Source organism: Heteronotia binoei, chromosome 5 (assembly GCF_032191835.1).
Source record: "Heteronotia binoei isolate CCM8104 ecotype False Entrance Well chromosome 5, APGP_CSIRO_Hbin_v1, whole genome shotgun sequence".
NCBI lineage: Eukaryota > Metazoa > Chordata > Lepidosauria > Squamata > Gekkonidae > Heteronotia > Heteronotia binoei.
In genome coordinates, this window is record NC_083227.1 from 166,559,690 (window position 1) to 166,702,922 (window position 143,233).

The 143,233-nt window shown below is 44.8% G+C and overlaps 4 protein-coding genes across 11 annotated transcripts; 3 read left to right on the top strand and 1 right to left on the bottom strand.

Moving 5' to 3' along the window:
• Positions 1 to 1,940: 1,940 nt before the first annotated feature.
• PTTG1 (PTTG1 regulator of sister chromatid separation, securin) lies at positions 1,941 to 16,056 on the bottom strand. 8 transcript variants are annotated; one of them, XM_060240646.1, is made up of 7 exons: positions 15,882 to 15,957; positions 15,692 to 15,758; positions 7,720 to 7,829; positions 4,994 to 5,166; positions 3,533 to 3,623; positions 3,218 to 3,367; positions 1,941 to 2,086 (listed from the first exon to the last, which is right to left on the bottom strand). In XM_060240646.1, the coding sequence occupies exons 3-7, from the start codon at positions 7,811 to 7,813 to the stop codon at positions 2,013 to 2,015; spliced, it is 582 nt and encodes a 193-aa protein (XP_060096629.1). In that variant the 5' UTR covers positions 7,814 to 7,829; positions 15,692 to 15,758; positions 15,882 to 15,957; the 3' UTR covers positions 1,941 to 2,012. The 8 variants fall into 8 exon arrangements, with proteins under 8 accessions (XP_060096629.1, XP_060096630.1, XP_060096625.1 ...); XM_060240647.1 differs by having other exon boundaries at positions 15,861 to 15,938; XM_060240642.1 differs by having other exon boundaries at positions 7,720 to 7,878; positions 15,882 to 15,935.
• A 5,354-nt stretch (positions 16,057 to 21,410) lies between these two features.
• Positions 21,411 to 53,746, top strand: SLU7 (SLU7 homolog, splicing factor). The gene is made up of 15 exons (XM_060240649.1): positions 21,411 to 21,601; positions 23,209 to 23,362; positions 27,090 to 27,170; positions 28,179 to 28,343; positions 30,481 to 30,549; positions 35,512 to 35,559; positions 37,696 to 37,827; positions 38,991 to 39,088; positions 43,688 to 43,755; positions 45,259 to 45,398; positions 46,747 to 46,908; positions 49,797 to 49,901; positions 50,020 to 50,094; positions 51,707 to 51,823; positions 52,697 to 53,746. The coding sequence occupies exons 1-15, from the start codon at positions 21,438 to 21,440 to the stop codon at positions 52,874 to 52,876; spliced, it is 1,758 nt and encodes a 585-aa protein (XP_060096632.1). The 5' UTR covers positions 21,411 to 21,437; the 3' UTR covers positions 52,877 to 53,746.
• Positions 53,747 to 59,356: 5,610 nt separating this feature from the next.
• On the top strand, positions 59,357 to 69,777 carry C1QTNF2 (C1q and TNF related 2). The gene is made up of 3 exons (XM_060238345.1): positions 59,357 to 59,585; positions 65,220 to 65,471; positions 69,161 to 69,777. The coding sequence occupies exons 2-3, from the start codon at positions 65,228 to 65,230 to the stop codon at positions 69,772 to 69,774; spliced, it is 858 nt and encodes a 285-aa protein (XP_060094328.1). The 5' UTR covers positions 59,357 to 59,585; positions 65,220 to 65,227; the 3' UTR covers positions 69,775 to 69,777.
• Positions 69,778 to 96,297: 26,520 nt separating this feature from the next.
• On the top strand, positions 96,298 to 136,118 carry CCNJL (cyclin J like). The gene is made up of 5 exons (XM_060240662.1): positions 96,298 to 96,406; positions 106,602 to 106,812; positions 120,071 to 120,370; positions 124,948 to 125,107; positions 133,693 to 136,118. Exons 1-5 carry the CDS (start codon positions 96,329 to 96,331, stop codon positions 134,138 to 134,140), a joined length of 1,197 nt encoding a protein of 398 aa, XP_060096645.1. The 5' UTR covers positions 96,298 to 96,328; the 3' UTR covers positions 134,141 to 136,118.
• Positions 136,119 to 143,233: the final 7,115 nt, after the last annotated feature.

Below are 143,233 nucleotides of genomic sequence, written 5' to 3' on the forward strand. Positions count from 1 at the left end.
TCCCATAAATGCCAGTGCCCTACATTGCATGTTATCACTTTCAAAGACTTTTTGTAGCAGTAACATAGATGTAACCAATAAAGGATACTTATTTTCAAATGAAAAGAGACTCTTCATTGTTGGAACGTCCATGAACCCTACGCTGACATAAGGCAGTTAATGATTTACCAGTTAATGCAAATGTTCAAGCAGTACTGAACTACCTTCTGGACACAACTGAAAATCTTCCGATGTAAGACGACCCTTCACAAACACCTGAGAGATTTAATGCATCCAGGTAATCACATGATGGCTCTGTGCGGCCATCCGAAAAGGCTTGCTGAATAGAAACTGTGACTTGCCAAGTGATATAAATAACTTGGGGATCCCAGTACTGGAATCCTTGCCTTAATCTGCTGCTTGTGCTCCATTTTAAACCTTAAGCCTTGCACTCAAAACAAAATTCCAGACAGTAATAAATCACTATATGCCTGTGAGTCATGAGATTCAGGGAGATACTTAATGAGAAGTATTTGGAATTCCCTTATACCCAGGGCATTCCCTCAAAAACCTACTACATCCACCATGCACTCCTTCATACTCAAGCCACTCGCGTTCATAAAGGAGCAGACAAAAAGCCTTCCCAGCAGTGTTCCCTCTAAGCTGGTTTGCTGTGAGCTAGCTCATCGTTTTTTAGCCTCTGGCTCACACATTTTTGTCTTAGATCGGGAAAAATGGCCCCAGAGCAAACTAATTTAAGCAGTATTCAAATTGGTTGCTCACAACTTTAATAGCCAGTAGCTCACAAAGTAGAATTTTTGCTCACGAGCTCCACAAGGAGAGGCTGGGAGCCCTGCTTCCCAGCCTCTCTTTACACCTATCCATCTCTGTGTAATAACACTTCAGAAAAGTTAGAAGCATGAGGAGTTTTAGAAACTTGAAAATTCAGGCGAGTCAACAACTGTTTAATATGACAATAAGCATCAGAGAGATATTATCAACATGAACAGACTACAAGAGAATACTTTTAGCTCTTTATGGATGTTACTAAGCTAGGAGATGCTATTTATGCTTCCATAACAGGCTGCATCTTCCCAAGGAAATGGATCAAAATTCTAGGCAGAACAGCAGCCATGGGAGTAAAGGTAAGATGTTAACTTTACTCCCAAGCCAATGTTCCGAGGGTTCTAGTCAGGCTCTTCAAAAACCAAACTTGATTTAATATGTTAAAGAGACTCTTCAACTGCAGTGCCTTATAAAGCTGTGAATCTAGGCCAACAGAGTTAAAGGTCAGATGGGCCATTAAGGAAAGATTGTATTTGACTAGCATTTCAGCAAGTGATATTTCTGTAATAAAGACACAGTTAGTTACTTGGAAATACTCTTCTGAGGAAATGCTGATTATCACTCATTTGCCGTAAAGCAGACAGCCTTATTTTAGAAAGGATGCTTATATATTAAGGGCTTCCCAAATCCACAGCCAGAAGAGAACATGCTCCCGCCTAGAATCACACAGACTGCCTGGCTAAAGCCAGCCAAACTACTTCAAAAGTGGCCTTAAGAATATCTGCCAAAAGTCATGAAGCCACAGAACCACAATGGTAAGGTTTTTTGCAGCAAATTGTCTAACTGGATCAACACTAATAGACTGTGCAAATCTGTACAACTGTGAAGTCTAGTGCCAGTCACTTTTCAGTCTGGATAGGGCAAACATCTGAGCAACGCATGCTTCCTAATTTGTTTCCCAAGCTGGAGCTTTAGACTTCTCATGAAAATATTTAGGATACTGTTCTGAAGTTTGTGTATAGAGAGCAGCTACTCTGCCATCAACTGGCGAAATATGAATTTTTCCTTGGATAAGAGCATCATTGAAAAGCTCCCACATGTCAGTTGTTCCCCCTCTCCCCAACTTCTAGACTCTGGTAAATTTTGATCTAAAAGTGCAAAGCCTCAAAATGCTGTACAGAGCATAAGTTCTTTATTTCAATAGATAAAATGTGTTCAGAATACAGTTTAAAAGGTATACATATATGTTACGGAGGAGGTGGCAAGTCAATTACTATTTCATCGAAAGTAGCTAGGAAGTCTGTAGTCAACTGAAGCGTATCTGAAAAGTTTTAAAAAACAAAGTTATTTCAGTATGCATGACTGTGACAGATTCTGTTTTCTAAACACCTAGATTTTATGTGTTTTAACAATTAATAACATATGGTTACAATATTTAATTGTCTCTTTTCTATACTAACCCATATGATATTTCAACCCCCCCCCCTCCCTCCAATATTTGACTTCCCCGAAGTTATAAATTTAAATTCAATTATAAAGGTACCGCTAACCAATCAAAGTTCAATATTTTTCTTCTCTCATTAATACTAAAAAATTGTCCAATGTCTTTTTACATTCCACTCTTTCTCCATATATCCTTTAAATTTCTTCCACTCCTTTTTGAATATATCTAAATCATAGTCTCTTAAAGTTTTAGTTAATTTGTCCATCTCACTCCACGATAAAACTTTCACAATCCAATCCCATTTCTCTGGTATTTTTCCCTGTTTCCACAGCTGCGCGTACAATGCCCTAGCAGCTGAGAGCAAGTACCAAATTAAAGTCCTGTCTTCCTTTGGAAATTTTTCTAATTGTAATCCAAGCAAAAAAAGTCTCTGCCATTTTCTTAAAGTCATAACCCAAAATTTTGGAGATTTCTTGTTGTATCATCTTCCAAAATTCTTTCGCTTTTTCACAAGTCCACCGCATGTGGAAGAAAGAACCGAACTAAACACCTAGATTTTAGACCAGGGGTCCCCTAAACGGTGTCCATGGTCTCCATCTACTCCTTTCCTAGTGCTGCCAAGTGGGTGAGAGCAGGTGGGGCTCCTACCTAGCAGGGCTTCTGGTTGACCGTGCAAACTGAAATATCATCCTTTGGGAAGCAGCTGCCATTCCAGTGTTGACGTTTTTCTCTCTCACCACTCTTTCCCCAGCGTATTTTTAAAAATTACGCCTCTTATTCTATGCACTTTAGCTTGTTGGCTATGTACGGCTCCACCTCCCACAGAAGCCATGTTGTGGTTGTGCCCAGCGCCCTGCGTGCACTGGCTCAAAAAAGCTGGCACCCCTGTTTGAGATGGCTGTTGAAATGCCACAAACCGATTAGTGCTCACATCAGACAAACAAGTCACAGACCTTTCCAGTAGAGAGCTGAGCCGGTTCACTGAATACACATCAAAACATTACTTACCAAAGTCCCAAGAAACTGAAGGTGGTTTTCCAGTTATATGGATCATGCTTTGAAAACTCTCAGATGTATTTTCAAATGTCATCAGAGGAACACCAATCAGTGATAAATGACTCAGTCTGTGCTCCTCAGGAACCTCAAAACTCTCAAAGTCTGTTTAGAGACATTCCAGAAACCATACATTTGATATATTCTATATTTCTGCACTGATTACACTAAGCAGAAGCGTCAAATTTGTACTGCCCCCCTAACCTCCAACACTACTTGGTGTTGAACAGTTTTGCCAAGAACTTCAATATAACTAACACTGAACATTACCTAGAGGATTACAAGGAAAGAAATTCTCCTTTTCTGGACAGTCTTCAGTGGCCATGCTGCAGTCTTCAGCTCTACCTGTATACTCAGCAACCTAAAAGAATAACCAAAACATTTGTTGGTAGTATACCATCTTCCCTAGTACAAGATTTGTGCAAGGACTTTTACTCTTGCTTGAAGGGGAAAAGATGCTGTGTATCATCATCAAATGACCCAAGGCCCTTGATATTACGCATCAGGTAAAGACAATGCCGACTTGATGCTTCTAATCGCTGGATCATTAAGGGTGAAGGCTCCCACCCAAGTATCCCAGCCTACAGATAGCTCTACCAGTGTAAATTCTTTCTTCATGACCAGCTTTTACTGTGGCCATTAGGCACCAACTCCAGTTAATGCTAGATTCCCACAGTAGCTGGGATCAGCTACTTTGGGAAGTAGCTTTAAAGCACTTTATTGGGTGTTAGACGATTCAATGGAACTCCATATTCAGGTAGACTCTTAATTGTGGCAACAATAAATTAATTCTATGGCTCATATTCTTTGTTGACAGCCCAAATTTTCAGATCTAAGAACTGAACTTATCTCTCCATTATTTAATCAGGATTTTATCGCTTCAAAACCATTCAGAAATAAAAAATAAGCAAACTACTTTATGTGTGGCAAAATTTCTGGCATCTGCTGTGATCACTTTTGTAGTAACTTTTAGGCTCTCCTTTTGTGGGATGAGGATTTGCTAGTTATGACACTGGTTTTGAAAACAGTAATTAAGAAGTAACTTCATTCGGTGCTTTACTGGGGAGCTTCCACACGTCGTGTTCTTTTGAGCATGGCTTGTTGGGCTCCTGAGGCTTTCCCTTTTGAGCCAGAGCAAAGAAAAACCTCCTTCGCTGTGACTTAATGGGGAAATGGCACCGCCTGCATGACAGACAATGGGGGAAGGGAGCTTAGCGCTGCTTTCAAAATGGCGACACTCAGTTTTGGCTTTCCCCGACCTTTTTAGTGAAATAGCAGGGTTTCTAAAACAAACCAAACAAACTTTTGTTGCTGCTGGAGATGCAGTTACTAAGCCACAGGGAGTGGGGCAACAAATCTGTCGTTGCATCAGCACTATTGTGCCAATGTGATACGAAATAAGGGGGGAAGAGCAGTACCAGCAGAAAGCAGTGTGTTGATGGGACAAATCAATGAAATCCCTGCATGCCTCAATCTTACTGCTGTTTTCTCAGCAGGGGTGGCTCCCCTCCCGTATGGAAGAAGAATTACAACCTTCCGCTTTTCTCATTTAAATTGGTACTTTTTAAGAAACAGGGGAACTCCACCAACCCTCAAACACACCACCCTCTAGAAAAACAAATACGGAAGCTCTCCTGCAGGCCCACCAAGGAGATGCACTCCGAACACTACCAATTCCCTACTCTTTACATCTGAGCATGCTAAATGCTCCCAAACAGTAATTCTGCTTACCTTTTTTGCAGGTACGAACTTCTTTCCTTTTGGGATTTGGTGCTTTGTGGATGTTAATGTCGTGCTCCCATTTCCGAGAGCCTTCTTGACAGAATAGATGGTTGCTGAATTTACATTAGCTGCCCTTCCAGCAAGTGGAGTCTTTGGGTGAGATTTTTCAACAACAGCCTTCGCTGTGAGAAGAAATTAAGTAAATTGACATACCTGAGGCCCAGCATACCAAAGCTTTTAAAGTATTTCATAGTTAAAACCCATGCAGAGTTGCTGCAGACTAATTCCACCGAAATCAATGGGTTTAGCCTGGAGAGACACTGCATAGGATTGCACAGTAAGTAGTGTTAAGCAGTGTCTTAAGTAGGACAAGAGTAGAGTCCCTCCCATCCAAGAAATATCATGGCACTGAAAAAAAGCATACACAGCCCAGGAAATGAGACCCCGAGGGACACTGAAAACAATAGTATGGTCTCTTTTGGAATGAGAAGTCCTTTAAGGTTTTACTCATTTAAAATACTTGCCAAGGACTGGGCAGCAGGGATAGGCACAAATCAGCTGACTAACTAAAGGTTGTCATGAATATTGGCCAGTTCATGATTCACGACGCAATGTTCGCAAACTGAAGAGCTGCCACAAGCTTCTACAGAGTTGGTGCAGTTCATGTGGAAGTCCACTGCCGCCTCCTCCTCTGGTATGTCCCCTGAAGAGTGTTATGCTCTGCTGAGAACAACTTACTGGTAATCCCTAGCCCTAAAGACATCCGGTTGCCCTCACCTGGTGGAACTCTGCCAAATCACATCGTATGAACGTATGAAGCTGCCTTATACTGAATCAGACCCTTGGTCCATCAAAGTCAGTCTTGTCTTCTCAGACTGGCAGCGGCTCTCCAGGGTCTCAAGCTGAGGTTTTTCACACCTATTTGCCTGGACCCTTTTTTGGAGATGCCGGGGATTGAACCTGGGACCTTCTGCTTCCCAAGCAGATGCTCTACCACTGAGCCACCGTCCCTCCCCAATCCATCCATGCCCTGCAGGACCAGGTGTATTCACACAGGGCGTGGAATGGATACCACTTTGTCCGGAACTCTCTTCCCTCCCCCACCCTGCTTTGTCTCGATTATTTGTGAGGCAGCACTGCAATTCATACTTTCTTTGGTGCAGTCAGCTATTTTAACTTTTGTATTTTAAGTTGTCCAGTCTTCTGCTGTTAACCACCCTGCGCTTTGGGAACTCAGAGAATGACAGTTCGTAAATCTAAATTACAAAATAAATAACTATAAAACAAATTAAGAGCAGAGAGCAGGGGTTTAAATAGCTTGGAGCCATTTAAACTGCTTTCTGCTCCCTGCCAGCTGTTTGGTTTAAAAGGCCCGGAGCCACTTAAATCACTGCTTTCTGCTCCCCGTCAAAAGCAGCAGAAAGCAGGGGTTTAAATGCTCAAGAACCAGTACAAACTGGTTCCAGTCTCGAACTGGCAAATCAGTTCGTGATCCAGCCACAAACCAAACCATAAAAACACAGTCTGTGCCCATTCCTAGTACGCAGTATGAAGTTTGTTTATCCAAGACAAGTTATAGCATTAGGTGATAATTTCTTTGTATGGATTCAGATTCAAAGGTGATTTAAATATGACTAGTTTTCTCATACTTCTTACAACATACTTGGTGCATGACGATACCCAAATCAGAGGATGGTCCTTAATATAGTGACTATTGTTACTCCAGTTTAACGTTAGCATAAAAGTGCAGTATTATGCATTGATATAAAATTATTTTTCTCTTCTTTTCAGAAGAAAGAAGCCAAGATGTTTCCTGAGTTGCATACAGTGCAGCAGGCTGTATCGCTCTCATACTGAGGATGTTCTTAATTTTATTTAAACAAAACTAAGGCACTTATTTATTTAGTGGGCTTATATTCCGCCCTTTCCCATAACGGGCTCAGGGCGGATCACAACATAAACTGAACAATAAATTTATAACCATTTCAAGAGGATAGCAGGAAGTCCACTGCAGCAGAATGAACAGAAGGCTAGTGGCATCTTAAAAACTAAACTTAAAAAGCATAAAATCATAGTTCTTCAGATGTATGGCGTTCATAACCATAAGAACATAAGAGAAGCCATGTTAGATCGGGCCAATGGCCCATCCAGTCCAACACTCTGTGTCACACAGTGGCCAAAAATAATTATATATATAATTATATCAAGGTGTTTGTATAATGGTGTGTATACACACAAACACACACTGTGTATATATATACACACCATTATACAAACACCTTGATAATACAGTATACAAGGAGAGAGGAAAAGAGGTGAAGCTGTGGCTGACAAAGAGGCCTGTTGTACACAGACTTTCAATAGAATTCATCAGTCCCTCATATCTGCAGCTTTTCTACTAGGTGTCCTCGCGATCACACTGGCTTCATCATCTAGCACCACTCAACTGGGATCACCATTCACTACACCACCGTGTCCAGTAGCCTCATTGGTACCTTATTTATCCTGCTCTTTTGCCTTCCTTTAGAATTTTTCACCCTTTTCACAAATCTGTGTTTTGTATCCTGGTACCATAATGGGGCAAGACTATAAACATACACACAGCCCAAAGTTGTTTAGTAGCCATCTAGAATTATCAGTACTTCAAATTCGTCAATATTCCAGGTGAAACTTTATGTTCAACAGGCATTTTAGTTCACCGGTACCAATTAAAGTTCGTATTAGCATCCACTCACAAGGTGCTACGGACAGCAGTCTCAGTCGATTCTTTGAAGCAGCAGCAGTGCCGATGTCACCATTTTCTTTGTCTATGAAGATAGGGGTGGACATCTTTGGTATCAAAGGCCTACCAAAATAGAGTAATATTTCCAAGTTTCTAGTGTTCTTTTATTCACCTATAAAGAAGCAAAGCGACATGTTTTGCAGCAGCTGAACAACTTTTTTTTTCCCCCCCCCCCAAAAAATCCTATCATAAGAACATAAGAACATAAGAGAAGCCATGTTGGATCAGGCCAACGGCCCATCAAGTCCAACACTCTGTGTCACACAGTGGCAAAAAATGTTATATACACACATACACTGTGGCTAATAGCCACTGATGGACCTGTGCTCCATACACTGTGGCTAATAGCCACTGATGGACCTGTGCTCCATATTTTTATCTAAACCCCTCTTGAAGGTGGCTATACTTGTGGCCGCCACCACCTCCTGTGGCAGTGAATTCCACATGTTAATCACCCTTTGGGTGAAGAAGTACTTCCTTTTATCCGTCTTAACCTGTCTGCTCAGCAATTTCATCGAATGCCCACGAGTTCTTGTATTGTGAGAAAGGGAGAAAAGTACTTCTTTCTCTACTTTCTCCATCCCATGCATTATCTTGTAAACCTCTATCATGTCACCCCGCAGTCGACGTTTCTCCAAGCTAAAGAGTCCCAAGCGTTTCAACCTTTCTTCATAGGGAAAGTGCTCCAGCCCTTTAATCATTCTAGTTGCCCTTCTCTGCACCTTCTCTAAAGCTTTAATATCCTTTTTGAGGTGCGGCGACCAGAACTGCACACAGTACTCCAAATGAGACCGCACCATCGATTTATACAGGGGCATTATGATACTGGCTGATTTGTTTTCAATTCCCTTCCTAATAATTCCCAGCATGGCATTGGCCTTTTTTATTGCAAACGCACACTGTCTTGACACTTTCAGTGAGTTATCTATCATGACCCCAAGATCTCTCTCTTGATCAGTCTCTGCCAGTTCACACCCCATCAACTTGTATTTGTAGCTGGGATTCTTAGCCCCAATGTGCATTACTTTGCACTTGGCCACATTGAACCGCATCTGCCACGTTGACGGCCACTCACCCAGCCTCAACAGATCCCTTTGGAGTTCCTCACAATCCTCTCTGGTTCTCACCACCCTGAACAATTTAGTGTCATCCGCAAACTTGGCCACTTCACTGCTCACTCCGAACTCTAAATCATTTATGAACAAGTTAAAAAGCATGGGACCCAGTACCGAGCCCTGCGGCACCCCACTGCTTACCGTCCTCCACTGATCAAAATACCACTGTTTTTACACAATGCACAAAGAGGATCTATGCAGCTTTCCTTGACTGTTTGGAACACTCAGTATATTGATAGACATACAAGACTGTAAACTCCAACTAAATTCACCAGTGGCTTTTGCATCCCTAACCCCAGATTGAAGTTCCTCGCTAAGTGGAAGAAGGGTTAGAAAAACACACGGAGTTTCAAGGTGGCAAAACAGCCACTGTCAACAGCACTAGCGCAAGAACCAAGACACTGCATCCAAAATTATACCTATTTTAGAGTTACTTGATTACTGGAGAGTTTAGAAAGTTATTGCTTCCACACTGCCAAATAGTCTCAGGGAAAAAAGGTAACTAGAGATACATCTCGCTAGTTACTGTCTTTCACTAGGTAGAACAACTGTCCAGTGAGATGACATGCCAAAACAAAACAAAACTGGACTTCTACAAACGGGCTTGTATCTAGTCCTCTAGTCTTGTAGCCATAGGCATAAATAGCAAGGCGAGAGAGAACAGCAAGACTCATATCCCCAACAAGATTTCCTATAGAGAGAATGCTATGCACAGTCTTGGGTTATCAGACACTATCAGCAGGCTCACTGTGTGATGGAACCAGAAGCAAAGTCTGTCTCTAATTGCTACTGTCTTATGTTACCCATGTGCAGTATAAACAAGCTCTCTCAGAGCGATGTGCAGTGGAGGTAGCATTGTCAGCTCTGGATTGGGAAATATTTGGAGATTTGGGGGGGGGGGTGGAAGCTGGGGAGGACAGGATTTAGGGAGGGAAGAGACCTCAGCAGAGTACAATGCCATGGAGCCAACCTTCCAGAAGAGCCATTTTCTCCAGGGGACCTGATCTGTATCATCTGAATATCAGCTGTAACAGCGGGAGATCTCCAGGCTCACTAAGCGGAGGGGAAAGGGTTGGCCTACCTTTGTAGGTACGATAACTGAAGTTATTGAGCATTTTTCTCTTGTCACATAGCAACAGCAGCTTACTGAAGAATGTGATTTCTAAATGGATTTTTATCCTCCTTTTTACCACTCCATCACTCAAATACAGAACTTTTTCTCATCCACCCTGTACTAAGAGATGGAACTATTTCCTTCATACAACTGGGGTTTTTGTCTAATATCCTGGTTTAACTATCTCACATACACTGTCAGAACTTCTCTTGCATGCATCTAGTCCCAAGCACCCTTTTGCCGCCCAAGTCTCGCTTCTTCCTTCAGCTCAGCCGGAGGCTAAATTACAACTTGAACGTAAGAACATAAGAGAAGCCATGTTGGATCAGGCCAATGGCCCCTCCAGTCCAACACTCTGTGTCACATAAGAACATAAGAGAAGCCCTTTTGGATCAGGCCAATGGCCCATCCAGTTCAACACTCTGTGTCACATAAGAACATAAGAGAAGCCCTTTTGGATCAGGCCAATGGCCCATCCAGTTCAACACTCTGTGTCACATAAGAACCTAAGAGAAGCCATGTTGGATCAGGCCAGTGGCCCATCCAGCCCAACACTCTGTGTCACATAAGAACATAAGAGAAGCCCTTTTGGATCAGGCCAATGGCCCATCCAGTTCAACACTCTGTGTCACATAAGAACATAAGAGAAGCCCTGTTGGATCAGGCCAGTGGCCCATCCAGTCCAACACTCTGTGTCACATAAGAACATAAGAGAAGCCATGTTGGATCAGGCCAATGGTCCATCCAGCCCAACACTCTGTGTCACATAAGAACATAAGAGAAGCCATGTTGGATCAGGCCAGTGGCCCATCCAGTCCAACACTGTGCGTCACACAGTGGCCAAAAAAACCAGGCGCCATCAGGAAGTCCATCAGCGGGGCCAGGACACTAGAAGCCCTCCCACTGTGCCCCCCCAAGCACCAATAATACAGAGCATCACTGCCCCAGACAGAGTTCCAACAATACACTGTGGCCAATAGCAACGGTTGGACCTCGGCTCTATATGTTTATCCAGTTCGCTCTCGAAGCTGTCTATGCTTGCAGCCGCTGCCACCTCCAGTGGCAGTGAATTCCATGTGTTAATCACCCTTTGGGTGAAGAAGTACTTCCTTTTATCAGTTCTAACCCAACTGCTCAGCAATTTCATTGAATATCATTTCATTTCATTCAATTTCATTGAATATCCACAAGTTCTCCTATTGCATAATCTTGTAAACCTCTATCATGTCACCCCTCAGTCAACGTTTGTCCAAGCTAAAGAGCCCCAAGTGTTTTAACCTTTCTTCATAGAGAAAGTGTTCCAACCCTTTCATCATTCCAGTTGCCCTTTTCTGGACTTTTTCCAATGTTATAATATCTTTTTTGAGATGCAGTGACCAGAATTGCACACAGTATTCCAAATGAGACCGCCCCATCGATTTATACAGGGGCATTATGATGCTGGCTGATTTGTTTTCAATTCCCTTCCTAATAATTCCCAGCATGGCATTGGCCTTTTTTATCGCAGTCCCATACTTTCTCGACATATTGAGTGAGTTATCTACCACGACCCCAAGATCTCTCTCTTGGTCAGTCTCTGCCCGTTCATAAAACTTTTCCAGATATCTTAAACAGGCAAGAAGGGTTCCATCAGTGCTTACTTCTCATGGCCCTTCCTTACATGCCTGGGGAAATGCTGTTCGACACGAAGGGGTCAGGCAGCAATTTTTCTCCAGGCCGGTTTGGCCGGGGATCCTGGAGGGGTTTTTGCCATATTCTGGGCATGAAGCAGTTGTCATTGGGGGTGGAGGTATTTGTGAATTGCCTGCATGGTACAGGGGGTTGGACTAGATGACCCTGGTGGTCCTTTCTATGGTCCTATCATCTAAAAATGCATGTGTATATAATTGTCATCTATATTAAAATATTAGGGTTTGTAGAATCTTTCGGGCTCAAGTGCCGTGCTCAAGAGCCCGAAAGATTCTACAAACCCTAATGATGTTACCAGCCGCGAAAACCTGAAATCTTTGATATATTAAAATATTTATAAAGTGGTAAGGTCCTTGATCCATTGATTTATAGGAGGTGAGCATTTCTTTCCAACGTTGTAATACTAATCTTTTGCCTGTAGTAAGGGCAGAGGGTCTATTTTTGTTGACCACCGGTTAGCTTCCAAGATATGGGCAAATAGTACAGTAAAGGCAAACGTGCAAGCCCTAAGTCGTTACCGACCCATGGGGTAATGTCACATCATGACATTTTCTTGACAAACTTTTTACAGGGTGGTTTGCCATTGCCTTCCCCAGTCATCTGCACTTTACTCCCAGCAAGCTGGGTGCTCATTTTAGCAATCTCTGAAGGATGGAGGGCTGCGTCAATCTTGAGCTAGCTACCTGAACCCGGCTTCTGCCTGGATCGAACTCAGGTTGTGAGCAGAGCTTGGACTGCAGTTTACCACTCTACACCATGGGGCTCCTAAATAGTACAGAAGCATCTTCAAAGATCAGTGAACATTCCAATACAAAATTTATATGAGTAATAGCTTCCTCCCGGAACAACCAAATGACTAGACACGCCCAAAACATATGTTTAAGGGAGCCTGTGATATGCTTGCATCCTCAACTCAATATTAGAGCAAGCAGCAGATGAAGAAACCTAATTTAGCCAATATCCCGTGGAAGATTTTTAATGCATTTCACACAAAACGGCAAAAACAAGCAGTTAAAACTCCAAATCCAGTCACTAAACAGACTTTTTAAAAGGAAAACAGTACACACAAAGTAGAGACAAAAATATAACAGTGGTGGTAGGTAGGCTTACCAGCCCCCTGGTTTTGCAAGCTCTACCTTGTTGCCAACCAGCTGGCTGGTGGGGGGAGTCCACCCAGGATGTACCTTTAGATCTCAGCAGGTTTAGAAGAAGCCTGCAAACTCTGTTTTGGAATGTGTGTGTGCCTTTAAATCTCAGAAGAATGCAAAAGGAATGGGAAATTCTCCTGGCTTCACCCCCAAAGTCTCCAGGCTCCACCCCCAATGCCCCCAGGCATTTTCTGAGTTGGACTTGGCACCCCTATGGTAGAACTACACAGGGCTTTTTTGGAGCAGGAATGCAGTTGGCTTGGTGTCAAAGGGTGTGGCCTAGTATGTAAATGAGTTCCTGCTGGGCCTTTTCTACAGAAAAGCCCCGTGTGAAACAGTGGTGCCGCCGGGGTGTGTGGCCTAATATGCAAATGAGTTCCTGCTGGGCTTTTTCTACCCAAAAAGCCCTGGAACTACATGTACGTTTCTCTAAAAGGTTTTCAAATATCTAAAAATGAGTCCGTATGCAATCGTTGTCTATATGCCATGCGTTCAAACGCTGGTAAAGTTATAAGATTCTCAATCCACTGCTTTAACGGAGGTGGGCATTTATCTCTTCAATGCTATAATATCATACATAATACTTTTAGCTGTATTAAGGCACAGAGGGTCCATAGAAAATGGAAGCGCCCCCCCTCTCCTACTTCTAAGAGGGAATCTCAGATGGAGAATAGAAGCACTTTGGCTACTGCAATCCCTTAGGACACTTCTATCAAGGAAGCACCTTAATTAAGGATAGGTAGGTTGCAGCCACAGGCAGCATCACAATCCCTCCCCCCACCTTCCCAGAGAAATAGGAAAAGGATGCTAACCAAGGCCGTAGCCAGGATTTTATGTTTGGTGGGGCCTACTTTGGCCACCAAACGAGAAGGGAGCACTCCCTGGAGAAGACCCTGATGCTGGGAAAGACAGAAGGCAAAAGGGGACGGCAAAGGATGAAATGGCTGGACAGCACTACTGATGTAACTAACCCAAATTTGAGCAGACTTCGGAGGATGGTGGAAGACAGGAGGGCCTGGCGTGACTTGGTCCACGGGGTCACAAAGAGTCGGACTCAACTGTGCGACTGAACAACAACAACAAACAGTAGTATTATGTATGATATTATAGCACTGAAGAGAAAAATGCCCACCTCCGTTAAAGCAGTGGATTGAGAAGCCAGTTTGGTGTAGTGGTTAAGTGTGCGGACTCTTATCTGGGAGAACCAGGTTTGATTCCCCACTCCTCCACTTGCACCTGCTAGCATGGACTTGGGTCAGCCGTAGCTCTGGCAGAGGTTGTCCTTGAAAGGGCAGCTGCTGTGAGAGCCCTCTCCAGCCCCACCCACCTCACAGGGCGTCTGTTGTGGGGGAGGAAGGGAAAGGAGATGGTGAGCCGCTCTGAGACTCTTCGGAGTGGAGGGCGGGATATAAATCCAATATCATCTTCTTCTTGGGGGGGCTGCTCTGGTGGCCGTGGGCTCTCGGCACTGTAAGCTGCCTCGAGTTCCACAAGCTAACCCCCATTGCCTGGGCAGTCACAGCAGCTTTGCTCCCCCACCCCTTTTATAGGTGCCCCTCTTTGACCTCTTGAACTGAAGTTGGGCACTAGGAAAGCCGCCTGCAAGAAGACTCTCTTCCCCCCCCCCTCCATTTTGCTCTGCATGCTGTGTTGGGGAAGGCTTCGCAGAAATGACTTTGGCACAGCCGAGTGGGCAGGTGGCTGCTCATCGCCCCCCACTCTCCTTTGTTGTTATTTTGTTGAGGTGTCCATCTTGCCTGGCAAGCAGTTGCCTTGCGCGCTGCCTGCTGCTGCCCTCCTTTCGCCTCCACCACCAATGATGTACCCAGGCCGAGAAGCATCTGGGGCTCTCCTACCCAGCAATTACCAGGTCAGCTCGCAGGCCTTTTTCTCATTGGCTGCCTCGGCCCCCTCCGTCCCCGCAGCAGTGTCTGCTGCAATGCAACAAGACTGGCAGCAATGCTACTGTTTGTTCAGAGTGGCAGTGGGCAAAGTGGACAGACTGGGGGCCCTCCAATGGAGAGGCCATACAGTTGGAAGGGGCGGTTGGAAGGACGGGCCTGGGCCGCCCAGGCCCCACCATAGCTGCAGGCCTAAAATTAACCATTATCTCTCAGAAAGATATTCCAGGTTTAATTAATATTTAAGCGCCCTTTATAAGGCTTATAAGCATATGGAACAAGAGCCTTCTCCCTAAATCTTTGGGCCTAATGGTACATTAGATTTGTATCTTGTAAGGAACTGTTTCCAGAACCTGAATCCACACTTACTTGAAGACATTAAAATACCTCATTTTTAAACCATTTTAACATGGTTTGAACCTAAGAATTAAAAGCCTAGCATTTCTTTAACAGCATACTGGATTGCTCTCTCTTTAATAAGCTTTTGATCATATCCATCTTCGTCTTAAGCCAAATGTGTGCAGTTGATTTGTGCGGATTCTCAGAATCGAAGTGTCTACCCTTGATTTTACTGACCAAAAGACTTTGTCAATATCACAGCATAAATCCAATTGGTCTCTAAGTAAACCTACCCCCCCCTCCATCCACTTTTACACCAATAGCATTCCTATTAAAATTGCACTGATAAGACAAGCTACACCCATACCATATTTCTCCTTCAAAGCAAATAGCTCTTGGACTTTAGTGGATTCAGAGTAGAAGGGCTTTTCCCAGCTCTCTATCGGGAACTCAAGAGTCTACATTTCTGCTTGCAGTCTACTTTAATATACTGATATCTAGAAATAAATTCGGTGCAGTTTATTCCCAAATCAATACGCAAAGAAACTTTTATGTTAACTACGGAATATTTTGCAGGTAATAGCAAAACGCACTTTGCCTACCCACCCCCAATACTTACCCAGAAGGAGATCTTTAAAAGGACACTAACTGGAGCAATGATAAGGAAATCTGATAGCGGAAAGAAACTGCGGAGAAAGAAAAGCACCTTAAGAAGCAGCGTGCACTAGCGACACTGCCCTCTTCCTTATGTCCCAAAATATTTTAAAAGCCAGCACAAGCGAACCCACCAATAACAGCCATAAACCAACCTGCGCGTAAAAACGCCCAACGCGCCACCTTCAAAGGGCAGCCGGCTTCGCGAGACTGTTTTGAAGTTTCCAGCTCGCTTCTCATTCGCTGGCGTCTCCTGAGTGCCGGTTGGACGCTTTCAAATCGCCTTGGGCGGGGGGAGGGGGGAGGAATTGCATCGAAAAGGAATTGAAGGAATTGAAAAGGTGTGCTGTCCCTTTAAATGTGATGGCCAGAACTCCCTTGGAGTTCAATTATGCTTGTCACAGCCTTGGTCTTGGCTCCACCCCCCAAAGTCTCCCAGCTCCACCCCCAAAGTCTCCTGGCTCCACCCCCAAAGTCTCCTGGCTCCACCCCCAAAGTCTCCTGGCTCCACCCCCAAAGTCTCCTGGCTCCATCCCCAAAGTCCCCAGAAAGGAGGGGTTGGCTTCTCTGAAAAAGAAACTTAGGTGCATTGAACTAGCTGTCAAATAGAGGGATGACTTTCTTGCACGGTGTGGGCTTTGAAGTACTGAGGGATGCTGCTATGACCCGGTGTAACTTCAAGCCTCCTATACTGGAGTAGCGACGGCAATGGTGGAGGTCAAGGAGCCGCCTCCGTCTGTTACTGTAGAAACAACTTTAAAAAAAAGTGTGGCGCTAGCAGATATATTGTTATATGTTCGCTTCCTCGGGTGCAGAAAGTGTATTTTCAATTGATATATACTTCCCTGCCCCTCTTTGTAACTTTGAGTTTGTATAGCTCTTGTAGGGTTGCCAATCCCCAGGTGGGGGCAGGGGACCCCCCGTTTGGAGACCCTCCCCGTGCTTCAGGGTCGTCAGAAAGCAGGGGGAAGGGAGGGAAATGTCTGCTGGGAACTCCCTAGGGAGATTTATTCCCATAGAAAATCATGGAGAATTGATCCGCGGGTATCTGGGGCTCTAGGGGGGCTGTTTTTTGGGGTAGAGGCACCAAATGTTCAGTATAGCATCTAGTGCCTCCCCCCAAAATATCCCCCAAGTTTCAAAAAGATTGGACCAGAGGGTCCAATTCTATGAGCCCCAAAAGAAGGTGCCCCTATCCTTCATTATTTCCTATGGAAGGAAGACTTTGAAAAGGTGTGCCGTCCCTTTAAATGTGAGGGCCAGAACTCCCTTTGGAGTTCAATTATGCTTGTCACAGCCTTGATCTTGGCTCCACCCCTAATGTCTCCTGGCTCCACCCCCAAAGTCTCCTGGCTCTACCCCCAAAGTCTCCTGGCTCCACCCCCAAAGTCTCCTGGCTCCACCCCCAAAGTCCCCAGAAAGGAGGGGTTGGCTTCTCTGAAAAAGAAACTTAGGTGCATTGAACTAGCTGTCAAATAAGAGGGATGACTTTCTTGCACAGTGTGGGCTTTGAAGTACTGAGGGATGCTGCTATGACCCGGTGTAACTTCAAGCCTCCTATACTGGAGTAGCGACGGCAATGGTGGAGGTCAAGGAGCCGCCTCCGTCTGTTACTGTAGAAACAACTTTTTAAAAAAGTGTGGCGCTAGCAGATATATTGTTATATGTTCACTTCCTCGGGTGCAGAAAGTGTATTTTCAACTGATATATACTTCCCTGCCCCTCTGAGTTTGTATATCTCTTTTAGGGTTGCCAATCCCCAGGTGGGGGCAGGGGATCCCCCATTTGGAGACCCTCTCCCCGCTTCAGAGTTCTCAGAAAGCGGGGGGAGGGAGGGAAATGTCTGCTGGGAACTCTATTATTCCCTATGGAGATTTATTCCCATAGAAAATCATGGAGAATTGATCCGCGGGTATCTGGGGCTCTAGGGGGGCTGTTTTTTGGGTTAGAGGCACCAAATTTTCAGTATAGCATCTAGTGCCTCTCCCCAAAATATCCCCCAAGTTTCAAAAAGATTGGACCAGAGGGTCCAATTCTATGAGCCCCAAAAGAAGGTGCCCCTATCCTTCATTATTTCCTATGGAAGTGAAGGAAATGAAAAGGTGTGCCGTCCCTTTAAATGTGAGGGCCAGAACTCCCTTTGGAGTTCAATTATGCTTGTCACAGCCTTGATCTTGGTTCCACCCCTAATGTCTCCTGGCTCCACCCCCAAAGTCTCTTGGCTCCACCCCCCAAGTCTCCTGGCTCTACCCCCAAAGTCCCCAAATATTTCTTGAATTGGACTTTGCAACCCTAATCTCTTGTCAACTGACTTTGCAAAACCTAATGCGTCTGAAGAAGTGGACTGTCAATCGTGAAAGCTTTGTCACGCATTTGCATTCCTCAGGATGTAAGTTGCCTCAAGATGTCTTTATCGCGACACTAGGTGTATAGAATGGGGCTGCTTTTTTTACTTACAGCCCTACTCCTCAATGACAGTCCGCTTTATACCGCACAAAAAAAGCCCCATGGCGCAGATTGTTAAAGCTGCAGTATTGCAGCCCTAAGCTCTGCTCACGACCTGAGTTCGATCCCCGGTGGAAGCTGGGTTTTCAGGTAGCCGGCTCGAGGTTGACTCAGCCTTCCATCCTTCTGAGGTCGGTAAAATGAGTCCCCAGCTTGCTGGGGGGAAGTGCAGATGACTGGGGAAGGCAATGGCAAACCACCCCGTCAAAAGTCTGCCATGAAAGCAACGTCACCACGAAAGCAAGTCGGTGCTTGCACAGTGGACCTTTCCTTTCCTTATACCGCACTGGTCTCTAGGTATCACAACAGTTCAGGACTGCAGGCAAAGTCTTATTGCTGAAACACAAAACTCCACTGCAGCACAGACAAAGCGGATGCCTGCTGGATTACAGAACAGCGCGGGAAAGGGGAGGATGGCCCTTTAAGAAGAAACGCCGTGGAACCACAAATCCCCGCTAAGGTTAGCACAACTTCCGGTTTGAAACCGCTCGTATTTCCGACTTCCGCTTCCAATGCCGATTAGCCCCCTCCGCTTTCATCATAGACACCCGTCGCCTAGAGCGACGGTAGGTTTAGCCGTCTCACCGGAAATCCGCCATTAGTGACGTCAGTTTGTCGTCTTATTGCAGGAGACGGTGTCGCGGCGTGCATTATGGGAAGCGGGACTGGCGGCGCACGAGCAGAGCCTGATGTTTAGGTGATTTCCGGGGTGAGTCCTTGGAAGTACCGTGCTCGTTTGCAAAGGGAAAGGTAGTCCCCTGTTTTATTTATAAAAGGTTGCTAATGCGTATTAGGTTGTTACCGTGTATATGTCCCAGGCGACTTCGTTATCGAATTGCTTTCGGTTTAGTTAGTTTTTTCCCCCCAGTGTTTTCCTTGAGAATTCGGATAAACGAGCAGGAGACCCGCGAGACCGTTTAGGCGTCACCCACTGAGGCTTTATTGCAGAGTTGGGACTTGGGACAGTTTCTCAAATCCTAGCCTGAAGTTCTAACCCTTCACCTCGCTGGCTGTTCTTTGGTGGCTGCTGTTGAACAGTACTAAGCAGCTGCGCCTGAGCGAGTCACGGATGTGAAAGGGTAATGTTGGTTTGTTGCCAGGCTTGACTGCAAGGAGTTCTCCCTCACAGGCTAAAAGAGGCCTACCCACTCCTCTTACCTTTTGCTAACAGAAGTCAAGGCTGGAAACCTAGTGTTACTGCTACCTCGCGCAATAGTTATTTATTTATTTATTGGGGATTTATATCCCGCCCTTCCCACAAGTGGCTCAGGGCGGCTTCCAACAATTGATCAAGCATAAAATTTAAACAATTTTACGTATAAAACAATTAGATACTTAAACATTTAAAACCTTAAAAACCAGTAACATTTCATAAAACAATTTCATAAAACATTTCATAAAACAATTTCATAAAAACAATTAAACCTTCAAAACCAGTAACATTTCATTTCATATAAACAGATGGCTGCCAGTTACATCAAGTTTTCATCCCAGCTAGGTGTAGGCTAGCCGGAAGAGGGTCGTCTTACAGGCGCTGCGGAACTGAACCAGGTCCCGCAGGGCCCTCACCTCCTCCGGCAGCTGATTCCACCATGTGGGGGCCATAACGGAGAAAGCCCTTTCTCTGGTGACTTTCAAGCGGGCAATAGATACAGAGAGCATTTCATTCTGCAAACCTGGACTTTTTCCCCTCCAGATTTGTAGAAAGATGTGTTTTATTTGTGTATGGGTTTAGTCCTGGATTTTTGTGTTTGCCTATGCCTGTTATATAGTTTATACATCTCTGCTATCTGTCGTTACCTTTTATGACACCCATGGCCCAGCCTGACAAGGTCTCATTTATGTCAAATCTGGCACTCATAATAAATGAGTTTCACACCCCTAGTCTAAATATTTGGCTGAGTTTGCTATTAGAATATGCTAGTTAATTAACTTTATTTTAGATATTATTGTTTCTAATAACTGTAGGGTTTACATGACACATTAATCTATATCTAAATGAGTTTGACACCCCTAGTCTAAATATTTGGCTGACTTTGCTATTAGAATATGATAGTTAATTAACTTTATTTTAGATATTATTGTTTCTAATAACTGTAGGGTTTACATGACACCTTAATCTATATCTAAATGAGTTTGACACCCCTAGTCTAAATATTTGGCTGACTTTGCTATTAGAATATGATAGTTAATTAACTTTATTTTAGATATTATTGTTTCTAATAACTGTAGGGTTTACATGACACCTTAATCTATATCTAAATGAGTTTGACACCCCTAGTCTAAATATTTGGCTGACTTTGCTATTAGAATATGATAGTTAATTAACTTTATTTTAGATATTATTGTCTCTAATAACTGTAGGGTTTACATGACACATTAATCTATATCTAAATGAGTTTGACACCCCTAGTCTAAATATTTGGCTGACTTTGCTATTAGAATATGCTAGTTAATTAACTTTATTTTAGATATTATTGTTTCTAATAACTGTAGGGTTTACATGACACCTTAATCTATATCTAAATGAGTTTGACACCCCTAGTCTAAATATTTGGCTGACTTTGCTATTAGAATATGCTAGTTAATTAACTTTATTTTAGATATTATTGTTTCTAATAACTGTAGGGTTTACATGACACCTTAATCTATATCTAAATGAGTTTGACACCCCTAGTCTAAATATTTGGCTGACTTTGCTATTAGAATATGATAGTTAATTAACTTTATTTTAGATATTATTGTCTCTAATAACTGTAGGGTTTACATGACACATTAATCTATATCTAAATGAGTTTGACACCCCTAGTCTAAATATTTGGCTGACTTTGCTATTAGAATATGCTAGTTAATTAACTTTATTTTAGATATTATTGTTTCTAATAACTGTAGGGTTTACATGACACCTTAATCTATATCTAAATGAGTTTGACACCCCTAGTCTAAATATTTGGCTGACTTTGCTATTAGAATATGCTAGTTAATTAACCTTATTTTAGATATTATTGTTTCTAATAACTGTAGGGTTTACATGACACCTTAATCTATATCTAAATGAGTTTGACACCCCTAGTCTAAATATTTGGCTGACTTTGCTATTAGAATATGATAGTTAATTAACTTTATTTTAGATATTATTGTCTCTAATAACTGTAGGGTTTACATGACACCTTAATCTATATCTCTTTTTTGTCAGCAAGACGACTATGGCATCTGTAAATATGGAAGCAATAGCATCTAACCCTGCTGGAGGGTCAAATGGTTTAGAAGAGCCTAAAAAAATGACAAGGGAGGACTGGAGAAAGAAGAAAGAGTTGGAAGAACAGAGAAAACTGGGCAATGCACCAGCTGAAGTGGATGAAGAGGGAAAGTAAGTCTTGCATACAACTGTGTATGCATAATATTTTTTGCATGTCTGCTATCAAAGCCCTAGTTCAGGGGTGGCCAAACTGTAGCTTGGGGGCCACATGCAGCTCTTTCACACATGTTGTGCAGCTCCCAGAGGTCGAGGAGGAGCTTGATGCAGGCTTACTCTCAAGTAAGCGTGCTTAGCATTGGAACCTCAGTCAGCCTCTGAGCACTGACCCATAGGTAGGTAACTATTTCTTGTCATTTGTGATACGGGGAAATAAGCAGGCTTACATGCTCTTCTCCATCACAGATGTTGTCTGGAGACTTACAGCAAGGAAAGATAGCACAAGAGCCAAAGGAGCCACTGGAAGGAAGGATGACATTAAAGAGGGCAGCGCAGGGTTCCCCCTTAGTTTCATAGCTCTTCTAGGAGCTGTATTTACTAACCTTGGTGTTAAGGCAAAGAGAGATGCATAATGATGCATACGGTAGTCAGTGATTTATATGGTACATGTGTGTTTCCTTCTGCTGGTGCAAAAAAATAATTCCCTAACTTTTCCCTGTGCTGGTCTTATGGGGACTGTTATCCCAGCTTTTTTTTTTTTTTTTTTTTTAAGTCTCCTTCTAGCATGGTCTTGTTGTACAGTGTGTGCGTATGTATTTTATTTTTCTGGGCAAAGAAAGTATTAAGAGTTTTAATAAAGACGTGTGTGTAATATTTGTTCATGTCTTGGCGGCTCTTAGATATCTGAGACTTATTCTGTGTGGTTTTTATGTTAAGCAAGTTTGGCCACCCCCGTTGTATCTGCTCCCTCTGCGTTTCTTTCAAACTACTTTCACCGGGTGCTGTTTAATTTTTAATAGTTGGTATATTTAGAAAGAACTTGTACCTCTTGAATATTTTGTATCGATATGACTAAATCAGTCAGTTGCTGAATTGAATGTTTACATGCTATCTGCTTTTTTAATTTCTACAATTCAGACATTTAAGAGAAATGGAATCTTGAAATGTGGGGTTTGTTTAAAAAAGCAATGATGATAAAGTGATAATAAAATAACTTGGGTTGGGGGTTTTAGTGTGAGTTGTATTTTTACATATGATTACTTGCAAGCTAATCCTAATTACAGGATATGCTCCCTAATAAATAACCATAGGATTGCAACTTTCTGATGTCGTCTGTTGATAAAAGAGAGTGCTGTTTTTTCTGTATTAGAGCTTTAATCCTGTGCAGACTCACACCAGTCTGAGCCCATTTAAATCAGTGTTATTCAGTGAGGTTAGACTGGAGTAACTCTGCAGTTTAACTCACTGATCCTTTATTCATGTTTTTTTCAAAGTGTAAGATCCTTTCGGATGTCTTGGTTATCCTGTTTCCTTGAACTTTCTGTTTAAAAGCAGCTGGACTTCTTCTTTTCTAAAGATATTTTTCTGTGCATGTCTTTATCGCACATACATACTCAATAGGGTTGGTTTATTTTGATAGCTTAGCTTTGACTCTTCTTTCTGAAGTTCTTCTCATTGAAAAACAAATTGTAAAAAAAGTGTTGTAAAAAGCAGCCTCCCATATATACTTCAGTCCTTGTCTCTGCAGTATCTTTTTAAACAGCTTTTCTTATTTATTACAGGGACATTAATCCTCATATTCCTCAGTACATTTCCTCTGTGCCATGGTATATAGACCCTTCAAAAAGGCCTACACTAAAGCATCAGAGACCCCAGCCAGAGAAGCAGAAAGAATTTACTGCACAAGGAGAATGGTATAAGCGAGGGGTGAAAGAGGTAGGTAACATAATTTTTTTTTAATTTACAGATTATTTAGCTGCCTCAAATGATTCAACTGGGCATGATGGAGCAAGTCATAAATTTGCTTTGTTTTTGCTCTTTTCTTGTTGCAAGCACTCAAAAGCCAAAATTCCACGACTGTTTAGTTTGCTTTCTCAGTATCAAATGTTAAAGGACTGATTTGGTTTTGCAGAAATATTTCTTATGAATTCAAACTGACTTTGCTGTAATCTGGTTAGTGGAAGGGAGAAAGTATGTGTACTCTTGATAACAAATATTGCAGCAGGTGTGGTTGTATTTGAAAAAGTTCCTTCATGCTTTCTAATGCTGGTTCAAATGCTGCAGTCTCTCCCCCTCACCATGGAGAAAGTGACAACTCTATTTACATTTTCAGTTTAGGGAAAGAGCCAAGTTCGGTGATAGAGCAATGTTTTCCTTTTAGAAGGTTGCATTTCTGGCATTTCCAGTTGTTAGAATGTCTGGTAGTGGATGCTGGAAAGGTTGCCTGAGAACCTGGAGAGCCACTGCCAGTCAGAATGTGGAGTAATAACCTAGATGGACTGTGAAGAAATGCCTTTTTCTTTCCTGGGAGGCTTGAAATGAGTGAAACCTCACCTTTAACCATGGTTTTTTTCCTTCTGGGCAGAGAACAGGCATGGGTAGGGAAAGTCTGTGCAGGTGCTTTCTGGATCCTCACCTTCATTCAAATGCAAATAGATCTGGCAGGAGAGGTAATGGGTGGGTAAAGTTCTCCCCCCTTCTCTAGAGGACTTTAGCCTGGCAAGGTTCCAGGAAGAAGCTCCAAGAAGTGCCTCTTTTACCTGGCTTGGCCTGGTCATTGGGAGGGGGGAAAGATATGATAAAAATTCCATGCTGCGGAAAGGAGGTCTCTTTTCCTTTGGTGCTGAGGACATGATTGCATGCAGACCTCTCCGGAAAGGCAGCCATTCTGTCCATCTGCTGGCCTAAGAGACCTAGAGAGGGGATCTTCAAAGTAATGAAAACGCTGTAGGGTTCTGTAATGACCTAAGCTGAAGGAACGTGTCCTATTTTAATATCTGATAGGGCATGTATAGAGAAAGGGATGGAGGATTGCATTTTACCGTTGTCTTTTGGTTCCCTTGCTCAAAGCTGGTGCTTTACTGAAAGTATGCTTGTGAACATTTTCTTTTTAATAAATACTTTATAACTTTTGAATGCTGGCCATAGACCACGTAGTCCTCCACCATCTCCAACACACTATTTTAAAAGGAGTGCGAGGTGGTGGGAGGAAGGCAGTTGGCAAGTGGACATTCCTCCAGGGGCATGCAAAGCAATATTCTGTCCCCTCGAAGACCAGGCAGTGACAGTTGGAGACACAGAGTCAAGGCCTCAGAGCTTGAAAGGGAAGCTGGGATTCCTGACCTTCCTAGTAGACAGTCTTTTATAAAGGTCAGGTAGTGGTGGTGCGTGTTACCAGAGAGAGAGAGAGAGAAGCCTCTCCAGGGAGTGGGGAACCCTATCAATGGATCTCGTGGATCCATCCAATTACTGCCCAGTGTCAAATTTACCGTTCCTGGGTAAGGTAATTGAGAGAGCAGTAGCTAAACAACTCCAGGGCTTCCTGGAAGACACATCAGCATTACACCTGTGGCCAGCCTAGCTTCCACCCTGTCCACAGGACCAAGATGTGTCCTGATTGCTCTAATGGATGATCTCTGAATGCAGCTGGATCAAGGTGGGTTAGCACAGCATTGGAAAAAGTCCAGAAAAGGGCAACTAGAATGATTAAAGGTTTGGAACCCTTTCCCTATGAAGAAAGGTTAAAACGCTTGGGGCTCTTTAGCTTGGAGAAACGTCTACTGCGGGGTGACATGATAGAGGTTACAAGATTATGCATGGGATGGAGAAAGTAGAGAAAGAAGTACTTTTCTCCCTTTCTCACAATACAAGAACTCGTGGGCATTCAATGAAATTGCTGAGCAGTTGGGTTAAAACGAATAAAAGGAAGTACTTCTTCTCCCAAAGGGTGATTAACATGTCGAATTCACTGCCACAGGAGGTGGTGGTGGCTACAAGCATAGCCAGCTTCAAGAGGGGGTTAGATAAAAATATGGAGCAGAGATCCATCAGTAGCTATTAGCCACAGTGTGGGTGTGTATAAATAATTTTTTGGGTCACTGTGTGACACAGAGTGTTGGACTGGATGGGCCATTGACCGGATCCAACATGGCTTCTCTTATGTTCTTTTGTTGCTGCTAGATCTTATGGCAGCATTCTACATGGTTGACTACAGTCTGTTGACTCACTGCCTTGCTGACATGGGAATATGCGGGATGGCCCTACAATGGCTCTCCTAATTTCTCTATGGTAGGGGAGGATGTGTCCTCTAGATACCCCCTGATTTGTGGGGTCCCTCAAGGGGCGCTCTTCTCCCCAATGTTGTTTAATATCTAAATGCACCCCCTTGCCCAACTGGTACAGAGTTTGGGGCTGGGGTGTCATCAATATGCAGATGACACTCAGCTATATTTGCTGTTGAGTGACTGGTCAGCCTTGGTTCCATCATATTTGGCCGAGGGTTTGGAGGCTGTGGTGGGCTGGCAAAAGTAGACTGAAACTGAATCCCTCAAAGATGGAGGTTCTGTGGCTGGGGGAACCGGGGCTGCAGTTGGAGCACAGATTGCCAGCTCTTAACGGGGCCCTCCTAACACCAGTGCCGACCATCAAGAGCTTGGGAGTGACCCTGGATGTCTCTCTTTCCACGGAGGCCCTGGTTGCACAGATTGCTAAAGTGGTTTTCTTTCATCTACACCAAGCTATGCAACTGGCTCCTCTCCTGTCTTGTCGAGACCTAGCCACAGTAATCCATGCAGCAGTCATCTCAAGGCTGGACTACTACTGTAACTCACTCTATGCTGGCCTCCCCTTGACTTTGGCCTGGAAACTCCCTGTGGGTCCAGAATGCGACAGCATGAGTCCTGACGGGAATGCCATGGACGGCGGCACATATTCTACCTGTGCTGTGCCGGGTACACTGGCTTCCAGTTGAGTACCAAGTCAGATTCAGGGTTTTGGTAACAATCTTTATTTTATTTATTTATTTTATTTTCTCAAATTTATATCCCCTAATGGGCTCAGGGTGGCTTTAAGGCCTTGAGCAGTCTGGGACTGATGTATCTATGGGACCGCCTCCTCCGCTATGTCCCGGGAAGAGCGCTATGTTCTGCAGGTCAAAACCTGACCTAAAGAAGCACTCGTGTCCTCAACAAGGACCAGGACCTTTCCAGTCCTGCCCCTGACCTGGTGGAACACTCTGCTGGAAGACACCAGGGCCCTGGGGGATCTTTGACAATTTTGCAGGGCCTATAAAGCAAGAGATGTTCCACCGAGCTTTTGCTTGAGGATAGCGATGGTTGCCAGGCTGGCACCCCTCTCCCTCCCCCCTCAAAATGGGCCCCCTGCCCCCCCCCCCCCGGATGCAGCATCTAGAAAGCAGAAATTGGCAGCACTTTATAACAGACAACATCGGGTTTACAATCTGCTTTTATTTAATTGGTTTTATTGATTATTGTATGTATTTTTGCTGTTGTACATTGCCTAGAGCCCGGCACCTGCTGGAATGAGGCAGTTCAACAAATCGAATAAATAATATGGGGCCTGCAGGCCAGAGCAGGCCCGTTCCACCACATGGACCAATGGTTTGCTCCGATATAAGGTAACGTTTTCTTTTTTTTCCATCTAGAATTCCGTAGCAACAAAATACCGCAAAGGAGCCTGTGAAAACTGTGGTGCGTTGACACATAAGAAGAAAGATTGCCTGGAGGTAATCATCGTCGTCCAGGTTGGGTTTTGGGCTGAAGTAGCAACCAATCTCAAAAACATCATGGTGGATAGTACAACCGAAATTATTTATTCAGAGAAATGGCCTGGTTTGATTTGTTAAAAATAAGATAGCTCCACTGCTCCAGAGTGGCAGATACAGATTTTCTGTGGGCTCTTCTCTCCAAACAGCCTTTCTTGACCTCAAAAGTGTCTTCTAAGAATCATGGGAGCTGCATGAACAGAAAGCCACAAGTGCCTTCTACTCCCCCCTTTTCCATACACCTAGGCCCCCTCCATTCTCCAGCATCAGTTTCTGTCTGCTGAGGGGAAGCATAGGAGAAATCTGTCTGCCAGCACATTTTAGCAGTGTACCATGAGACCTGCAAAGTAGCAGTTGCACAGCTAATGTAAGAGTCATCATCAGTGAGGAGCGATGATGCAATTGCAGAGCATCTGCTGGCATGCGGAGGGTCCCAGGTTCAGTCCCTAGCATGTCCAGTTGAATCGACCAAGTGATGTGAAAGACCTCTGCCTAAGATCCTGGAGAGCCACTTCCAGTCTGAGTAGACGATACTGATCTTGATGGACCAATGGTCTGCTGTCTTCTGAATGATTTGTCATCTGAAATAATTGAAAAGGTTGCTTTATTCTTGAGTCTGGTAATCAAGGATCAGTTGTCCAATGTATAGTTGTAGATGACTGGTTCATTTTGTTATTTCTGTATCTCTTTTTTACCTGTTTATAATCTGTAGATGTGCCAATAAAGGCTTGTGTTTGTTTGTTTGTTTGACAAATGATCTGTCAGTATAAGGCAGCTTCACGTGTTCAGTCTCCTGTCCTACAGGCAGGGAAAAGTGGACCAGACGACTTTCTTTATTGTGTGCAGATTTGATTGTGACGTGTATTGATTTGTAGCAGTTAACTTAAGGAAGCATGAATAAATAATGTGGCCATTTGACTTCCCAAAGGATAGGAGTAATGCAGAAGTGGTTTGTTTTCTTCCCATCAGAGACCTAGAAAAGTTGGAGCAAAATTCACAGGAACGAACATTGCACCTGATGAGCACATGCAGCCGCAGCTGAAGTTTGATTATGATGGAAAAAGAGACCGTTGGAATGGCTACAACCCAGAAGAGCACATGAAGATTGTAGAGGAATATGCCAAAGTTGATTTAGTAAGTATGGGGGGCGGTTTGCCTTAAGAGAAACTAACCGTCACTTTGGGGACCCTGTGTGAGTAAATTTTAAAAAAATTGCACAATGAGACTATGACCGCCCTGCACCACTTAAGGCGACTTATGGCAACCCCAGCCCCTCCTGCAGCCTTTGTTTCTTCCTTCTGGTTTTACCTCACGACTACTGAGTAAAGGGGGCGGGTATAATAAGGATTTCTAGTCTCTTCGGGGTTCTCTTTTATTTTCAGATAGACGGATAACTTATGTATGTAGGGGACCACTGCTGATTTGCTGCTGATTCTAAATACCAGAGAACTTAACAGTTAACCACAGATTTTTATTCACACACAGGCCGTTTTCGCACTAGCGTTTGCTCCGGCGTAGCGCCCCATTTACCTCCGGATCTTCTCTTGGATTTCGCACATGTTGCTCCGGCGCTGCGCTTTGCTCCGGCGCTTCAGGGATTTTACGCCGGAGTATGTTTTTCAGCAAGTTGCCGGAGTTTCCGAAAACCTCCGGATCCACTCAGCGGAGTTTCCTGTGCGAAATCCATCCACGCCGGATCGACTGCTTTGGGGGCGTCACCCTCTCCCTTTCCGTCCTCCCACCCCATCCACCCGCTTGGCCAATCATCAGCATTTCGCGGCGCTTCCCCAAAGTGCCGGCACGGCCATTTTTTTTTTAAACTTCACAGTTTTGCGTAATAGCGATATTTCGAAATTAACAAATAGAAAAAAAAAAAAAACCTCCTGGAATAGCCTCAATTGGCACTTCAATTGGTTTCGTTAGAATTTTTTTTCATTATTGACTTTAGTTGCGTTATTCCGCTGTTGCGTTATCTCGATAATGCGAAAACGACCATTGCTGGGGGGGGGGGGAATGTAGTGCCGGTGCGGGCCAAAGCGTCCATGTGTGTGTGTTTTAAGAAGGGAATGCCTCCCTCAGCTATGCCACCAGGATTTCTGGACCTGCACAAAATCGCCATGTATAAAATGGGAAGTTGGAGTCCTGCATTCTTCTCCCTGGCTACATTCCGCTCGGTTAGAAAGTAGACGCGAGCGAGCTCCTCACACGCGCCACAGAAGGGGAAGGAGAGAATGGAGCGGGGGGGGGGGAGCTCTGGCAGCAGGAATCAGTCAGGTCCCCGTTGCAAGCGCCAGCCGGGGAGGGGAAAGAGAGCGGAGGAAATTTGGGGGGGGGGATCTAGTGCTTCAGAATTTGGGGGGGGGGGGAATCTAGTGCTAGGATTCTCCACTGTGAATGCTTCTGTTAATACATGAAGGGCTGTGGAGGATTCTACAGCTGCAGCCAATCCATAAGCAGCAGCAGCACACGTGATGCGGTTTGTCCACGAAAAGAAGGGGAGGCAGCAGCTCGATGTTACGTTAGTACGTCATTACGCAACCAGACTTGCGCTTAAAAAAAAAAATGATTGACAGGGCATCGGACTCAAGCCGATGCCAGTGGGAAAACGATTTGAGCCGGGGCTTCAGGGAAGGCGACTCCGCAAAGAGTCACTAGTGGGAAAACGAGAAAAATGATCTGGACATAATTGCGCCGCGGAAAAAGGGGAGCAAACGCTAAGTGCGAAAACGGCCACAGTCTTCAGCTGGGGGGAAGGGATGTATTTACATAGGCTATTTTGTATCTTGGATGAATAACAGTTGCTAAACAGTTCAGGCTTTACAATACAGAGGTTCACTGAGGTATCTCAGGGTCCACAGTTCTTATATTCTTCACTCTCCAAACTCTAATTAGGTTGGCCCCTTGGGCTTTTTGTGTCTGGTCTCTTGAGTCGTCTGGAGTTAGCTCACAATTTTGTAGCCTCCAGCGTGCACATTTTTGTCTCAGCTCAGGAAAAATGGCCCTAGAGCAAACTAATTTATGCAGTAGCTCACAATTTTAATGCCAGTAGCTCACAAAGTAGAATTTTTGTTCACAAGATTCCGCAGCTTAGAGGGAACATTGCACATCACTTAGATGGTGTGTTTCCTAACAGTTGGTTATTGGCACTAAGAGTTTTGGATTATTGGTACTAAGTGTAATTAATCTTACTGTAAAAATCGATCAGATCACTAACGGTTGTTGTTGTGGAAGTGTTTCTTATAAGTAGTAATCCTTTTCCTCTGACATGTAGGCTAAGCGCACACTGAAAGCACAGAAACTGCAGGAGGAGTTGGCTTCCGGAAAACTGACAGAGCAGGTGGTAGGTACATTTTACTTTTTACTCGAGTTTAGCTGTCCATAAGCTGTGCACCAAAAGACATTTAAAACAGGCTCACAGGAAACAAACATGCTATTCTGAAATTTGCCCGTGAAGTCATACAAATGTTGGAGAAGGCTGACTTAACATGTAGTGCTATTCAACAACCGGTTAAGGAACGCTGAGGAAACAGGGTGAGGAGGTGAGACTTGCGCTCTATTCCATAGAGGCCAACATTTTGAATTTTTTCACTGGATGGCAATGTAAAACTCTGCCTTTGACTCTGAAGCTTCCCCCAGGACCAGAATCCTTTCAGGATGGGATGATGATTTCATTAGTATTTCGTTTCCAGGACCAATACATTGGTTTGCAAACCACGCCAGTTTGTATCAGTTTGTGACCCGGCTTTCTACTCCCCGCTGCTTAGCTGTTTTTCATGACGCTCCAAACCTTTTAAACCCCTGCTTTCTACTAAGGCTGTGCACACAAAAAGGGGGATTTTTCAGCTTTGGAGATATTGGGCTCCCCCAAAAATGGGATTCCCAAAGAAATCCCAAATTCCAATACTGGTATGGTATTCAAATTTGGGTCTTTTTGGAAATCCTGAATTTTTTTTTTCCTCCGTTATACCCAATGGGACCATTATAGTCAATGGGGAATCTATCTGGGGGTATCCAGGGGTTAGGGGGGTATTTTTGAGGTCAAGACACTAGAATTTCAGCCTAGCACCTGGTGCCTCTCCTCAAAAGACCTCCCACCACCATCAGAGAAGGTGCCCCCATCCTCCACTGTATTCATTGGTGGAAAAAAACAGCAAATAGGCAACGTGCCTCTACCTCAGAAAACAGACCCCCACATATTCCCATTATTGACTCTAATGGTGCTTGTAGGCTATAATGGAGCAAAAGACATTTAAGGATGTCAAGGTCTGTTGATGAAGATGCAGTTTTACCTGGAACAGTGTCTAAAGGTAATGCGCTCTCTTTAAACATCATTTAACTGTGGCTATCCTGTTTCCTGGATAATTCTGAATTTTTTTTCAGGGTTATCCAGGGTTGGTTATGCTCAGTAGCCAAAAATACGCCCACTTCTATATCCGACTGAAAGAATAGCTGATAAATACCGATAAGTTATTTTCATGCTTTTTGGGGGGGCTCAGATAGAGCCGAATGCACACCCCCACTTTCTGCTCTTCACAAATCACCATGAATTGCCTTAAAATTCATGGAAGTCAGTGGCAGCTCCTTAGTTCACAAACATCGCTTCGCAAACCATGAACCGGCCAAAATTCATGACAAACTTTACTTTGTGTACCAGTTCATGCCCGTCCCTACAGGCCAGCATATTTGGGAATAAAAATTGCAGTGCATAGAAGTAGCTGTTTAAAATAGCCAGTACTAACTGGTGTCTTTTATTTTTATCATTCTCTTCCATAGCATTAATTTATTCCTTTAAAAAAAAAAAAACCCAAACCCTAGAATTTTATTTTCAAGGAGGCGAGTGCATTCCATCAGTTCAATCAGTGTTTTTGTTGCAATGTAACAGTGACCTTCTTAAGCAACCTTTGCTTTCTTCAAGTTTCAGAAGGAAATATTGAACAATAATATATCACTCAAGTATAAAGTTCTCAACTGCTTTAAAATATTACCAGTCAGAAAACATGGAATCAGGGCCAGTCTTCCGCTAGGCAAACTAGGCAGCTGCCCAGGGTGCCAGGAGGGTGAGGGCACAAAATTGGGCTCCCCACCCCCCTCCCGGTGCCCCAGGCAAGCACCTAATTTGCCACCCGCCCCTCCATTCCCTTCCCTTCCTTCGCTGCACCCCCCTTCACCTCCCCACCGCGCCTCCTCCCTCCCTCCCTTCGGACCCTTTCCCAATTTCAATGCCAGAACCAGCTCTAGCGCCGTGTTCCAGCTCTCTAAAGCCCCCCCCCCCCCCGCCGAACACTCGAATCACAGGTAAAACCACGGGGCCGGACTGTGCTCACCGTCTCTCAGGGACAGCATCCTGAAAGGGCAACCCCCGCTGCCACTGACTCCTCCCCTCCCCACTTCTTGGATGGGAGAGGAGGCAGTGGGGGTCGCCCTTTCAGGATGCTGTTCCTGTGAGATGGTGAGCGCAGCCCGGCCCTGCAGCATAGTTTTACCCGTGATTCGAGTGTTCGGGGGGGGGGCTTTAGAGAGCTGGAACGCGGTGCTAGAGCCTGTTCTGGCGTTGAAATTGACAAGCCAGGGTGGGGAAGGGTCCGAAAGGAGGGAGGAGGAGGAGGCACAGCGGGGGGGCGCGGAGCTGTGGCGGGGAGGTGCGGGGGCGCTTGGGTGCCAGGCAGCGAGTGCCTAGGGCGCCATGGGGCGTCGGGCTGCCCCTGCATGGAATGGAACTCAATGGCTACCATGTCGAATTTACCTTTTAAGTACCTAATGATCTTTCTTCCTCACTATTCTGTAGCCTTCCTCAGTCTGGATATTAGAATGCCTTTAAGGATTTGATTTCATTTCCCTCATCTGAAATAAGCTTCTGAGCTATTAAACTCAGCAGCCACTTCTGGACTAAGCCTTCTGCAGTGCTTCCTGTGATACCAGTGTTGCCTAAGCAGAAAGCACCTACCACCAGAGGAATGCCATCTGCAACAGAGCATCACCTCTGCAATGGAGGAAAACATTGCAGAAACAGAAGAAAGGGTTAGAGTTCGAGTCCTAGGAGTAGACTGAGATACTGGGGGCATGGGAGAGGGTACACCTTGGGGGTTTTTTTTGTCAAAATGGGGTCTGATTCATATGGGTCAAAGGCTTCCACATCATTCTTCCATGATTATGCTGTCTTCCAAAAGTGGGTCTCAAATCCCCCAAATCAGGTGGGAAGTTCTCGTGTACCTTTTGTTTTCATTCGTCTATGTGATCTTCCATATCTTTGGTTAGGAGAGGTCACTTCAAGGCCATTTACCTAAGTGAATAAGTATTAGACTGTGTAAGGAGATCTAGTATGGGCTTAATTCCACTGCCAGATCTTGGCGACTAAATATCACAAGCAAGTTACTTTATTATGTGTTGTATTCTGTGTGAATTATTTGTTGAAAACATTTCTATTCCATCTTGTCTGCCATTCCAGGGTCCCCAAGGCAGCAAACATTAAAGCTTTTGAAACATTAAAGAGCATTTGAAATACAGATATATAAAAATATGTAAAATATGGAGCATGCACACAGGGTTGGGGGCTAATAAGAATTGGCGACAGAACACCAAATAAAACAAAAGAAGTCTGCAGTTGCTGGCAGAAGACAAGAGAAGGAGAGAACCAATTTCCATGGGGAGGGATCTTAAAAGTTTCAGTGCCGCAGTCAAGAAGGCCCTTTCTTAGGTGCCTTCCATCTAGCCTCCGATATCAGAGGCACCCAAAGGACCTCTGAAGATGACCAGAGTAATGGGCACGTTCATATGGAGAGTGCAGTTCTTCAAGTATACTGATTTCAAACCATTAAAGGCTTTAAGATGGATGGATGGATGGATTAGATAGATAGATAGATAGATAGATAGATAGATAGATAGATAGATAGATAGATAGATAGATAGATAGATAGATAGATAGATAGATAGATAGATAGATAGGGTTTGTAGAATCTTTCAGGATCAAGTGCCGTGTTCTACTGGAGATGTTCTCCGCAGCTGAGAACGAAACGTCTGGAAGGAAAACTTTCTCCAGTTGAACACGGCACTTGATCCCAAAAGATTCTACAAACCCTAATGATGTTACCAGCCGTGAAAACCTGAAATCTTAGATAGATAGATAGATAGATAGATAGATAGATAGATAGATAGATAGATAGATAGATAGATAGATAGATAGATAGATAGATAGATAGATGAATTTATTGTCATTGTTCTCAACAAAAGAGAGCAACGAAATGAGGTGCTCTTCCACAAACATACCAACACATCAAACACACACATTCATAAACCATTTAAATACATCTTAAACCATTAAAACCATTTAAATACATCTAAAACGGATAAACATTCATAAAACTATGGAAAGGCTTTAAAGGTCAGCACGAGCGCCTGAATTGGGAACTAGCACAGATGGAACAAGATTGGAATGATATGGTCCGTAACCCCCTCCAGTCAAAGTTCTTGCGGCAGCATTCTGTACAAAGTACAACTTCTGGACAGTCTTCAAGGACAGACCCATATAGAGCCCCCCCCTCCAAAAAACCCCCCTATTATTTAAGTTGGCATTTAAAGTGAATTGCAGTTTTAACTGATTCTTCGGAATTGTACATTTACGGCCATTGGTGCATTTAATATAATTAATACTTCCCTAAAACTATGCACTGTCTTAGAATTGACTTGGATTTTTATTTGAGAGCCAGGGTGGTATAGTGGCTTTTTTTATTTTTATTTATTTAGAATTTATCTCCCGCCCTTCCCACGAGTGGCTCAGGGCGGCTAAGAGCATTGAACCTAGTATCTGTGAGACCCGGGTTCTAATCCCCGCTCATGCCATGGAAGCTCACTGTGTGACCCTGGGCCAATCACACTCACGCAGCCTAACCTGCCTTACAGCATTGAGAATAAAATGGTGGAGAGAAGAACGATGTGTAAGTCACTTCGTGTCCCCACTAGGGAGAAAGGCAGGGTGCAAAGGAATTAAATAAATACTTTTGACTATGGAAAGGCTTGATGTTTGACCTTTTTTAAAAAAAGGTTTTATTCATTGGCTTCTGCTTTGGTTTGAAAAGCTCATCAACTGGATGAAAAACGGTTCATTGTTTTGGAAGTATCTTATTTAAATGACTTGGAAATTAGTAATTTGTTTTGTGCCATGACTTCAGCATTTGGTTTCCGGCGAGTTCCTTTTTAAAAAACCTGCTCCTTGGATTCTTCTCAGGTCACAAGCTTCTTTGTTGTCCCACGTCCCTTCCTTTGCAGTTTTGTACACTATGTTGATATGCCTTTCTTTTTGCTACAGAGCTCTCCAAGGCATCAGTGGGGCGAAGAGGAACCGAATTCACAGATGGTAAGACACGTGTCACTCTCACCTCCATAGCCCAGGCTAAGCTGATCTCGTCCAATCTCAGAAGCTAAGCAGAGTCGGCCCTGGTTAGTGTTTGGATGGGAGAATCACTGAGAAAGTCCAGGGTTGCGTCACGAAGGCGGGCAGTGGGAAACTAACTCTGAACATCTCTTGCCTTGAAAAACTTACTGGGTCACCATAAGACGGCTGCAACTTGAAGGCACCTTCCACCACTAAGACACATGATATGACTTTTTCTTCATAATAATAATAATAATAACATTTTATTTATATCCCACCCTCCCCGCCAAGATAGGCTCAGGGCGGCTAACAACATATCAGTACAATAAATTATACAATAGGTATTAAAAACAGCATTTAACCTTAAAACATTCCAGTTTAAAATCAAACATTAAATATTTCTGGTGCTATTCCATCAGTAGATATGACGGCGGATCTCACTTAAGGCGAATCCATCAATCGTTCAGTCAGGCAAAGGCCATCCTAAAAAGGATGGTCTTGCAGGCCCTGCGGAACTGTTCGAGGCTCCGCAGGGCCCTCACTTCTTCCAGGAGCTGGTTCCATAGGTGTGGGGCTGCAATAGAGAAGGCTCGTATACGGGTGTTCTGTAGTTTTGCCTCCTTCGGCCCAGGGATAGTCAGTTGATTCTTCCCCGCTGACCTCAGTGCTCTCTGGGGTTCATATGGGGAGAGGCGGTCCCTCAGGTAGGCAGGTCCTCGGCCATATAGGGCTTTAAAGGTAATAACCAGCACTTTGTAACCAGCACTTAATAACCAGCACGTTCTTCAGTGGCAGAGGGAGGGGGACTTCCACCAAATTGCTCCTCCCAGTGCAGACCCCTGCTTTGCCCTTTTTGCTGTGCATGAGATCTTCTGATCCCTAGGAGCAAAATTTCAACAGGTTCCAGCAGCAAAACAAGTCAGTTTCACAAACTTTATTAGTGGAACATAAGGGATTTATTTGCTCGTTAGGGCATTTTAAAACAACAACAACAACAACAAAATTTTATTTATATCCCGCCCTCCCCGCCGGGGCAGGCTCAGGGCGGCTAACAACACAATTCAAGTTTAGCTATACAGATAGATAAATTACAGTTAAACAACATGAACATTTAATTAAAAATCTGCTTAAGTTTTAAAATTAAATTAATTAAATTAAATTAATAACAGTGCTAATGCTGTGTTTACTTTATGTTTGCTTTTATGATGGCGGTTTTCCTTAGCAATTTCCATTTTCATCAGCGAAAGCCAGTCGGAAGAGGAAGGTCTTGCAGGCCCTGCGGAACTGTTCAAGGTCCCTCAGGGCCCGCATTTCCTCTGGAAGTTGGTTCCATAGGCTCGGAGCTATAGAGGAGAAGGCCCGATTGCGGGTACATTGCAACTTCACCTCTCTCGGTCTGGGAATAGTCAACAGGTTTTTCCCGGCTGACCTCAGTGCTCTCTGGGGTTCATATGGGGAGAGACGGTCCCTAAGGTAGACAGGTCCTCGACCATATAGGGCTTTAAAGGTAATGACCAGCACTTTGTAACGGACCCGGTAAAAGCGTTGGCCGATGGCATCAAAATGAATTAATCCTGGTCTTTCCGCTGTTCTGTGTTGCAGACGTAGCGCAGGCCTGCTGGAAAGATGTTCAGCATTTAGTTGGTGCCCTGCTGATCTAAGAAAAAATGTCAGGGAGGAACAAAATTGCTTTTGGTAAAATCATGACCCCTGAACGTTTTCTTTCTTCCGCCCTCCTCGTCTCCCCAGTGGGGACCCAAAGTGGCCTACGTCAGTCTCCTGGGCTTCGTTTTATCCTCCCAACAAACTTGCGAAGTAGTTAGCCTAAGAGTGTGTGACTGGCCCAAGGTCAGTGAGCTTCCATAGCAGAAGCAGGGATTAGTCTGACACTCTAACCACTGTGCCACACTGGCTCTCCAGTGCACTAATATGATGCATGTTGTGATGGTAGTTTGAGAATAAAGTAGTGAATAAAGTCTACCACTAATAAGATTTTTTTGGGGGGGGGGGGGGTATTTCTCAAAGGTTTGACCAAGCAGACTTCCTTGGCTAATTATGCCAGTGAATTCTTGCTTTTGATGATGGTCCTTGATATCTTTTATTATTTTGTTTTTTCAGGAACGAGATCATAACAGCGAAGATGAGGATGAAGACAAATACGCAGATGACATAGACATGCCTGGGCAGAATTTTGACTCCAAGCGGCGCATCACAGTCCGGAATCTGCGCATCCGAGAAGATATTGCCAAAGTAAGCAGATCTCTGCAAAGTGTTGTGCTGCTGCTGCTGCTGTTGAATCTTTAAATCTATCCTTGGAGGCATTTCTGTGAGCAGCAAGATTAAATGGAAGGAGCCCAGGAATGTGCTGCTGCTGTTCTAAAAGCCAAAGAAAAGGCAGAATTCTGTCTTCTCCCGGCTTTCATTTAAGGATCTAGCAATCACCTTGTGTGACCAATATGCACGTCTTAAAACCCAGAATCAAAGTAATTGCTAGTGAGGCACAAACATTCCTTGTAAAGTCATCTCTGTAAAAACGACGTTTAGTTAAAGGTATTTTATTTTAGAACGAGAGAAAAGATAGAGGTTTGTGGGGTTTTTTCTTTGCTAGTAAACAGTGATGAACTTATTCAAATTTTCAGATTTCTAAATAGATGGAGAGCCAGCTTGGTGTAGTGGTTAAGTGCGCGGACTCTTATCTGGGAGAACCAGGTTTGATTCCCCACTCCTCCACTTGCACCTGCTGAAATGGCCTTGGGTCAGCCATAGCTCTGGCAGAGGTTGTCCTTGAAAGGGCAGCTGCAGTGAGAGTCCTCTCCCGCCCCACCCACCTCACAGGGTGTCTGCTGTGGGGGAGGAAGGTAAAGGAGATTGTGAGCCGCTCTGAGACTCTTCGGAGTGGAGGGCAGGATATAAATCCAATTTCTTCTTCTTCTTTTAAAAAAAAGTCAACACCTGTATTAGCTATGCAACCGGCTGGCTGCAGTGAGTTAAAATATCTCCATGTGGGTGGAGAGAGACATGCACATGTGGCCACCATACTGCCATCTTGCAGTTAATAGGAAGATGTTCTATTAGAACCACATGTGTGGTTCTTTTTGCCTTTGTAAATACATAGCTGCTAGTCATAAGCCCTGCCGTCTTCTCAGAGAATTTAGAACACAGAATTGCAGCTGCTCTCTCTTTCTGCAGAGACACGTGGCTTGTCAAAGTGCTATGGATGTGGGACTGGGACTGGCGTAGAAAGGAGTGGTAGACCATCCCATGGTGTTTGGGCTAATGGAGATTTGCCAACATTTGACAAGAGGGCCTTGCTTTAACCCTTTTTGTATAGTTTTGTTACTTTAGAAACTTTTTAGCAAATTATCTGCACAGGAGATTCCAATTTCAGAACTGGTGTTCTTGTGTCTCTTCAGTACTTGCGGAATCTAGACCCCAATTCAGCATACTATGATCCCAAGACAAGAGCAATGAGGGAGAATCCATATGCCAATGCAGGAAAGAATCCAGATGAGTAAGTCTGAAACTAATTTGCTTCCATTGAAGTATGTTACGTTGCACAAACTGCTCCCTGTATGTGTGTACAACCTTTGTTAAGTGCATCTAAAGCTGTGTTTCTTTTGGGACTTTTATGCCTTTTTAGCTTGGTATCATATTTCCAGAAATTGAAAGAAGCAAACAACATTTAAATAATAGACATTTATATAGAACTAGGAATAAGGCCTGTTGTGAGGGAAGATAAAATGGGTTGTAGAAAGAAGCTCTGGGTAAGTGCCCCCCCTTGCTGTCTTCCCACCCACCTTAGGTGGCTGTTTTCTGTAAAGAAAATGATCTGACTTCATCTTTCCATCTCCTCCCCCCTCCCTGCAGCCTCTACCTAGAAAAAGCGCAGTCTTTCTCCGCAGTGTGGACCAAAGCAGGAGGGAAGCAACCTCAGCAGGGTATAATGACACAGAATCCACCCTGAAAAGCAGCCATTTTCTCCAGGGGAAGTGATCTCTGCCATCTGGAAAGCAGCTGTAATCTCCAGCCATCACCTGGAGATTGGCAACATTGGTTCCGCAGAAGGTGCTGGTTTGAAGGGTGGAGTCTATGGCATTGTACCTGTCTGAGGACCCATTCCTCTTCAGGCTCCACCCAGATATCCAGGAATTTCTCAACCTGGAGTTGGTAACCCTGTCTCCTTCCCCTTATCTGCCCTTCTGACTTCAGTTTTCCATCTCCTACCCATTCCCTGTAGCCTTTGCCTATGAAAAGTAGTCTTTCTCCATGGGGCGGGGGGGCAAAGCAGCTTACATCATTCTCCTCTTCCCCCGTTGTCCTGCACAACAACCCTATGAGGTAGGTTAAGCTGAAAGTCTGTGACTGGTCTGAAATCACCCAGTTAGCTTCCACAACCTGTACCCCACTCTGAAGCCCCAACTCCTATGCCACACTGGCTGTCATCAGTGGGCTGCTGCTGAACAATAGCAAGCAGTCACGCCTCCAGGTGGAGCCTGAAGATCTCCTGGTATCACAACTGAACTCCAGGCAACAGATCTCTCTCCCCCAAAGAAAATAACTGCTTTGGAGGGTGGACTTTATGGCATATTCAGCTGAGGCATCTCCCCTCCCCAAACCCTGCCCTCCTCAAAGTCCACCACAAAAGCTCCAGGAATTTCCCACCAACCTGGAACTGGCAGCCCTAGTCAGGACTGGCCCCTTTAGTGATACCTTTCAGGCCAACGGTGTCTCTCTGATAACGTGAATGGTCTTAAGCGCAGGACTTCATTCTCTCTCTCTCTCTCTCTTGCTTTCCCCTCCCCCTTCCTCCCTCCCTCTCTCTGGTCCGTTGCCACAGGACTCAATTCCCCCCCCCAGCTGTTTCCTTTCCAGAGGTGGAGAGGGAAGAGCCCTCAGCCAATCAAGGGCTCTTCACCCTCAGCCAATTGAGAGAAGGCTTACTTTCTCTCCTTTGTGAACCAGCGGCTCAGTCCTTGTTTGTCCTGGGACTGGAGGGTAGGGGTTGCTCTCCACTGAGATTGAACAACAGGCAGCTCAGTCAGAGTGGGGGCGGGGAGTAGGTGAACCATGGTCAGTCTGTCTGGAGAATTATAGTATAGGGAAGATAAATGGGACAGCATGAAGAGAAACAGAGTTCTTGCCTGTTCCAATCTGATGTCTGAGTACCAAAGGTGACTGAATCCAGATTGCTGGGTGAACGTTCTTTTTATACTTTTTTTTTGGGCTCTTGGACTGTTGGGGTTCGAATTTGGGAGGGAAAGTCTAGTTTTTGACAGGGCTACAAGGGGCTTCTGAGAAGCTGGCAGGGCGGATGTAGAAAAGGCAAAGACTAGGTTGGGCGGCGGTAGAAATTGACCTATTTAATGTCCTGTTTCTGAGGGCTGGGCAAGGATATCTTGCTTTCATTCTGAATGCAATTGATTTGGGAAGGAGGAGTGCATCATTCACAGGTATCAGCTGGGTGGTAATCACCTGGCATCCAATACAGGCCTTTAACAATAGGTGCCTTGGGGCTTTCCTTGGCTTAGCTGGCGTTTTATTTCCTGAATAGCTTTAAAGTTCTCTATGTATGCTTTCCAAAACGGGGGAGGGAACCTAGTAGCTCTTTTCCTTGTCTAATATATCAAACATACAAGATTCCAAGAGGCTCCTGGATGGCTTATCCCCCTTGGAGAGGGGTGCCTTCTGGGCAATGGTTACCTTATATAGGATGTCACAGAAGGGAGTACACCCCCTCACATTTTGTAAATATTTAAGTATATCTTTTCATGTGACAACACTGAAGAAATGACACTTGGCTACAATGTAAAGTAGTGAGTCCACAGCTTGTATAACAGTGTAACTGTGCTGTCCCCTCAAAATTACGCAACACTCAGCCATTAATGTCTAAACTGCTGTCAACAAAAGTGAGTACACCCCTAAGTGATAATGCCCAAATGGGGCCGAAGTAACTGTTTTCCCTCCCTGGTGTCATGTGACTCATTAGTGGTACAAGGTATCAGGTGTGAAGTGGAGCAGGTTATCGCTCTCACTGCCTCATACTGGTCACTGGAAGTTCCACATGGCACCTCATGGCAATGAACCCTCTGAGGATCTGGAAAAACGAATGGTTGCTCTACATAAAGATGGCCTAGGCTATAAGAAGATTGCCAAGACCCTGAAACTGAGCTGCAGCACGGTGGCCAAGAACATACAGCGGTTTAATAGGACAGGTTCCACTCAGACCAAGATAAACTTATTTGGTTCAGATGGTGTCAAGCGTGTGTGGCGGCAACCAGGTGAGGAGTACAAAGACAAGTGTGTCTTGCCTAAAGTTAAGCATGATGGTGGGAACGTCATGGCCTGGGGCTGCATGAGAGCTGCCGGCACTGGGGAGCTACAGTTCATTGAGGGAACCATGAATGCCAACATGTACTGTGACATACTGAAGCAGAGCATGATCCCCTCCCTTCGGAGACTGGGCCGCAGGGCAGTATTCCAACATGATTACGACCCCAGACACACCTCCAAAACGACCACTGCCTTGCTAAAGAAGCTGAGGGTAAAGGTGATGGACTGGCCAAGTATGTCTCCAGACCTAAACCCTATTGAGCATCTGTGGGGCATCCTGAAACGGAAGGTGGCGGTGCGCAAGGTCTCTAACATCCACCAGCTACATGATGTCGTCATAGAGGAGTGGAAGAGGACTCCAGTGGCAACCTGTGAAGCCCTGGTGAACTCTGTGCCCAAGAGGGTTAAGACAGTGCTGGAAAATAATGGTGGCCCCACAAAATATTGGCACTTTGGGCCCCATTGGACATTATCACTTAGGGGTGTACTCACTTTTGTTTCCAGCAGTTTAGACAATAATGGCTGTGTGTTGCATAATTTTGAGGAGACAGCACATTTATACTGTTATACAAGCTGTAGACTCACTACTTGACGTTGTAGCCAAGTGTCATTTCTTCAGTGCTGTCACATGAAAAGATATACTTAAATATTTACAAAATGTCAGGGGGTGTACCCACTTCTGTGACATACTGTAGATCATTGCAGACTTGGATATATTGCTGCCAATGAATTCAGCAGTGGAAGTTCCAGGAATATTAAAGCATTTAATTCACAGCGAGTAATCCTAGCCAGTCTTAAAATCTCTTCTGTCCTTGACTGCCAGTTTAGGTAGATCACCTGTAATGCTGGAGGGTAGCGACGTGTGGCTGCTTCATGTCTCATTTTTAAAGATTGCCTCCCTAAAGACTTCCTATGCCTGAATAGACGATGTGCTCAGTTGGTTTCGTACAGACCTGAAAAGCAGGTTGTGCAAATGACGTGCATTCGTGAGCTGCATCTTTGCATGCATGGGAATGGCCCTTGAGAGTCACTCTGAGTTCTCAAATACATAATGAGAAGCACTGCCAAGCCCCAGTATCAGCAGTCAAGAAAGATGCACTGTGAGGTCATGATTTCATCTGTTGCTGCGGGAGTAGTCATTGCAACATTACAGGAATGTCAAACTCATTGGTCATGAGGGCTGGATCTGACCTAAATGAGACCTTCTCGGGCCCAGCCGTGCGTGTCATAAAATGTAATGCCAGATAGCAGAGATGTAAACTTTATAAAAGCACACAAACATAATTAAAGATTTTAAAAAAAAAAAAAACCCAAACCTTAAAACATTAGCACTTGTTGGTCTTAAAGGTGCTTTCTTTGTATCTCTCCCATGGGATCCAGGGAACTGGGCAAAGGAAGCTCTGGCTCTTCCCTTCCTTCCCCAGTGAATGAGGAGGGGGAGGAGCCTAAGCCAACAGAAAGAAGAGAGGCTTGGCTCAGTAGCTCTGATGTGCAATTGAGAGAGCCTGGCAAAGCAAGCTATCCCTCCCCGCTTCCACCCCAAGGGAGGAGTCTTAGCCAATGGAGAAAAGAAAGGCTTTGCTCTGTAGCTCCTGTGCAATTGAGCAAGCCTGGTGAAGCAAGCTGTGATGCAGAAGGAAGCAAGAGAAAGGGAAGCAGATGACAGCCAGTTGCTCAGGGGCCTGATAGGAGCCCTCCGGGGGCCTGATTTGGCCCCTGGGCCACATGTTTGACATCCTTGAGTTAGAAGGTCTAATCCTTTTTTTTTTTTTTCTTACAGGGTCAGTTATGCAGGTGATAACTTCGTTCGTTACACTGGGGATACCATTTCAATGGCACAAACACAGCGTAAGTATAATATGTAGTAGTCTGATCTTTGCTCTAATAATGCCACTCATCTATTCTTGAGGAGTCTGGGTGCCTGCCTAAACCTACTGAGGGGCAAGTGTCAGTGGGCCTCTAAGGAAAGGAGGGAGGGACTCTGCATTCCTTCATGGTATGAACTTTCAGCTGCTGGTAGGAACATAAGAACATAAGAGAAGCCATGTTGGATCAGGCCAATGGCCCATCCAATCCAACACTCTGTATCACACAGTGGCCAAAATACACACACACACACACACAGTGGCTAATAGCCACTGATGGACCTCTGCTCCATATTTGTATCCAATCCCCTCTTGAAGCTGGCTATGCTTGTAGCCGCCACCACCTCCTGTGGCAGTGAATTCCACATCTTAATCACCCTTTGGGTGAAGAAGTACTTCCTTCTATCCATTCTAACCCGACTGCTCAGCAATTCCAGTGGACTGGAAACATCACTTGCTTCCCTTCAGCACAGCCAGAGTCTAAAGGGCAGGGGAAAGAATGAGGCTCAGAGAGTATTCCTCCGAAACCTGCTCTGTGCCACACACCAGCAAAGCGCTCTGCCCAGCCTGACCAGAAGTATACGCTGCTAGGCAAAAGTCCCAAAAGAAACACAGCTTTAGATGCACTTAACAAAGGTTGTACACACAGACAGGGAGCAGTTTGTGCAACGTAACATACTTCAATAATGCTAGACGGGAAATGACCTGACGCTGGTTGAGGGGTGTGGCCACCCATCAGTTAAGGAAGGAGGAGGCCAGGAGCACTGTGGAGGACTTAAGAGAGGGAAGGGGCTCCTAGAAGCCCAGGGAAACTATGAGAAGCCAGCGCTGGAGGATGACACCCTCACGATACTTATCTGGAGATGCTGATGCATGTGGGTGAGGGAGCACAGGAGATACAACACCCATAAGGGAAAAGTGGAATAAATGGGGGTGCACAAGCCAAGGAAGAGCCACAAAGGAGAATCCACCAGCAATCAGAGGTGGCCCCAGTCCTTGGTCTGAGGCCCATCTCCTGACTGGTGTGACACATACCTTCTACCCACCCAAGGATCCTTCAGACTGAGAGAAGTCAGTTCCCCCTTCCAGTCCAAGGGACAGCTGGTGTTTGTTGATTACGGAGACCCTGCTCCCACAGAGCCTATCCCCATAAGATACCAGAGCCATTTCAGGTGCTCAAGGCGCAGCACAAACAGCAACGGCTGTCTCCATGGAACTAAGCTTGGGGATACCAGCAGCAGTCGCTGGTCTCCAGCCAGGTGTATCTGAACTGGAGCAGAGGAAGCTCAGAGCATTGACTGCATGGAGTTGGAAAGCACTGGAGAGTGAAGAGGGAGAATAAAACGAGATTCTGTCTCCCCCTTCCCAGTGAAATTTATGTAGAGAACTGATTAATATCTTGGCATTTGTTTCAATCAGAATAAATTGAAAACATTCTCTTTTTAAAAAAAAAACCTCTCTCTTTCTTTAAAAATCTCTTATCAAGTATTTGCTTGGGAGGCTTATGAAAAAGGCTCCGAGGTTCATCTCCAAGCAGATCCTACAAAACTCGAACTTTTGTACAAATCGTTCAAAGTGAAAAAAGAAGACTTCAAGGAGCAGCAGAAAGAGAGCATCCTGGAGAAGGTAAAAAATATTTATTGAACATCTGAAGCTGCCTTCTACTGAATCAGACCCTCCTGGGTCCATCAAAGTCAGTATTGTCTCCTCAGACTGGCAGCGGCTCTCCAGGGTCTCAAGCTGAGGTTTTTCACACCTATTTGCCTGGACCCTTTTTTGGAGATGCCGGGGATTGAACCTGGGACCTTCTGCTTCCCAAGCAGATGCTCTACCACTGAGCCACCATCCCTCCCCTGCTCTCCAGGGTCTCAAGCTGAGGTTTTTCACACCTATTTGCCTGGACCCGTTTTTGGAGATGCCAGGGATTGAACCTGGGACCTTCTGCTTCCCAAGCAGATGCTCTACCACTGAGCCACCATCCCTCCCCTGCTCTCCAGGGTCTCAAGCCGAGGTTTTTCACACCTATTTGCCTGGACCCGTTTTTGGAGATGCCAGGGATTGAACCTGGGACCTTCTGCTTCCCAAGCTGATGCTCTACCACTGAGCCACCATCCCTCCCCTGCTCTCCAGGGTCTCAAGCTGAGGTTTTTCACACCTATTTGCCTGGACCCTTTTTTGGAGATGCCAGGGACTGAACCTGGGACCTTCTGCTTCCCAAGCAGATGCTCTGCCACTGAGCCACCGTCCCTCCCCTTATTGAAACATATCCTGCATTTTTTTCCTCATTAGGGGCTCAGAGGAGTAGTGTACTCCCTTAAAGATATATAAACAATAATAATATGGTACGCTGGTACAATTAATTGTACAAGTGTTTTTAAAATAATAAAACAAATGTGTAATATTCCAGCCATTCACTTCTTTGTTAGAAGCTCTCCTAAACAATAGTGACTTACAATCTCCAAATAAAAGATTTGATGTTGGAAGTCTGTTCCAGAAAATAGGCTGATACACCAGAAAAGACCATGAGCAGGCCAAAAGTGGGTCTTGCTGCCCTGAGAGATCACACAGTCAGCAGGCGCTTTCCTTTCAAATTGTTAGATATTAGCGGAGGGAGAAGAGGCAGTAATGAGGCACCTGTCCGCATTTCAGGGGCTCAGCTCATAGAATTCTCTAACATATTGTTCCTTTTAAATTTTAATTGTTTTTCTTTTTTATATAAACTTCTGAAAACATGAAAAAAAATGTACAGAATACTCTTAATGGGTGGCTGATTTCTCAAGTTGCTAGAAACGTGAGAATCCCACCAATGGTCTCGGGCATGTGAAGTGTGTTCTCTTAAAAGGAGCACAAACATAGGGCACCGTAAATATGACTATCGTGGTGGCTGTATGGAAAACGGTTCTAGCTGAATGAAAATGAATTTAAAAATGATGGTACCCTCTGAAGGTTTTCAAGAGTTTTTTCCCCCTTGTAGTATGGAGGGCAAGAACATCTGGATGCCCCACCAAATGAATTACTGCTTGCTCAAACAGAAGATTACGTGGAATATTCTAGACATGGAACAGTTATTAAAGGCCAAGAAAAGGCAGTTGCTCGCTCTAAATATGAAGAAGACGTTATGATCAACAATCACACGGTAAGCACATGGACGAAGACAGGCTTTCCTGGCTCAGACCCATCGGCCTGACTGGTTCAGTATCCTGTTTCACTCAGTTGCCAACCGGATGACGACAACCCTGTATGCCATCTCTTCTCACATCCTGGATGTTTTTGCCATCTTCTGGGCATGGAGCAGGGGTCACTGGGGATGTATGTGGGGGATGGGGAGGTATTTGTGAAGCTTCTGCATTGTGCAGGGGGTTGGACTTAGATAGCCCTGGATGTCCCTTCCAGCTCTGATTCTATGCCATAAATTCCTCAGATTGCCACCAGCCGGTTGTCCCCCCCATTTAGAGTAGCCCACGTGGCATCAGCTGGAGCCCATGCCTTTTTCATCATTGCTCCCACCTGATAGAATGGGCTCCCTGAAAAGGTGAAGGGGATGTAGGGTTGCCGGGTCCATTTCAGGAAATACCTGGGACTTTGGGAATGGGGCCTGAAGGCTTTCTCATTCCCTAAAAAAAATAAATAAAAATACAGCAGTGCAGTTTCCCTGAATACAGCCTTCATTTCCTTGTCCTCTTTTTTGCCTTCAAAGAGTTCTCCAGCAGCTGCACTTCACCTAAATGAAAGTGTAACTTGTCATACCCCCACAAGTCCCTTGTCAAGCTTTAGTAGCATTTCCAAGCATAGCTTTATTAAGGGACAAACACAGACTCACAGAGCAGCCAAAATAAACAGTGAATCCTTTCCCAAAACAAGAGTTTGCAAGCCCCACACTTTTGTGATCTCACTGAGGCAATGATATAATTGTGATGCTCATGGGAGCTGCTGAATGTAACAATCTGCTGTATTTCAACCAACTTCAGACTAACACAGGAAAACAAAAGTAAGAGAGCAGTCTAGGGAGTGGAGTTTTTCTCCACCCCATAATCAGGTTCTAATTAACTCTTTACTATCCATTTTACTATACAAACTTCTGAAACGAATATAAAACAGAGGGACTGTGCTCTCTTCCTCTCGCACACTCACTGGGAAGAGCCGCATGGCTTTGCCTGCTCACCCACTCCCCTGCAGCTTTTGTCCTGATGAGATTTAAAGGCGCACACACATTCCAAAACATGAACAGTTTGTAAGCTTCTTCCAAACCTGCTGAGGTTTAAAGGTGCATCATGGCCAGTATTCCCTCTAAGCTGAGTTAGTGTGAGCGAGCTCACAGTTTTTTTAGCTTTCAGCTCACTCATATTTGTCTTAGCTCAGGAAAAAGGGTCCTAGAGCAAACTAATTTATGCAGTAGCTCACCACTTTAATGCCAGTAGCTCATGAATTTTTGCTCACAAGACTCTATAGCTTAGAGGGAGCATGGCTGTTGGGGCAGAGAGGAGCCTGCAAAACTGGAGAATCTGCTACCCAGACCTGGGGGCTGTTCATTTGTAAGCTGCCTTGAGCCATAGGAAAAGGGGAGGTATAAGTATTTTAGCTAAATGCAGGGCATGATCCCACGTGCTCCCCTGTTGTTGCCCCCTCCCCAGCAGTAGTGTCCAGAGGTGTGCATTGGCTCTGAATATGAAGGTTCCATTTAATCATAATGACTAACTTGTCCAATCCCTTTTTAAAGGCATCTAAGATGGGTGGCCATTGCATCCTGGTTTAACGAGTGCTACAAGTGAATTGTGTCTTTTGTAAAGTACTTCCTTTCTAGTGTGACCAAACTTTTATTTTGCAATATATTGAAGTACATTCACCTATTCATATTCAAGTATACTTCTCCAATACATTACATATTTCCTCCCCCCCCACACACACACTCTTATTCATGACCTCCGCCGGTACTTAAAACAGATTAAAAGCATATTAGAGGTAAATTCACAATTATAGAATCTTGATGAAGAAATAAGAAAGAAGAAAAAAAAAATATATATATATACATATATATACATACACACACATATATATATATATACACATACATATACATACATACATATGCACATGTCATTCATTAACCTTTTCACTAATAATCACTTAGCACTTATTAAACACATTGCACATAATTATTAATTCAATTCCAGGGCTTCCTCTATCTTAGTCTTATCTTAACTCTCATATATATATATTTACTAAGTAGCTATGTTCTACTAATACTTTTATCACAATAGCACAGTACCTCTTTATCATTAAAAGTTCACTTAATGTTGTCATGCACTACTAAATATCTTTTCACCATTATAAAATTTTTACACAAAGTTATCTTTCCCTAACCCTTTCTCTATAATTCCCTTAGTGCTTATTAAACACAAAACCCAAAGTACTTCCTTTCATCTTCCTGGATCTAACGCCCATCATCTCGGCGTGACCCCTCCCCCCCAGGAGTTCTATTACTATGGGAAAGGAAGAACAAGTTCTCTTCTGTCTGCTTCTCTGTATCAAGCACAATTCATCACGTCCCTTATTGCATCGTTTGATAGTCTTTTCTCTATAATAAAGTGTCCCAGACCGTTTAGCCTTTCTTCGTAGAAAAAGTGCACCCCCTTCATTTTTTATTCCCTTTTCCAGCTGTAAGATACCCGGAGTTGTAGATATCAGGAGGGCACAGGGGCGGCGCCCCCTATAGAATCTGCAGCTCCCCCACCCAATCTGGAAGACTGGGGGGGATGGGTGCTGCAGATTCTATAGGAGGCACGGCCCCTGTGTCACTCTACTAGCTGCAGCCCTGATGATACCCATTTTTAGATACGTTAACAAGAACTGTGCACAGTAATGCAAATGCAGCTGCACCACAGATGGATAGGAATTTTGTGTCTTCAAGGAAAGTAATGCTTCCACACTGTTCTGTGTCTGTCTGTTCTCTCTTGAATGAGATTTATACAGTAATATCACAAGTCTTATTGGTAAGCAAATGATTGTATCTTTTTCTCCCCTCAGTGTATTTGGGGTTCGTATTGGAAGGACGACAAATGGGGATATAAATGCTGCTACTCATTTGTCAAGTATTCATACTGCACGGGAGAAGCTGGAAAAGAAATTGTTGTAAGAATTGCCATGTTCTTTACTACCATTGACAACTATAACTTTACACTTCTTAAACTAGCCAAATACTTCTCTGTTTTAGAAATCTCATTCTTTCCCCTCTTCCTTTCTTATGTAGAATGCTGATGAGGAATTGCCTGCTGGAGAATCAAATGAGGAAGAGTACGGGGCTGTTCCCAAAACTCTTGTAGAGGTGGGTTACCCTTTCTCCTGTCTACTTATAGTACTTACGTATAGTATTTTATAGCACCTATTTTATCTATTTTAACTAATTTATTTATGTAATTGATTGTATTTAAAATTGTTGTTTATATTGTTTTATTGAATCATGGAATTCCATGTCTGTGAGCCGCCCGGAGCCCGCCTTTGGCGGGGGAGGGCGGGATATAAAATTAAAGTTATTATTATTATTATTATTACTTCTGGATGTTATGGGAAGGAGGAACAAGAGAAAGTTAAGGGTTCTAGAGCGTGGACCTGCTTAACCTTGGGATCATTTTAAAAAGCAAAAATAAGAAAGCACAAGTATTGCCTAGATGTAATTGTAATTTTGTATGACTACATTCCCCAGTGCTTGGTACGGGTTGGATCCAGCGGTAAACTTCTGGTAACTGAATCGGAGAATTTTTGCTCATTCCTCTCTCCTGTTACAACCCCCTGCCTCATCCCTCATGCTGTTTTCCCATGTCACCCTAAGAACAGCATTTTGGGGATGGGAAAGGCCATAGAGTGCAAAAATTATTGTTGGTTCCATCCCTGTAAATCCATTTATTCCATTAGCTTCATGACACAGCCCATGTTCTTCTTCAAAATATATTCTTCTTCATAATACATTCTCATTGTGCTTGTTCCATAATTTCCTCTTCCAAATCCAACCCAAGTACAGCTGTGGGCACTCTGGAGTATTTTAGCTATTATGGGATTTCTATTCATTGCAACTGTGGGAGCATCTCCTCACTTCCAAACCTGTATCGTGAATGTACAGCCTACCCCTGTCGTGGCAGCAGACAGAAAATCCTTGGGTGTATAGAGTGTGCATAATGACTTCCGTGTATGAACATAAGAGAAGCCATGTTGGATCAGGCCAACGGCCCATCCAGTCCAACACTCTGTGTCACACAGTGGCAAAAAATTTTATATACACACATACACTGTGGCTAATAGCCACTGATGGACCTGTGCTCCATATTTTTATCTAAACCCCTTTGAAGGTGGCTACACTTGTGGCCGCCACCACCTCCTGTGGCAGTGAATTCCACATGTTAATCACCCTTTGGGTGAAGAAGTACTTCCTTTTATCCGTTTTAACCTGTCTGCTCAGCAATTTCATCGAATGCCCACGAGTTCTTGTATTGTGAGAAAGGGAGAAAAGTACTTCTTTCTCTACTTTGTCCATCCCATGCATTATCTTGTAAACCTCTATCATGTCACCCCGCAGTCGACGTTTCTCCAAGCTAAAGAGCCCCAAGCGTTTTAACCTTTCTTCATAGGGAAAGTGTTCCAGCCCTTTAATCATTCTAGTTGCCCTTTTCTGCACTTTTTCTAATGCTATAATATCCTTTCTGAGGTGTTGTGACCAGAATTGCACACAGTACTCCAAATGAAACCGCACCATCGATTTATATAGGGGCATTATGATACTGGCTGATTTGTTTTCAATTCCCTTCCTAATAATTCCCAGCATGGCGTTGGCCTTTTTTATTGCAAATGCACACTGTCTTGACATTGTATGCAGAGGGCAGGTTGCTTCGGGCACATTATTTTTTGCAGGACTCATTTAAAGCTGTTACTTTTGTCTTCTACAGATCCATCAAGAAAAACAGAGAGAAGAAAAGAAGAAGAAGAAGAAGAAAAGGCATAAGAAAAGTACTAGTTCTGATAGTGAGGGAGAAGAGAGAAAGAAACAGGAAAAACTGAAAAAGGTATGTTCAAATGAAGAATGGTTTTTGTCCCACATACAAATGATTCACAAACTTCAGAGCAGGAATAGTTCACAAAGTTGTGGAGGGAGGGGAAACAAGGAGAACACAACGTTCCAGGGAAGGGTAAAGTTCAATTGCACGTAGTATCTTTCTGTCTAATCAACCAAGGCCTGTGTAGACTTAATGTTACTGTAGCCGACCCCTTATTGATCCAACACCAGATTTGGGGGCAGACTGTTTCTTTACTGCCTTGTCATCCCAATCTTCTTAGAAAGAAAGTTTAGAAAGAAAGAACTACTACTGCATTCTTCGTTCCCTTGTGTGTGGTTTTAGGCAACAGTTAGGGATCGCTTGCTCTGTTTCTCTTGTAATGTCACTGTAAAGTGTCTGTTCCAGTCCACAGATCCTTGCACGTAACATCAGGCTATATGCATGTGAATGACTGCAAAATTGAGGCAAGTTATTGGTGCTGGGTTTTTCTGGCCCCCAGAAGGTAACAGAAGCTTAGCAGAGAGTCCCAGAGTTCAGAGACTTTTAAGGAACAGTGCCATAATCCACAGTTTCACCGGTGTAGCAGGGCACGGACAGCGAGATAATATATTACTTTTATCTCCGTGGTTTTTCTTTTTAGTTTTCATTCATGAGGTGTGGTGTAGAGACTAGACATCCTTTAGGCAAAATCTACCTCAGAAAAAGCCATTTGTTCCCTGCTGACCATAACCCTTTCTCTGTTTTCAGTCTTTATTGAGAAATGAGCAAGACTCACTGTCTGTATAGGCTCATCTCACCAGCTCACTGGCTTCTGTATTGTATTTCTGTATTGCAGTTCTGGGCTCAGTTGCAAGATTTTTATGGCTTGTGGTTTCATTTCAGGCACTAAATGCAGAAGAAGCCCGCCTCCTCCACGTGAAAGAGATCATGCAATTAGATGAAAGAAAGAGACCGTATAACAGCATGTACGAAAGCCGGGAGCCAACAGAAGAAGAAATGGAGGCTTATCAAATGAAGCGTCAGCGGCCAGATGATCCCATGGCCTCTTTCTTGGGACAGTAGTATTTGTGAAAAGAACTCACAAGCCCACAGGGCATGGTGACCAAGTGAACGAAGCTCTGCCAGTTTTCTGCATTGTATATATATATATATAGCAATTTTAAGCTGAAAGAGTTTACTGCAGGTGTTTCAGCTGAAGATGCACAGGTTGCCAGCCAGCCACCCACTAGCAAAAGACATTGGCGGATGTGGATACTCCCCTGAGCATTCCTTTCCTAGAAAAATCATTCCTGAAGTCACAGGAACCACATAGATCAACAGCAAGTACAAATTAGGGAGCTGCAGCGAGGAGGGGAAGAAATAGAGGATTGCAACTGTTTGCCAACACAGATCTGCAGCTCCCAGAGTTACTTTTTTCAGAGTTGGTAGGAACAGGAAATTAGTGCCACAGAAGACAAGAGCGTCACTGGCAGCATCTTCCAGACAGTCAGTGGGTGTCACCAGTGTAAACCAAATGCAGGGTTCTGATTTAAGGAAATGCCCTAATTCAGAGTGTTGAAGACAGCAAGAGTTTTGTAGCTTTGATATGGCAAGCACGCCGCTGTGTAGTAATTTGCATACTTTCACTTATAGGTTTTACGGAATCAATACAAAAGCTTTAAGTGGTTTCATTTGGGGCACTAAATGCAGAAGAAGCCCGTCTCCTCCGCATGAAAGAGATCATGCAATTAGATGAAAGAAAGAGGTCCTATAACAGCATGTACTAAATTGGTATTGGGGGAAATGTTCTGAAGAGCCGCTCAAATGCCAGGATTCTGATTTTTTTTTTTTCCCCTTCTGGTTCTAAGAAACAGTGATCGCTTGGAGCTCGATGCCACCCCCTGTGCTCACCATAGATTAAAACTCGTCAGAATTGAATTTCTTGTTCTAAACATCGCAAGTGGTACAAAGAGCTGTTCATTTTCTAACGCCGATAATTTGGTCACAATGTTACCCTCTCCCAAAACATGCTGCAACACATTCAGGATGATTCTTTCTCTGCATCTATCCACTGCCGCGCTCAAAGCAGGGCATGAGAGGATTGATCCCCCCCATCATCCATATGCAGACTGTGCATGTGCGTTATCACATCAAAGCAAATTCACTTAAACCCCCAGGTCTTCAGTTAAGCTGAAATGTGCTGTCTAATATTTTTATACTGTAGCTGAGCTAGATTCCCAAGATGTGTAATAGGGTGCTGTACCAATTGTATTCTGACTTTTCTTTTGAGATTCTGAAGCTCAGCTATCAGTGCTTTTTTTGCTAACTGCTTGTTTTTCTTGGGAAACTTCCTGGCTTCTTTGGGATTCAAAATGGTTTCCAAAACTTGTAGAATCATAGAGTTGGAAGGTACCCCCAGTGTCATCGAGTCCAACCCCCTGCCCAATGCAGGAAATTCACAAGCACCTCCCCCTAAATTCACAGGATCTGCATCACTGTTAGATGGCCATCTAGCCTCTGTTTAAAAACTGCCAAGGAAGGAGAGCCCACCACCTCCCGAGGAAGCCTGTTCCACTGAGGAACCGCTCTGTCAGGAAGTTCTTCCTAATGTTGAGCCAGAAACTCTTCTGATTTAATTTCTACCCATTGGTTCTGGTCCTACTTTCTGGGGCCACAGAAAACAATTCCACACCATCCTCTAGATGACAGCCCCTCATGTTCTTGAGGATGGTGATCATATCACCTCTCAGCTGCCTCCTCTCCAGGTTAAACATACCCAGCTTCTTCAACCTTTCTTTATAGGACTTGGTCTCCAGACCCCTCACCATCTTCATTGCCCTCCTCTGGACCCGTTCCAGCTTGTCTATATCCTTCTTAAAATGTGGTGCCCAAAACTGAACACAATACTCCAGGTGAGGTCTTACCAAAGCAGAGTAAAGCGATACCGCCACTTCACATGATCTGGACACTATACTTCTGTTAATACAGCCCAAAATTAAATTTGCCTTTTTAGCCACCACATCACACTGTTGACTCATGTTGAGCATATGGTCCACTAAGCCCCCTAGATCTTTTTCACACATACTACTGCCAAGACAAGTCTTCCCTATCCTATAACCTTGCATTGGATTTTTCCTACCTAAATGCAGAACTTTAGTTATCCTTGTTAAAATTCATTTGATTGGTTTTAGCCCAGTTTTTCAGCCTGTCAAGATCATCCTGTTTCTGTCTTCTAATGTGGTGCCACCCTCCCAATTTAGTATCATCTGCAAATTTAATAAGCGTTCCCTCTTCCTTCAAATTATTCATAAAGATGTTGAACAAAACAGGCCCCATGATAGATCCTTGAGGCACTCCACTTGTCACTCCTCTCCAAGAGGATGAGGAATCATTTACAAGCACTCTTTGGCAGCAATCTGTCAGCCCGTTACAAATCCATCTAATAGTCACAGTATCCAAACCACATTTTACCAACTTGTCAACGAGAATAGTATGTGGAACCTTATCAAAAGCCTTGCTGAAATCAAGATAAAACGATTTCTAAAGCATTCCCCTGATCCAGCAATGTGGTCATTTTCTAAAAAAAAAGGTTCGTCTGACATGACTTGTACTTGAGAAACCAGGTCATCAAAATTGTGATGTATCCTAAAGTACAGCAGCTTCCTCTCTATAAAAACCAACACACAACCTCTCACATGTGGACCGCATGTTCTTTTACACCCAAGGGCAGTCCACTGGCATTGCTATTGAATGACAAATGGAAGACTGATTTGAACCTTTTTAGGAATTGTTTCCTCATTTTTATGATCGCCTTTTGTCTTAACCATTTTCTTCCAATGCAGTCTTTAACTTCAGTAGGTTTAAGAGGGTGTAACTGTTTAGAACTGTACTGTTTGTGTCCCCATCCAAGATGGGAGTTGACACAGCATCTGTTATTTGACACATCCTTCTAAGAATAAAAATGGCGGCAAGCACTGAACAATGTAGTCTTGTTTCACAATAAAAATTGCCTTTTAGAATCACTGTATTACTAAAGAGTCTGGTTACCAAAAGTGCATTTCCAGTAGTGCTAGGGCAAGTTTTGCTAAAATTGTATGTTAGAATGATGTCATCACCAGCATTTAAAAATCATCTTTTTCCATCTGTCCAACAAATGCCAGTGGAATGCTCATATCCCTAAAATGTCATCTTCTTAAATGGTATAAATAGGGCACAGTCTCTCATGTACAGCACAATATATTGGCACATTGGCAAATGGTAGTTAAAAAGGATGAGTCCCCAGTTCCGTTCTCGGCTCTTTCTTCAAGGGTTGTTTGGTGTTAGATGGGCTTAATGCTTTTTTCCATGATTTTTTTAAAAAGTTTTTGGTTTCTTAGCTCCTTGTAACAGAAGCACCTTAAAGACTAACAAAATTTGTGGTAGGTTAATTGCTTTCATGAGTCACTTCTTTCTTCTTCAGACACTCTTTTCTGCTGCTACAGACAGATTAACACAGCTACCCATCTTGGTCTATTTCCTTGGGCTGCCTGACATACGAAGTTTTAGATCTAAATGGAGCAGCCAGAATCTGCTGCCCAGCCAAATATAGTCTAAACTTGCAATACTGTTCTACTAATAAAAAATTGTTCGTAATCCATTCTCTCTAGGGATGTTTAACAAACACGGACCAGCATAGAATGTACAGTATTCCGGTAACAAATATAGCTGGTACTACGCAAGTGATTTATGGGTTCTGGGAGAAAAGCTAGAATTTGAGAGAAGAGGGCAGGTTGACAGAAAACCAAAAACCTATGAAACCACTTCTTTCTAGCTCCCCCCCCCCCCCCCAGCTTACTGTGGCTGACCATACTAAGAGCTCAGATACGAAATACATCTGACGTGTTGGGTCATGAATGTGTAACCAGACTCACAGCCGTACATCAGGGAATCTCACCTTAAACAGCACTCATTTGCTCAGCACGCAAGAAGGGAGAAGAACTTTTCAGTTTCCTTTCACTAGTGGAAATGGCAGCAAAGCCCTTCTCCCATTGCTGTTTCTGCAGGCAACAGGAGTGTAGGAAGTAAACCAGAAGTGCCATCTCTTGGAGCACGGAGTGAAAGGGGGCTGTCTGAGTTCACCCAGTGTATATCTGATTGAGTTCTGGGATGCATGAGTATTGAGCCCTCAATTAAGTGTGTATAGTGACACTTTGGAAGCAGCTTGGCAATAGAGGGTCATTTGAGATAGCATCCTGGAAGGTGACTATGTGGCCAGGAAGGAGGCAAGAAGCAAACTGACCAGGGATTATGCATAAATTGAGGTTTATTTACTACAGCCAGTAGGTTAATGGAGCTTTGGCATGACTTTTTAATGGATTTGAAAGTGCAAACAAGCCCCTGTTGGTTCGTATCCAGGAGCATGCAGAATAAGCTGTCATTCAACATGCACATACTCATTTCTACAAAGAGCAGCAATCAGCCTCTGGAGTAGTACTGGCCAACTCTAAGGTTAGCTGGGAAGATTCACCAGAACCCAACCATACCAGTTACAAAAACATGGGAAAAGAGGGTAATCACCAACAAAAAACTTCGTTGGTCTTAAAGGTGTCGCTGGGTTCCAACTTTGTTCTGTTTCAGACCAACATGGCTGTACCAGTATGCAGGATCACTAACAGTCTTTAGGTCAAAGCTTAGATCAATTTACCTGTCTCAGGCACCACTCCCTCCTCCAGGAATATATTGTCATCAGTGTGAATGTATTTGGCCTAAGGGGGCCAGAGTCTGACAAAGGATTGTTAATGATCCTTAATGACAGGATATTTTCTCTATGTGGAGACACGACTATTGCGAGATGGCAGAGAAGGTGGCCCTGCGGAAGTGATCTGAAAGGCAGGAAGAGAGGTGAGTGTGAGAGGTATTTAGAGAGAAGCGGCGACTTGGTAGAGAGAAGTAGTTACTTGGATGAAACACCATGCCGTGGGATGGTAGATCCATTACACTGTAGGAGTGACTTTGACCCCAGCTATGCTTTTACCTGTATGTTTATAAATAAAGCAACACCATAAGTCTCCAGTGCTTGCTTGGTCTCCCAAATAAAACCGACCCCAGCAACATTGCTTTTGGAACCGATCACCACATAACATCTTTACATGTTCTCTAATCTTCCCACTATGCTTTTACCTGTATGTTTATAAATAAAGCAACACCATAAGTCTCCAGTGCTTGCTTGGTCTCCCAAATAAAACCGACCCCAGCAACATTGCTTTTGGAACCGATCACCACATAACATCTTTACATGTTCTCTAATCTTCCCACTATAAAAATGCAGGGTGGAGTCAAAGTCAATGCAGCAGGATACAAATTGTATAACTTCCCAGATATCAAGGTACCTGTCTAGTCTGGGAATGGATTCCTGACTTTTACAAAAGCATGTGTAGACAGAAATGCTGCTTAGGTGCATATCCAGCAATGAAATTGCCTGCATTGTCAAGCATGGAAGTTTCAGATAACCAAGTACTTGTTTAATACAAAGTCTCAGTTTATTGATAATCCATTGTTGCTTCAAGGTGGAACACCTTGAAAGTGATACAAAGTACTGTATGGTGTGAAGCTTTAAGGGTTACATCAAAGCGCATAGAATAGATAGTTAACAGACGTAACAAGGACGTGTGAATTGCTACAAATATGCACCTTGCTATCTCTGTGGTTACAACTTCCTTCGGTCTCATGCATTCCTGTTACAGTTGATAGTTACTGCATGGAAACCTTTCCAGGAGGCGCCTATTATCGAAGCATTACATTCCTACATCTGCTATTCAAAGGTGAGAAAGGGAAAAGGGAGGTGATAATAAAGGGGGACTACTTAACTTTGATATGCAATTATGCAGAAAAGAATTCTAAGGAACAGACCCAAACTCTCAACTTAATACTGAGTATAAACCATATGCTTGACATGCATTGCATTTGCTACCTGAGTTATGCTGACTGGTTCTGTACCTGGCAGAGTGGTAGGTAAGGGGGGGGGTGGGATCAAGGCTATGCCTTATGGCTTCCTGGCAAGTCTTGTGCCATGGAGAGAGCAGACTCTGGTTGACTTGCATCTGGATATAGTTTCCATCTTGCCTCATTTGCATTCAGCATCACTTTACAGTGATGGAGCATATGTACCAAGGTATAGCTGGGACGTTGTATCTAAAAATTAAGGGAAGTATAGAACAGTTTAACTAGAAAATATTTTCCCTTTCCTTGGGATTAGAACTGTAAGCAAACTCTACACCACACCCTGTAAGCAAACTCTACACCACATCTGTCAGGGTTGCCCGGGGGCCAAATTCAACCCTCAGGACACTAGTCAGCCATAAAGCTAACAGCAGGCCAGCACGCTCTGTGGCAGATGCTAAATAATGCCTAATCCCTTTTTTAAGCCTTTGAGCTCAACCGAGGGGAGAGCATTTTTCAAGTATCGAGCTTTTCAAGCATTCAGCCACATGTGCGTGAAGTTTTCTTCCCTATCTCACGTGACATGAAGGCAGAAGCTCAAACACATTACACAATAATCAAAATATGCCTCTGGCATAGCTGAGCCAAAATCTGAAGCTGCTGCAAGAAACAGAGAAGTCAAATGAAAGGACCCACTTTCACAAACTATTGAGACCTTCCAGAATGCACCGTTTCAAGCCTGCTTAAAGGAAGAGCTTTGTAGCTAGGAATTGCTCTCTACTGGACAAGGACAATGCCCTCCAGGGAAACATATGTTTGAGATTCAGCTACTATCATACTGGCTCCCAGGATCCTATTTAGGGGATCTGTGCTTGTGAGTAGTACATTCTTTCTTTTACTCTGTCTCCAAGTAAGGTTTATAGCCATGATTCTTAGCGTATTTACTTGGAAGTTACTTCCAGTATGTTCACTGGGTCTTATTCCTAAACAAATGTGCAATCTTCAAGTACTTAAAACTTGTATAGAAACGTTCAGTGAGACCATAGCAAAGCTAACATGGGGAGGCAATGCTGAGTTCAGTTTAAGAGAGCTGCCTGTGGAAAACCCTGCAAAGGCTTTTCTCTTGCTGCTGATGCAACACAGAGGAAGCTTTAATCAGAGCAGCCCAGGGAATCACCACAGGCTGAGCGGCAATGGAAATTCTGCAGTTGTGTTTGAAGTTGTCGAACTGGATCAAGGGACAAGAGGTCAAGTTTATTCCAGAGATCGCTCTGTACTAGTCTCATGCCGAATTCCACCAGACGACGATTTCCTTCACATTCTTGAAGGCTGCAGATTGTTGTTAGCAACTTAGCTGGTTTAAAGCAAGGGGCGCGTGGCTGCATCTAGCTTATCCACTGGTTGAGCCGTTATTTTACTGGGGGCAACCATCAGTTTAGCTGGGGGGAGATTCCAGAAGTTTAGGAGCAATCTTATCTGAACAGCCCTTCATATATACACTGCTAACTTCGTGGATTTTCCCTGCATAGACAGAAGTGTGGTTCCAATAACTATTTTTAAATGGGAGTTTCACTTCCGGTTGGATCTTTGCAGGAACTTCATGTTTAATTACTTTGCCCAATAACAACCCTACAAAGAGAGGCGCCCATGACTTCCACCCTGGGGTCACGGAAAGGGATATCTTGGCATGCAAACGAATTCATGCCTTTTTCATTTAACCACTCCACTAAACAGGAACTTTCAAGTCGTTTCAGTTTGCTTACCAGAAATCCAGTTATACAGTTCCTGCTCACAAAAGAATGGGGCTGTTCATTTTTATGTTGCTTTCCTTTCCTCCCTTTCAACAAATACACTTCTTGTTTTCCCTCCAGTATCATCACTCTTGATCTGGTTGGTTTGTTTCATATGTTGTAGCTGACTCTCTTGGTCTACCAACAAGCCCTGCTGTAATTCTGGGGGTCCCCAGGTCCCACCTGGAAACTGTCATCCCTAGCACCCACCTTGAGGTTGGTAACCCTGGGTGGTGGGGGGAGAGGGTGCATGCTCAGTCCTCCAGTACAGGAAAAAGTGTGAGTGTTTGAATCAGCAGTCTGCGGATTAATCATCCATTAATTATTTTAGTGTTACAAGACCAATGAGAAGATGCCATAAGCAATAGAGCCAGTGTTGGTGTAGTGGTTAAGTGTGCAGACTCTTATCTGGGAGAACCAGGTTTGATTCCCCACTCCTCCACTTGCAGCTGCTGGCATGGCCTTGAGTCAGCCATAGGAGTTGTCGTTCGATCCAAATAGGCAGCCGTGTTGGTCGGAAGTAGTAGAACAAAATAGGAGTCAATTTCACCTTTAAGACCAACGTTGTTTTATTCAGAACATAAGCTTTTGTGTGTATGCACACTACTTCAGACAAGGAATGAGGTACAGTAAGCAGAGTACAATAAGCATAGCTGGTGGGGTTTGGAATGCCAAGTGACACAAAGTTAAAATCCAATAGCAGAATAGTAAAATTAACAAATTCAGAAAACCTTTGATCTGGGTTGCATTAGGGTGGGAAACCATAAAACCGTAACGTCAGAATGTGAGAATGCCTATTAATTATTCCATTGCTAATAAACCTGGGTCAAAAAGAAGGCATTTCTTTCCCAGAAGTTTTTCCTGTCCAACTAATTTAACTTTTAACATGTAACATAAATATATACATCATTTTAGTTTGCCATAAGGAAAAATACATTAAAATATAGTGGAAGATGGGTTTAGTATATGTAATGAGATAAACAGCCAATATCCCTTGTTTGAGTATGTCAGTACAAAAGTATTATTCTGATACACTATCCCAAAAGAAAAATACATTGGAATACTGTGGATATATCGCCATACTTGGTGAAAGTGGGTTTAGCATATGTAATGAGATAAAAAAAACAACAACAACCTCTCTGTTCAGTCCTGGGGAGGTGTTTGCTCCAAGTTTCATAATAGTTTGCAATTCAGCAGTTCCCCTCTCCATTCTGTTCTTGAAGTTCTGAGAGTGGGTTTAGCATCTGTAATGAGATAAAAAAACCAATATCCCTGTTCAGTCCTGGGGAGGTTTTTGTTCCAAGTTTCATAACGATTTGTAATTCAGCAGTTTCTCTCTCCATTCTGTTCTTGAAGTTCCCTTGCAGTAAAACAGCTACTTTGAGGTAGCTGTCCTTGAAAGGGCAGCTGCTGTAAGAGCCCTCTCAGCCCCACCCACCTCACAGGGTGTCTGTTGTGGGGGAGGGGGAGATAAAGGAGATTATAAACTGCTCTGAGTTTCTGATTCAGAGAGAAGGGTGGGGTATAACTCTGCAATTCTTCTTCAGTACCGGACAGGACTGCCTAGAGAATTGAACTAGTCAGACAAAAATATAGAGTCTGTAGTCATTTGAGAGCACAAGGATCCTCCTGGCAAATTATTCCTATGGGTTTCCCCCCCCCCCCTTCAACCTGTGGGGTCTTTGTCCAGAGGCCCTTGATGGCTTTCAGCAGCCCTTCTCCTGGATGAAGTCTCATTCTTTTGCTTAACCAGTTTAGGAAAGAAAACTCTGTTGGGGAAGAGCAGATGGTACTATAGCCAGGGGAATCATTGCATTATTATGCTGTTTGTTGTAAACGAGGAAGCTGTAAATGTGGGAAGATGCTGCAGCAGAAATAGATCTGGAGTTAATTTATTCTGCCTACAACACTTAAAAGAGGAGTTGGTCTGGAATTCATATCCTCTGACCCAGGCATCCTGGTCATGAATCTGTGAGGCCTGGCTGTAGTTACTAATCAGTGAGGGGGGGGGGGGAGATAGATACTTTGCACCCGCACAGTGGAATTTTGTTCTTATTTACAGCTTTCTGCTCTAATATTTGAAACAGATTTGGGGGCTGAGGCCCATTTGGAAGCCTTGGCTGAAGCAAAGCCTTGTGTCGTGGGCGGGGGGGGGGGGGGCAGGGGGGAATGACAGATTAGAACCCAGCTTTCCCTCATTTAGTTTTATGGCAGAAATGGATATTGAACCATCTCCAGTTTGGGAATTTGGTACCCAGGGTCCTAATTTGCACAGCAGTCATTCAATATGAACACAAAAGAGGGGACAAAAAAATAGGCTATAATCTGCAATCTCTCTTTTCCTTTTCCATGTTCTTCCCAAATGTACATTCCATGTGCATTCCCAAATGGTTGGAGCGCTTTGAATAGCAATAATTTATAACACATTTCTCCAATTAGTGTTCTGAAATCTCACTGCAAATGACACAGTGACTGCTTTTATTTTATCCCCAATCCATCCACCACACATACTTCGTTCCATGAGTTCCGTTTCCCCAGATCTGACGGCAGGCTTGGGAACTGATGGCAACTTTTTAAAAAAAATGTTATATGACTTGAATTTCCTCTCCTCCCTTCACTACAGCTCAAAGCACGTATTAAAAAATTTTGAAAGCATGCAAATATGAAATATAGTGTGTACACCATTCCAAACTCTAAGCTTTATTTCCAGATATGAACTTCCCAAGTCCTGATATTTCAAATTCCCATGGAAGAGAGTACAAAAATGAAGGGCAGAAAAGCTTGTTTTGAAGCAGCATAATGGGCAGGATTTTTTAAGCCTTATATCCCATGATGGAAATGCAATGAGAGGAAAAGCTGCACTAGTTGATTTCTGCCTAGTAGGCCAGTATTAAAGGCATGGATTGGAATGCCTCTCGCCCTAAAAGAAGCAAGTCTACTATATGTGCCTGTGACAGAACGGCCCTGGTTTGCCTACCAGACCCCGTTCCCCTTTTTGGAGGGAGCTATTTCTCTTCCGGCCACTTGGGCTCGCTGCCACCACCTGCTCCGTCTAGGGGTTCGGATTGAGAGGAACAGGACTCCCAATCCCCCTCTCCAGCTCTGAGGCCAGGCCTCAAGGTCCTCTGCCACCCCGTACTTGGGTATCACAGAGACCACAGCACTTCTTCGGGGAACCCATGGAGGATTGGCACCTTATCCAACTGCATGCCTTCCCCCTTCCCCGGGGCCCCCTTCATAAAGCAGCATGGTCTAAGCGGTTGGGGATCTATGTGGTACAGAGTTTGACTGCCAGCATTCAAAACAGTAAAAATATTTAATTAGAAGAGAAAAAGAAAAGAAAAAAAAAGCAGTTGCATGTAAAAGTTTAGCACAGCACCCGAACAGCAACCAGAAGGGCAAATAAAAGGTGGATTTAAATGCATCCTCCCATCACTGGTCTAAACTTGCCCGGCCTTGTGGATGACTTCCTCGGTCTGACTGCCTGGAGTCCACTCTTCCTCTCCCTCTTGAGAAGGCCTCTCCCACAGTCAGGAGCCCACAGACTGACAACCTCTTTCCTTGAGGGCCAGCCGAGAACTGACCTTTTCCTGCCTCACTCGAATAAAAAAAAAAGAACTTCCTGCCCCTCTAGGAGGCTTTCCCCCTAGAGTTGATGGTTTAACTCCAGAAGGGAGGAGGGAGTGAAGGGAAGGCTAGGCCACAAAGCCTGCCTAGCAGTTTCATGTTCCCTCCCAACCAAGCACCACCATTAACTAAGATGGCATTTCTCCACAGTGCCTATTACATATACTGAGTGCCTTGGTGTTCCAACTGAAACCTGATTCTGTACCTCATTCCATCAGTTCGCCTGGAGAAAATGGCTGGTTTGGAAGTGGACTGTGACATTCCCCTCCCAAAACCCCACCGTTCTCAGGTTCCACTCCCTGGAGCTTGCAACCCTACTCTCTAATATGGCTCCCTGGAGGCCTGAAGGTGGGCAGAGGTTACCCCAGGGCACTCCCAGCAGAGAGTAACCCACCTGCCTGAAAGCTTTATGGAAACATGAATTCAAGCACTATTCAGAGTCCAAAGCTGTCCCATACCCTTTGCCCATAAGAAAAGGCTCAGATGTGCAGGACAATAAGGGAGCCTCTCAATTTGGCCACACCTCCTCCACTGCCCAACATAACTCAGTTAAGCCTCTACTCAAGATGGGTAGCCATGTTAGTCTGCAGCAGTAGAAAAGAGCAAGAGTCCTGTAGCACCTTGAAGTCTAACAAAATTTCTGGCAACATATGAGCTTTCAGGAGTCACTGACCTTCACTGACCCTCCACAAACATCCATCTACTAAAATAATCATTGGAAGTCCTCTACTCTCCAAACTGAGACATGTGGTAAGCAGGAGCGTCTACACATTAGCATGCCTTTCCCAGAGAAGTCTACCTGGCTTCCTTTCTCCTTTCTTTCCCATGGCAGATAAAACAGTTTACTCATACCTTGCCACAAATGTTGTTGGTCTTTAAGGTGTTACTGGACTCTGACTGTTTTCTAAAGCCTCTACTCAGTCCTTTGTTAAAACTAGCCCAAGCTGGGGAAAGGGGAGTCATGTGCTACCCTGAGAACCTTGGAGAAAATTAGTTTAGATAGAGAAGTCAGTTCTATTATTTTCACGTTCTGTGAACTGAAAAGTCGCATATCTGCTTGCTGTTATAACAGCCTCTTTTTTTCTTTACAGGCTCCATCATGATCTTCCTGGTTCTGTTTGTCTGGACAGTGCCTTGCATTGCTAATCATCTTCTCAGTAGCTTTGTGAAAGCAGAAAGCCAGAAGAGCTCCCGGCAGCTTGTCTGCAGCTTGCCAGGACCACAAGGTCCTCCAGGCCCTCCAGGCTCTCCAGGTTCTCCTGGGACTATGGGAAGGATGGGCTTCCCAGGCAGAGATGGACAGGATGGAAAGGATGGGGAGAAAGGAGAGGTTGGAGAAGCAGGTAAGCAACTGCTCCCTTTTAATCTCTTTCTGTCACAACAAAAATTTACAAACTGCCGGGAAATCCACACCAGGCAAATGAAGAAATGAAATAGGGGACCGAGAGAGAGAAGCACCTAAACCACCAAATTATGATGAACCCACCTCCACCATCCATCTACTAAAATAATCATTGGAAGTCCTGTTCCAAGTACCTTTACTATCCAAACTGACAGGTGGTAAGCAATTGCTTTTACATATTAGCATACCTTTCCCAGAGAAGTCTACCTGGCTTCCTTTCTCCCCCATGGCAAATAAACAAAACTGTTTTAGGTATTTCTTTGGATAAGGAGGAAAAATGGCTCCAGAAGGTTATTTGCGTCATTGTAATTTTAATTGCTTATTTTTAGTTGTGGCTTTTATTGGGAATTTATTGGGTTGGATTCCTCAGATCCATTTTGTAGCAGTGGCACTTTCCTCCAAATCAGTATTCCTCCTAATCCTAGTGTAAACATTCTTTGTCTTCTTAAAGGGTGTGTACAGAATGTCAATGTATTCTGATTTTCTAGCAGGATGAGCTAGGGTTAACAACCTCGAGGCAAGGCCTGGAGTTCTCCCAGAATTACAAATATTCTCCAGACTATAAGAGATCAGTTCCCCTGGAGAAAATAGCTGCTTCAGGATGTGGAATCACATACTGTTTGAGCTCCCTTCCCTCCTCAAACTCTGCTGTCCCTGTGTACCACCCCCAAGTCTCCAGGAATTTCCCAAACTGGAGCTGGCAATCTAGGATGAGCACAGGAAGCAAAACCACTGCTGACAATAATTCAAAAACACAACAGAAAGCTCCTGTTCTTTTGGGTACTTCCTGTACCAGAGATATCATCACTAAAAATGTCCAGTCATCAATATTAGGAAAACCTTAAATATTATTAATTTCGGGAAAGAATCTAAAACAGAGTCTGTAATCTTAGCAGTAGATGCTGAAAAGGCCTTCGACAGGGTAGAGATCTCTTACCAAACTGTTTTAAAACACATGGGATTTGGCCCTTTATTTCTAAATTCTATATCTGCAATATATGCACAACCAATGGCACGTATTAGGATTAACGGTATGGCCTCAGAACAGCTAACACTATATAGAGGGACCAAACAGGGATGCCCATTATCTCCTGCTTTATTTGCAATATCTATAGAGCCATTGGCATATGCAGTTAGGAATAATGATTTTCAGGGCTTTTTTTGAGCAGGAACGCACAGGAACACAGTTCCGACTGGCTTGCTGTCAGGGGTGTGTGGCCTAATATGCAAATTAGTTCTTGCTGGGCTTTTTCTACAAAAAAAAGCCCTGATGATTCTATAACAGGTATAAACATAAATAGGGTGAATTACAAACGAAGTATTTTTGCTGACAATGCTACTTTTTACCTATCAAACTCATATCAATCTCTAACATATTTAATGGAAGAAATCAATACATTAAGTAATATTTCAGGTTTTAGTATTAATTATACCAAATCAAAAATATACCCAATATACCTGCCTATGGAAGAATCCACTAAAATGGCACTTAATTTTTCATTTAAATGGGTCACCAAAATGCCACACCACATAGGCATTCTGATTCCTTTAGACTTAAAAGAACTATGTTTAACTAACTGTAAACCTATTGATGATTCAGTAAAACAAAAATTCAATCAGTAGGTCAAATTGAACTTCTCCTTTTTAGAGAAGATTGATCTTTTACAAACTTTTATACTTCCAAAATACCTGTATCTGTCTCAGAACTTACCTGTACCTGTTCCTACAGCAGATTTACACCTAAGACAGTCTTTTTTCCCTAAATTTCTATGGTCTTCCAAACCACCTAGAATTGGAATCTCCTTATTAACCAGACCATCACAATTGGGAGGTCTGGGAGTACCCAATCTGGAAAGCTACTATAAGACAGCTAATTTAAAATTTATAATTCTATATGTTAAACCTTATATCGAAGCCTCATGGGTAAATATAGACGCCTCTGCACTAGGTGGAGATTTGCTACATTAAACTATTTGGAACCAAGCGAAGGATGGGCATTTTATCACAGTTAGGAACCCCCTTTTAACACACACCTTACAGATTTGGGACAAGCATAGAATGCTGTTGACTCCGGGGACTTCTCCACTCGTCAGTTTTCTAGGACAGTGTTGGTGGTTCACCTCTGGAAGAAAATTAAAAGATTTTAGCACTTGGAGAGAAGCTAAAATATATAAATTTGGAGATGTTATTAATCAAGGAGCTTTGCTAAGTAAATCCCAACTAGAAACAAAATACAATCTCTAAATCCCTCCAAATATTGGGGAGGGACGGTAGCTCAGTGGTAGAGCATCTGCCTGGGAAGCAGAAGGTCCCAGGTTCAATCCCTGGCATCTCCAAAAAGGGTCCAGGCAATTAGGTGTGAAAAACCTCGGCTTGAGACCCTGGAGAGCCGCTGCCAGTCTGAGAAGACAATACTGACTTTGATGGACCAAGGGTCTGATTCAGTATAAGGCAGCTTCATATGTTCACTATGGTTCCAGTATTATCAACTTTATTATATCATTCAGAAAAACAAACAAGCTGAGCTAATGAATAAAACTTTAACTTCATTTGAATCTAAGCCCCAGAAACAAACTATAAGAATGAAAGGGTTAATTACATTAATATACTTCATGGTAAATCAAAATACCTGGCCAAAAGCAACTAGCCAACAAAATGCATGGCAAACAGACAGTGGGATAACAATAGAAGAAGACTGGAAAATAATTTGGTCCTCACCTCTCTATAGAATTTATGCACTGAATATTAAATTTCAAAATTTCAAACTTTATGTGAGATGGTACCTTACCCCACAATACAATAGAATCTATTTTGTTAAATTATTGGCCTAAGCAACTGATGACCCCACCCCCCAAAAAAGAATTGGCATCATTGTTGCTGATTGCAGCAAAAACCCCACTGGCACAACATTGAAAGAAAGCATCTATACCCACAATGCAGCAATGATGGGAGAAAACATGGAATGTAATAGCTATGGATAAATTAGCAACACAAATTCATGTAGCAGAAGTAGCTACAAGAGAAAATAAGTATGTAGAAAAATGGTACCCATTTTTTGGCTATGCAAGTAATAATGAGAAAGCAGAAAATACGTTGCCTAAAAAGTATATCACCTTCTCATTCTACTAGATATTAAAGCTAAGTCTTGCAAAGAGAATCTGTTAACCTTAAACTGTAAATTAGAAAGTAATACATTGCTTATTATGTTGTGTTCTTATCTTATGTTATTCTTATTGATATAGAAAATATTGATAATTCCACTTTTGTAACTTGATAATATAAAAATAAAAACTATATGTTGGGGGGGGGGGGGCGGGGAGGGAAATGTCCAGTGATGTTCCATCATAGCGATATCCAGAAACACCCTAAAGGGATAATGATGATTACCAGGGCTTTTTTGTAGCAGGAACTCCTTTGCATATTAGGCCACACCCCCTGATGTAGCCAATCCTCCAAGAGTTTACAGGGCTTTTAGTACAAGGCCTACTGTAAGCTCCAGGAGGATTGGCTACATCGCGAATGTGTGGCCTAATATGCAAAGCAGTTCCTGCTACAAAAAAAGTCCTGATGATTACACATTGCATTCAAATCACTGGTATGAAGATTCACTGAATCTGATTTGCCTCTTAGGTCCAGAAGGTAAAGCAGGAAACTCAGGCAAACTGGGACCAAAAGGAAAAGCTGGAGCCATTGGCAAAGCTGGTCTCCGTGGTCCAAAGGGTCTGAAAGGAAGCCCTGGGAAAAATGGAGCACCAGGAAAGAAAGGTCCCAAAGGAGCGCGGGGTGACACTGGGATGCCAGGACCCTGCAGCTGTGGAGCCAGTAAAGCCAAGTCAGCCTTCTCCGTTGCAGTGACCAAAAGCTACCCAAGGGAGAGACTGCCCATCAAGTTTGACAAGATCCTGATGAATGAAGGTGGACATTACAATGCTTCTAGTGGGAAATTTGTGTGCAGTATCCCTGGCATCTACTACTTTACCTATGATATCACTTTGGCCAATAAGCATTTGGCTATTGGGCTGGTGCACAATGGACAGTACCGGATAAAAACATTTGATGCCAACACTGGTAACCACGATGTAGCTTCTGGGGCAACTATTCTTTCTCTAAAACAAGATGATGAGGTCTGGCTGCAGATCTTCTACTCTGAACAGAATGGACTTTTTTATGATCCTTACTGGACAGACAGCCTTTTTACTGGCTTCTTGATATACGCCGACCAGGATTATGTCAATGAAATATAAAGAAAGACTAGGGTTGCCAAATCCAATTCAAGACTTTGGGGGTGGAGCCAGGAGATACTGGGGGTGGAGCCAGGAGCAAGGTTGTGACAAGCATAATTGAACTCCAAAGGGAGTTCTGGCCATCACATTTAAAGGGACCGCACACCTTTTAAAAGCCTTCCCTCCACTGGAAACAATGAAGAATAGGGGCACCTTCTTTTGTGGCTCATAGAATTGGACCCCCTGGTCCAATCTTTTTGAAACTTGGAGGGTCTTTTGAGGAGAGGCATTGGATGCTATGCTGAAAGGTTGGTGCCTCTATCTCAAAAAACAACCCTCCCAGAATTCCAGATACCCATGGATCAATTCTCCATTATACCCTATGGGAATTGGTCTCCCCACCACCACCACCACCACTTTCTGATGTCCCTGAAGCGGGGGGAGGGCCTCCAAAGCAGGGGATCCCTTGCCCCCCCCCCCCCCGCCTGGGGATGGCAACCCTAAGAGAGACTCCATTTCCAATAAATCCTAATGGGAAACTGAGCATGAAAAGGTTATAGCTAAAATGTACATACAAATATGATATAGCCCTTTCTGTAGTGACAGGCTTAATATGGATTGTGGCCCAAAGTCACTCCTGCAATATTTATAGCCAGATAAATAGCCTCTCAGTGCAGCTGTAATAAAAATCCCAGGTTTATTAATCATATTTAGTTTGTGAACCCAAGATTTGATGTACAGAAGACTCAAATGCTGGTTTCCATCAACCATTCGAAAGACGGCTTCATTATCCTTGCTTCTTTCCCTCTCCTCCCCTGCGGAACCATGGCTGGCATCCCAGCCTGCATTGGGAACAAGCCAGGCATGAGCCAGAATTTCCACATTTTTATATCTCACAAAACCATACTTAAGACTACTTGTGGTTAGTAAATCAACTTTGACCATGGTTTCAGATCCCATCCCGGTTTGATAACTATAGTTAGTGGAGTGGTCTGTGATCAAATGGCCGCACTAACCATACTGACATTTAGCCATTCATCCCTAGGTCACTTTCCCCTCTTGCCCCAGCCAACTGAGCCCCCACCCATATAAGAACATAAGAGAAGCCATGTTGGATCAGGCCAATGGCCCATCCAGTCCAACACTCTGTGTCACACAGTGGCCAATATATATATATATATACACACACACACACACATACATACTGTGGCTAATAGCCACTGATGGACCTCTGCTCCATATTTTTATCCAATCCCCTCTTGAAGCTGTCTATGCTTGTACCCACCACCACCTCCCATGGCAGTGAATTCCACATGTTAATCACCCTTTGGGTGAAGAAGTACTTCCTTTTATCCATTTTAACCTGACTGCTCAGCAATTTCAACATGTATTTGTAGCTGGGATTCTTGGCCCCAATGTGCATTACTTCGCACTTGGCCACAATGAACCTCATCTGCCACGTTGACGCCCACTCACCCAGCCTCAACAGATCCCTTTGGAGTTCCTCACAATCCTCTCTGGTTCTCACCACCCTGAACAATTTAGTGTCATCTGCAAACTTGGCCACTTCACTGCTTACTCCCAACTCCAAATCATTAATGAACAAGTTAAAGAGCATGGGACCCAGTACTGAGCCCTGCGGCACCCCACTGCTTACCGTCCTCCACTGCGAAGACTCCCCATTTATACTCACTCTCTATTTCCTATTAATTAGCCAGTTTTTGATCCACAAGAGGACCTGTCCTTTTACTCTATGACTCTTGAACTTACTAAGGAGCCTTTAATGAGGAACTTTATCAAAAGCTTTCTGGAAGTCAAGGTAAACAACATCTATTGGGTCCCCTTTGTCCACATGTTTGTTCACCCCCTCAGAACTGTAACAGGTTAGTGATGCAAGATCTTCCCTTACAGAACCCATGCTTAGTCTTCCTCAATAACTTGTATTCATCAATGTGCCTACTCATTCTGTCCTTGATAATGATTTCTACCAACTTTCCCAGTATTGAAGTCAGATTGACTGGCCTGTAATTTCCCGGATCTCCTCTGGAACCCTTTTTAAAGATGGGGGTGACATTTGCTACCTTCCAGTCCTCAGGAACGGAGGCAGATTTCAATGAAAGATTACATATTTTTGTCAGAAGATCCACAAGTTCAACTTTGAGTTCTTTCAGAACTCTCGGATGTATGCCATCCGGACCTGGTGACTTATTAGTTTTTAATTCATCAATCACTTGTAGGAGCGCCTCTCTTGTCACCTCAATCTGACTCAGGTCTTTCAACACCCCTTCCAAAATTAGTGGTTCCGGAGCGGGCAAACACTTCTCATCTTCCACAGTGAAGATGGAGGCAAAAAAATGCATTCAGCTTCTCAGCCATTTCCCTATCCTCCTTCAATAATCCTTTTACCCCTTGGTCATCCAAGGGCCCCACTGCCTCCCTGGCTGGTTTCCTGCTTCTAATATATTGGAAGAAATGTTTATTGTTGGTCTTTATGCTTTTCGCAATATGCTCCTCCTTTTTGCCTGCCTATAGTTCCTCGGGGTCAGTGAGCCCTTAGAAACAGCTTAGGAGCCAAAATGGGGGGTTGCTATGGGAGAAAGGAATCAGCGAATGTTGCCATAACACCATCAGCAAATGGAAATGGTGTTCTCTCAGAAGATACATGATAGTGAATTAAACCATAGTTTTACATGACATCTGAATTGAGTGTAAGTTTACATGTTTCTTCATCTCACAGTGTTAATCACCTGAAAGAATAACTCTTGTCAATGAACTTTGAATATGAAATCATCTACAGTGAGGATAGGAGAAAGAAAGAGAGAAGTTTATCAATCGACAGTTCCATTTTCCCAAGGGAAATGTTTGCATGGGTTCCATGTGATTGAAAATGGTGAGAAGTATTCCCTGTGGTCTGTATCTTGCCAAGGCTTGCCAACCTCCATGTTAAATGCTGGGTTCGATGCATAGATGTTCAGACAGGAACATGCTTTATTGATAACTCTGGAACAAGACGAAATGGCGGAGCCGCAACCCCCCTTTACATGCATGCAAAAGGAACACACACCCAGACCCCCATATCAAATCACAACAGTTGAGCTTCATGCCAAACCCACTGATTGGTCCCCAAAGAGTCCAGGTCTCTATTGCTTCGCAAGTTTCAGCGTCCTGCTCTGCTGGGCGTGTGTGAATGCTCTGCCAAACATAAAGTCCAGTACGCAACACTCCAGGTGGTGGTTTGAGATCTCCAGCTATCACAACTGATCTCCAGGCAATGGTGATCAGTTCACCCAGAGAAAATGGCCACTCTGGTAGACTCTATGGCATTATAGCCCATTGAAGTCTCGCCTCTCCTCAGCCCAACCTTCCTCTGGCCCCACCCCAAAAATCTCCAGATATTTTCAAGTCAGAGCTGGCAACCCTAATCCTGCCATATAACTAGGGTTGCCAGGTCTGTATTGGAAAATACCTGGAGACTTTGGGGGTGGATTTCGGAGAGGGCGGGGTTTGAGGAGTAGAGGGGCCTCAGCATGGTACAATGCTATAGAGTCCACCCTTCAAAGCAGCCATTTTCTCCAGCAGAGCTGATCTCTGCCAGCTGGAGTTCCTTATCCTCTTGGAGAGGAGTGACAAGTGACGTGCCTCAAGGATCTGTCCTGGGACCTGTTTTGTTCAACATCTTTATAAATGATTTGGCTGAAGGAATAGAAGGAATGCTTATTAAATTTGCAGGTGATACTACATTGGGAGGGGTTGCAAATACAGTAGAAGACAAAAACAGGATACAGATTGACTTTGACAGGCTGGAAAACTGGGCTAAAATCAATAAAATAAATTTTAACAGGAATAAATGTAAAGTTCTACATTTAGGTAGGAAAAATCCAATGCATGGTTATAGGATGGGGGAGACCTGTCTTAGCAGTAGTATGTGCGAAAAGGATCTAAGCGTCTTAGTGGATCATATGTTGAACATGAGTCAATAGTGTGATGCAGTGGCTAAAAAGGCAAATTCTATTTTAGGCTGTATCAACAGAAGTATAGTGTCCAGATCACTTGAAGTGATGGTGTCGCTTTACTCTGCTCTGGTAAGACCTCACCTGGAGTATTGTGTTCAGTTTTTGGCACCACATTTTAAGAAGGATACAGACAAGCTGGAACGGGTCCAGAGGAGGGCAACGAAGATGGTGAGGGGTTTGGAGACCAAGTCCTATGAAGAAAGGTTGGAGGAGCTGGAGATGGTGATATGATCACCATCCTCAAGAACTTGAACGGTGTCAAATTGTTTTCTGTGGCCTCGGAAGGTAGGACCAAAACCAGTGGGTTGAAATTAAACCAAAGAGTTTCTGACTCAACATTAGGAAGAACTTCCTGACCATTAGAGCGATTCCTCAGTGGAACAGGCTTCCTCGGGAGGTGGTGGGCTCTCCTTACTTGGAGGTTTTTAAACAGAGGCTAGATGGCCATCTGACAGCAATGAAGATCTTGTGAATTTTGGGGGAGGTATTTGTGAGTTTTCTGCATTGTGTGGGGGGTTGGACTAGATGACCCTTGAGGTCCTTTCCAACTCCAGGATTCTATGCTACAACAGACTGCCCCTCTAGTTTAAAAGAGTCTATATTCCAGATAAAGGCTTCAGACTTTGCCTAGCAGGATACAGAACAGTTATCTTCATTTGTCTTTTTGTGCTGAACTCTGTGCTATTTCATTTTTATGATGTTAGTAACATGCTGAAAATATGCAAGCAACGGAAAAGGTCTCTGACCAGAGATTTCACCATTTATATTTAACAAGCTTGGAGGTCTTTAGGGACTTTCAGAGGTGGGGAAATGGAAAACTGGGAGATTTCCCTCTTCTGGCAGTGCAACACAGATCAGCTCAGGGACCACACCTGCACACCTACCTTTAAATCCGGACAGTCTAGTACTGAAGCACAGTTGATCTCAGATTACTGTAATCAGGATGGGAGATGAATGGTGATTCTTGGAGAACTCAGTGCCCCACCTGAAGGTTGACAACCCTCATGATGAGCCCACCCCCCCCCCCAGCTCCACTCCCAAATGGCCAGGAAATTCCCAACCTGGAGTTAGTAACTGTCTGGGTCTGATAAGCCCAGATCCAGACTTACAACCTGCTCGGGAGGTGAATCCACCCGCTGGAGCAAACTCCTGGGTATTAGGCAGCCCAGAGCCATCTCTAGGCACGACCAGAAGTGTAGTGTATCGAGATAACGATACACGCAATAACGCAATAACATAAAACCAGCCAGTGCGACCCTGCGCGGAGCGACCGGGCTGTCCCCGGGCTGCTCAGCGCAGGGCACGAACTCCCAGCCAATCACCAGCTGTGGCGGGAAGTTCAACAGGCCAGGACTGGACTGGCCTGTCTGGAGGGAGGTTCCCGGAGTTGTACATAAGCGGGACCCGGCCCGTGTGTTCCCTCTCTTGTAACGTGCCTCCATTAAAGCATGTTGCCCTACCAACGTCTCCTGTCTCAGTACGTTACAAGAAGTGAGGGGGGGATAGAGCAGACTGGAGATGCACCAGCGCTCAGGTATCCTCATCGTTGAGCGATGTCAAACAAGGGTCAGGAAAGGATGGAAAGTTTACCCGGGAGCCAGTAGGAATCAGAACCACCCAGCAAGGGAGAGCGACTCCTGGGCAGAACGGGAGAGAGAAGAAGCTTCGAGAAGGGAGAGCCAGGTGTGTTGAGCGAGCTATTAGACAGCACCCAACCCCATTGGCTCAGCCAGGAGAACGGAGGAAAAGGTGGGGGAATAAAAAGGGGATTGCTGAGGGAACCTGAGGAACCTCTCTTTGGGAACGAAGGCAAGCAGGAATGGGCCAGAGAGAGGGAGACCCTGAGCCCCAAGGCCTGGGACATGGTAAAAGCCAGAACAGGCCAGAATGGGCATCAAACAACCTAGGCTGCCACAAAAAACACTGGGATGCATCACAGACACTTGAGAACAATATTCTAGAGGAAAAGTGGAACTCGCATGTCCTTATTACCCCATTCCGGGCCAAAATGCCTCCGAAACAGGCCGGAATGGGCATCAAACAACCTGGGCTGCCACAAAAAACACTGGGATGCATCAGTGGCCCTCCAGAACAACATTCCAGAAAAGAAAAGTGGAACTCACACATCTTTAAAATGCCTCTGGAACACCCCAGAACAGGCTGGAACGGGCATGAAACAACCTAGGCTGCCACAAAAAACACTGCGATGTATCACAGTCAAGAGCAATAATTTAGAAATGAAAAGGCAGAAATCACAAGTCTTTATTAACCCGTTCCAGGCCAATATGTTTCCAGAACACCCCAGAACAGGCTTTAAACAATCAATGGAAGAACATTTTGGAAACACAAATGCTAAAATATCATTCTGTTATTTTCCTGTTCCAGGCCAAAATTACTCCAGAACACCTCCAAACTGGCTGCAATGGGCATTTAATAAGAAAGTGTACCACCAAAAAACATGGGATTCATTGAAGGCACTCCAGAACAACATTTTAGAAATCCAAATGCAGAAATACTGTGCACTTATTAACCTGCGGCAAGTTAAAATGCCTCTAGAAATGTTGTGTATTCATTTCCTCTTTCCAGGCCAAAATGTCTCTGGAACAGGCCAGAAAAGTCATTAAACAAACAATAGTTCCTGCAAGTTCCCTAGGTAGAGCTAGGAGCCATGGAGAGATAGGAGATACGTTTCTACAGATATGAGGGATGTCTTGGTTTGTGGAAAAAACTGAAAAGCAGAATTAAAAATGGGGGCCATGTGCCACACAGCACAGCCAATATATAGATGCCAGCAAGGGGATTTCAAACAATTGAGAAGCAGAAATGATTTGCCATTGCTATACCATGCCACTTTCTATCCCAGGGGTGGGGAACCTCCGTCCCAAGGGCCGTATATGGCCCTCGAGGTCACTTGGTGTGGCCCTCGGAGATTGCTGGACCGAACCATGTGGCAGCCTCCCTGGGGCCTGGCTGGCCAGTGAGGTTCGTGGGGGCCAGCCGCACTGTACAGCAGCCTCACCAGGGCCAGGCAGGGATCTCTGGGCCCAGATGTACTGTGTGGCAGCCTCCCTGGGGCCTGACTGGCCAGTGAGGATTGTGGGGCCCAGCCGCACTGTACAGCAGCCTCCCCAGGGCCAGGCAGGGATCACAGGGCCCAGATGTACTATGCAGCAGCTTCCCTGGGGCCTGGCCGGCCGACCAGAATTGCTGCAGGGCCTGGAAAAGTTACTGTCACAGTTCAGTTTGCACGTGATTATCCCGGATGGTGTGGCCTAATATGCTAACGAGTGTGTGACCTAATATGCTAATATTAGGGGACGTGGTCTAATATGCTACTGAGTTCCTGCTGGGCTTTTTCTACAAAAAAGTTGGACCTATGCATTTGCCTACGGCAGCGGGCTGTGTGTGTGTGCGTGTGTGTGTGTGTGTGCGCGCGCCAGTGCCAGAATAGGCTCTCCCCACATGACTTCAAATAGAAAAACAAATATTTGCATTAATTTTGCTGGCCTGAATCGTTCTCCCTCGGCAGAGCACTGTTTTTTAAGTTGATAATTTTTTATGGCCCACGAATGATGTTATAAATATCCAAATGGCCCTTGGCAGAAAAAAGGTTCCCCGCCCCTGTTCTATCCCATCCAAACTAACCATCAATTTTTCACTTGCTCAGGCATCACACAAAATTGTTTGAAAAGTTGTGTCGCCTAGCAGCTGGAGATTCCCATGAAAAGGTAGAGATGACCTAAGAGAGTGCTGTGGAAAGGACAGTTGGTCAGATTAGAGGAGGGGAGAACAACAGAGGACTAGGTGGGAGTGGCAGGCAACAAGGTCAGGGCTAAAAATGCACCAGGCATACTTTTAACTCCAAGGCCCCTGAACTGTCCTGTCCGGTGTGGTTTGGGGCTTAAATCATGGCCTTAAATTAATGTGGGTCAAGTAGCTGCAGGCTACACAGCCTGGAACGTGCTAAGAAAGGGGCTGGCAATGGAAGGGCTCCCCAAGGGTCTTTGCAGATCCCTCACTCACACATCAATTTGCTTGCATTCCACAAGATCTGGTGCAGTATTTAGCCAACTAACAATAGAACAGAGATGTCATATTAAAAGGAATAACTGGAACGATTTATGCACTACTCCACATAGCCAGTCGCAGCTATTCAGACTAGTGGTGGTTGTCCCAGGTTTTCTAACATAACAAGTTTTCTAGGCTGGCTTGCAGACATTCCATTTTAACTGAACATGACAAAAAGTGAACCTTCTGTGGTATTTTCAACCACTGTACTATAAGAACATAAGAGAAGTCATGTTGGATCAGGCCAGTGGCCCATCCAGTATAACACTCTGTGTCACATAAGAGAAGCCATTTGAATCAGGCCAATGGCCCATCCAGTCCAACACTCTGTGTCACATAAGAACATAAGAGAAGCCATGTTGGATCAGGCCAATGGCCCATCCAGTCCAACACTCTGTGTCACATAAGAACATAAGAGAAGCCATGTTGGATCAGGCCAATGGCCCATCCAGTCCAACACTCTCTCTCTCTCTCTCTCTCTCTCTCTCTCTCTCTCTCTCTCTCTCTCTCTCTCTATATATATATATATATATACACACACACACACACACAGTGGATTCCACATGTTAATCACCCTTTGAGTGAAGAAGTACTTCCTTTTATCCGTTTTAACCTGACCGCTCAGCAATTTCATTGAATGCCCATGAGTTCTTGTATTGTGAGAAAGGGAGAAAAGTACTACTTTCTCTACTTTCTCCATCCCATGCATAACCTTGTAAAACTCTATCATGTCACCCTGCAATCGACATTTCTCCAAGCTAAAGAGCCCCAAGCATTTTAACCTTTCTTCATAGAGAAAGTGTTCCAAACCTTTAATCATTCTAGTTGCCCTTTTCTGCACTTTTTCCAATGCTATATCCTTTTTGAGGTGAGGTGACCAGAATTGTACACAGTATTCCAAATGATACCGCACCATCGATTTATACAGTGGCATTATGATACTGGCTGATTTGTTTTCAATTCCCTTCCTAATAATTCCAAGCATGGCGCTGGTCTTTTTAATTGCAGTCGCACACTGTCTTGACATTTTCAGTGAGTAAACCACTTCTGCAGGACCACCTTAATCCATCTTAATCCACACAGTGGACCAAAATAGTAAAGCAATGGGGGGATGTCCCTAGTGCACTGTGGATTAATTAATGGGAACAAAATCACTAATGTAAAGACTGGCTTTGAATGGTTGGAAAGTTAAATGAAGCACTGTTACCTGAAGACAGGAAGGGTTAATAAAAGTGTACTCTTTCTGGTTTTTGTTTTCCATAATTTTGTTCTGGAGTGCCTATAATGCATCCAACCTTTTTCAGTGATGCTATTATTTCTTGAATGCCCATCCCATTGTGTTCTGGAGGCATTATGGCCCAGAACAGAATAATAAGTGCATGACATTTCAGCATTTGGATTTCCAAAATATTCCTTTAAAGTGCCTATCATGCATCGAACTGGGGGGGGGGGGGGGGTTGTACTGTTATTTGCTGAATGACCCTTCTGCCAGAAAAATTTTTGCCTGGAACACAATATTGTTGTGTTTGGATTTCCAAAATAATATTCTGGAGTGCAGTTAACACGTCTCACTGTTTTTCACAGTACTATTATTTCTCTAATACCTTTTCCACCCTGTTCTGGAGGCATTTGGTCCTAAATGTGCTAATAGTGTGAATTCTGCTTTATCACTTCTAGAATATTGTTCTGGAGTGTCTGTGATGCATCCCAGTGTTTTTTGTGGCAGCCCAGGTTGTTTGAAGCCCATTCCAGCCTGTTCCATGATGTTCTGGAGGCATTTTGGCCCAGAACAGGGTAATAAGGACCTGTCAAACAGACGAAAAGCAAAAGCCCTCAATTGCCAATAAGTTTTTGGAAACGAGCAGAAGAATTGGACCTGGTTGATGTATGGAGAACAAGATATCCAGATTCTAAAGACTTTACCTATTATTCCCATAGTCATCAAACTTGGTCAAGAATTGACATGTGTTGGCTTTCTACAAATCTGGTCAAAGACTCAATTGAGACAGAAATTCAAACAAGAGTCATTTCAGATCATAGCCCTGTAATGATAAAGCTCAAAGGTACACGATTGAGATGATCATGGAGGCTAACACCTCAATTTTGAAAGATAAAGACTTTCTTAAGGAATCTAAGGCTGAAATGGGATCCTTCTTTAAGCAATACATAACGCAAGATGTAAAGATGCGAGTAGTTTGGGATACTGCCAAAGCCTACCTTAGGGGCCTTGCAATTAGATATAGTGTCAAGAAAAAGAAAGAAAGAATTGAAAACTTTCAAAAACTAATGTCACAAGCTGGAGAAGCTGAAAAGAATTTTAAAAAAACAACCGACAAGATATGAGTTTCAAAACAAGGTGAAAGAAATTCAACATCAATTGGACTTGTTACTCATGGAAGAGATGGCGATAAAACTGAGGTATGCCAGACAAAAAATTTTTGAACATGCCAATGAGTCTGGAAGGTGGTTGGTCTACAGGAGGCGAAAAGAAAAGGCCAAAAGAATAATTTCGGTCTTGAAAGATGAGAATAATAAAGAGAAAGCTCAAAAACAAGAGACATGTCAAATTGTGGAACAGTTTTATAAAAAAATTATATGAAGATAAGCAAGTTCACAAAACAGACTTAGAAGATTACATGAAACAAAACAACCTTAAAATATTTACAGAGGAACAGCAAAAAAATTTAAATGAATCAATAACAATAAGAGAACTTGGAAATATAATGGCATCCCAAAAGAATGGCAAGGGCCCGGGCCTGGGCCCAGATGGACTACCTGTGGAATTTTATAAAGCCTATGAGGAATCTTTATTGTTACAATTTAAGCGTCTTTTGGAAAAGATTCAAGATTAAGGCCAGATACCAGCTTCATGGAAGGAAGCTACAATATCTCTAATCCCAAAAGAAGGTGAGTCTGAAAGATATTAAAATTATCATCCAATCTCTCTTTTAATCATGGATTATAAAATTTTTGCTGCAAAATTGGCTCAACGTTTGAAGAAAGTTCTACAGTCTATAATACATCAAGATCAAGCTGAGTTTCTTCCTAGAAGATATTTGAAAGACAATGTTAGAACAGTTTGTAATATTTTGGAATACGATGAAACTCATCCAGAGAAACAATTGGCTTTAATTTGTTTGGATGCTGACAAGGCCTTCGATAATGTTTATTGGCAATTTATGTTACAGCAATTGAAAGGCATGGAATGTGGTGAAAACTTTCTGAGAGCAGTAGAAGCAATATATTCTCTCCAAAGAGCAAGGGTGACAGTGAACGGTGAATTAACAGAAGCAATCAATATTCAAAAAGGTACAAGACAAGGCTGTCCGCTGTCACCACTACTTTTCATTCTATCTTTAGAGATATTGAACAACCAGATAAGAGACGATGCAAGCATCAAGGAAGCAGTGATAAAAGGTGAACAATATAAATTGAGAGCTTTTGCAGACAACGTAGTTTTTATATTAGAACAACCAACAGGCTCAATAGACTGTCTTATAAATAAGATCACACAGTTTGGGTACTGGGCAGGACTGAAAATCAATTATCACAAAACTAAAATCCTGACAAAGAACATGACGATGGATCAAATTCAGATTCTCCAGCAAAAATCAGGGTTTTTGTATGAGAAAAGAATTAAATATCTAGGCGTACTTATCTCCAATAAGTGCAGCAATCTAAAAAGACAATTATGACAAACTACTTAAAGAAATTTAAAAAGATAAGATCGCTATTTTTGTACCAAACAATTCTAGTATTTTTAAATAGTAGGTTTTTTAAAGAATTGAACAAGATGGTTTCCAAATATGTTTGACAAGGCAAGAAACCGAGAATTAAATTAAAGACTTTGCAAGACTCCAAATTAAGAGCAGGCTTGGGCCTACCAGACTGGCAACTGTACTATAAGGCCTCTGTGCTCTTGTGGGTAAGAGACTGGGTACTATTGAACGACAAGAGACAATTGTTGTTAGAGGGACATGACCTCATTATGGGGTGGTATGCGTACCTATGGTATCAAAGACTTGAAGGACATTCTTATTTTAAGAACCATTGGTTTCAAAAATCTCTGTCAACAACAACAAGCCTTTATTGGCATAAAACAGATTTAATAGTACAAATAACAATGTAAGTAATATAAAATCCTGGAAAATAGAGTATGCAGGGGAGCTAATGTACATAAAATGAGTAAATGAGCTTCTTTCTTTGCTTTTCATGGAAGTAAATTAGTACAATTTGATGGGAGTGAGATGAATCTTCCCTATAGATCAAGGTTCCACTTTCTGTTTAGTGTGAAGTTGTGGGAGCAATTGGGAATGGCTAGCACCTTCTGAGATGAGGGCTGCTGTAAAAACAGTATTCCATGGGTTTATGTTTCTTTTTTTTTCTCCTCTCTTGCTTACTTTTTCTCTTTTCTTTTTGAAAACTCATCCTTTTTGTTTATTAAAGAGAGCTAACTGTTCAAGTAGATGCCTAAAGTCATCAACATTTGCTAATAATACATGAGTATCATAACTGTACCCATCTAACTCAAAAGCCTTTCATGGTTAATGAGAAACTTGTTTTATTTTCATTTAGCCTTGAGATTCCTTTGTAAATCAGACAGAGATGCAGCTGCTGTTGCTACATATTGAAACCTCTTGGTTAATAAGCTAGTACTGAAGACCAGAATTTGAACCTTTTTTTTCTTCCTTCTGTTGCTTTATGTAGATTAAAGATACATAGATTTGGTTTTGTATGATCACAGATATGATAGATAAGAATCTGGAATCTGCCACTAAATAGTTGGTAAAACAGGAGGATTTTACAGTAATATCAAAGATCATAAAACATTTGTGGACTTTAAAGGAAATATCTATGTATTAATTTTGAGTACTTGCAGGTATAATGAATTATATTTTTTTCTTTTGTTTTTCTTGATGTAGTAATAACTGCAATCTATTCTTTTATTTTCTGTATCCTATCCCTGATCCTTCCCCCAATTCCCTAATTCTCTCTGTTAAATTTAATAAAACTTGTTATCATAAAAAAATAAGGATGTGTGAATTCTGCTTTTTCTGTTCTAGAATATTGCTCTCGAGGGTCCATGATGCATCCCAGCATTTTTTGTGGCAGCCCAGGTTGTTTGATGCCCATTCCAGCCAGTTCCATGGTGTCCCAGAGGCATTTTGGCCCGGAATGGGGTGATAAGGACCTGTGAGTTCCACTTTCTCTGTTCTCGAATATTGTTCTTGAGGGTCTGTGATGCATCCCAGCGTTTTTTGTGGTAGCCCAGGTCCTTTGATGCCCATTCCAGTCTGTGTCGGGGTGTTCCGGAGGCATTTTGGCCCAGAACGGGGTCATAGGGACATATGAGTTCTGCCTTTTCTGTTCTAGAATATTGTTCTCAATGGTCTGTGATGCATTCAAGTGCATTTTGTGGCAGCCAAGGTTGGTTGATGCCTGCTCTGGCCTGTTCTGTGCTGTTCCAGAGGCATTTTGGCCCGGAACGGGGTAAAAAAGACATGTGAATTCTGCCTTTTCTGTTTTAGAATATTGTTCTCGAGGGTCTGTGATGCATCCCAGCATTTTTTGTGGCAGCCCAGGTTGTTTGATGCCCGTTCTGGCCTGTACCACGGTATTCCAGAGGCATTTTGGCCCGGAATGGGATAATAAGGATGTGTGAATTCCACTTTTTCTGTTTTAGAATATTGTTCTCAATGGTCTGTGATGCATCTCAGTGTTTTTTGTGGCAGCCTAGGTTGTTTGATGCCCATTATGGCCTGTTCCAGAGGCATCTGGGCCCGGAACGGGGTCATAAGAACGTTGTTTGATGCCCGTTCCGGCCTGTACCAGGGTGTTCCAGAGGCATTTTGGCCCGGAATGGGGTAATAAGGATGTGTGAGTTTCACTTTTTCTGTTCTAGAATACTGTTCTCTAGGGTCTGTGATGCATTTCAGTGTGTTTTGTGGCAGCCCAGGTTGTTTCGCGCTCATTCCGGCCTGTTCCAGGGTGTTCTGGAGGCCTTCTGGACCGGACTTGTGAGTTCTGCTTTTTCTTTTGTACAATGTTGTCCTTGAGTGTCTTTGATGCATCCCAGTGTTTTTGTGGCAGCCCAGGTTGTTTGATGCCCTTTCGGGTCAGTTCCATGGTGTTCCAGAGGCATTTTGGCCCGAAATGGGGTAGAAAGGACATGTGAGTTCCACTTTCTCTGTTCTAAAATATTGCTCTCAAGGCTCTGTGGTGCATCCCAGCATTTTTTGTGGCAGCCCAGGTTCATTAATGTCCATTCCGGCCTGTACCGGGGTGTTCTGGAGGCATTTTGGCCCAGAACACGGTAATAAGGACGTGTGCGTTCCGCTTTTTCTCTTCTAGAATATTGTTCTTCAGGGGTAATAAGGACATGTGAGTTCCGCTTTTTCTCTTCTAGAACATTGTTCTTCAGTATCTATGATGCATCCCAGCATTTTTTGTGGCAGCCCAGATTGTTTGATGCCCGTTCTGGCCAGTTCCATGTTGTTCGGAGGCATTTTGGCCTGCAACAGGGTAATAAGGACATGTGAGTTCCACTTTTTCTTTTCTAGTATATTGTTCTCGACTGTCTGCGATGTATCCCAGTGTTTTTTGTGACAGTCTACGCTGTTTTATGCCCGTTCCGGCCTGTTCCGGCTTTTACCCTGTCCTCCAAGCCCTTCCAAGAGGCTCTGAGAAAGGGGTCAAGGTGACAAGAAATCGCCCTCTCAGAGAAGTCTGATTCCCCAGCCAGCAGTCCACCTGGTTCCCCACCATGGAGATCTTCTCGACTGACGAGGGGAGCGAAGGCGGCGAAGAAGCTGACAGTAACCCTAGTCCTTTGCCATCAGGGGCATGACAGTGGAGGGTAGCAGGATCTTTTCTAAAGCTGTTTCAACCTCCCAGTCCTCCCCCCCCCAACCCCCGCCCATAGCTTTGCTTTACAGAAACCAAGGTTGGAAGTTTTGGCAATATTGTGGTTGCCTAACAGCCCTCCAAAGCCTCTGAAAGTTCTATGGGGTTTCTTTTCTTAAAGCTATTTCTGTTGGGGGGGATTGTAATTCCTAGATTTTTTTTTCTAGATTTCAGATTTTTCTGCAACTCTGGGACTTCCTTCAGATTTGTAGAGAAATCCCCCTCCCATCCTGTCCTTATTTCCATTTTGCAGCTGTATTGATTATAACCTCTATGCTGCATTTTTAAGGTCCTGCCTTTACAATTACAAATTGAATTATAAAGTCATCACTCTACCCTTAAAAATGAACTAGGGGCGGTGGTGAGGTGGAACACTTACCCTTTAACTACCACGACTGCCAGTACCAAAAATACTGGGGAAGGTTGGGGAGGCGCGGGAGGGTGTCGGCCTGCTCGCCGTCGTCGCGGCTCGGCGGCTCCTCGAGGGGCTTCGCCTCCGCCGCATTCGGCGTCACCCGCGGCCGCTCTCCCGGCCACTCCACCCGCGCGTCGTCCATGCCTTCCCCTTGATGGCGGCGGTGGACCCGGGCCCGGCCTGGCCGGCGCTCGGCCGGCGCCATGGCAACCACCTCGGGCCCGGGAAGGAGTTGCAGCAGCCTGCGGTTGAAGAAGGAGGCGGCTGCAGGTTTTGATACCCCGCTCTTCCCCCGTGGAAGCTGGGCTTTCAGGTAGCCGGCTCGAGGTTGACTCAGCCTTCCATCCTTTTTTTCGTTGCCACTTTGCCTCAACAGCCGGCCTTAAACACAAGAGAGAACAGGGGAAACTACTCTCATTTAATCTATCGGTGAAATCGACATCTGTCCAGGATTCCTGCTAATGGGAGAACCACCACTGGCCAGGCTAGCAAGGACTATAATGGCGGTGATTGGCAATTGGTCTCGGAACAGTCTGAGCATTCACAAAGGTTTCAGAGATGACAATACAGGTTTGTTTGTAATTTGGATACAGCGTCACCCAAAAGATCACTGGCCCCTGTATGATGAAACATGGCAAATGACAGTCCTCTCTACCTGTCATGTCAGGTTGTTCTGAAACAGTGTCTCCGCTAGTAACTGTTTTATTGGTTTTATTGTTTAATTATTAATTAAGTAATTATATTATTTATTGTTTATCTGTATCATGGTTTTACCATGTCCTGTTAGCCGCCCTGAGCCTGCCTAGGCGGGAGGGCGGGGTATAAATAAAAGTTTATTATTATTATTATTATTATTATTATTATTATTATTATTATTATTATTAAAGTTTGTGCAGGGGTAACCCATCTTCAGTGATCTCAACTCAAGTATGAATTTAGGATAGTTGCCAGTATTGATCTAGACACAGGACTATTGCTTTATCAGCTCTGGGGCAATGAAACATCATCTGGAGAATACAGATGATCACCTTCCCATCTAGCTTTTAGTGCTAGTAGTGCTTTTAAATGTCTATGCAGGGCTCTAATCATCGGAATCCTTTTAGCTCCAGCTCAAAAATCTCATCTATTCTAGTTAGTCTTTTGAGGCTAATGAGGCAATAACGAGCTAAAAATAACATTGGAAAATCATTTTGCCAGCATGAGTCACACAGATGGAAAATTTTGTTTTCAGACAGCTGCAATTCCGTTCCTAATTTTGTTCTTGAGTATATTGAAAACCTCAGCTGAAATCAGTAAAGCAAATGCACATGTAAACATTATTTGCTTTATTGATTGACAAGTCAATTGATTTTAAGTCAAAATCACTTTTTTTTTTTAGAATTTGCTGGTTTTAAGTCAAAACCAACGCAATACATAATTTTTCCTCCCAAAGGTACCCTGCTCCATTAGGTTTTACTCGGATGATAGCTACAGAAGCAAGCAATTACAATTAAAACAAAAGTAGAATCTTGTGGCACCAACAGTGGAGAAACTGTGGCATAAGCTTTTGTGGATGGAGCCCACTTCATCAGATGCATAAAGTAAATTCTTAATCAGCAATATTTATATGCTCAAGGAGGAAGGGCCAATGTCAGCAATCTAGGCCCAAGTTGTGATTTTTCTATGCAGAACTGGAAAACATTGCTATCATTTTATAACAGCTGTAATTAGGGGTAACACAGAGTACTTACTTACGTGAAGTAACCTAACTCCAGTATATAGGAATCTTGTGGCACTGTAAAGACTAATAAGATTTTGTGGAAAAGAGCTAAGCATTTCATTTGGTGGAATTAAATTGCATTAGTCATTTGTTGTTTTGGCAACCAGCAGAAGAAGAAGAAGAAGAAGATATTGGATTTATATCCCGCCCTCCACTCCGAAGAGTCTCAGAGCGGCTCACAATCTCCTCTATCTTCCTCCCCCACAACAGACACGCTGTGAGGTGGGTGGGGCTGGAGAGGGCTCTCACAGCAGCTGCCCTTTCAAGGACAACCTCTGCCAGAGCTATGGCTGACCCAAGGCCATACTAGCAGGTGCAAGTGGAGGAGTGGGGAATCAAACCCGGTTCTCCCAGATAAGAGTCCGCACACTTAACCACTACACCAAACTGGCTCTCCCAGAAGACGGGGAGCAAGTACTTACTGTAGGGTGGCAGCAATCTTTACCACCAGGTGATGATGTCACTTCCGACATGACCCTCCAGAGTCATCTATTCCAACCCCCTGCACGAAGCTTCACTAAGGGTAAAATGGACGCAACTGTTATTTAGTTGCAGAAGGTACCACTGAGGGTGTCTTCCTCCTCCACCGAGTAAAGCTTGAAGCCTTCCTCCAACCAAAAGGAGACATCCTCCAACAAAAAAAGCAACTTAAGAAAGGATAGCTTCCCCTATCAGTACGTTGATTTTGCGATGACATCCCTGAGTGTTTCCACAAGTTACAATAGAAGTAGTTTTTAACCTGCTACCCAAGAGCACCTGGGAATCATTGCAATGCGGTTTTTCAATAATTTGAGGCTGGATGTGGAATAAGATGGCTTTTTAAAAAAATGACACTGGCAGTCAAGCAGCAGATGGATAAACATTGTCAGGGATGCTTTAGGATGATCCTGCATTGAGTAGGGTGTTGGACTAGATGGCCTGTGTGGCCCCTTCTAACTCTGATTCTATTAATGTTTTGTGTAATCTACAAACAACTGGAACACATTATTACTTTAAGTGCATAGCATCCCATCTACGTTTATCACCATAGAACTACAATCCCAGGTGAATCACATGTGACAGTGCCCAGAATAAGGGTAATGGAAATCAACTAGAGTAGAGGTGATTTCATCATATATTGAGGGCTAATAATTAAAGTTACTTTTATGTCACTTCAGAAAATGCCCTTTATCTTATACAGATTAATAAGCGAGCTCTGCTTTTTGTTCACATACCAAAGATGCTATTTTGAGACTTCAGATCAGACACAGAAGTCTCAAAATGAGGCTTAAATTCTAAAGTAAGACCTTCTGTGTTATATTCATATTCACGGGCTGTAATTGTACACCTAAGTGGATAAGAAATGGTGTTAATTTCCTTCCTTCTTGTTGGCTTTACTTTGTCGTACAAGCATGTCTCCATACTAAGAAAGGATTTTTTCAAAATCTTGCCATTCTGTTTTGATGTATAGCACTACTGTGTGTTATGTTTTTAATGTTTTAATGTTGTACTTGATCTTAGATGCCATTTTGGCCAGTTAGCCGCCACTTGCAGAGAGGGCGGGATATAAATATGGTGTGATCAATAATAATAAATAAAAGTAGCCTGGGTGATCCCAGAACATCCTGGCTTGGTGTGCTGACTACATACATCTAAGCAATGGTAGAGAGGCTTCTGCTGGGTATTCCAAGGTTCTATTGCTTTGACAGTTAGGCAGTTATCAGGAGTGCTCAGCAACACAGCTGGAAGAAGGTAGCCCTTCTACAGATCTCATTTATTTGGTAACTTGTTAAATAATATTTTTGCAATACTTAAGGATGTTTCTCTTGTAAGGCTTTAATTTAAAACCATTGCTACCCAGTAAGTTTGTTAAGATAGACTACCCCTGGAATATGACTGTTTCTAAGCTCTCCACTTTGCAGGGGAAGAAGAGACAATGTGACGTAGTTGTCAGAGTGTTGAATAAGGATCTAGGAGATCCAGATGTGAATGCCCGTTCTGCCATGGAAGACCCTCTGGGTGACCCTCGGCCGGTCACTCTCACTCAGCCCAATCTACTTCACAGGGTTGTTGTTAGAATGATACAATGGAAGAAGGGAGGGAGGGTGTGGGGTAGGGGACAGACAAATGGGTCCCAGACGAAGGTGGAGCACTTCAGAGAGCTCAAGCGGAAGTCAACATGGCTGAGCCAGAAAGCAGCAAAGCATGGCTAGAGGATGGGTGGGGTCTACCATTGCCAACCTGCAGGTGGTGGCTGGAGGTCTCCTAAACAGTGTTCCCTCTAAGCTGTATGTGTGAGTGGCCGCTAGGGTTGCCAAGTCCAACCCCAGAAATATCTGGGGACTTTGGGGGTGGAGCCAGGAGACACTGGGGTGGAGCCAGGAGACACTGGGGTGGAGCTAGGGGGAAGGGGGGAAACGGCGCCGGGGAGCGTGGCCAGCCGCCCCGTCTTGGAGCGGGCGACGCCGCTGCGCAGCTGCCGCCTCTTCTCTGCTCACCGTGACTGCTCCTCCGAGATGGGCTCAGCCTGAGCCCATCTCGGAGGAGCAGCCACGGTGAGCGGAGAAGAGGTGGCAGCGGTGCGGCGGCCTCACCCGCTCCGCTCTGCCTCTGGGGTGGAATCGGAGGGGGGGTGGAGGCGGGCCGGGGGCATGGCGAGCCGCGAGTCCGGGTCCTAGAAGGGCCCAGATTCGCGGCTCGCCATGCTCCTGGCCTGCCTCCACCCTCCCCTGGTTTTGCCTGCACTGCTGCCGCCTCTTGGCTGCTCCTCCGAGATGGGCTCAGCCTGGGCCCATCTCGGAGGAGCAGCTGCGGTGGGCAGGGAGGGGGCGGCGGCAGCACGGCACTGCGGCCTCACCCGCTCCGGGATGGGGCGGCTCGCCATGCTCCCTGGCGCCGTTCCCCCCCTCCCCCCGCTTCCGTTTTTTTGGGGAGCAGGGTGGAAATCCTGGGGTCCCCCGCCAGGGCGGGAGGGTTGGGAAGCCTAGCGGCCACTCATTAACACAGCTCAGCAACCTGGAACTGCGCAGGGCCTTGCAGTTCCTATTGCCAATGTTAAGATTACAGCAGTTATACTGTGCTCAGGTTGTGTGAACTGTTCCACTCAATGGGGAGGGCGGGATTAGAGAGAACATTTCTCCTGGGACTTCAATTGATCTCCAGGTGACAGGGATGGCCACTTTGGAAGGTAGATATTATACCCCATTGAGGTCCCTCCCCTTCCCAACCCCTGCCTCCTGCTGGCTCCACCCCCAAAATATTCAGGTGTTTCCCAGCACAGAGCTGGCAGAAGGCTCACCAGCGAGAGGGAACAGCAGCAGAGGCCCCAAGACACAGGAAGGCTAAAGGCTGAAGCAAGCCACACGGAACCTGGGACAGGGGAAAGAAGGCCAGGATTAGCGATTTCAGCCTCCAATTGGGATCTCGGGATCCCCAAGAAATACAGCTCATCTCCAAACTGCAGAGATCAATTTCCCTGGAGAAAATGGATGCTTTGGAGGGTGGACTCTGGCATCCTACTCCACTGAGGTCCCTGTCCTCCCCAGGTTCCACTCCCAAATCTCCAGGAGTTTCCCAACCTGGAGCTGGAAACCTTACCCCCCCACACACACACATACACTCATGCCCGGTGCAATGATGTTACTTCCAGGTGACATCATCATGCCAGGCACAATGGAGCTTTGGGGGGGCAGGGAACCCCCGCCCCCAGTGGGAGGCTGGGAAACCCTATTTAAGGATAGAGTGATGTTCTAGATATAGATTTCTATAGGCTTCAAGAGAGTAGCCCCCCAAAAATGTATATGCTCTAGTATCCCATTATTTCTGTCAGTTTGAATGTAGGAAATACACAATCAGTAACTTGTGAGGTGAGGTAAATCATGTGCCTTTAAAACCAACAAAGTTTTATTCAGAATGTAAGCTCCCATATGCATGCATACTTCTTCAAACGAGGGAATGGGGTACAGTGAGCAGAATTTACATATAAGTGGTGGGTAGTGGCTAAGAATTTAAAGTGATACAAAGTTAGGATCCAATGGCAAAATAGGGTAATAAGCAAATCTTTTGGTCTGGATAGCATTTGTGTGGGAAACCTTTTGGTCTGGATAGCATTTGCATGGGAAACCAATAAAACATAATAAAAGTTGCTTGTTACCTGCTACAAGTCTATTTCACTGAGTAACACTGGGTGCAGTTCTGTGACTGCCAACTCCAGGCTGAAAAATTCTTGGAGATTTGTGGATGGAAACTGGGGAGTGCGGGGTTTGGGGAGGGGAAGGACCCCAGCAGGGTACAATGCTATATTGTGCTCCTCCTCCAAAGCAGCCACGTTATCCCAGAGAACATATTTCTGTAGTCTACTGAACACCACCATCATGGTTAAAGGTAACGGTAGTCCCCGGTACCAGCACCAGTAGTTTCCGACTCTGGAGTGACGTCACATCACGACGTTTTCACTGCAGACTTTTTATGGGGTGGTTTGTCATTGCCTTCCCCAGTCACCTACACTTTACCTCCAGCAAGCTGGATACTCATTTTACCGACCTCGGAAGGATGGAAGGCTGAGTCAATCTTGAACTGGCTACCTGAACCCAGCTTCCGCCAGGATCGAACTCAGGTCATCATCATGGTTACTTCAGGCATAAAACTGAAGTGGTTTTCCAAATTCTGAGGATTTCGGTATAAAAAAGAGAGACACTACTCTATGTCCATAAACAATAATAACTAATGGCAGTTTTTAGCCGAATACCAGGTGGTCAGGTTCTGTCTGATGCCTGTCTTCTTTCTGTCAGCAGCTCTGAAAGTTTTCCGTGGTGCTTGAAGTTATTAACCAATAAGAAAGTTTCTTGCTGTCTCCAGTGGAAAGACCTTTCCAATCAAAGGGTGAGTTTCATTTGAACTTGGATCTTGGTCTTTTAAGCTGTGTCCCTCTAGAATTATCTATCCTCTAAAAGCCGAGTGTGTAGGCCAGGTACAGACAATATTATAAACATTTTAGTTAAATTTGATTTTATCTGGTTCTCACTGTATTGGTCTGAGGACACCAGAGGAGGAGGTCTCCATAAGGCATGTATGGCTTCCCAAACACTAGAGAGCTGTCCAGTGTTTGGTGGATGCAAGCAAACAAATTTAAATCAAAATGGAGGCCCTTGAGTTGCTCAAGTTTGCAAACAGCCATATTAAACATTATTCAGCATACTTATCAATCCACAAATCTCAGTATTCTTAGTAGGAAAGCATGACAGTTATGAATACAAAAGTAATACTGGTGATGTAGATGTACTACATTAAAGGTGTCAAACCTGCAGTCTGGGGGCACAATCAGCCCCCCCAAGCAACTGGGCCATCTGCTTCCTTCTCCCTCTCTGTTTCCTCCTGCATAACAGTTTGCTTTGCCAGACTCACTCAATTGCACAGGAGCTACTGAGCAAAACCTCTATTTTCTCCATTGGCCGAGGCTCCTTCCTTGGAGATAAAGGGGGGGGGAGGAGGCAGAGCTTGTTTTTCCAGGCTCTCTCAATCGTACAGCAAAGCTACTGAACCAAGCCTCTCTTCCTTCTATTGGCTGAGGCTCTTCCCCCCCCCTCCCGTCCCCTGGGGAAGGAAGGAAAGAGCCATAGCTTCCTTTGCCTAGTTTCCTGGATCCCATGGGAGAAATGCAAAGCATCTTTAAGACCAATGAGTGCTAACGTTTTAAGCAAGTTTTAAGTTCTTTAAATATATATATTTGATTGTATTTGTAGTCTTTATCAAGTTTATATCTCTGCTACTTAATCTTAAATAGGTACACACATGGCCCGGCCTGACATGGCCTGGCCCAACAAGGTCTCATTTATGCCGGCCATGTTGGGTTGGACTGAGATCCGGCCCTCGTAACAAATGAGTTCGACGCTCCTGTGAGCTTGCTTTCCTCACAACGGAAAATGGTGAAATAGCAAAGGGGGAACTGAACTGAAAGATTGCCCGGAAAATCTAGAGATGAGAAATCTCACAAAATGCGGCTAACAGTAATTAAGTCCTTGTTTTGTTTTTATTTTGTTATTGCAAAACACCTAAGCGGATGGGGGACATGTTAAACGTCATGCCTCATTTTGGGCAGGAATTCGCAGGAGTGGAGCTCAGGAACGTCTAAATTTTATTATGCTCCGCCTCTCCCCCCCCCCCAAAAAAATTACTTGGTTCTGGGCGCCCTTGTTCAAACCTCCCGTTAGAATTTTGCTGAACTCTTAAGATTTGACAAGCTTTCTAATATTTTTCCCCACAAAAAAAGGGAACATAACCCAAACATATGAAGCAGACAAAATGTAAATCTTCATCAGGCCACCGTAGCCACATAGGAACAAGTAATTTTAAAAGCGTGATGGGAGTTAAGGTTTTATTATGGCAATAATTCAAGAAGCCTTTTAAGGCAGATGCTGAGCTGTATAATTTTGTACCTCTTCCAGTGATGTCAGGGGTGTGTGGCATATGCAAATGTTATGCTAATGAGCCCCAACACCTCTTTTTCTACAAAATGACCCCTGTTTATTGGGATTGCGTTATAGGACACATCCATGCTCGGCTTCATTGCAATCGTTCAGCAGTCCGTTCTCAAGGACAAGCCACGTTTATTCGAAGTAAGCCTGTACTGCTAGTTTCCTATTTGTATGCCATTATATAGGCAAGGCCAAAATCGGTTGTATTTGTTTAGGGATTTTGTAATCCACGAGGGCCAAATATTTTGGAAAAGTGGAATGGTTTAAAAAAAAAAATTAATAGGCACAACTGATCTGCGAGGCATGAGTCACAGTACATTATTTATATACGACGAGCTGCCTCAACGAAGCTTACACATTTTTTCATCATCCAACAAGCAACAAGTGTCCCCTCGTCTGGGCCTGTTGTCTCCCGCGCCTGAGACAGAGCATGAGACTCTGGGGCCGAGGCTCAGGGCTGCTAAAATGGCATTGTCAGAAGGCGAACTCTCCATAAGGCAGCTCACCAACCGGTTCAGCACACAACAGAGATCGGCAATGAATGAGGCGGTTAAATGCAAACTGAGTGAGCCGGCCCATAGCTACTCAAGTAGAAATATGGTGCGAGATAGGGTTGCCAAGTCCAATTCAAGAAATATCTGGGGACTTCGGAGGTGGAGCTAGGAGACTTTGGGGATGGAGCCAAGATCAAGGCTGTGACAAGCATAATTGAGCTCCAAAGGGAGTTCGGGCCGTCACATTTAAAGAGACGGCACACCTTTTCAATGCCTTCCTTCCATAGGAAATAACGAAGGATAGGGGCACCTTCTTTGGGGGCTCATAGAATTGGACACCCTGGTCCAATCTTTTTGAAACACGGGGGGTATTTTGGGGAGAGGCACTGAATGCTATTCTGAAATTTTGGTGCCTCTATCCCAAAAAACAGCCCCCCTCCTAGGGTTGCCAAGTCCAATTCAAGAAATATCTGGGGACTTTGGGGGTGCAGCCAGGAGACTTTGGGGGTGGAGCCAGGAGACATTAGGGGTGGAGCCAAGATCAAGGCTGTGACAAGCATAATTGAACTCCAAAGGGAGTTCTGGCCATCACATTTAAAGGGACGGCACACCTTTTTAAATGCCTTCCTTCCATAGGAAATAAAGAAGGATCGGGGCACCTTCTTTTGGGGCTCATAGAATTGGACCCCCTGGTCCAATCTTTTTGAAACTTGGGGAGCATTTTGGGGAGAGGCACTAGATGCTATACTGAAAATTTGGTGCCTCTGCCCCCAAAAACAGCCCCCCCCAGAGCCCCACAGATCAATTCTCCATGATTTTCTATGGGAATAAATCTCCTTAGGGAATAATAGAGTCCCCAGCAGCCATTTCCCTCCCCTCCCCTTTCTGACCACCCTGAAGTGGGAGAGGGGGGATGTCTCCAAACTGGGGGATCCCCTGCCCCCACCTGGGGATTGGCCACCCTAGTGCAAGAGGAGAAACGGAAGCGGGAAGGACCACAGCGCCCAGACGCCTCATGGGCTCGGGGTGCGCGCGTGTGTAGTGCAACACTGGCGATGGGATCTTCCTAGCGAATGAGTGCGCCTTTCATTGCATGCAGATCAGAGATTTTTTTGGAGGGGGGGGAGAGGTGGGTTGACCACGTTTTGGGCGGCACGTCGTTCCCCGGGGGCAGCGTCCGGCTGCTAGTAGAGGCTGGGGGGGGAGCGGGGTCGCTTGCATTTCGCCTTCCGGGCTGGGGTGGAGGCTTCAGTCTGCAGTGTTGCAATCACTTGTGTTGCAGTTCAGATCCGTGGCCGTGGAGGCAGCCCAGCGCCTCGCGTCTGTTGCCGGGGGCGGGGAGTTTCTCTTCGGAAAAGGCGCTGGGAGGGGGATTTGTAACAATCGGGCTGAAGCCGGGCTTGACTGGCGGGCGCCGGGCTAATCCTGCAGGTAACCCGACCAAGCATTTCCTTTGGGAGCCCTTCCTTTGCCGTAGTGGTTCTTTGTAAGCATTAGAAGAACTTTGCAGGTGCTTTAGCAGCTCAGTGATCTGGTTCGGGTCCCTTAGAAGAGCCCCGTGGCGCAGAGTGGGGAAGCTGCAGCACTGCGGTGGGAGCCCTCTGCTTCAGGACCTGAGTTCGATCCCCCAGCGGAAGCTGGTGCAGGTAGCCGGCTCCAGGTTGACTCAGCCTTCCATCCTTCCGAGGTTGGTAAAATGAGTCCCCAGCTTGCTGAAGGGAAAGTGTAGCTGACTGGGGAAGGCAATGGCAAGCCACCCCGTAAAAAGTCTGCCGTGAAAGTGCTGGGAAAGCTGCAGCACTGCAGTGGGAGCCCTCTGCTTCAGGACCTGAGTTCGATCCCCCAGCGGAAGCTGGTGCAGGTAGCCGGCTCCAGGTTGACTCAGCCTTCCATCCTTCCGAGGTTGGTAAAATGAGTCCCCAGCTTGCTGAAGGGAAAGTGTAGCTGACTGGGGAAGGCAATGGCAAGCCACCCCGTAAAAAGTCTGCCGTGAAAGTGCTGGGAAAGCTGCAGCACTGCAGTGGGAGCCCTCTGCTTGGGGACCTGAGTTCGAGCCCAGCGGAAGCTGGTGCAGGTAGCCGGCTCCAGGTTGACTCAGCCTTCCATCCTTCCGAGGTCGGTAAAATGAGTCCCCAGCTTGCTGGGAAGAAAGTGTAGCTGACTGGGGAAGGCGAGGGCAAGCCACCCTGTAAAAACGTTGTGAAAGCAATGTCACCCCAGAGTTGAAACGACTGGTGCTTGCACAGGGGACTACCTTTACCTTTTTAAGGCGCCTTATGTGGTATTGATGTGTCTGTTTCCGGATGTATCCTTGTTTTGGTTTTTTTGTTTTCATTGGGGGGGTATCAACTTGGGGCAAATCAGGTTTTGTGAAATTGTGGATCTGCTTCCTTTTTTTAAGATTAAACACATTCTCTTCATTTGTTTCTTGCCTCAGGTGTTGCCTCCCCCCCACACACACTATTATTTGGATGGGAGGTATCAAGATGGAGGAGCCGTGGTGGAAAGGAGACCTTGCAGCAGAGATTCACCGGACTCTGAGACTGAAGGTTTGATTAAATTGGCTGTCTTTTCTTTCCTCACTTCTGCTTGCTTTGTTTTAATCAGTCTTTCTTGTAATGGTGGTGAGCTGCTTAAGGGAGAAAAACCTCTGCAAGAAAGGCATATATAATTTACTCTGGGCATGGTATTAAATAGTCCATCATTCAAACGTTCTTTCCTCTAATATACACTGGATTTTAAAAATACAAAAAAAAAATAGTACGTTACTATAGTGGCCTGTGATGCCCTAAAAAAGTTTGCAGACACAGAATGAATGCCCCTTTACTTGGCAAGTAAATGCATGCTCACGATTGAGCTGTAATCTTTCGACAACATTCCTAGAATTCAAATAGATAATTTATTTATTTTTATTTATATCCCACCTTTCTCCCCAGTGGGAACCCAAAGCAGCTTACACCATTCTCCTCTCATCCATTCTGTCTTCACATTAACCCTGTGAGGTAGGTTAGGCTGAGAGAGTGTGACTGGCCCAAGATCACTCAGCAAGCTTCCATAGCCCAGTGAGGATTTGAATGTGGGACTCCCAGATCCTAGTCTAACACTTGTTTTGTAGAGCGGAGATTAGATTCATGGAGGATAAGTATCAATGGCTGCTAGCCCTGGTGACTGAGGGGTACCTCCACATTCAGAGGCCCTAATCCTTTGAATCCCAAAGCCAAGAAGCAACATTAGGGAAGGCCTCAGCATAACGTTGTGGGCCCTCCAGATGAACTGCTTGGCCACCGTGTGAGAGAAGATGCTGGACTATTGGTCTGATCCAGCAGGACTTTTCTTATGTGCTTAATGAAAAGAGGTAGTACTGCCATGTGGACATATGAAACTGCCTTATACTGAATCAGACCCTTGGTCCATCAAAGTCAGTATTGTCTACTCAGACTGGCAGCGGCTCTCCAGGGCCTCAAGCGGAGGTTTTTCACACCTGTTTGCCTGGACCCTTTTTGGTGTAGAGCCAGTTTGGTGTAGTGGTTAAGTGTGCGGACTCTTATCTGGGAGAACCGGGTTTGATTCCCCACTCCTCCACTTGCACCTGCTGGAATGGCCTTGGGTCAGCCATAGCTCTGGCAGAGGTTGTCCTTGAAAGGGCAGCTGCTGTGAGAGCCCTCTCAGCCCCATCCACCTCACAGGGTGTCTGTTGTGGGGGAGGAAGGTAAAGGAGATTGTGAGCCGCTCTGAGACTCTTCGGAGTGGAGGGCGGGATATAAATCCAATATCTTCATCTTCTTCTTCTTCTTTTTGGAGATGCCAGGGATGGAACCTGGGACCTTCTGCTTCCCAAGCAGATGCTCTACCACTGAGCCACTGTCCCTCCCCCATAGTTTTTTTGCCTTGGTGATGGCCCTACCGGGAGCTCCTGATGTTTCCAAATAATGTGAAACAAATATTTATAGGCATATTGAAAGTCCATCTTGTGTTAAACTTTCATTGTGCCATTGTAAACCGAGTTTCACCCTTCTATGCCCACTGAAGTCAACAGGCTGAGGTGAGACTCTACTCAAGACGGCACAATGAGTCTTGGTGAAACATTCTTGTGTTCAAATCTTACAGCATAATTGCTGCTATTAAAAGGATTAGGAGGCATAGTTGTGGGAAGGTGTCAAGGACTTGATTATTCGGCTGGGGAGAGTGCAGACTACTAAAAACAATACAATTAAACCCTTTTTATATTTTAGAGAGCCCCGTGGCGCAGAGTGGTAAAGCTGCAGTACTGCAGTCGGAGCCCTCTGCTCACGACCTGAATTCGATCCCAGCGGAAGCTGGTTCAGGTAGCCGGCTCCAGGTTGACTCAGCCTTCCATTCTTTCGAGGTTGGTAAAATGAGTCCCCAGCTTGCTGAAGGGAAAGTGTAGCTGACTGGGGAAGGCAATGGCAAACCACCCCGTAAAAAGTCTGCCGTGAAAGCCACGTCACCCCAGAGTCGAAAACGACTGGTGCTTGCACAGGGGACTACCTTTACTTTATATTTCAGTTATTTTGTCCTACAAATCTATTACAGTTACCGGATTATGCCTTTTGATATTACCAACATTTTGCTAATGTCTGATCTCTATAAATAATCCTGATTTGGGAGTTTGAGCTTCCGTTAGAGTCATGGTTCTGGCCAGGCCCATAGCTACAGGGGGTCCTCCACCCCGACTTCCTGTCTAGGGCCCGACCCAACGGAGCAGAAAAGGAGGGTGAGAGGTAGCTGCGGCAGGTCTTTGTGCTCCTGCAGCTGGCTCAGAGCTGCGAAAGCAGGAAGACCCAGCTTGCCAGCCCAGCCTCTCTCTTCCCTCCTGCTCTGTCAAGCACTTTGAGTTGTACGCGTCTCCTGCTGCAGAAGGAGCCCTGGACCCTCCACCCCATCATTGACCAGCCAAGGTGGGGGAAGGAGACCCATTTGCTCCAGGCTTGGAGAGGGAGGGAGGGATCCTGCCACTAGAGATGGTACCTGAACCCCTGGACCTGCCGTATGCCAAGCAGAGTGGGACAGGAACGGGAGACCTGGGCTTTTAAAAAATTTCAAGTGCCCCCAATTTTTTAAAAAGTCCCCCAGCCTAAAAAAAATCTTGGCTGTGCCCCTGGTTCTGGTTCCTGCAAGTGGTGGGTACCCGCAAGTCCAAATTTACTTGATGTGGCGTGACCTGCTGAAATAAAACAGAGCATGGCAAAATCAGTAAAACCGCAAAAACCCGGGACCCTCTTTCATAGCCGTCACAGCCCACATTCAGTGCGGAACCTTCAAAGCAAAGCAAAGCAAATTTTATTTTTATATCCCGCCCTCCCCCACCAGAAGGCGGGCTCAGGGCGGCTCACAGACATGAAATTGGGAAATGCTCAGCTAGAGGGTGCCTTATGAAAATTAGCTAAATAGATATTTGATAACTTTGTTCTTGTGAGAATACCTCCCTCCAAACCGATCATCCACTTACCTCTAGCAATAACAAAAATCCATGATCCCCGCAATGGAAGTTTCCTTCCTGGTGAGGTAGGTTTTTTCCTGCCAAGTCAGGTACATCTGCTTGAAGTTAGTGCCAATCACATGGTGGGGGGGCGTGGTGTAGCTTCCAAGTTCACATAGAGCCCTCAGGTCTGCAATACCTGCTGTTGCCATAGCATCGACTTGGGATGGGAATGTTCCTACCTTAAAATTTTTGCATGAAGATGCAAGCCTCGCTTAGAAACAGTAATAAACTGTCTGCTCAGGGACATCGCTGGCAGCCCAATTCTCTGCTTCGTCAAAAAGGGTTGCCCCTGTGTTCTGGCCTGACAGAGCCATTTAGTACTCTGCCCCAGCATGCCGAGATGCCATCTGGTCCTCTTGTACTGTGAGCAGTGTTCCCTCTAAGCTGAGGTTGTGTGAACTAGCTCACAGATTTTTAGCTCACACCTTAGCTCAGGAAGGATGGCCTCAGAGCACACTGATTTCTGCAGGAGCTCACAACTTTAATGCCAGCAGCTCACAAAGTAGAATTTTTGCTCTGCAGCTTAGAGGGAACATTGACTGTGAGCCCTCTGCAGTGAGGGAAGACTAACATCTGCTTGGTTTTTTTAGTTAGAGATGCTTGTACCTCATCCTGTTTGGGGTGCCTTTTCCTGTCTTCTGGTTCATGAAGAATTCATTGGGGGGGAGGGGTGTTATGTATAGCATATGCGGCCAGGAATATTTTATCTTGGTCTCGGGTTTCTTGCATGTATATATGTGCGCATGGATGCTGGTTGTTCTCTAGGACCATGTGCTGCTATTAGTCTTGTGTTTTAACTTGTGTTTTTGGAAGCCAGCCTTGCCCAGACAAGTCCCCTGTTGATTATTCTCCTTGTTCCCATATCCTTTTGGCACTTCTCCCTGTCTATCCTCATTGAGGCTTTCTCTCAGGCCTTACACGGGTGTGCTCAACTCCTTATGTTTTTTTGCAGTGGTGTGGGGGGGAGCAGAAGCTCCGTTACCTCTTGCAGTGACACAAGGCCACGTAGACTGCACTTACCTGCGATACTGAACACTCTGGAGTGATTTACAAACTGGCTGACTGGTCTTAGCTAGTTGAGCTCCTCCTGACAGTAGATAAGATTAGCACCCAAATCATCTCTGGGCTGATTTGCATATCAAGGGAAAGACTAGTTTCCGTTTTCCCACTGGATGCCTCCATTACCCTCTACAGTGTGGGAAAGAAAGCTACTCATGAACTTTGCCTGAAAGCACATTGTAAGACACTGGAGCTGGTTAAGGGCACAAGTTTTTAAAGAATGTACTTCCCTTTTGCACATTTCTGCATTCGCTGTGGACACAAGGGACTCCCCTCCTACCTAATGGATGAAACAGCCCCTTCCATGATGGTATGTGCAAGTCATAAGTTCATAGCTGTCCATCTCTGCAGTCTGTGTTGACAAGCAGAGTTCTGAGTAAACGGGGCTGCCAGCAATCCTCTCTCAACCTTACATTTCAATTGCAGGTAATTCTGTACGATCCAGGAACCTGTATGCTGTGTGTGTGTGTGTGTGTGTGTGTGTTGCAGGATGGTTCCTGGCACTTTAGAAAGTATGGCAAGTCGTGGCTAACTTGTCTGGCTAATTTCATCTGGCCCCTTCAAAGTCATAACATGAGCAGGGAGGGGAGAATAATATTTTGGCAGAATGTTGTGGTTTCCTTTTCTGTCGAGCTGCTCAGTTATACTTTTGTCATGCTTTTCGCTTAAAGTAGTAAACTACTTAGGTTTAAAATAAAAGTTGGCTGGTGTTTCCCTCTTTTAAAAGTCCACAAGCCGTATGTTGCCCACCCCATTACAGAGACGTATGATTGATATGAAAGCACCTAATGGGGGGGGAAAGTTGATCTGGATTATAGTGCTGGCTAAGATCAAGTGCAGCGCTGGAAAACAGTGAATTCATAACAGATTGGATTTCAACCATGTCTCTTCCCCCACCTCCCCCCACTTACTGGGATTAAAAGCATGCGGGGGAGCATTTACTGTTGAGGAAACTGTGCAGAGGGAAGTTGTTGCCATCTGAGCACAGCAGCTCTAATCCATCTCTCTCCATCACTGTCTCCTTCCTTCCTTCCTTCCTTCCTTCCTTCCTTCCTTCCTTCCTTCCTTCCTTCCTTCCTTCCTTCCTTCCTTCCTTGGCTGTATATAGATCCTGAGTGTTCTCAAGAAGACGTCACTGTTATGGTTATTTTTTTAATGTTTATGTTTAACAAGCAAATCTCAACTATGATTAAGTAATGGGGTCACTCCAGTGATCCGGCAGCAGAGGTGGTGGTGCTGGTGGATGCAGATCTTTTGCTTGGGCCCTTTCCCCTTCTGGCATCATGCAAATGGGTTCCCAGTGTCAGTATTTTTCCATATTGGGTACATACCTCAGACAACAGTCAGCCAGTCACAAATACCCTGTGGTGTGTTTGTGCAGTGTGAATGATCTGAGTTAATTTCTTTTTTCGTATGCATTTTCTTTTTTTAGTACATACACATGCTGAAAAAAAGGTCACATGTGAATTGACCCTAAAGCTTGGGTGAAACGGATGCTTACCATTCTGTTGTCTCCTTGTGAATGCTTTATACCGAGCAAAGAATGAAAGCCTTCCAAATGAAGGCTATGTTTTGTCTAGCTAGACATTCCTTCTCCATTGCCCCTTCATTGTTTCTGGCCATGTTCAGCTTCTTTGAGGAAGGCACTTTGTTTCGTATCCAGTACAATCTGCTTGTGTTTTATCCTTTGTTCACATCGGACATGGTAAGAAGCAGGTGGCTTGAGTTTCAGAACATTTGAAATAGGTAGGGATTATTAACTTAATGTTGCCACTTAAATCCTTTCCTCCGCCGTCGCCCCCACCCCCACCCCCACCCCGGAAGTAATTCGGTGGGCATTGCAGACGCATCTCCAAGCAGGCAAAACTGTACGTGGTGATCGGTGTAAACTCTTCCTTTAGGCAAACGTCTTCATTTCGTTTTCCTTGCATTTAGCACGATGTTGAGCTCATTTGCACAGGATTTAAATTTTCATGAATCTTACCATATCCATTACTTCCCAAGCACCCCCCCCCCCCACCAAAAATCAGGCACAGATTTCACAGTTTTGGCATGAATTGTGGACAGAACATTATTTGACAGGAGGCCTTTCCAACATTGTTCTTGATTAGCATTGGGTATATGCTGTAATTAGAAAATGATAGGGCATTAACTGCTTAATGGCTTTTTCAACTCACTGCACAAAACTTCAGAGTGGGATTAAATTTTCTTATTTTCCAATTTTAAACATTTGTGTTCATGCATGCCTGGCTCAAGAGCCTTTTAAAAAATTCTAAGCAAATGTACTTCAGATAGACACACTCTATAGAATTAGTTTCATGGGCACATATAAGTTGGAATATGTCGGTCACAGCTCACTTCATCAGATGCATTTTCGTTAGTTGCAGCTCACTTCATCAGATACAGTTTTGTAACACGCAGCCTGATGAAGAGTTCTTGTGAACGCAGAAGCTTGTACCCTTTGTTTTCTGATTTTGATTGGTCCCAATAAAAAGCAACACATGGGGTTTTCCCTTGATTTTGGATTTCTATAAAGAGCTGATATCTTTCAAATCCAGGTTTTTCTGTTACACCTGTGGGCAAATTTTTATAAAGTACTTTATCCCCGGCTGAACTGCTGGACCTTTAAAGACTTCTGTATAGAGGTCCCTGAGGTAAAACCAAAGGCTGGTGCCTCTCAAGCCAAGCCCGGGCAGTGCGATGTAATTGTCATGTTAGTTGAGTCTGGTGCCTAGATAGAGAAATGTGTTTACCTGAGGAAATGAGTCCTCTTGACCATCACGTAAATATTTACATTGAAGGCCTTCTTTTAAGAGCCCTGGCAGTGGTTTAGAAGGTGCTTGCTTTGTGAACTGGCTTTCCCCTTTATTCAAGAACTTTGCTGTCGTGAGCTTAGAAAGATGCAATGTTTAGATTTGGAGTATGCAGGAATGTCATTTTTGGCACTATGATTAAATAAAATGCAAAATAATGACCGTAGCTTATAAAAATGTATTGTAATTGTTTTTAACTGACTTCCCCTAAACCCTTTACTGAGCTAAGCGTCCCTTGATCTTTGTTCTGGAATCTCCTTGTTTCTTTCAGTGCGAAACTCTGGGTCGTAAAATCAGCGGGTTGGATTAAAATTTAGTAACTGTTTACAAATGTATGTATTACAAATCAACGCATATGAATTTGCAGGGCTTTTTAATAGGGGGAATGCACTGGAACCCTGTTCCGGCTGGCTGAGCCCGGTCTCCGGCTCAAAAAAGGTCTCCGGAGTCCAGTGGAGGGAAGGCATTAAAGCAAAGAGGTGGGTGGGCGGGAGGCCCTGTCAAGTGACAGCTAAGCCCAGCTCCCAGCAGCCCTCATTCACACCAGGATGAGTTGGGGGGGGGGGTTGCAACTGTTGCCTCTGCCTCCTGCCGCTACCACTATGAGCCAGAAGGGTAAGTGGGTGGGTGAGTGGATGGGAATCTTCTGGGGATGGGGAGGTTGGAGCCTTGTTGAGGGGGTGGCTGCAAGCGGCCATGCCAGCATCAGAGCCCGCATGGTCCCAGGGACAGACTTCCACCCCCAGGGGCCATGTGTGGCAGTGGCTGTGGCCACTCCCAGGCTACTGGGTGGATGGGGGTTCTGTCATGCGGGGGGTAGAGCCTTGTCCTTGGGGATGGACAGCTGCAAGCACAGCATTGGATACTACATGGTGGGTAAGTGGGAGTCATGGGGAGGAGGAGAGGGGTGGATGTTCATCCCTCCGTCCTTCCGTCTTTTTGCTTTATTTCCATGTCACCCACCCACCCTCTCTCACTCTCTCTCTCTCTCTCATATATTCCTGTCCTTTCTCTCCATTTCTTCCGTCCACTATCTTTGCTTTCTTTGTTTCTTTGCTTTCTTTGTTTCTTTGTCTACCCTTCCTTCCTTCCTTCCTTCCTTCCTTCCTTCCTTCCTTCCTTCCTTCCTTCCTTCCTTCCTTCCTTCCTTCCTTCCTTCCTTCCTTCCTTCCTCCCTCCCCCACCCTCCTCCATCTATTTTCTCTCTGTGTCACTCTCTTTCTTTCCACCTCTTTCACTCTTTATTTCCCATCTCCCCCCCCCTCCAATTTGTCTCTAATTGTTGGAGCTACTGCTTACAAAAATCATTTTTGACACTTTATAAACATGCGTAGTACTTGGTTTATCAATCACACAAGGGATTGGATCTGTCTTGCTGAGCAGTTAGTGCCGGTTTGAGGATATGGATGAAAGTAGAAGATAGCTTTTTTTATTATTATTGTGAAGGCTGGCATCTATTGGTCGGAGGAAGGGATGCTCTTAACATTATTAGGCTCAAAATAAGCTTCCACAGGCGAATATGCCCTTAATTTATAGAACTGGCAGTTAAGTTTGGTCCTTGCCAACTATTTAACTGAAGCCTTTCATGTATTATTAAAAGATTGCGGGCCTAATACGCAGGAAGAACCATGTACTATTTATTGAACATATGAAGTTGCCTTCTACTGAATCAGACCCTCAGTCCATCAAAGCCAGCATTGTCTTCTCAGACTGGCAGTGGCTCTCCAGGGTCTCAAGCGGAGGTTTTTCACACATATTTGCCTGGATCCTTTTTTGGAGATGCCAGGGATTGAACCTGGGACCTTCTGCTTCCCAAGCAGATGCTCTACCACTGAGCCACTGTCCCTCCCCTATTGCTGTATGAATAATCCATTAATTTGTCATATACAAGAAGGGACCGGGATGTAATTATTTTGGCGTTATTTATGCTTTTAAGGGTGCATAACTTGTTGAATAGAAGTTGAGGTTCTTGCTTTTACCTGTATTGATACCCTTTCCCATGGTTTCCTGGAACTGGAAACATTTTTTTTTTAATAAGATCAGTTGTGTGGATGGTCGTATAAGGAAATCCAGAGTGTTTTCACAATGGCATTCTTGGAAGCAACTTCTAGTTCTTTCGTTTTCACACAGAATGCTCAAAGCTGTACAAATCAAGCCTAGTCTAAAGAGGTACTGATTTTGATCTGTTAGTCTCATATCAGTATTATAGAACTTTTTAGAAAAAATGATTGCTCTGTTATAACTGAAATCTCCTGCCATGATGGTATTTAGTAAGTGCAGAATTTTGCTTAGAGTATTTTGCTTTGAGGGAGTATCATACTGTTACACTACTTGGAGTTGGACAAGAGCAGGCTGTACCCTGTGACTTTGTGATACTCTCTAGTTTTCACAATTGTCACAGTCCCACTTAGAAGAAGGTTGGGTTCAGATGTGTTCTTGAAGCAAGCATCTGCTCTAAAGGAGCCTCCCAAGCAATTCTCCCTCTAAAATGTAGAGTCTTGTGAGCAAAAATTCTGCTTCACGATCTACCGGCTCTATGAGGTGGGTGTGGCTGGATGACCACACTTCCAATGATGTCAGGGGTGTGTAGCCTAATACGCTAATGAGTTCCTGCTGGGCTTTTTCTACCAAAAAGCCCTGTGAATATGAAAATCATTGTGGGATGGATAAAGTATTAAAGCGAGGCTGTTTTTGAGTTTTAATTCTGCTGTCACCAAGTTTTACAAAGACCATGTATAACTTGATTATTAAAAGAATAAAATGAAAGATCTTTTTTATGGCTCTAACTATATTCTGCTCTTTTCTTAATCTCAAAGCACAACAGTGTAAAATAATTAAAAACAATATAATAAACCGGTAAAATCCAGCAATTGCAAATGACCGACAGCAGGCATAATGTAATCATAACCCAGCAGCAAACCAATAATGATAAAACAAGTATTTATAACTTTGTGAGAGTGTTTCTCTTAAGCATATAATGGACAGTTGATAAATAACCCTGTCAACATCTTTTCTAAAATTATTCCTATAACTGATGTTGGCTATTAATCTGTCCCATGATAATATTGTCTTAATGCAGAATGCACTAGCTTTTGGTGGACTTATTCTTCTTAGTATTTATGGCCTCATCACTAGCCCTCTAAAGACAGTGAATGACAAAGGCAAAGTTAATTGTCTTTCAAAATGTGTTGTATATTTATTGAAAAAGAGTGGCTAAATTTTTATTGCTTTAGTTGCTAAGCATTCACCAAAACAGGCAGCAAATGCTGAACTAGGCGTTCTAATGACCACATGGATATTCATTTTAATACCCCTTAGCTCTCCTTCTCTCCTCCCCCCTCCCCGCCAAACTTCTTTGTGTTGCCATAGGAGCTGAAACTGCCTGTGTACAAAGCTCATTCTTCACAAATGGGGATGCGGCGCTATTTGGCTGACCTCTTGACTATCCTCAGCAGCCGCTGCCAACTCTGTCCCACGGCCCGGCATCTTGCAGTCTACTTGCTGGACCTCTTTATGGATCGCCATGATGTTGCCGTCAAACAACTATGCGTCATCTCAATGGCTTGCCTCCTCCTTGCAAGTATGTGTCTGTTGATGTATCAATGTGATTGGTCTTTTTCCTAGCAACTAATATATCTTGCCCATTGAATGTGCTGAAAAAACAGAAAGAAGTTTTGCATTGTGATGCTTTTGGTGAAAATGCTGAGAGCCTGTCCACAAGAATTCATTATAGCATCGTGGTCTAGAACACTGGTTCCCAACCTTTTTGGCACCAGGGACCGGTTTCATGGAAGTCGGTTTTTCCACAGACCAGTGTTTGTGGGGGGCGGTGCTGCAGTTGTCACCCCAGGCTGACCCCAGCCTTGCCCTTCCATGTGATCTTTAAATGAGGGGTAGGCGAAGGTCGCTGCTGCACTGCCCCTACTGCCTGCCCGGGACCTGGGCGGATGAAAGAGGTGGTGTTTTGAAGCAAGGCTTTGCTACCTCTTTTGTCCACCCGTGTCCTGGGCAGGTGAAAGGGGCAGTGCAGCGCCTTTGCCTTGCTCCGTGGCCCGGTTGTTAATAGTCCGTGGCCTGGGGGTTGGGGACCCCTGGTCTAGAAATCTGACAAGACATGTCCAGGAACGCACCTAGAAAGTGTTTTAGATTGGTGTTTTCCATTGGCAGGGTCATGACCCAGCACCGGGCCACACAGGCCTCAATGCCAGGTTGCGGGGCCTCCCGTCAATGTCCCACTGGCCAGCGGAAGTCAGGGGACCCAGCCACGCTTGTGCGGGGGCCTCCTGACTTCCCGGTGGCCAGCAGAAGTCAGGGGACCCAGCAGTGCTGGCGCGGGGGGCCTCCTGGCTTCCCACTGGCCAGTGGAAGTCAGGGGACTCAGCTGTACTTTCGTGGGGGCCTTGTGACTTCCTGCTGGCTGGTGGGGCTCAGCGGGCCAAGCTGTGCAGCGAGAGTCAGCAGTTTTAAAGGTGAGTTGCTTCCATCCCATTTCTTTCTGGTTTTCTTTTCTTTTCCTTTCTTTTCGCTTTATTGTTTTTGTCCCTCCTTTCTTTCACTTCTTCCCTCCCTTTTCCTTCCCTATTTCCTTTCTCTTTCTTTTTTTCTCTATTTGTTTTCAACTCTTCCTTCCTTCCTTTTTCCTCTATTTGCTTTATTTCCCACTTCCCCCTCCCTTTGTGTCAGTCAGCCTTCCTTCCTTCCCGCCTTCCTTTCTTGCCTTTTCTAATCTGAGCAGACCGGGGGGGCAGGGGGGGAAAGAAGCTTGAAATGCCCTGCTATTTCATGTTTTCCCAGTCTGAGAGCATTTTATATTTTTAGTTTTTTGCTGTGTGATCCTTGTGTTTTTCCTTGATGTTTTATTTTTAAAATTGCATTGCAAAATCCCACTATTCTACCTTTCCTAAACAAAATATTGCAAGAGTTTTAAGTATATTTGTACTTTAAGTTAAGAAATAATATCTTTAATTGTGTTTGCCTGTGTTCTTTATAAAGTCTACGTATCTTTATCTGGCATTACATTTTAGGACACGCATGGCTCAGCCCCACAAAGTCCCATTTATGACAGATCTGGCCCTACTAACAAATGAATTTGACACCCCTGAGATGATGTATCATTTGTATGCTGTCGAGACCCAGATCTATTTCTTTTTTGCATCTAAATTAGGAAGAGGCTATGGATATTCTGACAAGTATCTGATTCTGTAACTGGTTAGATAAGGGCCAATAAGGTGAAGAAAGGAAAGGAAAGGTCCCCTGTGCAAGCACCAGTCATTTCCGACTCTGGGGTGATGTTGCTCTCACATCATTTTCATGGCAGACTTTTTATGGGGTAGTTTGCCATTGCTTTCCCCAGTCTTTTACACTTTTCCCCCCAGCAAGCTGGGTACTCATTTAACCGACCTCAGAAGGATGGAAGGCTGAGTCAACCTTGGGCTGGCTACCTGAATCCAGCTTCTGCCGGAATCGAACTCAGGTCGTGAGCAGAGAGTTCAGACTGCAGTACTGCTGCTTTACCACTCTGCGCCACGGGGCGGCTAATAAGGTGAAACTCAGTCCAGATAAGATGGAGGTTATGTTAGTAGGTGAAAATTCTTATCTGAAAGTTAGCCTAATATGAATTTTGAGTCCAGTGGCACCTTTTAGAGCAGGGGTGCCCATACTGTGGCTTGGGAGCCGAATGTGCCTATTTCACATATATTATGTGGAGATGAGAGAAAATGTGTTTCCTCCGTAAGTGCGGCATAATCCTGCAGTGAATGGCATGAGCAACGTTTACATCCAGGAGCCGCCGACTAACAGCAAGGTGAGGCATGCGTTTTGCCTGGAGCTGAAGTTATCCACAACTTCGAAGGTCGAGCTGTGGCTGGTGGCTGACTGACAGGGCCACTTGGCCGCACCTGATTTTGAGGAAATATCTTGCGTTTAACTGCCAACCTCCACGTGGGACCGGGAGATATCCCGCAATTCTAACTGGACTCCAAACTTACAGAAATCAGTTCCTTAGGAGGAAATGGCAGCTTCAGATTACAGACTTTGTGGCATTGTAGCAGTAGAATCACGAGGCCGCACACTTACCGATTGAAAACGAGCTATTTTACTATTTGGCACCAATAGCAAGGTTCATTTGGGCAGCAAAGCTCCCAAAAATAATGAACCCCCGCTCACTTCTCAAACCATCCATTTTAAGCAAAGCAGGCCTGCGGCTGGCCCCCATAGTTATCAGATTCAATTCCCCCCTCCCCTTTCTCCCTGGTAGTTTTCCAGTGTGTCTGCTTATCTATTCAGCAAGGAGTTTCCTTACAGAAACGTGTCTGCCATCAATACACATCTGTGACTCACACCCATTTGGGCTGTCTGGTTTCTTATCACATTGCAACTTCAACATTACATCAGACGCCCTTTCTGCTTTTTAAAGACAAGAGCATATTTTCATTTATTATTATTATAGAGTTATTCATTAATTATTCAGGGGTCTCCCCTTCAGCATTGCACCCAGCTGAATGCCTTCCTCTCCCCTAAGTCTGCCCTACCCAGGTACCATCCCCAAATCTCCAGTACTTTCCAAAGCTGGAGTTGGCAACCCTAACACAGTGCAGTGTTACACATGGTGGCCCTTTTTTACAAAAAGATGTTTGTGTGTTCACTGTAACATGAACAGGCAGGTTTGGGGGAGTGCCCTGGAAGTGACATCACAGGAAGAGGTGGGGTTTTGGTTCACTGTGCCTTGGAAGTGATGTCACTTGTTCCTTGACCTGGAAGTGACACCACAGGAAATGGTATCATTTCCTGTCTCCCAGCTCCACCTCCAAAATCTCCTGGCTCCATCCCCAAATGTTAGTGGCCCACGAAGGAGAAGTGTAAAAATAACCGGGCCACGGAAGAAAAAGTATGGGATACCCTGTTTTAGATTATAAGAGTCACCCTTGTGATGTTACACTAGCTAGCACTGGGGGGTGCTGTTTCATTAAATTCCTTCACATGCCATTGTCATGGTTAAAGGCCTACAGGCATGTAGGTAGGGCCAGTTGATGGACAGTTGAGTGTTAGGTGGGATGAACCCATAAGTCTGCCAGCAGTCCAAAAAGCAACTCCTGTGTTGCCCTGAAACATCTAAAGGGTGCATTAGGGTTCTTGTAATGTGAGGCTTTAAATCTTCGAATGTAGCAGCTGCATGAATTCTTGCATTGTGGCTTGTTAGTACGTACTTGTCTAAATAAGCCGTCAATAGTTGGGCCCATAATATTGCCTTTCCAGACTAACACGGCCAGTTCAGGGGGTAAAAAATTAGGTTTCTGTAAGCACTTACATCCCAACACATATAGCTTCACATGAGGGAGAAAATTCTAGTGGGTAACTTCGCATGAGAACCGTTAGAGCTTTTCCAGGTAAGGTTAGCATTTTAACAATAACTTAGGAAACACTCCAACCTGAATTAACCAGGCCAAGCTGCTCCTCAGGTAAGATCTGCTGTATCAGAATCTGCTGAATCAGACTAAGGTTCCATCTTTTCTAGCGTCCCGTTTCTCACAGTGGCTAACCAGATGCTTCCTTGTAGGAGCCCTGTGCATAAGCAGAGCATGGAGGCAGAAACCTTCCAGCACTGCTGTCCCCACTCCACAATTGGCACTCTGAGAGAGACAGACTGTGAGCTTACAAGTCCCATTTAGGCAACAGAGGTAATAGCTGTTGACAGACCAAGCCTCCTCCATGAACTTGATGAGGCCTTGTCTTAAGCCATCTCAGCTGGTGGCCATCAGCGCATCGTGTATCCTGTAAGGCATCTAATCTTTGTACTGCTCATCCTGAGCAACCGTTATGTTTTCTACCACAAAACCTTCGATATAAGCTGTCTGGTTGTTAAGGGTCAACACTGTTTCCCCAAGGGAGCTGTTACGGGAGTAAAGAAATGCTTACCAGGACTTTAGGCATGCCCTTGATGAGGATGGCTATAATGGTTTCGGGTGCAGCAATATTCTGTGGCATTTTAAATCTAGAAAGGAGAGAACGGAGCACCCCTCATAAAACAAAAAAAAGGAGAAGCTGCTGCTCAGTGTGTTGTGTCTTGTAGCTTTCCTTAGTCCATTGTTGGCCCTTTGTTTTTTGCCCTCACAAAAAAGGATGTTGTTCATGTTAATTTAAATCCTGCAATGCTGAAAACGTGTTGATAGTAAACAGAAAAAAAACTTGTTGAGGCAGAGGTAAAAAAAAAATGGGCAGGGTCAATTTAAACTGAATCTGAGAGAAATAGAGAAAAGGGGGGAAAGGAAAGGTCCCCTGTGCAAGCACCAGCTGTTGCCGACTCTGGGGTGATGTTGCTTTCACGTTTTCATGGCAGACTTTTTACGAGGTGGTTTGCCATTGCCTTCCCCAGTCATCTACACTCCGCCCCCCCCCCCCCCCCAGCAAGCTGGGTACTCATTTTACCAACCTTGGAAGGATGGAAGGTTGAGTCAACCTCGAGCCGGCTACCTGAAAACCCAGCTACTGCCAGGGATCGAACTCAGGTCGTGAGCAGAGCTTAGGACTGCAGTTTAACACTCTGTGCCACGGGGCTCTTAGAAAGGGGGAGGTGTTTCCAAAATAAATTATGAAAGAAAACCATAAGAATAACCAACACACTAAATGTTAAATTGTAATGTAAAAGTGTATGTATATGTAATTTACAGAAAATTGCTGATATGGATAAAATCTAATCAACAATACAGAGAAAAAATTAAACAAGATGTACAAAATTGCACATTTTGCAAAGTAACCTAGAGAGAACTGAAATTCAACTACCATCAGGGCCGACGCGTGGGAGTAGGCGGGGTAGGCGGCCACTTAGGGCGCCACCCTGGCTGGGGTCGCCGCTGGGTGCTCCCCCCCATGAGTCTGGCCGGGGCGCATCGGACGCGACTGTCCGCTCCCCCGCCCCGATCAGCCTTCCTGCGTTGCAGGAAGGCTGAGCGGGGCAAGGAACTTGCATCTGGCGCAACTTGCAAGGCACGCGGGAGGTGACCATCAGCTCCCCTACTCCAATCAGCCTTCCTGCAATGGGTGGGGAGCACTTTGCGAAGGCTTGCCAAGGCTCGGGAAGCCTTCGCAAAGTCAGGCGGGGGGGAGCGCTTTGTGGAGGCTTGATGAGGCTCGGGAAGCCTTCGTAAAGTCGGGCAGGGGGGAGCGCTTTGCGGAGGTTTGCCGAGGCTCGGGAAGCCTTCGCAAAGTCAGGTGGGGAGGGAGCACTTTGTGGAGGCTTCCCGAGGCACGGGTGGCCTCCACAAAGTCAGGGGGGTCATGATCACCAGTCTGAGCAGGGCAAGGGGCTTGCATCCAGCACGCCTTGCAAGGCGCGCGGGAGGTGACTGTCAGCTTCCCCGCCCCGATCAGCTTTCCTGCAATGGGTGGGGAGCTCTTTGCGGAGGTTACCCGAGGCTCGGGAAGCCTTCACAAAGTCGGACCGGGGGGGAGCACTTTATGGAGGCTTCCCAAGCCCCGGGCGGCCTCCTCAAAGTCGGGGGGGGGGGTCAGGATCATCAGTCTGACCAATGATGCTGATGATGTCATCGTGACGTCATCAGCGTGCTCGTGTGAATTTAGCTACAATGAGGAGGGGCCTGGAGCGCTGGAAACTCCAGCACCAGGCCTGACTACCGTAAAATAAATAGGATTGCTTTTTTTCTTCAGTTTTAAAAGGAATAACGTGACTTTCAGATTATTGTTTCTAAAGTTTAAATCTCAGCTGAAATAACATGGGAATTGGACGGTGGCTTAGGCAACCCCTTGAAGTTTGAGTGTAATCTTTTCCTATTCTGGCATAAGCCAGGAACAAACTATAAAAAAGACACACTGGATTGATTCACACTTAATGCAAAACCATGACTTTAACTGCGGCTAGCGCATGAAACGAAAGCTCATCCTGCAGTGATCAGTGAATCTTTACTTGTCTTGGCAAATTCTAGCTTGAGCGCTTTCCCTGTTTCCTCGCTATGATAGACGTGGTCGATATCCCAGCCTGTTTCGGACTTCCAGTTTCGGCGACACGCCTTTAGGAGTGGCTGAGGCCGGCACATCCAGAGCCGCTTCTAAATCGGACCACAGAGGGGTCCCCCACGAGGGGCGACTTGATTCTGAGACCCGGAAAGGGTCCTGGAAGGCGGAGAGGTCGAGCGGTTGAACGGGGGTGACAGCGAAGGCGGCTGCCCCCCCGATCCCAGCTCACTCTAAGCCTCGCAGCTCCAATCACCATTTTTAAATGGCTCGAGGGTCAACTGCCGGTCTTTTCCTCTTCTTTTCCTTCTGATCCAAGCCACTCTGCAGTAGCGAGACAAGCTGCATCTACATTTTCAAGACTGTGAGTTTTCTTTCTATTGCTGATTTTTGAAGCACTGTTTTTGTCAAGCAGGAAAACGGAGAACTGAGGCTGAGGCGGAATTCAGATAGAGGCAAAGGTGGAGAAGGGGCAGGGGGAACTCTCTCTCTCCTTCTCTTTCGAGGCTTCTCAAAGTTTCTGCCTAACCTGATGATGCTTATAATCCCTACATGAGAAGAATCACACTAATTCTCAAACATAGAAGAGACTTGATGGCTGAATTTAACTGATTTGTTTTAAGCTTCCTTTTGGAGAAAGATTTGACTTTGGGAAAGTTGCTGGCAAGCATATATGGACGAGAAGGACAGCTGGCTTAAGAATTAATTTGACATTTAGGCAGAAGTGCTCTGAACAAATTTATGTGAGCTCCATTTAGACTTTTAAATCCTGGTGGGTACTGTATATTGGATTATAAAATATAACCTGATTGTTGGCTGAAGGAAGAATACTTGTACTAATTTTTAAAGTGGATTATAATTTTCTTATGGTGGATGTTATGGATATAACCCTTTAATTTTGTTTTTATTTATTTTTTACATATATGGTTTGAACATTTTTGATATGGTTTGAATATTTTTGGCTTTAGATGTATTTTTCCATGTCTCCTCTTTTTTTATTCACTATACTTGGAGTCTGTCTTATTTTTGGCTATTATTTTTTGGGGAGTGTCTGATCCAATTTTGGTTTTTATTTTTCTCTTGGGTTGTTTGTTTAATATTTAATTTTTGATCTCACCTGTGGATTATAAATAGGGCATTCAGCCCTGGATTACAAATTTGTACCTTGAAGCAGTCGGATGATTCTGTAGTGATTTGGACTTTAATTGAACTATCATTGGTAGAAGATCTGTTATAGCGAATTGTTTCTGCTTCAGTGAGTTGAAGTGTTTTGGCTAAGTGGTACTAAGGGTGTTATACTAAAAAGACTCTGTTTATTATTAGTCTTATCATTGTTTTGGGTTTGGCAAATTGTTGATAGAAGCTAGAAGGCTGTTTCCTTTTTCCATAATACTGGCACTGTCTGGTTGAGATTAGCTTATCTATTATAAACAGGAATATTGAGTTCCAAAACAAACCCCGAAGAGGCAGTATACAGACCTTGTGGCTGTGAATGCATTTCCTTTAATAAGGATGGAAAATAAAGCTGCAACTGGTTTTAAAGAAACAGTAAAAAAAAGAAAAGAAAGAAAATCGAGAAGGTAAACCACCAATATCTTCACCCAGCTCCTCATCTGGCCCAGGGAAATTTGCAACCATGCAGGGAAATATGAAAGAGATGCAAAATACTCTAACTGCCATAGCACAGTTGACTAGTAAAGTAGATAACATTGGAGAACAGATGGCAGAGAGCAAACAAGAGCTTTTGGAGAACAGTAAACAGTCAGCAGAGACCAATAAAGCCTTAAAGGTATTAGATGCCCAGGTGACAGATAATACATAAAAGATGGAACAACTGGGAAAAGAACAGAACATACATGATTCCAGACTCTTGCAATTGGAAATAGATAGAGCTGCCTATATACTGAGGTTCCAAAACATACCAGAAGAGAAAACTGAAGATATACAGAAAATATTAAGCGAAGCCTTGGCTGAAATTCTACAGGTGACTCCTCAAAGGATGGAAGAAGAGTTTGATCAAGTTAGATGGGTACCATCAAGCTTTACGAGATGGAATAAACTACCCAGTGAAGTTCACTTAAAACTTACAAGGAAGAGGACAGAAGATGATATTTTGAAGCAAGCAAGAGACAAACCTATGATGATAGCTGGAAATATGGTGAAAATTTTGAGAGAGGTACCATGGCCAGTGAGACAAAAGAGGAGAGAATACCAAGCTTTCACAGGCTTCCTGAGAGAAAGAGAGATAACCTATACATGGCTAATGCCGGAAGGCCTCATTTTTACCTATCGGGAGAATAGGTACAGGATAAACTCCATTTTCAAAGCCCAGAACTTTCTGGATAGAGTGAAAGAAAAAGAGGGGAAGGAAAAGAAGGATGATGAAGAGGAAGAAGAAAGCTCTGGTGAAGAGAATCCAAATGAACCACGGAAATACCTGACAAGACAACAGACTAAAAAAGATAATAAGAAATCCATATTGGCATCAATAATTTCTATTAATGTGAATGGGCTCAATTCTCCTGTTAAAAAGAGGAAGACCTTTAGATATTTGACAAAATTGGAAATGGATATAATTTGCTTACAAGAAACTCATATCTTAACTAAAGACCAACATCTTTTGAAAAACAAGAAACTTGGCAGTTTATTTACAGCAACAGATATGAATAAAAAGAAAAGGGGAGTGGCAATATATATTAAGGATAAATTTAACCCACGATTGCAGTACGCCTCTGTAGATGGAAGAACCCTATTTGTGGAAATTACAGTGGACAATAAAAAAATCCTACTGGCAAATATTTATGCCCCAAACGATCATCAGGAGAAATTCTTCCAAGATTTACATCTTAAATTATCAAATTTGGAATATGTGGAATATATACATACACATACACACACACACACACACACACACACACACACACACACACACATATATATATATATATATATATATATATATTGTAGCAAATAGCCAATGATGGACATATTTTTATCCAATCCCCTCTTAAAGCTGGCTATGCTTGTAGCCGCCATGACCTGTGGCAGTGAATTCCACATGTTAATCACCCTTTGGGTGAAGTACTTCCTTTTATCCATTTTAACCTGACTGCTTAGCAAATTCAATTTCATTGAATGCCCATGAGTTCTTGTATTGTGAGAAAGGGGGAAAAGTACTTCTTTCTCTACTTTCTCCATCCCATGCATAATCTTGCAAACCTCTATCATATCACCCCGCAGTCGACGTTTCTCCTAGCTAAAAAGCCCCAAGTGTTTTAACCTTTCTTCATAGGGAAAGTGTTCCAAACCTTTAATCATTCTAGTTGCCCTTTTCTGCACTTTTTCCAATGCTATAATATCCTTTTTGAGGTGCGGTGACCAGAATTGTACACAGTATTCCAAATGAGACCGCACCATCGATTTATACAGGGGCATTATGATACTGGCTGATTTGTTTTCAATTCCTTCCTAATAATTCCCAGCATGGCATTGGCCTTTTTTATTGCAATCGCACACTGTCTTGACATTTTCAGTGAGTTATCTACCACGACCCCAAGATCTCTCTCTTGGTCAATCTCTGCCAGTTCACACCCCATCAACTTGTATTTGTAGCTGGGATTCTTGGCCCCAATGTGCATTACTTTGCACTTGGCCACATTGAACCTCATCTGCCACATTGACGCCCACTCACCCAGCCTCAACAGATCCCTTTGGAGTGCCTCACAATCCTCTCTGGTTCTCACCACCCTGAACAATTTAGTGTCATCTGCAAACTTAGCCACTTCACTGCTCACTCCCAGCTCCAAATCATTAATGAACAAAGTAAGAGCATGGGGCCCAGTACTGAGCCCTGCGGCACCCCACTGCTTACCGTCCTCCACTGCGAAGACTGCCCATTTATACTCACTCTCTGCTTCCTATTAATTAGCCAGTTTTTGATCCACAAGAGGACCTGTCCTTTTACTCCATGACTCTCGAGCTTACTAAGGAGCCTTTGGTGAGGAACTTTATCAAAAGCTTTCTGGAAGTCAAGGTAAACAACATCTATTGGGTCCCCTTTGTCCATGTTTGTTCACCCCCTCAAAGAACTGTAACAGGTTAGTGAGGCAGAGATACTCACTGAGACTGATTTGTAATCTTTATTTCTTTTTCCTTATTCCCCATTCCCAACTTTTTGAAACTAATAAAACTTTTAAAGTCAGATATCCCAGCCTGTTTGATAGCATCTACCTTGTGGGAAAGCCTCACCGCAGCACCAGTTTTCTAGCAACTCAAGGGTAGGGAATCTTTGGCCATCATTGAGCCCCACTTCAACCCTTTTGTACCAGGAAGCTGGAAAATTTTATGTTAAATCTTCTCATCCACAAAAAAGTAAAATAAACTTTAAACTCCTTCCAATTTTAACTCCTTCCAACTTTAACTCCTTCCAACTTTAAATTCCTTCCTGCCTACACACACAGCTCAACCAAATTCCCTCGCAAGCGCGCCCTATCCTGTCATTGCAAGCCTTAGTGAAATGGCTCAGGCAGAGTTGATTGAAATTGAATTGCAGCAGCCAGGGTAGGGAAATTCCCTTGCCAGCTTGTGATGGGACGCTACTAGCACCAGTGTCAAGGGTCAAGAGCTTGGGGGTGCTCCTGGAGCTTTCGCTGACAATGGCGGCCCAGGTAGCAGCCACTGCCAAATCTGCATTCTACCATCTTAGGCGGATAAGGCAGTTGGTTCCATACCCGGAGCGCGATGACTTGGCAACAGTGATCCATGCAATGGTCATCTCAAGAATAGACTACTGTAACGCCCTCTACATGGGGCTGCCCTTGACTCAACTTTGGAGGCTGCAACTGGTGCAAAACGCAGCAGCCAGTTTGTTAATGGAGCTACCTGTACATTCAACCTGTGCTGAAAGTGTTACACTGGTTGCCTGTGGCGTTCCAGATTTGCTTCAAGGTGCTGATTATAATCTTTAAAGCCCTATATGACCTGGGACATGTCTACCTTGAGGACCACCTTTCCCCATACGCACCCCAGAGAGCACTACATTCAGGGCCTCAAAATCTCCTTCAGATCCCTGGACCAAAAGAAGCTCGATTGACCAGCACTAGAGCATTCTCAGTAATAGCCTCCGCCACCTCTAGGGGGAGGTGGCGATCACCTTCCGCTCCGACAATCTCGCTGAACTAATATAACGGAAATCAGAAGCTTGCCATCTTGGATTTTTAATATGTATGGAAATCTTTTTTATGTATTTAATTTTAATACGTTTGTAAATTGCTAATGTTTTTAAGCTGCTGTTAGCCGCCCTGAGCCTGTCGCGGGAGGGCGGGATATAAATCTAATAAATAATAAAATAAATCCACGTTGCCAGACCAGAAAAGATCCTTGCAGGAGGCCCCTGTGCACAACTAAGACATCCTGGTCTTAGTTGTGCATCCTAACACGTTCCATCTCCTTGCTAATACTGCCTGCCTGTAATGTTCCCAGAGTGTTCAGTATTCTACAAAAGTCCCTGAACAACCACCACCTATTCTACTCAAGCAATAGGCATGATGGTGAACTGTGTTACATACAATCTGCTGAACAGAAAAGGCCAGTACCGAGCAGGAACAGCCTGGAATACTAACTTAGTTTGGATAGAAAAGGCAGAGGGATAGCTTTGCTGTTAACTCCTCTGTGGCTGGAGCATAGCCAGTTTGGTGTAGTGGTTAAGTGTGCGGACTCTTATCTGGGAGAACCGGGTTTGATTCCCCACTCTTCCACTTGCAGCTGCTGGAATGGCCTTGGGTCAGCCACAGCTCTGGCAGAGGTTGTCCTTGAAAGGGCAGCTGCTGGGAGAGCCCTCTCCAGCCTCACCCACCTCTCAGGGTGTCTGTTGTGGGGGAGGAAGGGAAAGGAGATGGTGAGCCGCTCTGAGACTCTTCGGAGTGGAGGGTGGGATATAAATCCAATATCTTCATCTACCTCACAGGGTGTCTGTTGTGGGGGAGGAAGGGAAAGGAGATTGTGAGCCGCTGTGAGACTCTTCGGAGTGGAGGGCGGGATATAAATCCAATATCTTCATCTACCTCACAGGGTGTCTGTTGTGGGGGAGGAAGGGAAAGGAGATTGTGAGCCGCTGTGAGACTCTTCGGAGTGGAGGGTGGGATATAAATCCAATATCTTCATCTACCTCACAGGGTGTCTGTTGTGGAGGAGGAAGGGAAAGGAGATGGTGAGCCGCTGTGAGACTCTTCGGAGTGGAGGGCGGGATATAAATCCAATATCTTCATCTACCTCACAGGGTGTCTGCTGTGGGGGAGGAAGGGAAAGGAGATTGTGAGCCGCTCTGAGACTCTTCGGAGTGGAGGGCGGGATATAAATCCAATATCATCATCTTCTAGCCAGAGCTCCTTTGGCATTGCTTTTTTCCTTGAAGAGTGCAGCGTGTTGCTGTGTCTTTATGAAAGCAGAAGTGGGGCTGGAGAGGAAAGGCAGGCTCAGAGCCAGGCTAGCAAAACATGAGGGAAGGCAAGAACAGTTTGGTTTTTGAGCTACTCTCGCCAAGTAACTCTGTAGGCAAGGCCGGTGTAGAGCATCAGCCGGAAACAAGCCAGGAGACTATTTCACACATAATGCAAAACGACTGAAGGCTGACTGTGGCTGATAAGCCAGCTTCGGGTCCTGGTTTGAGGAACCTGAATGGACCATAGGTAGTATGCTGACGCAAGTTTAGACAGTGGTTAGTTAAAGTAGACTTAAATTAGGCTTGAATTCACCAGATATTTCTGCTGATGGATGTCATGTATAAAATGAGTTCAGGCTATTTTACACATTAAAAGCTACAGAAAAAAAAAGATGATTTCATTCCAAAAAAAATTTTTTTTTAATCTCAATAGGCAAATTTGAAGAAAAAGAGGACAGGGTGCCAAAACTGGAGCAGCTGAACAACTTTGCTTACATGTGCCGCCTCAACTTGACGCTTACGAAAAAAGATCTGCTGAAGATGGAGCTGCTCCTCTTGGAAAGTTTCAACTGGAACCTCTGCCTGCCAACGGCAGCACACTTCATTGACTACTACCTCTTGGCCTCTGTTAGCGAGGCTGACCTACACAGTGGCTGGCCTGTCACATCCGTCACCAAAGTCAGAGCTTTCATGGAGAAATATGCTCACTATTTCCTGAAAGTCTCCCTGCAAGGTAATTTCTCTGCCCAGTGCTGTGGAGAATCTGTGTTATTCTTTGGCAGATCTGACTTATACTAGTCTTGGAGCAAATATTGGAGAACAGAGAAAATGTCTAGTCAGTGTAATGATTACCCTAGAATAGGGGCGTCAAACATGCCTCCCAGGGCCCCCAGAGAGCTCCTATCAGGCCCCCGAGCAACTGGCTGTCATCTGCTTCCTTCTCCCTGTATCTTGCTTCCTTCTGCATAACAGCTTGCTTTGCAGGGCTTGCTCAATTACACAGGAGCTACAGAGCAAAACCTCAGTTTTCTCCATTGGCTGAGTCTCCTCCCTTGAGGAGGAAGGGGGGGGAGGAATAGCTTGCTTTGCCAGGCTCTCTCAGTTGCACCCAGTAAACAACCCACAAAGGTTATAGTGACACAATTACTACAATTATAAGGCAGTACAATAACAACTTTATAGGTAAAACCAATAATAACACTTGCACATTTCAAAATGGAACATTCTCAACACAATACTAAGTCCATAATAATACAGTTTCAGTAGTAGAGTTCCAATGTACAGGAGGCCAGCTTCAATTCCTGCTTCAAAGTTTCTTCCAGCAAAGGACCATTCTACATTCCTTTCTCCAATAGAGCTTTCCACAAAATCTATGTCTTGTTACATTACTTACATACTCCAATAATTCTAAGAACTTCCAATTGGAAGGCAACTTCAAGCTCTTCCTCCTTCAATAGTTAAATTACACTTCTTATAGTACATTAAAAATAGACAACAGTCTCCTTATTATTCAAATAGGCAACAGCTCAATACGGCTCATGTCGTACAGTTTGCATGACCTGAGAATGGTTGCTAATGATACAACATTCATCCTAACATTCGTTTTACTAGTTGTCAAAATATGAGCGAGATATCCTTCTTGGATACAACCATATCTAAACAGCAGATGGGAAAATTGGGAGTGCACACCTATTATAAACCTACCAATAAGACCTCATTCCTCCATTTTAAGTCATTCCCTCCCGTGCAGATGAAAAATAACATTCCGTACAGCCAGTTTATTAGGCTCAAGCGGAACTGCACTGAGCGTGTACATTATGAACGAGACAGTAGAGAACTGGCAGATGAGTTTCTAAAGAGGGGCTATCCCTGTGATGTTGTAAGGAGGGCTAGAAAACAGGCGGGCAGCATTTGCAGGATGTCTCTCTTTGAGAAAAAAGAACGTAGAAGGAGGGACTGCATTACGTGTGCATTTGACTATACCCCGTTAACGAGGGGGATAAGGGGAATTATAATGCGTCATTGACATTTGATACTAGCTGGATGTGAGAGAACACCATTTATTGGATATAGAAGAACTAGGAAGAAGAACTAGAGCCAGTTTGGTGTAGTGGTTAAGTGTGCGGACTCTTATCTGGGAGAACCGGGTTTGATTCCCCACTCCTCCACTTGCACCTGCTGAGATGGCCTTGGGTCAGCCATAGCTCTGGCAGAGGTTATCCTTGAAAGGGCAGCTGCTGTGAGAGCCCTCTCCAGCCCCACCCACCTCACAGGGTGTCTGTTGTGGGGGAGGAAGGTAAAGGAGATTGTGAGCCGCTCTGAGACTCTTCGGAGTGGAGGGCGGGATAGAAATCCAATATCTTCTTCTTCTTCTAGGAATATAAAAGATAAATTGGTTCACTCCGGATTAAATACAGAGGAGGTAAATAGTGAGGGGGATGATTTTTTTAATGGGACATCATCCATGAAATGTTGCCTTGTATGCGCTCAAGCGCTAGAGGTATCGAAGTTTGAACTCAGTGTAGGTGGCCCCCGTATTTCCTTGAAACATTACTCAACATGTGCTAGTAGGAACGTCATATATTTAATTTTATGTGAATGTGGGCTCCCATATGTGGGTAACACCATGCGCCAGGTAAGAGTCCGTATTTTGGAGCATAGAAGCCGCATTAAAAATGACGTCAGAGAAGCACCTCTCGTAAATCATTTTAAGGAAAAGGGCCACGTGTATGACAGCTTTAAATATGTAGTCCTATATAAATATTCCAGGAGACAGGGAGGGATGTGCAAATGACTTTATTAAGAGAGGAATGTTGCTGGATCCATCGTCTAAACTCAGTCACATCATACGGGTTAAAAAATTCAGTAGACTTTTCATGTTTTCTATGAATTGGATGTTTGTAGATGTTGTTGTATTTGGATCATGCTCAAAAATGTAAGGGAGTTGTAAGTGGTTTGTGGATAGTATACGGAAGCGTTTGTGTGCAACTGGTGAAACTGATTAGGCTTTTAAAACAGTGTGCCACTAGAGCCGTATTGAGCTGTTGCCTATTTGAATAATGAGGAGACTGTTGTCTATTTTTAATATACTATAAGAAGTGTGATGTAAGTGTATTGGCTGGGGGAATGTAATTTGCGGGGTGGTATTGGTGTTATTAATTTTGCGTTAATGGTGTGTATTATGTTTTCAGTTAACTATTGAAGGAGGAAGAGCTTGAAGTTGCCTTCCAGTTGGAAGTTCTTAGAATTATTGGAGTGTGTAAGTAGTGTAACAAGACAGAGATTTTGTGGAAAGGTGAGATGTGTGGATATATTGTTAACAAGTTTGTAGTCTCTGATTGTATGACTGGAATGTTTGGTGTGTGTCTTTGAGAATATTTCATTAATTACTTGGAAGAATATTTACCTTGCAGCTCCATTGGCAAAAGGAATGTAGAGTGGTCCTTTGCTGGAAGAAACTTGGAAGCAGGAAATGAAGCTGGCCGCCTGTACATTGGAACTCTACTACTGAAACTGTATTATTATGGACTTAGTATTGTGTTGAGAATGTTCCATTTTAAAATGTACAAGTGTTATTATTGGTTTTACCTATAAAGTTGTTATTACAGTGCATTATAATTGTAGTAATTGTGTCACTATAACCTTTCTGGGTTGTTTACTGGTTGCTATCTTGAGTGACTTCTCTCTAATTTTTCTCTCAGTTGCACAGCAGAGCTACTGAGCCAAGCCTCTCTTCCTTCTATTGGCCGAGGCTCCCCCCCACCCATCCCTTGAGGAAGGAAGGAGAGAGCCAGAGCTTCCTTTTCACAGTTCCCTGGATCCCATGGGAGAAATACAATGAAAGCATCTTTAAGACCAATGAGTGCTAAGCATGTTTTAAGTTTTTAAAAAAATATATTTGTATTTGTCTGTGTTCTTTATAAAATTTATATGAACACATGAAGCTGCCTTATACTAAATCAGACCCTTGGCCCATCAAAGTCAGTCTTGTCTACTCAGACTGGCAGCGGCTCTCCAGGGTCTCAAGCTGAGGTTTTTCACACCTATTTGCCTGGACCCTTTTTAGTTGGAGATGCCGGGGATTGAACCTGGGACTTTCTGCTTACCAAGTAGATGCTCTACCACTGAGCCACCGTCCCTCTCTGCTACTTATTCTTAAATAGGTACACATACGGCCTGGCCCAACAAAGTCTCATTTTTGTCAGTTCTGGCCCTCATAACAAATGAGTTGGACACCTCTGTCCTGGAGGTTGTACTTATTAGATGCTGTCCAAAGGGCAGGCTGAGGTGCTGTTGGAAGAAAGAGGCAGTATCTTCTGCTCCTGAAGGTCATAGTTTGAGACTGGAAGTGCTCTGCATCAAGCACACCCCTATCCCAGCTTAGAGTGTGTGGTTGCCGCTAATGGCTTCCAGCAAAAATAAGAGCTTTGGATAAATGTGGATTTAGGACTGGGTGGGTGGAGCCATTCTTGCCAGCTGATGATTTGCATCTAGTGGTCAGATAGTCTAACGCCAGAATGTGACCTCATTTAGGGTTTCTGTATACACGGTTGATGTGCGAACAGAGACATTAGTGCTGAATGCCGCACCTTGGAATTCTGTCGCGTTCTCACGTCATCTTTCTTGTGGCACTTGAGGCTGTGATGACAGCTAAAGGTGTTTAGGCAGCAACAGGTGCAAAAAGCCAGAATATGAGACCAGGGTTTTTCCTCTCCCTGCAAGAAAAAAAACATAAGTGCATGCAAAGTTAAGCAGAGTTTCTAGATCTCAGGGTGCTCTCCCTTCAGAATGAAGAAACATTGAAAATTGTTAAAGATCACGTCCTGCGTTGCAGACAGAATAGAGGAAGAGCCAAATACCAAGACATGTTTTTTTGTTTCTCAGAACACGTCATGACTTTGTACACAACTATTTGGAAGTAAATTGCACTGATTTCGTTGGGATTTACTTCCTTAGTAATTGTGTTTAAAATTGCATTCACCAAAAGATCATAATCTGGGAACTGATGGCAGTTGTGTATTCAATACCTAGTTAAGAACACCCCTCTAAGCCTGAATTAGTTTCTATGAAGTCTGCTTTCTACAGCAGTACAGTAGACTTAACAGCAACAACACTGGGCCTGAACTAATTTTTTGTGAATCCATTCTGATATCTTTGTTCATTGGTAGAAGATTTATACTTTTTATATACTAATATATTTATGCCCCACTATTCAGCAGAAAATACTTTCAGCTGACTGTGAAGTCTACAGGGAAAAAATGACCAATGTTGGTTGTGTTGGGTATTAATCTTGCCTTTTTTGTCTTCCAGATCACATTTTCCTCTCCTTCCAGCCTTCTCTGGTTGCTGCTGCTTGTGTCGGTGCCTCCCGCATCTGCCTTGAGATATCTCCATCTTGGACCACACAACTCGAGCTACTGACATGTTATTCCTGGGAGAATCTTGCTGTGTGCATAGAAATGATGCTCATGTATGTTTTGAACAAAAACAGGCCTCAGGCATACAAGATCTATTAAGGATCATTTCAGTTATTAATGATGCTAATTCAAAAGAGGGAAACGTAACTTGGAAAACTGAAGAGAAACAGAACTACAAACATCAAATACATATAAACATATACAATATTATTAGTTAATAAAATACAAATATGCATAAGAACATAAGAGAAGCTATGTTGGATCAGGCCAATGGCCCATCCAGTCCAACACTCTGTGTCACACAGTGGCCAAAAATTGTGTATATATATACACACACACACACACACACTGTGGCTAATAGCCACTGATGGACCTCTGCTCCATATTTTTATCTAAACCCCTCTTGAAGGTGGCCATGTTTGTGGCAGTGAATTCCACATGTTAATCACCCTTTGGGTGAAGAAGTACTTCCTTTTATCCGTTTTAACCTGTCTGCTCAGCAATTTCATCGAATGCCCACGAGTTCTTGTATTGTGAGAAAGGGAGAAAAGTACCTCTTTCTCTACTTTCTCCATCCCATGCATAATCTTGTAAACCTCTATCATGTCACCCCGCAGTCGACGTTTCTCCAAGCTAAACAGTCCCAAGCGTTTCTACCTTTCTTCATAGGGAAAGTGTTCCAGCCCTTTAATCATTCTAGTTGCCCTTTTCTGGACTTTTTCCAATGCTATAATATCCTTTTCTGAGATGCGGCGACCAGAACTGCACACAGTACTCCAAATGAGACTGCACCATCGATTTATACAGGGGCATGATGATACTGGCTGATTTGTTTTCAATTCCCTTCCTAATAATTCCCAGCATGGCATTGGCCTTTTTTATTGCAAACACACACCGTCTTGACATTTTCAGTGAGTTATCTACAGAAGCTAGATTTTGTTCATGGTTCTCTGCTCTACCCTTTTCAAAGGCTAGGAAGAAGAAGCAAGATGGTAGCCATTGCTTGAAGTCGGCAGTAAAGCAGTTTGTAAAGATAAGTAGCCTGGTGTAAGGCAGGAGGAAGTGCCACCCCTGAGCCTACCCTGTGTGGTTATATTGTAGCAGTGAGGCATAGAGTTTCAAGCACAGCATAATTTAAGCAGTTTTCCACTGTTAAGCTTGTTCAAAAAATAGTTCCTTCCAACATAATATGGGAAAGGAAGCTGGCAGCGTGGATCTTAGTGCGGAGAATCAGCAGGAGAATTCATGTTAATATTAGCTTTTCCAGTATTAAGTAATGAAAGTCAAGGTTTTAAATACCATTTACACCGTGGTAGCAAGTTGTGTAGTTCATCCAGAGTGGCCTCTTCCTTGGCCTTCTCCTGACAGATGACATCAAGGAAACAGGATTATGAAAAAACCTAACTTTTATTCACTACCAGAGACAGGGGGGAATAAAGGATGGTGAGTAAAGATGCGTTACAGCGCCTTATGGGTCACATCCAGCTTTTGCTGGGTTCATTAAGTTAGATAATTTCAGTTCTCCTGGGTGCACAGAACAGCCAACCTGTTTATTCTTGAGGTGGATATGGGCTATCCCTCACTCTCAGGATTCCCTCTTCACTTTCAGTATCTCTGATTGTAAAGTTTGTGAATCTCAGAGTGACCTTGGGAAAATAGTGTGTTAAAATGTTCTGGAACTAATAAGAAAGCAGGAGCGATAGCAGATTTACTGCCTGCTCTCTCCAGAAATAGAGATAAAGGTTCAATTAACTTCAGTTTACTAACATTTCCAAGCCTATGCAATGTACATGCTATGGCCAGGAGTGGAAAAACCCAAGTTCAAATCCTCATTCAGCCTTGGAGCTCACTAGGTGATATCAGAACCAGCCACTTTAAGAATATAAGAGCATACGTTTCTCCAAGCTGAAGAGCCCTAACCTCTTTAGCCTTTCTTCATGGGGAAAGTGTTAAATTCCCTTAATCGTTTTAGTTGCCCTTTTTTGTACCCTTTCCAATGCTATATTTTTGAGATGTGGTGGCCAGAACTGCTCACAGTATTCCAAATGAGGCCACACCATAGATTTATACAGGAGCATTTTTGTACTGACTGATTTTTCAAGTCCCTTCCTAAAAATCCCCAGCATAGCATGTGCCTTTTTTATTGCACTCACGCACTGAGTCAGTATTTTCAGTGAATGATCTACCATGACTCCAAGATCTCTCTCCTCATCAGTTACTGTCAGTTCAGACCCCATCAACTGTCGGAGCGGGAGTAGCAGAGTGAGGGAGATGACTTGCCCGACACAGGGCTTCAGGAAAGAAAACCAGGCAGACACGTGCAACTAGTGCCAAAAGGTGTATTAACATATATACACAACAAGTGCTCTCTTGTGCAGTCTATACAATATCACCTCCACGGACAAAGTGCTTCGCCTAACCACCATCTCACAGGGAGAGACCTGTGTGATGCACACACAGATCATATATAGTCCAAGCAGCCAATCCTGGCCGTGCTGACTCAGCAGATTGCATCACTTGGCTTCTGCCGGCTCAAGCCGGTCTGCTGATCAGGTCACTGTGACCTAGCCTGGCAGCTAGATCACCAGCTGTCATGCTGTAGCTGTCAGACTGGGTTTATGTAGATTCTTGCTCCAACACACCTCCTAATCTATTTAAACCCAGTATACCCAAACACTTTACACAGTTTTCATGTTCACTTGCAGTTAAACATTTCGTGAATATATCAGCGGCATTCTCATCCGATGTACACTTTATTATTTTTATGAGGTTTTTAGCCGCTGCTTCCTTCACATTTTGGTACCTGATAAGTATATGCTTGCTTTTCCCTCGAGCAGCTTGGTTCTCCGTCAGTTCTTTGGCTGCTGAGTTGTCAGTATATACTGAAACTGGCAAATTTACAGGTATGCTAAAGTCCCTCATCAGTTGTACTGCCCACTCTAGGTTAAGTACACATTCGTTTATGGCACCGTACTCTGCCTCACACGTGCTACATGCCACCAGGGTCTGCTTGGTGGCTTTCCATACTACTAGGGCATCTCCCAGAAATATTCCAATTCCTGTGGTTGATTTTGCCTTGGGCCGGTCCCCCCAGCTTGCGTCAGCATAGGCGCGTAGTTCAGGTTTTTCTCCTACTCTGAGGGATAGCTTACGTTCTATTGTGCCGCTGAGGTAACGTAGTACTCTTTTAGCCGCCACCCAATCTTTGTGGTGGGGTTCAGCATTTTTCTGGCACAATATATGTACCGCATAGCTGATATCTGGCCTGGTCCAGCACGCTAGGTGCAATAAGGACCCGATCAGGGACTGGTATAATGGTACATTCTTGAATATCTCACCTTCAGGTTCCTTGCTATAACCTGTGGTCATGGGTGTTTGCACACTGCTAGCTTCGTTCATACCATACTGAGCTAGCAGCGCTCTCACTTTGTTGCTCTGGGACAGTTCAAAACAACCATCGGCCCTCCTCGCTATTTCCACCCCTAGGTAGTAGCTCACTGGCCCCAGGTGCTTGATAGTGAACAGCTTACTGGCTGTTTCTTGAAACCATGCTAATTGTTGGTTGGAGTCCACTAAGACAATCAGATCGTCCACAAAGATGAGGACTATCATTCTGGACTCTCCCACCACCCTGCTAAACATGCAAGGGTCTGCCAGATGCTGGTTGAATCCTACTTTCATTAATGCTGACTTCAAACACTTGTACCATGCGTGTCCGGCTTGTTTCAAACCATACAAGGCTTTGTTCAGTTTTAACACACCACTCCCACCATCAAAACCGGGGATTTGTTCCATAAACAGCTCCTGGTCTAAGGGGGAGTTCAAATAGGCTGTCTCGAAGTCAAAGTGATGGGCTTGTTGCCCCGTACTTCCAGCCTTACACAATGCTGCCCTGAGGGTTTCAGCTTTTAAAGTGGGGGCAAACACTTGCTGATAATCCAATCCCTTCCTTTGGCTGAACCCTCTGGCCACTAACCTGGCCTTTCGTTGCACGGCTCCATTTGCGTCTTTCTTTAACCGGTAGGTCCACCTACAGGAGATAATGTTCCGGTTGCCCGGCCTTAGCACCTCAGTAAACACTCTGTTTTTCAGCAAGGAATCATATTCCTTCTGCATTGCGGCAAACCATGCTAGCCTTTCTTTACTATCTAGCTTCAGCACCTCCTCGTATGTTTCAGGTTCAGGGGTGCTGACTTGGTTTGCACTTGGGAACCCGTATCTAGCAGGAGGGATGCCTTTTGTGGCTCTAGCCGACACCCGTGGCCCTGTGCCAGGATTCGGCTCACCTTCTCCAGCCCCACTGGGTGCCACCTCCTGGGCTGGGCTTCTGGGCTGCGCTCCAACATTCTTATCAGTACTTGGCAGCATTCCCAGGTCTCTTTCCGTAGAGTGCAATCTTGCCCAGCTGGACTCACTAAATCCAGCGGACCTACTAAAGGTTAGCTTCGCCCGCTTATCACAAAAGCGATATGATTTGGTTTCTGGCTGGTAGCCCAGAAAGGTTAGGCTCACTGCCCGGTCACCTCCTTTCCTTCTATGTTTCAGAGGAATATTCACCCAGGCTTGGGTTCCAAATACCCTCAGAAAGCTCAAATCTGGGCAGTGGTTATATAGCCGCTTATAAGGCAAATCATTTACAGGCTTACACCAAACCCTATTATGTACGTATGCCGAGCAATGCATCGCTTCCGCCCAATAACGAATTGGCAGCTTTGCATCCTCGAGCATGCTGTGCATTAATGTTTGTAACACGGCGCCTGTTCGCTCGGATAGCCCATGTTCTTGGGGCGTTGCTGGGTTCGTCAGACGGTGGGCGATGCCCTTGTTCTCCAGCCAACGTTTCATCTGGTTAGATAAGAATTCCCCCCCTCTGTCGGTTTGTACAGCTAGGAGATTAACCCCTAATTGTCTCTCCACTGCTTTGACCCACTTGGTGAATGTCTTATACACCTCAGATTTATGCACCATGGTGAAAACCCACGCGTACCTCGTGTGGTCGTCGGTGGCCACCAAGCAGTATCTCCTCCCCGACAGACTCTTTGGCAATGGGCCAATAACGTCTAAATGGACTAGTTCCAGGGCTCGTGTGCTTTCCCTTGAGCTTTCTTTAGCAACAGCACACGCCTTGTTTTTGGTCTTCTTGCAGACCTGGCAATCCAAGTAACATTTGCAAGGATTTACTTTCAAACTAGGCACAAGCTCCAGGGTTTTCTTTAACGCCCTAAATCCGCAGTGCCCAAGTCTCCTATGGAGCAAATGTATACAATTATTGTGCACAGGCTCATTCGACACCTGAGCCACCTGGGCACAATCACTCTGGACCACATACAGTTTACCTTCCCTCTTTCCTGTCACAAGCAACTTTCCCCCACCTCCCAGGATTTTGCAGCAGGTTTTCTCAAATCTCACCTGGTATCCCTGGTCAAACAGTGTGCTAACACTCAACAGGTTAGACTGCAGTGAGGGTACATACAACACATTTTGCAACATACATTTCAGTGCAGGAAATTCCACATTGCCTGAGCAAACAGAATTGGCAGTGGTCCCATCAGCCAATCTCACATACTTATGCTCAGGACTGTCAATGTTTTTCAACAACTCCTTCTCGCAGCAGAGATGGCTCGTTGCCCCGGAGTCTAAAATCCAAGCAGACCCTGTGCTCTCTACTGCAGACGTGACCAGCCGGGTTGCTTCCTCACACGGGCTGGCGGTCCTCCGCTCTCGCCGCACACGCCCCCGCCTCTTCTCCCTCTCAGGGCAAGCTCGGAGCAGGTGCTGCGACGACCCGCATCCATAGCAGCGACGGACTGCAAACGCAGTCGGCTCCACTTCCTCCACCTTCGGACGCCTGCCAGCAGCAAAAGCTGGCTCATTCTTGGCTGTCTTCCCGGACACACCGATAACAGCACGCTGCCTGGCCGACACCCCCGGACAGCTCACGGCCGCAATTCTCTCTTGGAAGTCAAGCAGGTGGGCACAGACGTATTCCATGGTCAGGGTCGCTACGTCCACCGTCTCCAGAGAAGTTATCAGGGGAGTGTACTCAGGTGGCAACGACGACAGCAAAATGTACACTCTGTCGTCTGGAGCTACAGTCTTGCCTCTTGCCTCCAGCTCAACGAAACAGTCCGTTAGCCGTTTGATGTGATCTTTCACACACCCTCCAGCCGGCATAACGGTGCGGAACATCCTCCTTGTCAAGGCCATGAGGGAACCAGCAGTGGTGCTAACATGCACCGCACTCAACGCGTCCCAGGCAGCCTTGGGAGTGTCCTTCCCTCGCACATAAACCAGCTGGTCATCTCCTATAGATAGCACTATGTTGGCCAGTGCCTTATCCGATAACACAGTCTCGGCAGGAGATAAGTCAGCAGGGGGGTTACTCACGAACAGCCATTGCCCTTCACGCTTGAGGTAGTGTTGCATTCTCAGGCTCCACACCGCGTAGTTGGCTGAGGTGAGCTTCTCAACGGCTACTCCAAGCTGTTGCTGAGCCATCGTGCCGACTCCTCCTCACGGCTGGCTGCCGACGTCCCTCTGGCTCTCAAACAGAGAACGGTGGTGCTTCTGTGTCCTTCACCGGCGTTCCTCGCCTCCGGCTCTTTCCAAACTCACAGTCAGCTCAACTCTCAACTCTCTCCTCCGCGCAGCGGAACCGCCCTGGGCCCATAACCCTGTCGGAGCGGGAGTAGCAGAGTGAGGGAGATGACTTGCCCGACACAGGGCTTCAGGAAAGAAAACCAGGCAGACACGTGCAACTAGTGCCAAAAGGTGTATTAACATATATACACAACAAGTGCTCTCTTGTGCAGTCTATACAATATCACCTCCACGGACAAAGTGCTTCGCCTAACCACCATCTCACAGGGAGAGACCTGTGTGATGCACACACAGATCATATATAGTCCAAGCAGCCAATCCTGGCCGTGCTGACTCAGCAGATTGCATCACTTGGCTTCTGCCGGCTCAAGCCGGTCTGCTGATCAGGTCACTGTGACCTAGCCTGGCAGCTAGATCACCAGCTGTCATGCTGTAGCTGTCAGACTGGGTTTATGTAGATTCTTGCTCCAACAAGTCCCTTCCTAAAAATCCCCAGCATAGCATGTGCCTTTTTTATTGCACTCACGCACTGAGTCAGTATTTTCAGTGAATGATCTACCATGACTCCAAGATCTCTCTCCTCATCAGTTACTGTCAGTTCAGACCCCATCAACATGTATTTCTAGTTGGGATTTTTAGTCTTAAAGATGTGGGGCTTTTTTTGCTTCAGTGTTCATTACTTTGCAGTTGCCCATGTTGAACTTTATTTGCCACACTGACACCCACTTGCCCAGCCCTGACAGATCCCTCTGGAGTGCCTCACAGTCCTCTCCGTTTTTCACCACCCTGAATACTGTAATGTCATCTGCAATCTTAGCCACTTCACTGCTTATTCCCAACTCCAAATCATTAATAAACAACTTTAAAAAGCAGCAGACGCAGTATAGAGCCCTGCAGTACACCACTGCTTACCAGCTTCCACTGTGAAAACTTCCCATTTATACTCGCTCTCTGTTTTTTGTTAATTAATCAGTTTTTAATCCACAAGAGGACTTGTCCTCTTATCCCATGTTTGCTGAGTTTACTCAGGAGCCTTTGCGGAGGAGCTTTATCAAAAGCTTTCTAGAAATTCAGGTAAACAACATCTATTGGGTCACCCTTTTCTACATGCTTGTTAACTCCCTTAAAGAATACCAGCGAGGCAAGGTTTTCCCTTACAATGTTGGAATGACCGGCGTGTAACTCCCCTGATTTCTTCTGGAACCTTTTTTTAAAAAATGGGGGTTACAGTAGCTTCCCTCCAGTCCTCAGGAATGGAGGCAGCTTTTAGTGATAGACTGCATATTTTTGTCAGGAAATCCACAAGTTCACCTCAGAGTTCTTCCAGAGCTCTTGTTGGATGTGTGCCATCTGGTCCTGATGATTTGTCAGTTTTTAATTTGTCCATCTTTCTTAGGACCTTCTTTCTCATCACCTCAGTCCAAATCAAGTCTTTCAATTCCTTGCCTGAGATTGGTGGTTCTGGTGAGGGGAAGCACCTCCCATCTTCCGCAGTGATGACAGAGGTGAAAAAAGCATTAAGCTTCTCTTCCATTTCCCTGTCATCTTTTAGCAGTCCTTTTATCTCTTGGTCATCCATGGGCCCCACTGCCTCCCTGGCCGCTTTCCTGTGACTAATGTATTTGAAGAAATGTTTATTGTTGGTCTTTGTTTCTTCTGCCCGTTCAGCATAAGCTCACAAGCTTGTTTATCAAGCTAAAATAAAAGGGAGAATTATGTAAAGCACCCTGATCTCCTTAGACCAGTGATTTCCAAATGGGGGGGGGGGCTTTGGCCCCCAGGGTGTTGCAGAGCCGTTACAAGGGGTCCTCAAACCCATATGCAACACTAAGCATTGTCATTTTGATCTTGATGTGATTTTCTCAGTCATCAGATACAACTCATTATATGGGAGGAACTGCGACACTTTTTGATATTAAAAGGGCTTCCTTATACTCATAAAGGTTGAGAACCAGTGCCTTAGACAATAGCGAGAGATTTCACTTTCCTGTTACCAATCCTGTCTTTATTGTTTTCTTGTGGCTTTTTGTCTTAACAGAGCCCACGACAAGGACATCAAAGAAGCCAGTAAGGATCACATGACACTTCTGCAGCGGCAGCAAGTTGTGGAAAGTCTAGTCTTGCAGACCCCCACACAAGTCCTCTTTCAGCAGTCAAGATATCACCCCGTGACACCCTTGACGCAGCACTCAGTACTCCTCTCACAGTTCCACTCTCCAATACAGGACCTGTGCTCTGCTTACCGGGACTCTTTACAGGCTCTACAATCTAGCAGCCTTGCTTCAGGGAATACCAGTAGTTCACTGTGCTCCTACTCCACGTTACCAACCAGCTTTCAGCCTGTTGTGCAAACTGTGTCCTTTCAAGTGCCTGTTACTATGCAGGTTGCCATTTCCACAGAGCCCAGGCACTGTCTCTCTCTAACATATGGCAGCAGTTATTTCAGCAGGCATCATTCATATGCAGCAGGTTGTTTTGATGGCTGAAAGGTAGCAAGAGGAATTGGTCTTACATACCACTGAGGCTTTGCTTCCTATGCAAACCAGGTGCACCTATGACATGACAAAAGTTCCATCCTGAAACAGCTTTGCTAGAGCTGAGCCAGTCTTATCAGCAAAGCTGGGTTTTGCTTTTAAAGTTCAAAATGTAGGTGCCTCTCCTGCAAGAACTAACAGGAGTAATCCTCATGAAAAGAAATACAACACTATACCTCACTGCTTTTTCAACATGGCTTCGTTAAACTAGATATTGGTGGGTGGATGGATAACATGAGTTTCCTTTTATGATTCTTCCGTACAGAAGGCTTCTATGAACTAGGAAGAACTCTTGAGTTTTAAAATGGTTCTTTTGGATAAGGAAACACTGGGAAATTTCTGAGTATCACCCAGTGTCCATGTTATAAGATGATAGCAACACTGGAACTTATTGTAGATAACTCTGAAATTGTCTTCACTCTGAAATTTTCATGAAGAATGTTCCTTCCCTTTCTCTAACCAGATGTTTCACAGAGATGTTAAAGTGTAACATAAACACAGAGAATTGTTGGCCATTTTGGCCTGATTTTTTCTCTTGTGATGTGGCATTAGTAGACAAAAAACCAACCGGGTCATGTGTTTGTAGTATTTTTTTTTCTTTAAAATGTGATCTTAAATTACCTCTGAATATTTAAGATGCTGCTTGCCTTAAGTAACAAAAGTATCATTCGTCTGAGGGAACTTGGTTTACAGTTTATATCAGGGATTAATGTTTACTTGAAAAATAAGTATTTGGGGCTTACTTAGTCAGCTCATAGACAGAGAGGAGACCACCTTCTGCTATTGCTGTCCTAAGGTTGATTTTTCCTATGCTTCCTTTTCTAAACACACTAGATGGACATGAAGACGGAACTGCCCATTACAAGGGTAGCAAAGAGTTTCCCACATTGTTTGTTCCTTGTAAGAGAGATGTGGGCAGGGAGACCGGATGATCATCAGGTGAGAAGAGCGTTGCTTCCCAGGGCAGATGCCTCCCAGGGCTGTTCTTAATTTCTTCCTACTCTGAAGCAAGCCGGACTTCAAAATTGGAACTGACCTTGGCTGAGGGGGAGAGCAGCATTTGCAGAGAAAAATCAGTGAATATATGGAAGGTCAAGTTTCTCTGCAAATGGCCCCCTAAACCTGAACATTTGCCTTACCTCCACAAATGCAGATATGAGAGTACTCTTGTGTGAAGGTGACACGTTGTTCTGGCCTAAAATCCTGTGGGTTCACTGGAGTGTAGTTTCTCATTGGATCATGGCCTTGACAATTTTGGTGCAATCAAGCTTCACCCTGTGTCACAAAAGATTTGAACATGTCTGCCAGAGTGTGAAATGCTCACTTGATATGCAGCTATTGTTCTGCAGTTGCTGACAGCCAGTATTGTTTGTCAGTCAGGTTCTCAGAACTGCAGACTAGACGGTGTGCAATATGCGTTTATTCTGTCTAGTGTCCCATGAGCGTATAGGATATTGGCTGTTTTGCTTTTAGTTTTATATGTCTGTATGAAAAAAATAGTTTTTAAGATGGATGAGTTGATTTTATAAGATGAGGGGAAACTATTCCCTGTTCGAATGAATCTTTCCGTTAGGTCCCTAAAATATGTTTCACTCCAGGCTTGGCACACTTTTAAACAGCAAAATATGTAACAAGGTAGAGTTGGACTTTTTATCTTTTAATGGCATTTTTGTTAAACAAAAAGAGTATTATCTGGAGATTTGTGTTTTGGGGGTTTTTTGTATTTATATGTAACTTTATTTCTACATGATCCTGTGTGTTTAAGCAGACTTTTAACCATGTCATTGTGTAAAAATATCACCTGGGAAGCTCTGGCTGAGGAAGCCCATATGTTCTTATCAAAAGCTACTGAGGACCTTTTTTGAGTTGCAGTTATGGTCACCTTTCCATGTTAGGGATGGTTATTCAATAAAAAAGCACAAAATGCTAATGGGGGCTTGTGGAATTTATTTGTCTGCTCCCAAGAGAGAAAGGATCTGCTCTCATCTGTTCACACCCACAAAATTTAAATGTTTCTATCAGGTACTCATAGTTTCCTTAGGGATTTTCGTAGTACACCTCGTCGAAAGTATTTGCAGGTGCACAAAACCCAAGGTGAGCTTTACAGTCACGGAGATATACTGTCTGAATCTAATTTGAATCTAAACATGTTGGTTCAGTGGTAAAACTGATCTTACTCCATTGAGTCTTGCTCCCAGCTTGGATCCAGCACAGCATTTCCATGAGTGGAAGGATTTCTGCCCATGGAGCATGACTTTCTCGCCTCCCGCCCCCTCTACTGTAACCTGAAACATCCCCACCCCACCCCATTGTTGTTGGAAATTTCTTGGGCTACAGAAGGGAGAGGGAAAGTTATACTGCTCAGGCAGAAATCATTGCATCCCAAAAGTGCTGCTCTGTACCCAAGCCATACCAGTTGAATGCCAACAGTAAGTAAATCTTTTCTAGCAGGCTGCAATTTATTTCCTCTGCTTCCTAATGCTTATCCTGAAACCATAGATGCCGTTAGCACTGCTGTTCTACGGAAGAAATGGCATTGCTGTTGGTTAGAGGATAGATCACCTAAACATTTTAACCAAACACTTTGATTTTCTAATATGAATATGGAGAATTGTCAGCCATTTTGGCCTTAACATTTCTCTTGAGTCTGCAGAAGAGAAGCAGTACGAGTGTTGAAGTCTACTCCCCCCCCCCCCACAGCTAAATACAAGTTAAATAATTTTGTTTTTAGACTGCCAAAACACAGATTGTGGTTTAAGTTTACGTAATCTCAGCCTGAGTTTTGATTTGTGCAGTGTGAGCTATTCACTGGAACACATACTCCGGCTTGGTCGCTAAGTGATAGAGCAAGATTGAGCCCCAGTACATGGCTTTTTTGAAACAGGGCAGCATTTCAAAATACTGAAAAACCTGACAAACTGGATAATATTGTAATCTGATCCTTTTTAGGAGTAAACTCTTCTGCAGTTTGGTGTAGTGGTTAAGTGTGTGTTGACTCTTATCTGGAAGGTCCAGGTTTGATTCCCCACTCCTCCACTCACAGCTGCTGGAATGGCCTTGGGTCAGTTATAGCTCTCTCAGAGCTGTCCTTGAAAGGGCAACTGCTGTGAGAGCCCTCTCAGCCCCACCCACCTCGCAGGGCGTCTGTTGTGGGGGAGGAAGGGAAAGGAGATTGTAGGCCGTTCTGAGACTGTCCTTGAAAGGGCAGCTGCTGTGAGAGCCCTCTCAGCCCCACCCACCTCGCAGGGTGTCTGTTGTGGCGTCGTCGACATCAGGGGCCCCCAGTGACCCAAGGTGGAAGGCAACAACATGGTGGAGGATGCAAGCACAGAGGCCCCTCCTGTAAGATGGCCCCGCCCCACATCCCAGCTCCGCCCAGCTGGTGTTGCCCCCTCATAGCATCCCAGCGCTGCTCCAGATCCAGCAACTCCCAGACCACAGATGACGAGAGCAACAATACCATCGTGGAGATGGAGCAAACCGAGACCATGGATGTGAACCTCACACCTCTAGATTTCAACCAGTTTGGACAATGGATGGCCAAACACCAGGCACGACTGCTCCGGGACGTCGCCCAGCAGAAGCAGGCTTCTTGGGCCACACTTATACACGATCTCCAGCAGGCACTGTTGGCACATCCAGATCCAGCGGGAGTGGCCCCTTTCAGGGCAGGACAAAGCCCATGGCCGCCCCTCCCGAAGTTGGGTGCCGAGGACGACGTAGAGCCCTTCCTGGAGGCCTTTGAGCGGGTGGAAGAAGCTGCTCAATGGCCTAAGGAGCAATGGGCCTTCATCCTAGGGCCGTACCTTATGGGCAAAGCCCAAGCTGCCATGAAGGCCCTGAAGAAGGCAGAGACTATGAGAAACTCAAGATTGCCATCCTGGACCATATGGAAGTGACCCCCGAGTCTCACCAGCAGAAATTTCTCTCCTGGCAACCCCCTGCGATGGCCCGCCCGCGCTTGGCGATCATCACCCTTAAGTATGCTGCAACACAATGGCTTTGCCCTACGACGGACGACAGCAATGCATCATGGAACTGGTGGTCATTGAGCAACTCTTGCAGGTGCTACCCCCAAGACCACAGCACTGGGTAACGTGCTGGAAGCCAACACACCTGAGTGAGGCGCAGGAACTTTGGGGAAACTTTCAGACAGCTGACCATAGAGACCCAGTGCCCCGGCCAGAGAGAGGTAAGGGGGTCAAGGGAGGCGGCCAACCCTGGGCCAAGTTCTCCCAGGAGCTAACCCCAGGCGTGTTGTGGGACTGCTGGAACGAGGAAGGCGCGCTCACCCCTCGCCCAGCAGGATGGTGCCAGACCTGCCATGGTCTTGGGATAGACCCCTGCCTGCGATGCCTGGGGTTTGGCCCAGTGGCCAGGAAGGGGGAGGAGACGTAACACCACCCCTAGAAGATCGACGTGCACCAGGAGATGTTGGGCCTTGCTTTATCTGCAGCCAGTGGGAGCACCTCAAGAGGGACTGCCCCCTGATGGAGTGCAATGTGGGGTGGGAGGCAGCTATGTAGACCTCAGTGGTAGGGGTTCGCCCCCCCACCTTGGACACTCCAAGTGAGGCTTGGAGGACGCCAGGTGGAGGCCATGCTGGACAACAGGAGTTCGGTTTCAATGGTTCGAGCTCACCTCGTGCCAGCCTCCTTGCCAGTCAGGTGCGCAGCCATGATCGCCCCGTAGTGTCCATTCCCCTGAAGTACCTGGGGCGGTACAGGGACATGTCAGTGGCCAAGGTGACCCAGTTACCTTACCCTCTCCTCCTGGGGCGGGACGCCCCTTCCTTCGTAGATGTCCTAGCAGCAGCCAACCCAGGACACGGCTTAATCGACAGTGCCGTCCACATCACTGAGGCCTGCCCCCAAGGCAGTGCGAAGGGCCTGGCCTGCAGACCCTCAGTTTGTGGAGGCACAGGAGAGGTAAGGAACTGGAGGCCCTGTGGTGATGGGAGGCAGTGCCAGACAGGGTGATGATAGATGACCAAAGAAGCCGATGCCTTCCCAGGGTAATTCGGGATTGTGGGGTATGGTACCATGAGGTGAAGGGGCGGCTGGGCCCTTATAAGCAGTTGCTAGTCCCCCATAAGTACAGGCAGGAAGTCTTGCAGGGAGCCCACAACCACCAGTGGGCTGGCCACCAAGGGATAAAGAGTACCCTGGTCCGTGTGCTGGCTCATTTTTTTTTGGCCATCAGTGGCTCAAGAGTTATAAGCCTACTCTCGCTCATGTGATACCTGCCAGTGGGTGATGCCCTGTGTGGAGTCCCGAGCTCCCCTAGCCCCCTTGCCAGTAATAGGGTCACCCTTTGAGAGGGTGGTTATGGACTTTATAGGGCCTCTGCCGAGAACTCTGAGGGGGCCGTGGTATATATTAGTTCTCACAACTAAGCTGATGAAGCAGGTTTCTCAGGTGCTGCACATCAAACAACTGTTCACCTCAGTCCACCACCCCCAAACAGACGGGCTGGTGGAGAGAATGAATTGGACACTGAAGGCTATGCTCAGGAAGACAGCTTATGCCCACCCGGTCACATGGGATCCTCTACTTAGAACCCCTGTTGTTCGCTGTGCGAGAGACACCTCAGGCGTCTACGGGGTACTCCCCTTTTGAACTGCTATACGGGCTGCAACCGAGGGGGATTTTTGGCCAGGTGGATGAGCAGTGGATTCGGGCGGAGGACCACCCAGAGGTACCCTCCAAGGAATACATTAGACAGCTCTGGGAGTGCTTGGAGTCTGTATCTGCCTCCATTCCTGAGGACTGGAAGGTAGCAAATGTCACCCCCATCTTTAAAAAGGGTTCCAGAGGAGATCCGGGAAATTACAGACCAGTCAGCCTGACTTCAATACCAGGAAAGTTGGTAGAAACCATTATCAAGGACAGAATGAGTAGGCACATTGATGAACACGAGTTACTGAGAAAGATTCAGCATGGGTTCTGTAAGGGAAGATCTTGCCTCACTAACCTGTTACAGTTCTTTGAGGGGGTGAACAAAAATGCGGACAAAGGGGGCACAATAGATGTTGTTTACCTTGACTTCCAGAAAGCTTTTGATAAAGTTCCTCATCAAAGGCTCCTTAGAAAGCTCAAGAGTCAATGGAGTAAAAGGATAGGTCCTCTTGTGGATCAAAAACTGGTTAATTAATAGGAAGCAGAGAGTGAGTATAAATGGGCAGTCTCGCAGTGGAGGACGGTGAGCAGTGGGGTGCCACAGGGCTCAGTACTGGATCCCATGCTCTTTAACTTTTTCATAAATGATTTGGAGTTGGGAGTGAGCAGTGAAGTGGCCAAGTTTGCAGATGACACTAAATTGTTCAGGGTGGTGAGAACCAGAGAGGATTGTGAGGAACTCCAAAGGGATCTGTTGAGGCTGGGTGAGTGGGTGTCAACGTGGCAGATGAGGTTCAATGTGGCCAAGTGCAAAGTAATGCACATTGGGGCCAAGAATCCCACCTACAAATACAAGTTGATGGGGTGTGAACTGGCAGAGACTGACCAAAAGAGAGATCTTGGGGTCATGGTAGATAACTCACTGAAAATGTCGAGACAGTATGCGATTGCAATAAAAAAGGCCAACGCCATGCTGGGAATTATTAGGAAGGGAATTGAAAACAAATCAGCCAGTATCATAATGCCCCTGTATAAATTGATGGTACGGTCTCATTTGGAATACTGTGTGCAATTCTGGTCACCGCACCTCAAAAAGGATATAGCATTGGAAAAAGTGCAGAAAAGGGCAACTGGAATGATTAAAGGGTTGGAATACTTTCCCTATGAAAAAAGGTTAAAACGCTTGGGGCTCTTTAGCTTGGAGAAACGTCAACTGCGGGGTGACATGATAGAAGTTTACAAGATAATGCATGGGATGGAGAAAGTAGAGAAAGAAGTACTTTTCTCCCTTTCTCACAATACGAGAACTTGTGGGCATTCGATGAAATTGCTGAGCAGTCAGGTTAAAACAGATAAAAGGAAGTACATCTTCACCCAAAGGGTGATTAACATGTGGAATTCACTGCCACAGGAGGTGGGGCCTGATCCAACATGGCTTCTCTTATGTTCTTATGTTACGCCACAAAGCTTGGGTCAACCTTGAAAAGGCCCAGAAGAGGCAATATGACAGAGGCACCAAGGCCTGGGGCTTCCAGGTCAGAGATAGGGTGCCAGTGTTTCAGGGGCGTTATGGGATGAACCCAGGGGGATCCGTGGGTAGGGCCCTTTTTGGTGATGCAAGTCTTGGGGCCCCTGACTTACGAAGTGCAATGTGGTCCCCGCCCCCAGCAATGGAAGCCCATTCACATTAATAACCTGAAGGAGTGGAAAGAAAGAGGACCTCTGGGTGATATGGGCCTCCTGGCTGATAATCCTGATGACTTCCGTGAAGGCGGGCTCCCCTGGGTCGCCACCTCCAGAACTCATTGAGCTTCTCGTACTTTCCCTATGAAGAAAGGTTAAAACGCTGGGAGCTCTTTAGCTTGGAGAAACGTCGACTGCGGGGTGACATGATAGAGGTTTACAAAGATTATGCATGGGATGGAGAAGGTAGAGAAAGAAGTACAATGCAAGAACTTGTGGGCATTCAATGAAATTGCTGAGCAGTCGGGTTAGAACGGATAAAAGGAGGTACTTCTTCACCCAAAGGGTGATTAACCTGTGGAATTCACTGCCACAGGAGGTGGTGGCAGCTACAAGCATAGCCAGCTTCAAGAGGGGGTTAGATAAAAATACGGAGCAGAGGTTCATCAGTGGCTATTAGCCACAGTGTGTGTATATGTGTGTGTGTGTGTGTGTATATATATATACAAAAAAATTTTGGCCACTGTGTGATACAGTGTTGGACTGGATGGGCCATTGGCCTGATTCAACAAGGCTTCTCTTATGTTCTTATGATGATGCCTTGACCTCGGCTCAGCATGAAGACCTCCAGGAGTCCTGGATAACTACCTCGCAGTGTTCTCCTCAAAGCCCGGGCTGACCAACCTTGTAGTGCACTGGATCTTGACACTTCTATGTCACTTCTCCCTTTTCGATTTATAGTGCACCATCAAGCATGGACCAACTGTCAAGTGGCTGACTACCTCTCCAGGCTCTTTGAAGAGGATTCCGGGCATTAAGGCGCAAGGGAGGTGGGGTGTCCCGCCCATCCTGGGTTGGGACTCGGGTTGGCGCCCCCCCACAGCCAATGAACCCGCCAGCCCCCGACCCCGAAAACAGCCATCCCCCTGTGCACTGAATGCCCCCCTACCTGCCTGGAGGGCATGGCAGCCAGCATGACCCCAAAGGAGCCCTAGCTCACCTCCACATTGGGAGCTGAAGCTCCTGTGCAGCGAGGCTTCACCGGCCTGGGTGCCGGCCATGCACAGCCCCAGGACCAAGGCCTGCCTCAGGAGCCAAATGGGGCCAAGGGGCTACCCAGCAAGCCAGGAATAAGGGCGGCTTGGAAGGCAATGCAGGACCACACCCAGAGTCCCGGCCCACCCCAGCAGTCACTGACTTCCCAGGGGCCTGGGGAAAGGAAATGCCCAGGAGATGCCCCTCCCCGGTGTTGAACCTTAAGAGGGGGTGGAGGCAGGGGGGAGGAGGGAGCAGCCAGTGCACAATAAAAGGAGGCCACAGAGAGAGGTCAAGGAGGAATGAGGCTGATGCTAAAAAGGGGCTGCAAACTGAGAGAGAGAAGGGGAGCCCAAAGCATAGCCAGGAAGAAAAGCCTGTGGGTGCTGTAACCCAACCTCCTTCCAGTTCTGAGAGCTCTGGCCTAGGGGGCAGCAAGAAACGGGTTTCCAAGGATGGGTCGAGGCGACTTTGACGTCAGCGACCCCCAGAGGGCGCAAGGGGGAAGGCGACGAAGATGAAAAAGCTTCCGCTTATTTATTTAAGCAGTAACTGCCAAGAGATCTCTCTCCGCAGTTTTAAAGGCCTGTCTGTAAAACCAGTGACTTAACTGTGACAACCTATCTATCGTTTATACAGAGTTATCTCGTTTCTGTTGCCTGTTGACCCTCTAAGTCCCAAACCTGACCATTTCCCTTCAGAAGTGAAA

What these genes read in the sequence shown, in the direction of transcription:
- PTTG1 (XM_060240641.1), bottom strand. Translation starts at nt 7,813, where the DNA reads ATGTCCACCCCTATCTTCATAGACAAAGAAAATGGTGACATCGGCACT. An exon ending in ACTGCTGTCCGTAGCACCTT is followed by an intron (nt 5,167 to 7,719) that starts GTGAGTGGATGC and finishes TTCTTCTCACAG; the next exon opens with CGAAGGCTGTTGTTGAAAAA. An exon ending in TTCAGTTTCTTGGGACTTTG is followed by an intron (nt 2,087 to 3,217) that starts GTAAGTAATGTT and finishes AAAACTTTTCAG; the next exon opens with ATACGCTTCAGTTGACTACA.
- SLU7 (XM_060240649.1), top strand. Translation starts at nt 21,438, where the DNA reads ATGGCATCTGTAAATATGGAAGCAATAGCATCTAACCCTGCTGGAGGG. An exon ending in GAAAACTGACAGAGCAGGTG is followed by an intron (nt 30,550 to 35,511) that starts GTAGGTACATTT and finishes TTTTTGCTACAG; the next exon opens with AGCTCTCCAAGGCATCAGTG. An exon ending in AGGAACCGAATTCACAGATG is followed by an intron (nt 35,560 to 37,695) that starts GTAAGACACGTG and finishes TTGTTTTTTCAG; the next exon opens with GAACGAGATCATAACAGCGA.
- C1QTNF2 (XM_060238345.1), top strand. Translation starts at nt 65,228, where the DNA reads ATGATCTTCCTGGTTCTGTTTGTCTGGACAGTGCCTTGCATTGCTAAT. An exon ending in AGGAGAGGTTGGAGAAGCAG is followed by an intron (nt 65,472 to 69,160) that starts GTAAGCAACTGC and finishes TTTGCCTCTTAG; the next exon opens with GTCCAGAAGGTAAAGCAGGA.
- CCNJL (XM_060240662.1), top strand. Translation starts at nt 96,329, where the DNA reads ATGGGAGGTATCAAGATGGAGGAGCCGTGGTGGAAAGGAGACCTTGCA. An exon ending in ACCGGACTCTGAGACTGAAG is followed by an intron (nt 96,407 to 106,601) that starts GTTTGATTAAAT and finishes GTGTTGCCATAG; the next exon opens with GAGCTGAAACTGCCTGTGTA. An exon ending in CCTGAAAGTCTCCCTGCAAG is followed by an intron (nt 120,371 to 124,947) that starts GTAATTTCTCTG and finishes TTTGTCTTCCAG; the next exon opens with ATCACATTTTCCTCTCCTTC.